Source organism: Molothrus aeneus, chromosome 3 (assembly GCF_037042795.1).
Source record: "Molothrus aeneus isolate 106 chromosome 3, BPBGC_Maene_1.0, whole genome shotgun sequence".
Lineage (NCBI taxonomy): Eukaryota > Metazoa > Chordata > Aves > Passeriformes > Icteridae > Molothrus > Molothrus aeneus.
Window position 1 is genome coordinate 77,084,360 of NC_089648.1, and position 122,461 is coordinate 77,206,820.

The 122,461-nt window shown below is 39.9% G+C and overlaps 1 protein-coding gene across 1 annotated transcript; it reads right to left on the reverse strand.

Moving 5' to 3' along the window:
* Positions 1 to 58,697: 58,697 nt before the first annotated feature.
* LPIN1 (lipin 1) lies at positions 58,698 to 107,840 on the reverse strand. Its single transcript, XM_066547203.1, has 21 exons — positions 107,794 to 107,840; positions 97,917 to 98,117; positions 96,518 to 96,613; positions 94,951 to 95,288; positions 94,474 to 94,593; positions 93,255 to 93,362; positions 88,881 to 89,010; positions 86,201 to 86,510; positions 84,665 to 84,758; positions 83,131 to 83,318; positions 82,131 to 82,224; positions 79,730 to 79,799; positions 76,866 to 76,958; positions 75,483 to 75,556; positions 73,367 to 73,511; positions 70,557 to 70,705; positions 68,849 to 68,935; positions 67,305 to 67,457; positions 65,339 to 65,453; positions 63,113 to 63,216; positions 58,698 to 62,261 (listed from the first exon to the last, which is right to left on the reverse strand). Exons 2-21 carry the CDS (start codon positions 98,106 to 98,108, stop codon positions 62,102 to 62,104), a joined length of 2,820 nt encoding a protein of 939 aa, XP_066403300.1. The 5' UTR covers positions 98,109 to 98,117; positions 107,794 to 107,840; the 3' UTR covers positions 58,698 to 62,101.
* Between the last annotated feature and the right edge of the window lie 14,621 nt (positions 107,841 to 122,461).

Below are 122,461 nucleotides of genomic sequence, written 5' to 3' on the forward strand. Positions count from 1 at the left end.
AGCTGCAGTATATATAATCTTCTGAAGCTTTAACTTTCTGAAGTTACAAGCAATTGTAGCACATTGTAACTCATAATCTATTGCATGGTGACTTTAGAGAGGTGAGACTCATTGTATTAATCAGGTGGGATGTAATCCACCTAATTCAAGTTATGGTTGTGAAGGAAACAGTAATAGGGCATGGGTACGAACAAGGGAACACAGAAATCCCTCCTTGTTGTTTGTTGGCATGACTCTGGCACATTTTCAGACAGTTAGTGGTCTTTCAGCCTTGTTTATGGCACTGGCATGCACCTTAAACCTTTCCAGTAGCTGAGTTAGTATTTCAGTTGGTAGAGGAAAAAGAGAGTCTTTAATGGCATGGGCATGGCTACCTTGTGCTCTGGCCTTGGAGCCAGAGAACAAGGTCTTGCTCCGCTCAGTTTATTATCTTGGGTCTTGTCTTAGATGCTTAGAGAGCACAGAGGTTCTAGCTCCCTCTAAAAACACTCAAAGTATCCACAACTGTAAATGTGGGAATGTGCAGAATTATGCTTGAAATTTAGCATTTGACTGAGCACCCATTGGGATAAGTCCACACCTTGGTGTGCTTGAGCTGAGGAGCACCACAGGGTGCCTGCAATTCCTTCCACCTCTCTGGAAACATGCAATGTTTCCAGCAGAAACCCACGCACGGTGATCAGATAACATCAATAGCAGTGATAACATTTAATTACTTATTAAGTATTCCCAGCATAGGAGAAAATGTTCAACAAAATAATAAGTCTCTTCTTTGAATTAATTATTACAATAAAGCTGAAGATTTTCTTAACTCAGCACAAATTACTTGAACAAACTGTATCATGAAGACTAACATTTTAATTAATTAAGAAATTCGAGGCAGAGAAAAACAGCACTGCTAACATTTAGAGAACCATGGTGCCATTGTTTCTGAAGCCTTCAAACTCACTTCTAACATATTTTTTACTCTGCTTTTGACTGTTCAAAAAAATCATCATAAGATAGAAGAATTTCTGGTTTTAATATAGGAGGCATATATGCAGACAACAGTCCTTTTTAAAAAAAAAATCCCTATGTTCTACCACTCACCATAAACTTCTCTTGGCAAAAAACACACCTCTAGCTTGCTCAGCTTTAATCTCACTTGTAGCCATTACCATCACTTTCTATGGGTTTGCAGCCCTCATTTATTAGCAGCAGCAACTGAAATAATCTGGTTTAGACACCTTTCCTAAGAACAACAGTCCTCTTGATCAAACCATTAGATGGTGAAGTGTTCCTCCCCATATGGAAACCATATAGCACCCACCTATACAGGAGGCTTTCAATGATTTTACTGGAATGAGGAATGGTGTTGATCCTTATTTTTAAGGTAGTAAATAAGATATTTCAAATCTTACAGGAAAATATTTCCACAGAGCCATTCTGTGATCCAGTTCTTCCAGTGATATGCTTGAATTCACTCGTGGGAATCACTCACACCTTGTGGAACACTAAAGCCAAGGAAAGGTCTTATGACACCTCTTTGGTATAAAGCAGCCATGGGAGCTGGAAAGAGGCAGAGACAGTGTTGAAGATCTCTCTTAGCACCTTGATGTTTCATAAGTCATTGCCCCACTCCTTAACTGCTGTCCCTACACCTGCTGGAAAAGAGCAGTGTTTATCATTCCAAGACATGGCAGTGGCAGCAGTGGCAGGTAGGTATGCAGGATCCAGCATGCCAACAGCTCTCTGAAAAAAGAAAGCAGGATAGGAAATCTTCTGAGGCTGTTTGGTTAATACAGTTTAGGCACTGATGAGTGCAAAACAGATCAGAGGGAGGAAATGAAGTCTGTGCAACAGATATTCATCACTCTACTTAATATAGTGCTGGATGTTTCAGTGATAAAGAGAAACTGATTTTAAGTCACATATCTAAAGAAGAGTTCTGCATTTGTGCTGTTTGGAGAGTACTGAACTGCCAACCTTGCCCAGACTCCCAGGCTGACCTTGAGACTGCTTTGGGCAGTCTTTTTTGCCTCCTGCTTGAGCCCACAGAAAAAGCCCTTGATCCACTTCTGCATCATCATTAGATCCTAAGACCACAATCAGGAGAGGACATTTCCTGTATTCAGACAAAAAATGGAAGGTGGCTGTAAGCAGGACAGTAACCAGAAATGTCTAACCTATTCTACATTTGGGTGAGATTAAAAGAGAATGTGCTGAGATGTATTTTCATTGCCTCCTTAGGAAAAATAACCCCTCACATACTTAAAGCTATTCATTGTCTACAGATTGGCTAAATGTTATGTCAATTACAGTAATAAGACCTTTGATGTTCAAGCAGTTGTAACCAGGTTCCTAAATTAATAGGCTGTTGCACATGAAGAGAGTTCTCATTTTTCTGGGTATTCTCATTTGAATCTAAATAGAGAGAGGTTAAAGCTATGAAATAACAGTCTGAGCTGTTGAGTTGGCATGAAAAATGTCTTTACAGGTCATTTTAGGAGAAAACCCCAGAACTCCAGCTCTGCCTTGCAGTCCTCTGTTGTGAGACACAAACCCTACAATGGTTGAACTGCACAAGCTGGATCACAGGGGAGAGCAAGAAGAAACCTTGTCAGCTATTATTGATTATTAATTTATTATCATATTTTATTGTAGCCTTCCTGTTCTGTGACAGGTAAGCTGTGTCAAGGAATTTATAGGTCTTTTGAACTTCCAGGCTAAAGTGACAGTGGCTATTAAATAGTGAGCTGTTATAAAAGAAGCTGAGGCCCCATAAAAGAAGTAAAATGGGATGAAAGGTGTCTCCAGAGATCTTCATCTCATCTCCCACTGACTTATACTGGTGCACTGATTTCTGATTAATAGCTCATTAGTGGGTGGGGTAAATTTCTGAGAGGAGAGAAAAATGTGTATTAAAGTGGCATGACTTGCCAAGAACAGCAGACATAATCTTCTAAGGATGGTAAACAAACATTTGGTGATGAATCTGTATGGTCATTAAACTTTGACCTTAACTATCTTTACACTGACAATCCACAATTATGAGAGGCAAAATCTGAACAATCTTGAACTTTCTGTTAAAAATTATCAGTCTTCCAAGAAACATTCTGTTCCAGGTTAAATAAATAACCTTTTTTTCCTTTGCACATGCAAGTCTTGGGGAAAAATATTAAAGTTGCCTTTCATGTTGCAGGTGCCTTTTATGTAACTCTAGATATTTAAGTTAACACTATTTAAGGGCATAATGAGTTTTTAGAGAAAAAAAATGTGATGCTTTATTTCATTTTTTAAAGAGAGGGACATAAGGGGTCTGGTAGAGTTGGGTTTTTGTTTGGTTTTTTTCATGTTAAAATAAAAGCTGGATATTTGTAGCATTTCTCTATTTTGTGCATATTTAAAAAAAAAAAACAAAACCAAAAACCAACAAAAAAACCCACCAGTAAGATGTAACTGCTTTATCTCAATTAAAATTCAATAACAGTTTCAGTTCAAATGAACCTGCATCTTTGAAAAATCAATCACTTGTCCCTAAATCTTTCCTCTTGTAATCAAATATTTCAGATCAAAAATACAGTGTTCAGCTCTCCTGTGCATTCACTTCTTAAAGACAGGGGATGTGTAATTAAGTTTATACAATTATAGCCTAAGAAAGGGAGGGAAAATCAGAGTCCTACTCTAAATCAGGCATCATGATACTTACCTATTATATGAATTCTACAGCAGATAGGTAATCTAATTCTACCTTATATGATCCACTGGTAAATTTGGTAGAATTCCCAAAGTGTTAGTCAAAACCATACATACTCAAGGAGAAGCATGTGGGAGATGTGGAGAATGATTGTATGCACTGGCCAACTCCCGAGGCCATGTTTTAGACTTCTTTGCAACCACTATTTCCACAAAAAATGCAAGTGTCCACAAGGACTATTGTGCTCACCTGAACAGAGATCTTTGGATTCCCAGGCCCTCCTGGGACACAGGAGTCCTCTTTGCCCCATTTCATCCCCTCTCTCACTCATCAGATACACCTGACAACATCCTTCTGTTGCTCATGCAAATGCAAAACTAGTCACATTTTCTGCTTTCAATAAACATTTCCATGAGAGGCATTTATAAGTATTTTGAAGCAATTTCTCTTCTGTTAATTTTCTCAGTCCGCCCTTACACCTATGCATATTTAAAATAAACAGTTCTTTCCCAAATACCTTAAAGAACCATCTCCTTTTGCTTCTTCTGAACCTTTCTTTGTGTGGCTTCATTTGATGGCCCTGTTCTTGCACAGACAAGAGAACAGAGGTAGACGAAGGGCCACCCTACACTACTTCCCTAAGCTTGTTCAACAGATCAGCAGCAGTTCTGGAGAATAGAGGTTCTCCTTCCTCAAAACACTTTCCAGTTTCTGCAGAAAAGTATCTTACCTTTTTCTGACTCATTTTTTTCTAAGTTAGAAGAATTTTCCTTCCTGTTTCCCATTCAGAAAGATTCATTCACCCAAAGATGCTCTCCCATCAGTTAATGGCCATCAAGCTCTCTTGCTTCAACATGTTACTGCAGGAGAACAAATTGCCAACATCATCTTTGCCAGAATCACAGGCCTGAATTCAGCAACTTTCTAAAGCAGTAATTGCAGCAATTTCCAGGGCAGGTCTTGCTTTGCATCCTCCTTTAGGTTTTTTCCTCCAGTCACTCATGAATAGGATCTGCCCTGGTCAGCACCAACACAAGGCCTATCAGAGCTCTTGCCCTTCTTCTTGTATTTAATACAATGAGGGTCAGCAAAGGCATTGCCTTCCCATAGCAGTTTCTATCCAAACATCTGATGTTTTAGCCCTGCTGTTCACATCTCTGTGTGCTCATGCTTAAATGAAACCACTCTACATCTTCCTTGATGGTGTCCTAGCTCAGTGTTGCTCACATCATTGTGCCAAATGTGCAGTATGGATGTGTTGTTCCTTGTGTAGCAGTTAACCCCATATGTTTCAGCCTGTGGGAAAGAAAATATTATATACAGTCAACAGGCTATTTTTCATAGAAGCTTTTCTTCAATGCATTAAAATGGATTTCCCAGTAATAGTTAATATTCACCATTCTTGACTTATTCAAGTAAATTCTGCAACCATGTTTGAAATTTATTTATTTATTTATTTATTTATTTATTTATTCCCTAAAGGTCAGGGGCAGAATGTGCCACCATGATATGATAGCCACATAAATAGCCACCAGTACAGAAGAGAAAATGAGGAGAATACAGTGTCTACAGTCAGTGTTGTCATCTGATTTTTAAAGAGTTACTGTGCATGCCCTCCTTCTGTAGGATATTCTGATATTGTGTATTGTGGCATTTAATACACTCAAGCAGTAGATTATATAAATTAATTCTGCAATTCTTTAGAGCTGGAATAGATTTATTCTTGAATAATAGTCTTTATGATTCCAGAATCAAGCACTACAAAATGCAGACCTAGATTAGAACTTTTCTTATGAAAATAATATAAATAATGAGAGAATACTACATTAAGAAACTGGTTGACATACACAATAAGTTGACTGTTCTCTGTTCAGGTCATTTCATAATGAATTACCTTTTGGAGATGTGATCTGCTTAAATAACAGTTTAGGAATTGCAGAAATCCAGTCTTATTCTAGGGTGAGACCTTGACTGCAGAGTGATTTTACAATAAAGTTGTAATTCCACTCTGTCTAGAACAACTAGTATTTCTTGTATACCCTGGGAGGACCCACACTAATATAAATTATTTAAATTATACAGAAAAGAGTATTTGAGAATTTAAACTGTGACATGATGGTTCTCAGTAGAACCATGACATGTTTGTTTTGCAAAAGTACCATTGATTTACAAAATTTTAGAGGGTACAATAGAATATTATTATTAAAATTTCTACAGTCAGGTGCTTTTTTAAGGTGCCTGCTAACTGCTCAAAGATACCAATGTCTATTGTAATCTTTGGAACAACCATCTCCTTTGATGTGGTCCTCTTTGCTATTTTCCTAGCATAAATCAAATATTTAAACTCAGTCCAAGTCATAAAAAACATTCAGACAAAGCCAAAAAGAGAAACAATTATCTCAAGCTTGTATCTTGTAAACACTGGTATAACACAATCTTAATGGAAACCACCACTTCCTTTAGCACATCAGTTTTGATCATTAATAACTCATGGATGATGGAACAATAAAATCCATACCAAGTCCAATTTAATAGCCAAGCTATTTAACAGCCAGAAATGATGAACATCTATTCAGACTCCAAACTGGTCAAATTCACAAGACAAGCCTCTTGGCTTTTTAGCTAGAAAACAGGTCCTGGCACAGTTTAGTTTGCATCTCTGAAATACTCTTTAATTTACCTCTGAGCCACTTGGGAATTCTGATACTCAGTGATAAGAAGAGAGTAAATTGCACAGACACGATGTACAGGTGCCTGTGTAAATTCACCCATCATTCCCAGGAAGAGGAGGAAAGGGAAAGGAACAAGATAACAGCACAGTCCTGGGGAGAGCGACACTGAAGGGACAGCAAAAGGAGCACTTGCACAGAATGACATTAGAGCCACCTCCATCACTTATTCATCTTCCTACAGCTCAAAAGGCCTGTGTGGCTCTCAGCATCTCTTTAGGCACACGAGGCAATATTTGTTCCAAGCACTTTGTGGGAAGGAGAGGAAGAATGGCTGTTGAAAATAGCTGAATAGAAAGTAAGGTAACCCCTCCTTGACTCCTAAGTTTTTCACCAGAAATTATAGCAAGAGAAAGGCTGAACTTCAAAATGTAGTTTTGTTTGGCTCAGTCAGTCTGATGAACTGATGCATAGCTTGGGACATGGTTGGTTTTTACTTTTCCAATCACTGAAAACACAATGCAGATATATTTGCCATGTTTTGTTTTTACTATTGGCGATCAAAAAAATCAGCTAATGATGCAGCACATTCTGGAGTTCTTTGGTTCTTAGCAAATGCAGAACTAGTGAATCGTCACAGCAAAAACATTACAGTGTCAAAGCAGGTCTGGTTGGGCTGGTCATTCTGAGATCATTGCTCTGCAGTTAATGAAGGGCCTGGATCTCTTTGGAGGACAAGGCCACATGGAGAACAATTGTGATCCTGCCTTGGCAGGGCCTCTGGCCCAGATTCTGAAATCTGCTTGTATATTAGATAATTCTCCAATGCCAAAGAAGGGATTTAAACCTTCAGCTTGAAACATGCAGATTTATCTGTTACTTCTACCAAACTCCTTGATTCCCAAATTCTTTTCAATCTGGTCCCTCAGGTAGAAGACCTTATGCTAACAGGAATAGTGAGGGGGGAGAAAGTGAGAACATACTCACATGCATGCACAAAGCCTTCAAAAGGCACATTAACAGAAGACAGCATTTCCAGCTGTATGATAATACAGTGCATTAAAATGCACTCCTAATACATTATTTGATGTGTGACTGAGTAGAAACAGCATATGCAAATTGATTCTAAGCATGCAATGTAATTCCCATGTATATGAGCTGTGCAAATGGGAATTCAAGTTTGTTATGAGCACTGACTGAGACATGATCTTTGGTTGTTTCATTTTCTCTAACTCTGAGTCATCAGTCTCACTGTCTGATAATGAATTTGAATGTGTGTTTGTATAATACCTTCTCATTCTCCATCACATACCCTCCTGTCATCATGTCATTTCCAGGGAAATACAGTTGGAATCACATCCCACAGTGATGAGGTGAAAGATTTCTTTTTCTGGAGGAAGAGGAAACATTTGTCACCTCAAAAATTAAAAATCGATGCTTTTGAGACCCGTCCACTTTACAATCTTGTTGAGTTTGGGAGCAGTGTGTCATTTGGCTAGTTTTGTCTTCATGGCAACTGGGAACATGTCCATAAGGCTCTGAGAAGGCAGCACTACATGAGCAAGTGGGGACATTTGGTGGTATGCAGCCATAAAAAGCAAATGCAAGATGAGTCATCCATTTGCAGGACAATGGTGTCCATTGATGCAATTTTCAGCATGATCTTAAAAAATTATGGTGGCTTAGAGGCATGTCTTTCCACATCCCTCTCATTTCTCTTTTTCGTTTTCCCCTCACACATTCTTTCAAGTGGCTTTACAAAGTTATGAGGATGGAGACAATGTCTAGCCTGGAGTCACCTGTGGGGGATAAGCGGCATGTCTGTTTCTAGACAAAGAATATTGCACGTTGGCTGACAGATCTACAGACAGACTGCCTTTTCCCTGGAATAATCCTGAATCTTCTGTAATGAGAAAAGAGTTCTCAAGTAGCAAATCCAGGATGTTTTTCCAAGTCATTAGAGTGCTAGGTTAGAGAAGCCATGGGAGGATAATAAAAACTGTATGGACTGAAGCAGATGACTGAGTGACAGCTCTCTTTTTTGCCTATATGCATCGCAAGAAATTTTCCTTGAGAGCAGCCTAACCCACAACTAATCCCACATGCCCTAATCAGCACAGTTTACAACATTTCTCATGGGATGTGGTGCTTTCAAAGCAAGGAAAGCCGGCAGCCTCAAAAGGAGAGCTGCTAGCACCAGGGCTCTGCACGCAGAGCCAGGGGCACAGCTTCCCATCGCCAGTCACAGGCACAAACTATTCCTGCCTGCCAGCCACCAGAGCACCTCTGGCACACAGCAGAGAAAACAATTTCCTCCATCCCATCTGCCCTTGACACATGACTGACAGTGAACACTGTGGGAACACAGAGCAGCCCTGAGCTGATAGATGGGGAAAGTCCATGCAGGGTATTCTGACATCTTCTCTGGAGTTCAGGTTCCTCAGTTCCCTGCCCATTCAGGAGCTTCCAGGCTTATCCATGGTCTCCTATGACCCCATCCAATTTCATACCACAACCTTAGCAGATAGGGAGTGAACAGTCCAGCCTTCAGCCTCCTTCAGACAGAGGTCAAGCTGTTTTAACCTGCTCCTCAGATCATCACTGGACCAGTTAAGGACATTCCATTCCTGGAGGAGCTTTGCTACATGACACTGGAGTTTAGTATTGCAACACTTACCCAGGTTAGAGGAAAGCCTGACTATTGTACCTACTCATTAATTATTTGTGTACTGCACCATTGATGGATACCTTAGGCACAAAGATCAGGATCCAGCCTCTTCTTTCCTCAGTCTTAATCACTGGCACATATGATGACATGCTTCCTACTCTTATTTGCTCATTCTCATGGCTTTTGCATTTTTTCAGTGCTGGCTGGGGCAGGATGTACAATGGGAGCAATTCTTTGAGGAAGGGACAGGATGGACAAGAGAGAAAGATAGATGAAGAATGAATAGGATTAGGGAAAGGCCAAAGCAAAAAAGAAAGGACTGAAAAAGAGAAGGAAGACTCCTGAGAAAAGTAGTTTTGTTTAGGAGTTGGACACACATGTTTCAGATCACTTGAAGGCTGAAGGGCAAAAAGTGATAATCACAGAAGGGAGGAATGTGGAGAACTACCACAGGACCTAGGGTACAAAATTTTAACAAGCAGAATCCAGAGAGAAGGTGTAAGAACAGAAGGCAAGGGATGACAGAGCAATAGCAAACCCTTCTTTCAAGAACTTTCTAATTAATCTGCTGCTCCTCTCGTTTTGCTTTCTAACAAATGGAGACACAAATGCTGACAAAAGTGTGTGTCTGCATCGCCCTCTAGTGCCACGTCCCCTCTGGAGACCTGCGGCAGCTCGGAGCCCTCTGGCCTCACTAGAAAGCAGGGCTGAAGAGCTCAAGCTTCTTAAAAATCTGCATAAAGACATCAAGAGCAGGAAACTGGGAAAGTTTTCTCATCTGTTATTAAAAATAAACAGAGTAAATTGCATCTAAAAGTCTAAAGTAAAAGATAATTGAGCTCAAAGAGCCATGCACGTGACCACTTAACTAAGAAATGTCAACAAGTAATTGTCCTTCAGTGTTACTGACCTTGCCTGACTTTGTACTTGCTAATATTCATATTCATTTAGCATTAGTTGCTTAGACATTGAACATATGAGAGCTGAACTCAAATAACAAGAAAAAACTTTCCCACTGTGTTTATTCATTTGTTTATATTAGGTGCAAGTTTGTTCTTCTCATTTGGCTTAAAGGCCAAATGAAGAAATAGGAGCATGGGTACTGGCCAGTGAATGGAAGAAATTTATAAACTCTTTAAAATCCTTTTGATCTTCATTTGTCCATGCTTTATTGATTTATTCTTTATTATTTAATTTTTCTTGTATGAACTTGGTGCTGACTGGCAGAACACTGTGCATTCATGTAAACTAATGTTTATGCATTTCAGGATGTGTAAACTTTAAGAAAGGTTCTCTCTATATGGGACTTATTTCAATGGGTGGAAATTCCTGCTATGAAACCTATTGCTGAGGTGTGGGTTTAGTCTAATTTTACCAAACTGCTGCTAAATCACATTAATTTTCAAAATACCTTTAAAACTTGTAGTACAACCTATTCCATAAAGCTGCCTCCTCTCACCCAGCTGTCTTACTCTGATTGCTTAATCTATTGTAGAGTTTCTCCACTTTTGCCCTGAACCAGCTTAAAGTCAGTCCTTAGCCTCTGAAGGAAGTGGTAGAATAATTTCTGCTCTTTGCAATCAAGTGATTCAAAAATGTGTATCAGCTTGCAGTTTTGATCTACTACATTGGAGGGACTCATCTGAAAACAAGAATTGCATGTGACCACACTGCAGGACCAGAGCTGAGACCCACTGGAGGCAGAGATCCAATTCTAGAGCACAGACAGTGTAGAAATGGGCCTTTGTTCATCCCCTTGACTCCTGCACTCGAAACAGGAATGAAAAGACATTTAGTTGCTCATGGCCCAAAGACCCTTCAAACCTTCCTGGCTGGCCACACACTTCAGTGTTTGTTAATCATCATTAGTGCAGAGCAAAGCATGGGATTGACAGCTGAATGCATGACATCTGTGGGTCATTTCTAGTGCCCAGGACTCTCAGGTCCTGCTGATAAATTGCAGATTAACTAGATACTATTAATTTCTGATCCCTCCAGGCTCCCCTGACATACTGACATTCTTTGTAGTTCTGAAGCCATAATCCAAGCTGAAATAAAACCATTCCTAAAGCCACTATCCTTTCCTCCTTTTAACATCACAAAACAGATTATTTGAGGTGGAAAGACACCTATGATAAGAATAACAACTTAGTGCTCCTTTTGCATAAGAATAGCCATGTTTTTTACAAATATTAAGGTGTCATCCAAGCCTGTTATGCTATGAAAAAAAAAAATAAATAACCCAAGAAAAATATTTACAGGGATCTGCCTTTTAAATCAAAAGATAGACAGGACTTAACAGTCAGAATGGCTGATGCACTCTCTGAAAAATGTGCATGGTCCCAGTATGTGTTTTATAAAACTATGTTTTACACTTTATAGAGCTTGAACTGGCCGTGCACACTTTATTAAGTGTGTGGAAACAGCTGTTCACAATTAAGTTCTTTATTCTTCAAATACCTACTACTGGGCACTGAATTGACTGCCATATGTTAATCCAAGTCACTGATCTATATCTCCATATAGACATACTCCACAGTATCCTTAAACTGTTTCTCTTTACAATAATGTTAGTTTTCCTGCATAGTAAAATGGAAACTCAGAGCCCAATTCTCTTCTCATTCACGCCAACATGAATCAAGGTCATGGAGCTATACTGATGAAAGCAGATGTAAAATAGAATGATGGTCAAATCCCTACAGCCCATTTTAATTTTTGCAAGTCACGTGTCTAAAAATTAAAACAAACACCTGCCAAGCTAGCTGTAAAAGAGGTCAGTCTTTCAGAGAGCACAGAACTTCTTTTTGTGACAGATATCCTTTCCCTGAGAAGGAGGAATTGTGTGTCACCACCGTTACACATAAACCATGGGAACAGGAAGAAACAGGCTGGTCAGAAAGCTGCTTTCCTTAACTCCAGATACACCTTTTCCCTTGGCATTATTAAAATATGCAGGAATGGAATATTCTGTTACTTCTGCAGAACAAGATACGCAAAGGAAATGGTCTGGCAAACTTGTTTCCAAGTGTAAAGGGCTTTCTTAGTTCCCAGTAGCCTTGCCAACAAAATTAAAGCTCTTCAAATAACACTCAAGTTGGTCTTTCCTTAGGATGCATTTAAATGTTCCTAAGTCTACTAAGGTACTTCCTTTCCTTAGAATTCTTTGTGTCCAAATGTCAAGTAATTATGAAGGATGAATGTGTTCCAACAGATGCTTTAAAAAAACTCAGGAAAGTTACTCCTCGTGTGTTGGGAGCCTCAGACATTTGAGGCTGTCTGATAGAGCAAGATATTTGAATAGGTGTTCAGTTTGAACAAACACCCCGTTCTATAGGAGGCAAAACCAGAGAGAAAACCTGAACCCAGTATTTAGAGAGGACAGGTGAGCTAACACCCACATTAGTAAGGGAAAGTTCAGTCCCATGTCTGCATGTTAACTGTGTCCAGCCCAAGACAGCAGTCACATAGAACACCAGAAAAGCAGGTTTTGTGACATACCTTTCTTTCTGGGACATGAAATCAGCCCTGCACGCAGCTCCTTTGGGACTTAATCTCACCAGGACAGGATAAACACAGCAAACACTGTTCAAAGGAGAGCCAGTTCCCAAACAGTATTCACTATGAGATATGTGAATTCTAATGGCGTGTGACACATCACAAAAAGTCATCAGCCAAGATCATTTGGGATTTCCCATTGCAGCCTGAGTGTTACACTGTAAGAATGAAGGTACTTGACATAATACTGAGCCTGGTTAGTAGAAATCTAGCTTAGGCAAGATGTGCAATGGCCATATGGTTACTATAATATTTCACAGTAACATAGACTTGAATATGTGATAATAGTTTCATAGGCAATGGTTTAATACTAGCCATGTGTTAGCTGTATAGATACAGCTGCTAGGAGAAAAGTCTGGGCACAATCAAAGGGATTGAGTCAGTCAGTGCTTGCCAAACTCAGAGGATTTAGCCACAGAAATAACTAGACTTTACCTTGTGTTTTTCATATTAATTTCCCTGATGAAACTATGGTTTATAATGGTCAGAGTAATATTTCTTTGTTTGCTCCAACAGGCTGAAGTCATGTGAAAACTGGTGTTTCTTTGAAAGCTGGGAGGAAATCGAAGATTAGCTTCAAGGTTCTTGGGAAAGCAACACAAATCTTCATTAGGGCAGTAATAGACATTAATGCACTGTAACTAAAATGGTCTGTTACCTCTTCTTGTTAGAAACTGGATGATAGATGGAGACCATTTCCTCTTTCTGATTATCATTGCAGTTCTAATGACTTTGGTGAATACATACATGATTGAACCAATCACAGAAAAAAACAAGAGCATAAGGCAGTGATTTGGTCATGTAGCTATCTTTCTTCCTCTAGAGACAAAGCTGTTTATTAATCATTAAGGACATGGATGGTACAAAATAACAAATAAATTCATATCTTCCTTTGAATTTTGGAAGGAAGGTTTCTGTTGTTTTCTCTCTAACATTACAGTACCTGTTCTAAATGATGGACCTTAAAGAAATAACTTTCCATGGTTTTCCTCTTACTATTTCTCATTTTCTACCATCCTCATGATTCTACCACAAAACAGATTTCTAGTTGCCTCTAAAGAGGATATCAGTTTATGTCCCAGATTTGATACCATGCTTCACCAGTGTGCACTGCTTTTTAGGGCTTGAGAAAATTATGGTGTTTTGACACAGGACAGTGGTCTTCAAATAATTGTTCTTTTACCATAAATTTTAATAATAATCAGAAGAGTTATAAATTTGTATATAATAACATATACATGTTGTCAAGCCAAAAATCTACCTTAGGACTACATAAAATCACTTAAGATTGAAAAGTGTTCCCCATATGTTGCAATTATCCCATTGCTGAGTCAAAAAAAAATAACAAAGTCAAAAATTCTCCTGGAAAACAATCCAGTCTTGAAGACATAAATTGTATTGTAAAGACACAAAACAATATACCCACTATCCACACCCTATAATAATAATATAAAGTAATAACCAAATGTCATCATTATACAGGATTTTTAATGCTTATGATGCTTCTTTAAACCATTTCAAAGATTCAAATTTTTTAAAATATTTTTGTTCTTCAGTACAATAGTAATATTTAATACTGTAAATATTTTAATACTGTAAATCTTTAATATTTAAAGCATTAGTAATATTTTAATACTTTAAATTTATTCTGCCTTTAGATTCTAGAGGCAGAAAACAAAAACAGAAACATATCTTGATTCATTTGTGTGCTTTTTCCTAAATGTTTTCAAAATTATCTTCCAAAATATGTGATGAAAATAATGTACCTAAGGTTTCATCAGAACATTATACTGAGATTCTTACATGAACAGCAGGAAAGCCCATGCATCCTATGCACATAAGCAAAATAATGTAACCCAAATATGTGACAGTTCTTTCTAGTATAATCCCTTCAGTCACTTTCAACCAAAACATATAACAAATGGGCATGAATTCTGGTTCAGAGGCAAAGAAGATGAGAGGAGAACTACAAATTAAGTTCTAATGTACAAATTAGGAAGCTCCCATCTCCTGTCTTGTTTCATGCCCTATCATCCTTACCAAACTTGAGCCAGAGTGTGCCCAGATGATCAAGAAGGCCCTGTGGTATCCCATCTTATATCAAAAATAGTGGGGCCAGAAGGAGCAGGGCAGTGCTTGCGCCCCTGTACTTGGCTCTGGTGAAGACACACCTCAGATCCTGTGTCCAGTTCTGGGCCCCTCACAAGGAGACACTGAGGGGCTGGAGAGTGTCCAGGGAAGGCTGGTGAGGGGTCTGAGCACAAGCCCAGTGAGGGGTGGCTCAGGGAGCAGGGAGTGTTTAGCCTGGAGAAAGCAAGGTTCAGGGGAGACCTTATCACGCTCTACAACTGCCTGGAAGGAGGCTGTAGGCAGGTGGGGATCAGGTTTTTCTCCCAAGTAATAGAGAGGACAAGAGGAGAGAGAGGACAGGACAGGACGAGATTATCTCAAATTGCACCAGGGGTGGTTTATATTTAATATTAGCAAAAATTTATTCACTGAAAGGGCTGTCAAGCATTGGAACAGGTTGCCCAGGGAAGCAGTGGAACCACCATCCCTGAAGACGTGAAGATGTAGCACTTGGGATGTGGTTTAGTGGTGGGCTTGGCAGTGTTAGGTTGACTGTTGGAGTTGATGTTAGAGGCCTTTTCCCAGCCTAAATGATTATACTGTGCTCTTTTTCTGTTTTGCTTATATATAGTAACATTCCCATGCACTTGTAGACTTAGCTAACTACCCAGTATGTTCTCTTACTTTCTAATTCTCAGTCCCATAGCAGAGTTGCCAGGGGTAGGAATAACAAGAGTGGAAAGAATCCCTTACCCAAGAAGACATCAGGATTTGCCACATGCCCAGTAATCTCTGTGTGCCTAACTGCATATAGTTATTATGTCCTGGCAATGTCCTTTTAGGCCAGGTAGGAGAACTCTGGTCTTGCCCTTGAGGAACCCTGCTGAAGCCACAATGAAGAAAGCTGGTAACTTCCCATATCTGTATGCAAATACAGTTTAGGGTACTTTCTTACAAAAAAAAAAAAAAAAGCCCTGGCCAAAGAAGGAAAATAGCAGCAGCCTTTACACCTTGATTTTTTGTCTCAGAAAGGATATTAAATATTGATAGATTTTTTTACTAATAAATGTATCTTGGTGTATTTTATGTCCCAACATCTCAGACAGAATGTTTAATGGAAAAATCCCTCTGTAGGTAAGTACCAGTTCAGTCATGGAAAATTACATCTCTACAAACACCCACTGTTATGGAGTTAGTTCTTGAAGTGATCAAGGAAAGTGTGACCCAAGTGGGACTAATTTGGCCCTTCACATATGGTATATAAAGCTATGCATAGGAGACCACTAATCTGGGGAAGAGGCCAGCCTAGCATTAATTGTGTCTCTAGGCTACACATTCTTCAGCTGATGCTAGTGAAAAAGTACAGATGTCATTTTGGCCCATGGACAGATACCACATTTTTTTTACTGATGCCACAGAAAAACTGATCATGAACAAAGTGGCTAATAAAAGAGCACATGTTATAAAAGGTCTCAAGTTTAAATAATTCACTGTTTCACACCAAAATATCCATGCAAATAAAAAGAATGAAATCATCAAATTTAACTTTCTTACAGCAAAGAAGTTGCCATATTTTGGCTATAAATTTCTTCATAAAAATGGCACCTATTAATATGAATTTTATACCATATTAAAGTACAAAAAGCTCATAAAGAATTATTCCGTGCAATACAATTTTTCTTTGTGTTCTGTCTTTCCTTTAAACTATGTCTCCAAATCGTTTGCAGAATGAAATCATAGTATTTAATTTTATTATTCATATTATTAGTTCGTATAACTCTTAGGCCATGTACCTGAGGTTCTCTGTAGACCTTGTTGGAATGGGCCATGCAGTCACTTTGTCTAGTTTCAGCAGGATAAGCAGACAGAAGCCAGGCCAGAGAGAGTGCTCAAGAAAACCCTTTTTGCCCTTTATGCCTTCCTTCTCTCTTCCTTCCAGCTGCAGCCAAGAATTAGTCACAGCTGCATTTCTTCAGGTTTTATAAGCTTGTCTTAAGCCCTGCTTCCAAAAAGGAGGAGAAGCCAAGCCTGGGCACTGCAACCCATTTAAATTCCACCAGCACTTAATAGTAAGTGCAGAGTTTAATCATTTATTAAGGGCAGAGTTGTGGAAAGAGGCAGAACTTTGAAATCCTTCTGCTGCTATTACTGCTAGGTAGGGCACTAACAGGGACACATGCTCAGTCTTTAGGACATTTTGCAAAGTGCTCTGTTGCTCTGCTGTGGCTGATTAAAGTCCTGCTGTGACTCTTGTGCACTTGCAGAGCCTCCTGGTGGCATCTGAACATAGAGCTCTGGACAGTCCATGCTCTGGAAATACATTCCCTTGCCGTGACTCCTGCCCTGCAAACATCACAGGAGACAGGAAAAGAGATGCCACTACAATTTCATTTTCTCTTGTTTGTCTGAGAAAGCCATTGTCTATCTGCAGCCCACAGTAAATGTGTCTCTGTATGGGCAGTGCAGGACATGTAATGCATAAAACATCCTTCACCATGAGACAGAGTCAAGCAAACTGCAAACTGAGACACTAATTTGGAGAATCCCATGTGTTCAGCCTCTCAGCTTGCTGGCACAGAGGACAAAAGCAAAATTCCCACTGTATTCAATGCCATAAGGCTTCATGAATAACCCTGAAGGGTGTTCCTCTGGCCGGCTGACCTGATGATATTTGGGAAGAGAAGATCTTTTATTTCCTAGCTCTGTGCTGCAGAGACAGCTGATGAATTATTTACTTCCTCTCCTCAGCCACCCTCCAGCTCTGCTGTGCACAGATGCAGCTTTGGCCCCAAAGGCAGGGCAGAGGAGAGCTGGCCCTTGGCCAGCAGCAGGGGCTCACGCCGGGGTCAGGGGCAGTGCAGCAGCAGCACACACAGGCACTCAGCTCTCCTGATCTGACCCACACCACAGGAGATCAAGGGATTTGCAGTGAAAGAATGGCAAAGTGGAGCTGGGGGGGATGTTCTATGGTAGGGGCTGAAATTTCGAGTTATCGCCAAAGTTGTGACTAGAATAAAATCCATTGGGTTGTGCTGATTCCTTTATTTTTACAGCATCTCTGCTTCAGTGCAGTGGTGTCTGAAAACTGTCTCTGCCAAGCAGAGAGTATAGACATGAGATGGTAATGCCACTACTGAAAAGTAGCTGCCTTATGTAAAAGAGAATTATTTTTTAAATCCTCTGCAATCCTGAGCTGTTACAATCACAAGTTATATAAATGCGAACATTGTGATTTAGCCAACTGTGCCTCTTTCTCCTTTGCTCCTCATTTGCCTGTCACATGGAAGATTTCAGTACAAAATTTTGCAGACATGTTTGTGATTCTCAAGCTATAACTTAAACATTTTTTCCTTTTTTTTTTTTTTTTTAAACTCACAGCTCTGGGTCACACAATGATCTGAGTAAGGCTTGGCCTCCCTGGTGATGTGCAGATCCGCCTGAAGCCTTTGCCGCTGTTAACAAATATTCCAGTGGTGGTACAGAGATCATCTCTCAGAAACCACAGCTTGATTTAAATTCTCTCACTGCAGCTCGTCATCTCAGCTGGTGCCCTGCTGTGTTTAATTGGCCTCTAAAAGTACATCTTCCTTGTATCTTGATTATATTGAGGAGGTGAGAGCGGAGGAGGGAAGTCAGGGGAAACTTGCAAAGAGTGGAAGAGGACAGAGGAGGGGCAATAGGCAAGTGTTGCTGCAGTGGAGTGAGTTACCACAACATGGTCCTCAGAAATGCCTTAGGTCATATCTTCACACAGGGTGAAGAAATGTAGCTAGGAATCTGGATAATTACAGTTCTTCCTAGGAGAAATGGATTTTTAATTTTGAGAATAATTTATTTAGTAAAGTTCTTCAGCACTAATAAATGAAAAGGTGCCAAGGTGTCCTGAGAATACAAACTTCATTGTAAATGCTGACAAATTTTTAAAATGCCTTGGCATAATTTTATCCTGAGCTGGGCAGAATTCATCCAAACAATTCCCAGTTGTGCACTGGCACAGTTCTGGAGTTAGCAAAGGCCAAGGCCCATGGCTGGCTGACAGTCTGGATGCAGCCATCTGTTTTAGCCTGTGTCTGAGTTCAGTGGGATGAATTCAGCTAAACCAGACCAGCACCTTACGCTCAGAAAAGAGGCATTTTATAAAATTAAAGTGTGCAAACAATAAACCCAATCTAGAATTGTTGAAAAGGGGGAGGAGAATGTATACTATGCTATTTAGGACTAAAGATGTCTTTATAGCTCATCAAGTTCACAGACAATTCTCAAAACCACCAAATTTACAGTCATAATCTGTTTAAATCTTCTCCAGATTGACAAATAGCACAAATGTCACAGCACCATTTCCTGGGTAAGTGCTGCTGCCAGGAGATTATTATGAAGATGATGGGCAGAAATTTCTGCCCCAGAGACAGCTGAGGAGAGGTGACCCCCCTGCAAGTCAGTGCCTGCATTCACAGCTTTCAGGGTGCTGTGCTGCTTGGCCAGCTCTGCACAGGGTCACCTCTCTGCTCTGCTTGGACTCTTCACCAAAACTCTCCTGAAATCAAGGACTTGATCCACATAAGGTACAAATAATGTCTTCCACGGGCTTCAGTGGGTTGACTCACATGCTTCTTCATAGGTGTTTAGGTGATCTGCAGAGATTTGTTGGACTCTTCATCAAAATACAGAAAAAAACCCCACATATTTCTATCTACATAGCTGTGTACTGGCACTGTATCCTCATGCTGCAGGGAAAATCACTAGTGTAATTAATTTAAGAATGTGTCCTTTTTAAGCCACACTTCAATCGGGTTGTATTTTTGAATAATTAAGCTTTAAAAAGGAAGTCTAATGAGACTAATGGCTATCAAATTACTAGATTTTGAAAATCATTGATTTTCTCATTTACACTCATACATGGCTGCTAAAATTAATTGATTTCATTTGCATGTAGTGATTGCATTTGCTTTGACTTCCAGAATGTTTCTCTCCCAAGTTTCTCATCAAACTTTCAATATTCATTTTCATAAAAAGGCAAGTGATCCTTTAACTAAGCTCATTTGCATTGGAACTGAGACATTATCCCTCCTCTAAATAAGCACTATTTTAATTATCCTTTTTGTTTGAATATATTCTATCCCAGAGTGCTTAGATATTTCAGCTGTACTCATCACCATGGCATCTGAATACCTCACTGAAATTACAATAGAAAACTTTGACATTAAATTATTTCAAATCTTTTGTTTTGTCTCTTTTCTTTGAGAAACCCTTTTCTTTCTCTTTTCTACCACATCCGTTAAGCTAAGTAATTTTTTCCACCCCTTACCAACTTTCCACTTTCTGCCTCATAACTTTCCTTTCTCTTGCCCCTTCTCACTCCCTGGTTGAATGGGAAGGCTGAGCTGTTCATGTAATTGGAAAAGGTTAAGGTGCCAAATGACTCGTCTTTCCCCTACTGTAATAAGTAGCACTAAGAAAAATAGAAATTCTTTCCAAGAGGACCCATCCCTAACAGCAAAGGAATATAAAAAGAAGCCTAGATAATGATATGTCAATTAAGTACTAGTGAAATATGTTGATGCTAACCATTTATCCAGACATATGTCTACTTGGTATCACTAGCCAGCTTCTATCAACAAGAAAGATCTTCATGAGCAGTACATTTCTCTCTATCATCTCTCCTTCATACCATGCTCTTGTTCTGCTAAACTGCCCACATGGTTTACTCTCTATTTTTAAAGTATGAAACTATGCCCATCGCTTCACAAGTATTTTGGCACTTTATAAAATAATTTAAAAGCAAGTATCTTTCTTATGGCTTGAGTGCTGCTGGGCTCTCGTTCTTTAAAAAATTGTTTCGTCAAATTATGGACAGGAAGCTAGGTTAAATAAGTAGAGCTAAAATTATGTACTGATTTTGATGCATTTGGGGTCATTCTGGTCTCTACTCAATGAAGAAGCCTCCAAAGAAAAGCCTGGGGAGAAGAATTGTGTGACCAAACTGGCTGTGCCCTAAGGCTGCAGGCTGCAGGTGCCACAGGAGGCTGTGACACCCTGGCTGTAAGGGCTCTCTCTCCCAGAGGGGCTTTTGAAGAGGATTCCTGCAGTCAGACATCAGATCAAGCTATTCTGCACAAAAGGAACGTTTCTTTAATGTTGGATCTGTGACATCTTGAATTAGCTTGTTTTCTTCACCACACAGTTTTTATTCAAAAATGTAATTTATCAGAGCAAGAGACAGGGATGCCCTGACAATCTTATTCTCTCCTGTCCTCTGGAACTCTACTGAAAGGAGGCCTTATTGAATGGTGAACCAGTATCAACAGGGAGCAATTCAAGCCAACATCCCTCCAGTCCTTTGCCTGTCTGCTAGGAAGGGTGGCACTCTCGCTGGAATAATAATTGTGATGTGAATATGCTTTCCTGAGATCTCAGTGAGCCATGACATTTCATGAGGCTTGATGACAAGTAATTTGGACTTCAGTCAGGTCATAAGCACATTTTGGTTTTCCTGTGTGCTGGATGGCACTACTGAGGTTGGTGCAAGTCATATGGATAGCTTCAAATGAGCTGCAGCACTGCAAAGAGCACAGGTCCCAGCTTCTGGAATCCTAACACACCTCTGATGTTTAGGTTTATGCTGTTAGTGCTAGAAGTTACTCCTCCCAAGCAATTGGTTAATAGCATGTATATTCTAGCCAGGAAATTAGAAGGATCTTTCAAACAATTACAAGATTTCAGTTCTTAAAAATTCCATCCACCTGGAGAAACAGAGGTGGGAAATTGAAGCTGAAGTTGGTGATTTTCTGCAGTTTGAATCTTCCAGAGATTCAAAAATCCAAATGATTGAACCACTAAGAGCTATTTAATCCCATAGATTATGTGATGCGGGCTGTGGTCAAAAAAGTAAAGTGAAAAGTAAATCACAAGTATGAAAGCTTGAGCATTATTTAAAATGTGCTGAATCATGGAATCCTGGCAGTTTTGTCCAAGAGTTCATATGACTTTTCTTTTTCCAAACCTTTGTTAATATTCTCTTGACTTCCATATTATTTTACGTTTAGCTATGTCAGACTGAATGCACTCAGTCTGATCACACCAAAACAATTGAATAATTTTGTGCTTCACTGAGAGACTAGCTGGGAATCCCTCTCTGCAGGAGTTAGCCAGGGAGTCATGGCCAAATATTAGACCACAGAAATCAAATGAGTAGGAATATTTGTTTTGCTGCATCATCTCTACTGAGATGACAGATGTGAACAGAAAAAAAAAAAAAAAAAAAATGTTCTGCCTTTCCAAAGGAGAACAATTTGAAAATGCCTCTCTGTCACTATCTGCAGTTGTTTTTTTTTATCATCTGTACTTACAGAAATGGAATTGCAGAATGTGAGATCACCTCAGCTAAACTGAACAAAAATTAATATTAGATGGTCCTCTCATTTTGATTCACAGAGGTTAGTTCTTACAAAATCATTCATGTAAATGATATGCCAAAAAGGCAGACTGCATGGACCATAACAACACAATCTGTTAGGTGTCTGACCACTGGTAGTTTCACTGGTATTTGGTTTGTGTATCATTTAGGAGTTGGGTAACTTCTTAATATTCATAATTTTTCTGTAGTCTGCAAGAAAAATGTTTTGACATTTACATGGAGAGTGGAGAGAATATCAGTTTGAGTGGCTATTTATTACTGTACAAAAAGATGGGAAAAAATAACTGAAATTCAGTCCTATAAATATAAACCCAAAGTCCTCATTCAACCAGACACACGAGCCTATGTGTAACCTTAGGCTTAGAATTTTTACTACTGACATTTAGATTAAGAATTTTCCTTAATTCAGGCTTTTAACTATTGGAATTTTCTTCGCCATGACTCTCATATATACTTACTGCGGTCTGATATGCCCTAACCCAGATTTCCACTAAATAATTTTGAATAAAGTCACTGAAGACCTATTTGCATTTTTTATCAGAGGTTTTGGCTATACTCTTACTCAAAATTCATATGATGACCTAACCATAGAAATTTCTAGATGTACATTTGAAGAAGAAAAGGGAGGAAGGCCATGTTTAGCCATTTTTTTGCCATTTCATTTCAAATATTCTTCCCTGAAAGCACACTGAATTAGGCTTCTCCATGAAAAGTCCATGATGATAGTTACAGTAAAGAAGTATTTCTTATTGTTGATTATGAACCTAAACACTTCCTTTATGTGACTGCTATTAGAGGAAGAGGATTGATTTTTTATTTGGTTCATGAGGACATTCTGAATGAATGAGAACTCCCAACACTCACTGCTCATTTGTTGAGCATTACTGTTATCGGAAATGGAAAATATTCTATGTTTTGTGTATGCACAGTGTGCTAGACTACCGTGTATACAACTTTACCATTTCTAAGCCATGATGCCTCAGATGGGTTCAATGGAATAAATCACTGTTCAGCACAGTCATTACAGGCAAAGAAAGGGATGTAGAACAATGCAAACCCCCTGCTTTTTCAGACCAGCATCCTCATCATGATTTCATAATTACAACTTTCAGTTGTGATAATATGCTGCTAACTTAGAACAGATATGGGAAACAAAGGCATTTTTATCCAACTTACAGTCAAAATTTAAATATTTTAAATTGATCAGTTAAATCAAGATTAGCAGTATTGTCATGAAAGCTACCTGGGGCTTGCTGCTTAAAGAGGCCAGCCTGGACATTGTTTTTTTGTGAATATTAACATTTTCTTATTTTGACATCACTCCTTCCTGGAAAGGAAACTGTTAAATCCTGAGTATGTTTGTTAGAAATCTTGGAGAGCAAAATGCAGAGCTAAATGAAGCATGAATACCATCCCAAAATTGCCCTGAGGATGTACTGTTAGCCATAGATTTTAAACAGGCTTTGCTGGTTTGAGTGCAACCCTGGTTTAGGGGTTGTCTGGGGTTTTTTGGAGTGGAATTACATGAAGGTATGTAGTGGAGTAATGAAGCAAGGCATTTTAATGAATAGCTCACTGTACAGCTATTGGTCATCATTTTTTTACAGACAATGATTCTGGGATGCAGAAATCACCCAAAATGCATGATCTGTCACTGTAGAATGAAGTGGGTGTTTTCTGAGTTTATTCATATGGTCATGCTCTACAGTAATAATAATAATATTTAATGTGTCTGGGTCATTCCATTACCAAAGTGCAGGCATTATGGGCTGTAAATTGTGGCTCCAGGGCAGTGGGTGAGCTAAGAGAAGAGGTAATGATCCAGTGTTCCTGCAGGAACTCATGGGGCGATGTACCTAAAGGCATCACCAGGACAGAAGCACAACCCATAACTGAAGGATTCTGCCAGCTGCAGCATGTGCTCCCCCTGGCTGCTCTGTGCTCTGACATTACCCAGGGCACAAAGGAAGGAGATTTCTACCAAGGGCAGCATCCTTAACAACCCTGTCCCAGGCTCAGTGCTGCTCAGAGACTCAAAGTCTTTCACTGCAACCAAAGGGAAGAGGAAGTGCTGACATCTTGAAAACACAAAGAGAGAGCCAGGAAAAAAAGCTGGATTTATCTTTTCCTTAGGACCTGGAGGAAGAGTGTAAATTATTTCAAGATTTTTATATATATGCCAGATGGTTTTTCTTTTATTTGATTTTCGTTTTTAATGTGAAAACTGAAATCTGTTTTGGATCATTTATAATGTTTGAATTTTCCTAAATAAAAATGTTTTGCTGCAATTGCAACCAAAATCCAATTGCATTGTTTCAAATATTTTTAGGTGACGAAAAATCGGTTTTAGTTGCAAGACAAAACTCATATTCTGAAGGTGTTGAACCAGGCCTAAAAAATATGGGACCATGAGACAAGTTCATCTCTGCCATCTTAGCTGAGAAAAATATTAATAAACCTTCCTGTACCCTGTAGTCACTGTTACTCTGGTCTTGACTAATGAACTAATTGCTAATTAATATTTTGCAGAAATTAAAAAATACCCAGGATTCTGGAAACAGGTCTTTCTAATAACAAAATATTAAGCAAAGTCAGATGTTTAATTTACTGTAAATTAAATCAGTACCATTTCTGGTATGGACTCAAAAATTGGTTTTGATCTCCTGGTCCTAGAAGTGTGGTCTGCTCCATGTACAAGCTCATTGTGGCTCATGTACTATGGTTTCCCCTATTCATAATAATTAACTGTGGCTGTGTCAATGCAGTAATTCTGTGCCTGTGGTTGGGACACCAGAAAGATGAAGCTACATCCTGAGCAGTACATAAATAAGCAAATGAATAAAAAAGCCTCACTTTTCTTGAATCTCAGAGTAAAAAGAGCACCAAGTTTGGATGCCTCTGTGTGCTCCACAGAGCAGATGATGACAAATCATGCTTAAGAAAAGGCTCCACAGAGAGCTGGCCCTCGATAGTTCTGTAGGAGATGCTGAGAGGGATGTGTGTTAAACCCTTCTTCCTAGGACTGAAAAACTACATTCTGGGTGGGGACCTTGGAAACCTGGCTATAGTTGTCCCTTCTCCAGATGGGAATTACACTGGGATTAACCTACCTAAATCAGCTCTCAAACTAGGACTTGATTCCCTAGTAGACATTGGCACCTAGTAACTCTTCATGAGTTTTGCCCATATCTCCAGAAGGATGTCTGCCTCCCACAAGGGTTTCATCTCATCTGTGATCCCTGGAATGGCAAAAGATGTCTCAAAAAGTGGTGGGTAGTTACACCTGGGTGATGAAATCCCATCCTTCTTGCTCAGTTCATGTGCCCAAACATGGGCATCTAGTGCTATTTACCTGGCCTGCTGCCACTGCTGCTGTTCCTCCAAAAAGATGGAGTTCTCTCCTATGGCCTGCATCATGTCTTCTAAGTCCATATGGATGTTGTGCATACATATTCTAGAGGATTTCCAGTGGTAGTGGGTGTCCAAAATACAGACTGGAGCCTTCTAGGTAGAGTTCTACTCAAGCATAGGACACCTAAATGAAAGTAGGTGTCTGCTAGAGGTGCCTAAGTTCCCTTTGTAGTTACTGGAGGGCTACTCAGTGCACCCTATAGCAGGCAGGTACTAGCTGGGCGTCTAAATTAGGCTTCTCTTACAGCCCTGTCCTCCACAGATGATCATTGAAGTTAGACTCTTCCAGCACAAATACACACCTTGGTGTAGACACCTAAGATATCTTAAGATGAAGGCAAAATCTTCTGCTGACAGCTAAACTCTATTAGGCCATCAACTGCTCTGGTTATTGGGGTAAACCAGGATTGGGACAAGAGGTTTTAATTCCCCCTTTAGAAGTAAACTCATTTTACAGTGGATGATTATAAATATATCATTGTACAATTGAGAGATAAATAGAGATTTGTACTCAAGCTCAAAGAGTAGTTCAGGAGGCTCTTGAGGTAAAAAAAAAGATCATATATTCCTGCCTAAAAGGAAAAAACAATGCCAGGGTCCTTAGCTTCAGGAACTGTAGATCGTTCTGGCACAGTTAAACACAATTGTCAAGCAGGAATAATAGACTAAAGAGAACAGAAATATTAAAATTAGTCAAGCAATTCAAAATATCTAAGGACTCACTTCTTCAAATTATCTGGACAAGTTAATTGCCCCTGCTGAGTTTTTAAATTATATTTTTCTACAAAGGAAGAAGTAAGCCAGTTTTAATTGGACCACTTTAGTGGTAGTGGTTTTGTTTGTTTATTTGTTTTAAGTTAGGCTACAGATTCTTGTCAGCTGCTCCTAGGAGCAAAAGAGAAATGTTGCCTGCTTAACATCTGCTGTCAGATTTTGTTGCCTCTGCTATCAGAAATGAATGCAGAAGACCAATTCAAGTTCCTGTCAGCTGTGATGTCTTTTGGACATGTTTCAATCAAGCAGCAGGCTTTTCTTTACACTTAAAGAATCATTAGAACAGCTAAAGTCTTAGGGAAAACACATTTTGATTGCAATTATAAACTAATGTCTAATTCATTTAAATTATCATGTATTAAGTAAATATTTGAGCTACTTTGAGATCTATCACACATAATTGTAGCTCTGTCTTGAGTATTTCTCCCTCCTCCAAACTCTAATCAATAGCAAGCAAAACATCTTTTTAAGTTAGTGCTGCAGCAATCTGATATGCCAGTGCACATGCCCACAAATACTCACTAATGGTTATCTGATATTTCTCATGTTAACTATTGATGGTTCTGACATCTCACAGTGAACTTGGTGGAAGTTAATGATAAACTGGAATATCCCTCAGAGGATTCATTTCCATCTGATGTTTCAGCTCAGCTTAGATTCTGCTGATTCTATGCCTAGACAAATCTTAAGATGCCCCTGGGCCTGCTGTGTATGGCACAGAGTGTTGCAATGTGAATTGGCTTCATGTCAGACAATTGCTTCAACAACCTGAAATCCATCACAGCAATGAGTAGGGATGATTCAGCCTTGATGTTTGAGAAAAGACTGTTCAGGCTCCTGGGTGAATCACCTTTTTCCTATCCAAGAACTCATCAACAACTGCAAATTTCTCATTTTCCACACAGAAAGAAACAAAATGTTATGACACCTATGCTAGTAATGTAATTACAACATTTGGTGTTCTCCCAAGGACTCTATTTCTAGAGCCAAGCGATTAGACAAGTATCTCAGTTTTCAGTCTCTTTCACAGAGGCTTCCAGGAGATAGCTTAGAAATGTTATGTTATTCCTGCAGGCTCACAAACCAAAGGCAAGGAAGAGTAGATAATAATGCTTCCTCATTTCTAAAGCTCACTATTTTAAGACAGGTACATGCCTTGAATTGGTCTATCTTTTGATATTGTTCAGCTATACTAGTTTCAAATCTAATGTTGATGTTAGTGTCCATTTCTCACTTCTGCAAAGGGAATCTTCCTACTGTAGGATAACACTTTCTGAGCTAAAAATCTGTAGTGCTGCCTCATTTGATATCAATTAATCTATTACATCTGAAGTAGTCAACTGAAGTTATTTTCTGGTTGAGCAGTGTCCAGCTGACCCCATCACAATGGTGGTGCCATGTTATTTTCTTTTTAACTGATGTCCAAGATTTTTAATCTACTTCAAGCAGAAGATGTGTGTCAGACCTTGCCTACCAGGTTTACCAGGAAAGAATGAAAAATGTAGTTGCATAGACTGGAAAGGAGGGTGAATAGTCTCAGAACAACTGTGTTCAAACAAAGAAAAGCAGCTGCAAAGAGGAAGGAGTATTCTTTTCTCTCTGTCCAGGGGCAGGAAAGAAAACAGCATCATGAGCTTAAAGACAGTGCAAAGGAGAATCAAGACAAAAATTATGAGCCTGGTGTGATGGACTGCCTGGGAATGCTGTGAGGCATCTTTAGAAACAGGTCACATTAATAACTCACAAGAGTCAAACATGTGGGTGATCTAGGCCTGGGAGGCTGGAATATACAGTTTCCTGAAATACTTTCTGCCCTAATTCTCTACGACTTTATGCAAAAGCTGCCTATGAACTGCACCTGTTAAGTGGGGCATGTCCCAGGTATGTCAGTAGAAGTGTTGGGGGTGCATGTGAGGGTTGTGCTGGTTGAGCAGCCCTCAGATACAACAACCCAACTTTTTGCAAGCCTAGACTGAGATCTCTGCAGCTTGTGACAATAATATACTAAACTAAACCAAAATATTCAAACATTAAACTGAATTTGGATGCTCTCCATGATGTTCAGGGAAACCAATCCAGTAAAAAGCTACTTATGTGTCATCTACCACAATGGCCAATTTTTATGTACATGACAAATAGGATGTATGTGTATTAAGCTCCTATAATTTCTACCAAGTTTTTGTATAAATACTGGTACATCAGAAAATAATTTCCCTCTCAAATTGCCTGTTACAGGCAGTGCTAGGTGAAATGAAATACAACAACAACAAAAGAGAGAGATTTAAAGTTTTTTTGATTTCAGACCTGCCTCAGCACTGAGGCACTTCAGTCTTAGACATGAGAAGTTTTCAATTCCGTGTGGGAAGGATGGGGTAGAGGAAGGCCATGTACTATCCTCACACTTGACAGTCTATTTCAGAAGAGAAAGCAGGAGGATGCTGCTATGGGTATGTGTCAGAAGCAGTCAGGTGCTGTCAGGGTGCTAGGGGTCCCTGACTAGCAGACATGGACCCTGCAGGATCTGGCTGCTGCTCTGCCCTGCTCCTCCTCCAGCTCCCAGCTGCTCCCAGCAGGAACCATGCTGGGCACAGAGCTGCACAGCACATACAGAGCCACACTGCCTCAACGGAGGAGTCTGCAACTTCAGTGGCCTCAGGTTGAAAGCTTCTGTTTAGTTAGTCCCATTTTTTTATTAGGCTTATCATCTTCTTCACACAGATCTTAAAAATTGTGGATCTATATCTACATCACTGCCCTGGCAGGCTTTAAGAGCTCAAATCCACAGTCTGTTCAGCTCATCCATTACAAAGAGCTAAGCCTGACACGTTTTTTTATTAGTGTTTTGTTTTTGTTTGTTTTGGGTTTTTTTTCTTATTCTAGCCAATTGTCTGTCTTTAAATTGTGATGAGTAAAACAGGAGATCTCTTTTCGGGATGATGGGGAGACCTCCAGAATTTTCTGCAGAGAAATAAAACAAGTCTCTGCTAATTCCTTGAAGATGGACAAAGCAGCAAAACAAAGAGGACTTCTCTTTCTGGTGTGGGAGCACTTTCATTTTCTGAGAAGTGGAATCCAGCGAGCTTTCCATTTGATTCACATTTTTAAAAGATGGATTATCTTGTTCTCAGTTGGGATTATGGTCTCCAAGGTCCTGTAGCATTGGAGTGGCAGGGTACGTTGTAGGAAGAAGCCAAAACAAACTTTTAAGACAAACTCATTTGTAACCTTAGCTATGAAGAATCACTCCTTAATAATGTTAAAAACAAAATCAGTGCCAGTGAGTGGAAAAGGAGAGGAGAAATACTGTACATGCTGGAGATCTATGTCTTTCTGCTCTACTGACTCATAGCTTAAATATTGAACTAGTCAGGTGACATTACCGCAGTGATAAATCTGATCTGTATCTACAGGAGAGGGCTCCTGAGCCAACCCTTTGTTGAATTCTGAGGAAATCATTGCCATATGTGAATATTTTTAGTGGTGCCTTCTGACAAAATACATATTTTCCATTCTTTATTGAGCTGTTTATCTAGACTAGAATTATGATAAACTTCTTGAATGGTTCATTTTCCCAAGATTTGTATGGAACAAATTAAAAATAGGTTTCCATAACAAAAATTACTTAGTGGTAGAGCTATGAGATCGCCCTCTCCTCTTCCTCTGAGATGAGCTTCACAGCCAGACAGATGTGAACAGCCCCATTTGTGGCTTCCCAGAACTCAGCTGCACATGCCAAAGAGGTGGTGCCACTCCTCCAGAGGCTGCACGTGGCCAGGCTCTGCCATTGACAGGCTCTAAACCACCACTGAAGTTTGGTGAATGCAGCAGGATACCATATATTTGCTTTTTCCATTCCTTTTAAGGTGTTTTACTTCTCAGTGAACAAGGGAATAAGGATTTGACTCCTAAAAGAGACACTGAAGACTGGGGATGGCATTTGGTTTGTATCTGCATGCCTATATAGTCTTAGTCAGATTGCTTGAGCACAAGCATTAGAGAGAGTCTAATTGACTTCTAAGACAATTTTTGGCTCAATAATGGACATGAACCTACATAAGAGGTCCATTTGTGCTTCAGCAGTATATCTGTCCTTTCATCCCAGCTAAGATTGCCTAACATTTTATTCTGTATAACCAGGTTTTTATTTGAAGTTTGGAGAAACCTTTTGAGATTTCACACTTGTCATCTCTCATGCTACCTTATTTTTTAAAAAATTGCCAAGACTTAAAAAAAAAAAGAAAAAAACTGCTAAACATTTTAAAAAATGTTGCTGAAAAGCTTTGGAATTCTGTGTTTTGCAGGAGCCCTGTGTGGTGGGAGACTGTGGCTTTTGTTAAGGATAAACCTCATTTACTCATTTTTATTCTCTGTGAAATACATGCACACCCTAAAAATGTGCAGGTCTTTGACAAGTAGTAGTTTGCACATACTTCATAAAGACTTGCCAGAATTTAACAGCCAGAATCCCCAGGCAGTCTGTCTTCGCTGAGCATGTCCCAGCTCCTTACAGTTTCTGTATATGCTGAATCATATGTGCTTCACAGTCATTGGAAAAAGAATTTTTTATTTAAATATTATTGTGCAGAATTGGTTATAGGAATGAAATCAGTTTTCCTCTGTAATGGCTGTCCCCGAATGTCTGGAGCTGGAGCAGTCCTGGGCACTGGATGTGGCCCCAGGGAACTGATATCTTTTGTACTCTCAGCCCACCCACTGCTGAAACAGAGCATTGCAGAGAAGGGAGATATCTGCCTGCTCTTGGACAAGAAGAGAACAAAAGCTGTCAGGCAAAGAAAGTATGTGGAAAAATGTGACTTCTGAAGGAGAACTCTAGGTCTAGGTGTTGTCAAGGAATAGAGACTGGGGATAATCCATGGAAATATAGAATCATAGAATAGTTTGGGTTGGACAGGACCTTTATAGGCCAGCCAGTCCAAGCCCCCTGCAATGAGCAGGGACATCTTCGACTAGGTTGGGTTGCTCAGAGCCCTGTCCCACCCGACCTTGAATGTTTCCAAGGATGAGCAATCTACAGAGAAGTTTCTCTGGGTATCTCTCTCATTAAAAAATTGCTCTACTAGTGACTAGTGTCTAGTCTGAATCTGCCTTCATTTAGTTTAAAATCATTACCCCTTGTCCTATTGCTGCATGCCCCACTAAAAATTCTGTCCTCAAGTCTATTTTGGGAAGAATCCAGCACAATGGGAAGCCTGGAAGAGGAATAGGGGCTGGAGCCTAGGAACTGTAAGGTGAGCCATAGGTCCAAGCAGTGGCCACAGTCATGCTGAGGAAAGAGATGGGACTGCCTGTGTGCAAAGAAACTGCTCAGGGGTCCACAGGGTGGGAGGAGCAGCCCATTGCATCCAAAACTGGGTGCCAGTGCAGAGGAGTGAAGGTCAAGAAGTCTGAGGGCTCACCAACGCTGAATGAATATTTGGTGAGGGAAATCTTCTGGGAAAGGGAAAGATACGAATCCCCACATGGGGCACACCTGAATTTTCTGAGATTTCCATGTTGTTAAGCGAGGAGCTGGGCATGGGACTGTAACAGGACTGGAATAGGACTAAAAGAAGTCACAACAAGAGTTCTGCTTAAAGAGCAGAAATATAAACACAACCATCCTCAGATCTGCAAACTCAGCTCAAAATCTTTCCGTTCAGCCCCTTCCCTGACTATGTCCCATCCCCTGCTAGTATACATGTGTGAAATTTGCAGCATCCATGTTACATCTATCAGCCAAGTTCATTCTCATGCAGGTAAGCATTGAGCTACCTCCATGGGATAGCACAAATGCACTGCTGGGAAGAGGACATCAGCTCCAACCTCTTGAATATGAACAGAATCTGATCTTCTTTACTTCCCAAAACTTGAGGAAAAGATCATGAGACTGCTCCTCCATTGGTTGCGGAGTACAGTCTGTATCCTCACCTCTCCAGGAAACATCTGCCCTGTCCCAAGCTTTGGAAGTGCCAAAGACCCTGTAAGGTAAAGGCCAAGGTGCTGGCATGGAATTGAGGGGACTCAACTCCCTAATATGCTCTCTAGAGCAAGGAAAAAGCAGGAGGGTCGGAAAAAGCTTGGTTGGTTGTAACAGGGAAGTCTACGAAGGAACTGAAATCCATATCTGTGCAATGGGAAGATCAATCTTCTTCTTTGTGGCTGAAAATAACAATTAAAAGATTTTGCAGTTTAAAGGATTTGCAGTTCCTCATATGATCTTTGTGTCAGAGGCAGGGATGAAATCCAATTCTCCCGAGTGACATCCACCTATTTCAGCCACCAGACAATTCTCTCTCTCCCTGCTCTCCCCTGTCTCATTCATCTCACATCTTCCAAATTGTGCAACAAATGAGTCAGGGGATTTAACAGACAACAGATGCCTTCACAGCACAAGTCTGATTCACCCCCCTGGCAAAGTGGGAAAAATCATATGTAACTATTTAATTCAATATTGTAACCTAAGAAAGTGAATGGAAAACCACAGATGACATTAATTCTGGTATGTTGTTATTTTTTAAATCTCTGCATCTGCAGCCCTAGAAATGTTCATTTAAGGGTTGTTAGATATTGGGTGGGATATTTGGTTTCATTTTGTTTTCTGGTACAATCTATCTTAGGCTGCACCACATGAAATCAGTTTTATATTCCCAGGGCAACAAGAGCACTAAGATTCACTTGGATTTATCTTTTCTGATCCACTGGAGTAAAAATATGAAATTAATAATTTATTATTAATGAAATTATTAAAATGAAAATATATCCAAAATACCTAGATTCATTTGTACTTCTACATGAGCTTGGTGTGCTTGTACTCTTTCTGTATAAAAAATTGCATCTTTTTCTGATACATGGTTTTACAGGAGTCCTAATCCTCGAGGCCTTTGGAGAGCTGCAGTCTGGTCTGATGGCAAATGTGATGCACAACACATGGAACAATTCTGAAAGTACACAGACACACACACAGACACACAGACACACAGAGACACACACACAAAGAGGATGAAATGCTCCAAATGAGTCACTGATTTTCACTATTCATTCCATGGGCTGCAAACATTTGCCATCGAATATAATAATGCATTAGATTCCCAGCAGAAATTTGTCAGCAAAGGAAGAAAAACAAAGTCCTCTGCAGAGTACATCACACCAAAGCTGTCAGCCATACAAGGGTTCATAGAACTGGCACATTCAGATCAGATGAGTGTTCATTTTCATACACCCCTAATCCTCTTTTGTTCTAGTGTGCTATTATTTGACAGGGAATCTTCATTCTCATTATCTTCTCTTTCACACTCCTGACACAATCCAGAGAAATGAAGAGGGTCTGCATAGCACTAGAAAATAATATCAGCAGACATTTCCTTCCTGACTACAGATATTCTTGCTGGATTTGATGATGAGCTATGAAGATTTTTTCAAGTATGAGTGACAAGGCTATGATTTCTAAGCAAATTCTTAAAACATCTCTAATTTACAGATATCTCCCAATACTCCCCATATTTCAATTGTTTGGCAATAGAGAATTTTCCATTAAATAAACATGAAGGAAATTGAAATACTGTGCCCTACATTATATGCTTAGGCTTCCTAAAGCTTCTTCAACTGCTAGTTGCTGAAGAAAGGAGACTGGGAAAGGTCTATATCGACAAGATTAGCCTCAGCTTTAGCTAGTGGCTCCCACACTGTGCCTGACCCACTGAAACAATGGCTGATTTGAATGCAAAGTGCCATCAACCAGTTTCCAAAGACATCCAAGATCACAGCACAATAAGCACATCTTCTCACCCTCTAAGATCTTGTCCACTCTTTGATTATGAAGGGCACAGAGGAGTCAATTCTAGCATTTTTAAACCTGATCTTCCAGTTTTATATGTCCCTGTTAGTAATCTAGAAGACCACTCAAAGCCAAAAGCTGACTCACACAGTTCACACCCTCATAGCAATGCTTGAGTCCTAAGTGCCTGATCCAATAGTACGGCCAGAAGACTCTGAGCTTGGAGAGGACTCGTGAACACTCCTGCCTGATTTTCCCTGCCTGGAGGACCTGCCAGCTCTCCCAGACAAGCCAGCTCAGAGGCATGTGCAGGCCAGACTGAGGAGTCCTCTCACACCTGGAGCTCATCCAACAATACTAAACATTGAGTGTGAGCACCTGAGATAGCCTTCACCTCTGAATTACCTTCTGGAGAGATTTTCTTACCTGAGAACAAAGAGAGATTGAGAGATTTCCCAAGTAATTCTTACTTGACTTTGTGAATACCACATCCTTTCCACTCATTGTTATTTACAAGTCAGGAGAGCTTTTAGCACAGAATCCAAGGCAGATTCAGACACTGTCAAGGACTCTAAACAAAGGCTGGAACTTCAACGTCTCCTTAAGTATCACTTTATGGGTCTTCAGACTCAAACAGATCTTTTTGTCTATTGTGGAGTGTTTTATTAACTCCAACAAACTGCTGTACACTGTTGTTTAGTTCTGATGGAAATATGAATAAATTGCCATAAATACAGTGCTGCTAAAAAAGGCCCATTTTTTCATACATATTCCCCTCATTATAGAAAATGAAATATCAAGGAAACATTGAGTCAAAAGCAGAAAAGGATTAAGATACAATTTCTAGCAAATTTCTACAATTTCTAGCATGTCTTTCACTGACTCTTATAATTTCACTTTTAGGCACACAGGGTGTAGTACACCAAGTGCAAATGTCATCAGTCTACTGTTTACAGTCTTTCTAACCTGAATGGCTAATAAGTTTAACACATTCATTTTTCAGTACAAATTAGGTCTGTCAGAATGACTCACACTTCTATATAAAGGAAGTTCTAAACATATTTAAAGGGAAATTTAGCTGTCAAAGTCAGTTAGTTTGTTGGGGTAAGAGGAATCCCATGTTCCTTTGTAACCTTTCAGAGAACATGGTATTTGGCAGATTGCAGACCTGTTCAAGATAAGTGGTTTTAAAACTTGTTTGTGTATGTTTGTGTGTGTGAAAGAGAGCAATTAGAGACTCTGGAGAGCAATTCTGGAGAAGCTGAAGGCATACTTCTTTGCCCTTTATTACCAGCTAGGACCTTTCTGTAAGTTAGTGAGGTCTGAGGAGGGGTTTACATCCCCATATTTTCCCCCCAATTATACAAGATGATATACTGAAAAGCTTTATTTTCCCTACAAATCTTCACTTGCTGGTGCTCCCATTTGTAACACTACTGCTTCTTGCATTTCAAGATCATTTTTCATTGCTAGTTTCTGAAATGTCTTATATAAATATTGGTGCTCAGAATGATCTTTTCCTGAAAAAAAGATCTAGCAAAGCAAAAATCTTGTAAGCTAAACATGGCTGAAAGCCAAACAATTCTGCTTTTGAATTTTTCCATCCAAAAGGGGAAAATTTACAGCAATGCATAAGTTCTTCATCAAAGTCTTTCAGCTAAGAACCTAATTTTGTATTCAGGCATTGTTTCAGTGGACATATTCTGAGCAGTAGTTAATCAGCCCCCTTTTGGTGTTTGTGAAAGAGACTTTGGAAAGGTGAAATGATGTGCCAAGAACACAGAGCAAGTTACTTGCTTGTCCCAACATTAGCATACACCATATCCCAAAAAGAGACCTGGGGACACTTCCTGTGTTTCTTTGAGCTCACTGTGCTCCATTCAGACCCTCATATCCCTGTTCAGACTTGGAGGCCCACACACTGGATGAATTGATTCCTAAAAGGCACGCCAGTAAATGCCAGTAAGTCTGTCTCAAAAGCACAGGGTAAAATTCACAGTTTGAAATCCTGTCAGAAAGTAAGAACATCACTTGCACCAGACCTGAAAAAGCCCCGAGCCAAAAAGAAAAAGTAAGATGAAATCTAAGTCTGGAACATGATGGTAAAAGTACTAAGTCAGGAGTAGGAGGATGCTAGTGTGGGAAGGATGACCTATGAGAGGTTACTGGAGAGGTGAGGAAAAAGAGGCCCAATATCCTTTTACAGTGGGCAATACTGCTTCATTCTGAAGCAGTTGGCAAGAAAGGTCCCAAGATCCTTTTCCCAAACTCCCTCCTGGACTGCAGCTGATATCCTTGAACAGAATTTGCTAAATATTTAATAATATTTAATAACTGAGGTTATTAAAAAATATAAATTCAGAAATATAGGAAGTCTGAGCAATCTGTCTAGTCTACATTCTAAAGACACACTGCCCTCACCTCCAGGTTATATACATAAACTTCCTCAAGCTACTGCCCTTAGGAACCCCAGGCAAGCTGGAAAACACTAAACTGTTGGAGTCTTTCCCTAGGTACCTAGAAAACTTAGTCAGAGAAGTCATAGTTGGTGCTGATTATGGGCCCTGTGATTTTCATTCTTGGCCTTTAAAACTTGTTAAGACATCCTAAGGCATGTGTGGCCTTTTTTGGATTTCAGCCCTTGTTTTGCCATTAATGCAGCATGTCCCAGCTGCTACTGGAGCTGCAGAAGGATGTCACTCCTGGCTTTTCTGCCTTCTCAGCATCCCTTTCAAAGGAAAGAAAATTTTCAGCAAAAATTTTCTTAACTTGAGGGTCATGCAAAGGTCACCTTTTAATCCAGTAGAGGATTAAAGTAAAATGCATGCTGATGATGGGGCAAATTAACTAAGTTACTAAGGATCAAAGGTAACATTTAAGATGCCACTGTCCACTTTATCTGTGGGCAGGTAAAGCTGAATTCACCCAGTACTGGAATTCTTGGATTTTAATGTCACATTTGAACTTTCCATTTCCAGTCAGAAGAAGCTTAATTAGATGATGACCTGAGATGGGTGGGCACAGCATCCTTTTACAAGGATAATTTTCAGTTAAAACTGTAGCCTGCTTTCAAGCTTGCTTTTCTTTAAATCCTCCATTTGTTCTAACTGAGAGTGTTAATAAGCCAATATGGCACAAACAACAGGTCGAGAGATATTGCCATTAACTAACCAAAAGAAAAATTGCCTTTCCAAAAGATTATATTTAGCTCCTTTTTTTGGGGAAGGGAAAGGAAGCTCAGCATCCACTGAACTGTTTCAGGTCAGACCAGTCACTATGGCAACAAATTTTTCTGATATTAGAAAGTATCACTCGGGAAGTGTGGTTGGGATAATAGCATCATGGATCATTTTCATATACCCACTTTAGAATCAGGCCTTAAAGGAACTACATCCTTTTCTTTTGAAAAGAACTGCAACATAATGTGCAAGATACAGGTATGCAAATAAGTGTGTCAAAGAAAACAGGTGATCTCAGTCAAATATAGGTCCCAAAAGTTTGGGCTGGCAGAAACCCAGATTTATCTACCCAGTAACCTGATTGACATTAGCTGTCCTTGCCCCTCTTTTACCAGCTGACTACAGTATAACAGCATTTTTCTGTTATTTAGTTATAATTAGATGCACTGATGCAGTTTTTCTAAACATCAGAATACTACCTAGAATAGTGGCTACACTTGAATTGTTTTATTTCTTGTCACATTAGATTTAGCTGTATTTAAAATATGATAGTTTTGCTTTTAGGAGGAGGGATAAATATGTAATCTAACTACAATTAAGGATTTTCAGTGTGTAATGTCATTCTTTTCACTCTTTTCCTCTCTGGAGGTAGGCACAGAGCTTCTGAAAGTGCTTGAAAATAGCTGCTTAGTGATATGGTGGATTCTTAAATTAAGTCTTTTGGAGGTTTTTCTCTGACTACATGAGAAGTGATGGATTCAGTATTCAATATTAGGGATGAAATGTAAAAGGAAGAAGGTCAGACACATCTATAAACTGCAATAAAAATATTGAAGATTCTTCCTTGTCATCTAAACAGCACCAAAATCTATGACTGGACCAGGGGGCCACTTACCTCAACATCCATGATTCCATCAAAACATTGCACTTCAGAATAAAGCGATGTACACAATATCTAAATATATATCTTACACTTTTTATTCAGAAAAATAAAGAAAAGTTTTCACTGGATATCATATTGTGAGGAAGGGTGAACCAAATTCTGATTTCTCTTTTATTCATGTAAGCCCTGGGCTGCCAAGTGAAACTTCTCAGGATTTACAAGAAGGTAAAATGAACTGAGGATACAGCCCAATACATTGCATGAGGTAATGCTCACCCAAGGAGCTGGTTGGAGAGTTTCCCTATGGCCCAGGGAAGAACTGTTCAGACTGTGCAGGAACCACCTGGTGAAGCCTCTGTTCCACGTGAGGTCAGACTAGACAATCAGAGTGCCTTGGAATCTCTGAAGCTATTAAATGAAAAAAAATGTTACAATTAGTCAAGCTGCTTTTCCTCTGCTCTGGCCCATCAGATTATGACCAACTAATATTTCCAGGCATAGCTATTCCAGCTTTTGTTTAGTGCAACACTGCCACGAAATAAAGGCACGGGAAGTGTCAACTTTTCAGCTTCATTTTTTCATAAGCTACCTGCTGCAGCTGAAATCCTGAAATCCTTAGTCGATTCTGGCTTAGCTTAAGTTCAAATCAAGTTAGATGTTTGGAAGATTAAGTAATTTCAAGGACTGGATGCAGTGGGTGTTGTTAGACAAGTAGCATGCAGTTGTAGTGGAGACACGTAAATGTCAGCTGCAGCCTGCAACAGAGTTAGGTCACCCATGTGCACAGAGTGTAACCTCCTAAAATGAAAACTTAATGCATCAATGTTTTGTAGAGGATTGAACTATTATAATTATATAAGTGTAAAAAGGATACATGTCATATATTTTTACCTGGATTCTGATTTCCTTATATGTTTGCTCTTTGTGATCATAAGCCATGTCCAATGTGTGCTGCAAGACCTGAGACCTATCTGTGGGATCACAAAGCATACAAAAATAAGATGGTCTACACAGTAAAAATACATCTTAATGATCCTACACAATGATTAAGCTATCCTTAAATAAGTATTCTCAGTCATATTGTTTGATGTAATTTTTCAACTTCCTTCTGTGAATGGAAAATTAGAAATTGTTAAATCTGTCTATCTTAAATGCATTGTTGTATTATGCTGAAACCAAACAAAATGTATATTATACAAGATACACACATTTTGGTTATAGAATTTGATCTTTGTTATCACAAAAAGTGTTGGAAAATGGGATTTATGGAACTGAAGTTTTGCTGCATGTAATCTAAGTTTTTTATTGTGCTTGATACAATGATTGGAGTAAAGATATTTGCACTGAAGATAATCTTCTCAAAGACATTTCAGTGCTTATTTTCCAGACAAGATATAAAGTAAGAATGCTTTCTTCCACTTTTTACTCTCTCATATATCTACCAGCCTGTACTATTTTGAATTAGTAGTAGAAAAGAAGAGGAAGAAACTTTCAGTTATTCTGAGAAAAAAATAGAAAACAGCAGTCATAAAACTAAGTCTAAGAATATGAAAAAAAATGCACTATTTCATGTTTAAATGTATTACAGTTAACCTGTACTGTCATTTTTGAGGCCTAGGTATGTGAGTAAGATTTGCTGAGTAAGACTGAAATGGCAACATCTCTTACGATTATCAAAATCAGGGATGGCTGATACAAATTTTTCTACCAGGTCAAATAAAACCTTCCAATATGACTGTCATATAAATGAATGTATCATTTACAGATGACTCAGAGAGTTTTAGCATTTGTATGGAAATGACTTTGAGCATTGCATCCTTTGCTGTGTGACAAAAGGCAGCACTTTGGTGCCCATATCTAGCCATTTTGCAATTTTTTAGGTGCCATAGAATGTCTGAGATGTCCTGGTTGGAGGAAAAGCTGGAGGCCAGCCAGGATAGTCTAGGGCATCTACCATGGCACTAGGCATCTCATTTCAGTCAGCAGAACGGAGCCTGAGGCACCCAGATTCACAGTGCTAGCAGAGATCTGCTCCATACACTCACCAGAGTCTGGAGGATGACTCAACGTGTCTGACTGCTCAGAGATTGTGGCTAAGCAGCCAAGTGATGAGCTGGGTGCCATTGACTAGATCTCCAGTGACTGTGACAGTCTAGATACCTAGTTAATGTATAAATGGAGTCCTAAACTCAAATGAATTAGCAGCTGTAGAGCTCAATGAAGCAGCCCACAACACTTCGTGTTGTTTCAGATCACTCATGGCATCTAACTGCTTGTCGTGGAAGGCAAAGGTCTATTGTACATTCTATCTTACACCTGCCATCAGATGGGTGCTCCAGATACATTTGGGTGCACCAGCTGGCACTAAAAGCATAAATTCAGGCAGGTGTCCTAAGTCCATAACTCTTTGCCTTTCCTTCCATAATGCCTTCAGAACTGCCGATGTGTGGGAGATTGCAAAGGCTACAGCCCTAAAGACTAAGCTCACTTAGAGAAACACTGGGTGGAGCTGGGCTATTAATTAGCCAACTGCTCATCCAGTCTGGGTGTTGGAAAAAACTCAGCTCATCAGAACCTTTAGCCAATGGCAATCAACACCCTTCCCGTCTCATCATCCATCATCACATTAATTACACGGTGTTTTAAATCTTTCTTGTCCATGACTGCATTGACAAAATAGATTATCAGGGGCAACCAACCTCAGAGTGCCCAGAAGAGGGTCAAATTATAACTGGGAGGAGGTGCTTCAAAATTGTCAAGGGCAATCAGAATTAATGCTTGAGAGGAAATAAAACCAAGCAGATGAAATCCAGGATACTGAGACTTCCCTGAGGGATGACGAAAACACTTTAGAATAATGGCCCAATTATTTAATTCTGAATTTCAGTGAAAATCCTATAAAAGTACTTAAAACACCCCTATTAGCACTAAATGAGCTCATCTTGATTAATGTTATTAAAACAATTGCCAAAGGGTTTAGTAATGATTAAGTCTTTTATCTCAGGTAATAAATTCTTAACATTCTAGCAACATTAGTATAAAGCAAAAAAAAAAAAACAACTGTATTTTAATTTTAATTTTTCTAATTTATTATACTCCTTCTTTGTCCCTCAGTCAGACCCAAAAACACCTGCACATTTCTACCCTCATCTTTGTAAATTTGGCACAGGAAAATTAGGTAATAATTTTACCATTGTTTCAGTTGGGTACTGAGGTACCTGTTCTTCCCACTGGGTTTGGGGACTGTTCAAGGCACCAAATTAGAAGATTAACTCCTTTATTGACTCTTCACAGTTAACAGCGTGGGATGGGTTCAATCAAAGAGTCTAACCCGCTGCCTGACTACATCTGTCTCTTTGTACCCTTCTACCTCAGACATCTTCATCAAATACCTATATTTATGTGGATGAATCCTAGTCTCAAGCCCTGCATAGGCATATCATTAGAGTAAGAATCCAAGCCCAGCTGAAGCAATTAAAAAGACCCCTGTTGACTTCAATGGTGGATTTGCTTGGATTTACTCTACTGGTAATTGAGAATCATGTTTGATAGCTTTCACATCCATCCTGTAGTGTCCTGGCCTTTCCATCCCAGGGCGTCAGAGAACAAAACTGAAACCAAGTGTGGGTTTTACCTATGACAAACACATGAAGAAGTCAGGACATAGGAGTCCCACACCACCCAAGAGCAAGACATAGCACATGTGGAGAATGTTTGTCCTTGCCCACCTGCATCCTCTCAGTGAGAGAAGCTGAGGAAACAACTTCCAAGCTGCTTTCCTGTGCCAGTTCTGGTTATGGACCATAGCAGAGAAAGTTTTGCTGTCTTTCCAAGGTATCTGTGCTACCACTGCAGATCAAGACAGCCAGGGAACCTCCAGGTGCACTGTCTGTGGTAGGGGAGATCTCAGTCCCAAATAAGTGCTCAGAACATTGGTATGGAGGTGGCTTTTGCAAAAGCCAAAATACACAGGAAGTTTTTATTTGCATGGGTCAAACACCAGCATGCAGAACAAACCACTTACTTTGAAGAACTCCAGAAGTTCTAACCCTTTCTCCTCATACACGTGTGGGCATGTAATAAATCCTTCCTTCCCTCATCCCAGTGATGAGTGCATTTGGGTGTCACCCTACAGATGCTGATAACAATTTTGCTGTCATTCAAATGGTGTGGTGTGCACATCAAAGTACCTTGAGAAGACCCTTAGAGTCCTTACTTTTCTCAAGTTCCTGACATATCAGGAGGCATTTTCCTTCAATCAGGGGTGAGAGCAAACAGTGACTCATGAGTACTCAAGCCCCGTTGCACTGAGAATGACAGCAGACTACTTTTGCTTATCTTCTCTGCTACAGGCTCCTCTGGCTGCATCAGGGCACACTGAGGTTTGCTCTTGGACAGATGGAAAAGGCAGATTTGGCAGGCTTTCTTCTCATGTGCAGTCGGATGAGCTGTAGTCCTTATCTCTGAGTAATTATACAAAAATCTCTGTGAGAGCTCTGGAAGACAGGTGCAGACAGCACCATTGCCCTTCTTACAGCTTTTTGTACACTTGGCATCATACACATTTACATTTGCACAGGAAGTTTCGCCTGAATATAAGGAAGAACAACTTTACTGTGCACTTACTGTGCACAGATTGAGATTGCCCAGAGAGACTGTGGAGTGTCCCTCACTGCAGATATTTTTGACCCTTTTGGATACATTTCTGTGCCATGTGCTCTGGGATAACCCTGCTAGACCAAGCAGGTTGGACCAGATGACCCACTGTGGTCCCTTCCAACCATATCCATTCTGTCACTCTGTGATCTCCCCCACAGAGGATCTGGGTGTATAGTTCCTGTTGGCAAGGAGACCTGAGAATCTCCCATCCTTGGGAAGACACAATAGAGAAAGCTATAGCCAACCCATGAAAAGCAGACACAGTGGACTTACAGCCACCAGCTGAAAACCCAGCACTCTACATGAGCATGTACAGCCTCTGGTGAAGCTGGGCTGCTCCAGCTGGTTATGTCATGTCTGCATGGACCTCTGCCACACCTCTGGAACACGCTGCAGATGTGGTTTCACACCATAAAGTGCTTCCAGCCCTTTATCCAAAGCCCTGCAGACATCAGTACTTCCTTGTGTTTTTCACAAGTGGCACACAGGGCAGTCCCCCATGGCTTGAGAGAGCAATGCAGGGATAAGGGTCTGGCTAGCAAAGCCTTTTAGTGACACCAAGAAATATTGAAGAGGAAAGAAAAAGCTGATTTCAATCCTGTTATGTTTCTTGGCCAACCTGCTTCCACTTGTTGTCAGGTTGCTAGAGATGCTGACAGAGCTCACTGGATCTGAAGTGACCCTTGCCCAGAGGATTTGGTGATATTTGTATGCCTGCATATGGAACAACTCTTCAGCTGCACAAAGGGAAGTGATAAAGAAACCTGATCCCATAAATGCAGACCTGGGAAATAATAACCAAGGGATTTCATGAAACAAAAATCAACCCAAACAAGTTCTGATTTCTTTTTCTGACTGAAGTATTTTTTTTAATTACTCATAGGATTTGCAAAACCTCTGCTTCTCTATTTCCCGATATTTCTTCAACAACTTGAAAGTTCTGATGAATGCATATGAAACATCCTCAGGATTCTTTTCCTTTCATCCCACATTTTGCACTACGCAGCCATTACATTTTGCAATTTGATTGTCTTCACCAAAGCTTTTGCAAAATGTCCTTATTTGTTGCTGCTGAAAAAGACCCTTGAAGTTTTGATTAGTTTCTCCCTACATGCCAATGAACTTGCAGCAACATGCGGTTTTTTTCCCTTTTTCTGGAAAATATAATATCCTGCCCTTGTCCTTGTTCACAAACTTTGACTCCCAAGAACTCATTTGGTCCCTGTTTGGGTTTTTTGTTGTTGTTGTTGTTGTTGCTGGGTTTTTCTTTTTTGTTTTTTAATCTCTGTCTTTATTTAGTTTTTTATTGAAGTCCAGACACTTTTCCTCACCCAGAACTAACTTTCCATCTTGGCCCTATCTAGTTTCTCCTGCTCAAGGATGTTTTTCTTATTTCCAAATGAAGGTTCCCAGTTCTACAGGTGAACCCTGTACAGCCCAGAGGAATCTGTCCAGCCTGCCAGTTCAGTAGAGCAAGGACAAAAGGACAGATCACCATCATCTGCACCAGAGAATGGTCACAGCAGTGCCAGGACCACTTCTGAACGTGGCCTGCCAGCATCCTCCAACCACTTCCTAGGCACAGCCAAGGCATTAGACCAGGGACTGTTTACTGGCCAGACTGGATGCAGGCACCCTGTTTTGGAGGCCAGGGAGAGAGTTTAAGAGTACAGACATTGCCAGATGACTCCAGAGACAATGAGTCCTCAACAGATGTACACTTGGAGAACCAGTGGTGCCTTCTCAGAACCTGCTGCATTCATTCAAACAAGAGCAGGGGTACTGGAGGCTGTTAAATGTCCACACCACTGAATGCATCCTCATCCATCAGGAGAATGTGTGCCCGCATGAGCCTGTGAACAGGCCTGTGAGCACCATTTGCAGGTGTTCCTCATTCAATTTCCCTTTGGCATTTCAGACCCCTCCTCCCCATCCAGACACTCCCCATTCCAACAAAATCCCCCTCAGTGGGGTTGGCTGAACTGTGCCAAGTGACTACTGCTACTCAGGTGCTGGTCAATTCCCATTGAGAAGTAATGCTGAATTTAGCTGTAGGTGTTTTTCCCCAATTAAAACTAGCAGGTCTGTGTGTTTTCTGTATGGGGGAAGGGGGTGTGAAAAAATAGAGGAGCCCCATTCAATTGCACAAGCTTCATGAGCAATTAGTAACTCAGAGTGGAAAGAAATCATGAACCAAATCATAGGAAATGGCAACAGAGCTACAAAGATGACATCATAGTTTATTGGAATTATTTAAACATCTTAGACATATGTGCAAAGCTCAATGGAGAACTCCAATACTATGTGCCAGTTAAAATTAGCTTTTCATTCAGGATCAAGTCAAATATCCTTCTGACTTCACGCTGGAGTGCTATACACATCTTTTTATACATGGCATCTAAATAAAGCCTCTGTCACAATTAGCTGCGCTGAAACAACCTTGGATATCACATGATGATGCATATGCTTTAGCTGATGTGCATCCGGAGAGAAAGCTAACCAGAACCACAGGATATTTCAGCCCTCAGGGGGAGGGAAGTGAGCAACTCTGCTGTGGAAAGTGGCTGGAAGTCATCCAGCTTCTCCAGGGCAGTCAGTCATGAATATCCTGCCTTGGCCACAGAGGGGTTGTGGAGGAAGCAGGCTCACAACAATTGGGAAAGGTTTGTAACCACAGGAGTCAAATGAATGAAGCCAAGAGACTGCCAAGTGATGCAATTCATGGGGAAAAGGAAAAAAAAAAAAAAAAAGAAAAAAGAGGGAAGAAAAAAATACCCAAACCCTCCTCAGCTCCTACACAGGAGCATTCATCATTCACTGTGACCTTCCAGGAATGTGCTGACAGACACAAAGCGTTCTGTGTGACATTGTGCCAGTGAACTGGAATGACTGTGCTCGCAGCATTGTTCCTAACAGCAGGGCACCATCTTCTGGAGGCTGCACAGGCTGTCCCGCCACTCCCGCGGCACTGCGGGCCGGGCTCAGGGGGGAATGATGCACCATTCCATTGAAAGCAATTCAGGACCTAAAAAAAACCCAAAACAGTGTCCCGAGCTCATATTAAAACCAGCCGCTGCCTCAATTAGGCACAGGCGCCTGAGTGCCTGAGAGGGATGTTGGAAGCGGGGGTGGTGCCGTCTAGGATGGGATGGAGCTGGGGGGAAACGTCCCAAAAACGTTGTGTTGTCAGAGCTGGCAGGCAGACACCTTTGTGCTGTTTGTCAGCACAGCACAGCCACTGATGGACAGACAGAAAAGACAAAGTGTTATCATGGAACCATAGGAAGGTTTGTTTTGGAAGGGACCTACAAAACCATCTAGTTAGCTACCAAAATCACTCTGGCAGCAGAAGTGGAACAAGGTGGGATATGGTTGGAGTATCAGAGGCTTTTCCTGCAGCTGTGACTCTACTGGGGACCTCACTGCCCCGGGTACTGCCAGTGGGGCTGCAGTAACACGGTGCTCACCAGTGCAGCTTCTGCTTCCTCAGCAGCTGCACATGTGGCCTTAGAGGTTTAGAGGTCATATCAAGCCATGCTTAGTGCAGACCACAGTGTCACATTCCTCTGGAATAGCTCCAGGGTCCTGTTCCCTTCCTTGTAAGTGAGGAAAACCTTATTCCCCAGTAATGAGCTAGGCAATAAGTTGCTGGTTTGGTTACACCTCCAGCCTTATCTCTCAGACTCTCCTTGCAGAGTCCATTTTCTACCCAGTCTGGATGCTAACTCTGTACAACGTAGCTTTGCTTGAGTACAAGTAGAGTCAATTTTACTCTCCCCTGTGCAATGCTGTTGTCCAAACTGTTAGACTAATTTAATTTAAAAAATAAAAATATCAACTTCATTTTACACCTGCAAATCTCTCAGGTCCCAAAACTCATGATGTCTGACATACATACCTTGCTGGTCAGCTCTTATTAAAACAGACATCACATATTTTAGCTGAAGGACAAGTACCATGAACAGAACGTTCTGGGCATCTGGGTATCTCTAGGAGCACAAGCTGCTCACTCTCAGCTGAAGGGTAGCTGGGCAGCCAGAAGGTTTCACAAACCCTCCTCTCTCTTATGTTTCCTGCAACCATTCCAGCACATCCCATCATGAGAAGGGAGGGAGAGAAGGGGGAATAATGCAGGGACATGTGGCATTAGGCTGCCCTTGGCATTGTTGTGTCTGCCTCATTGAGGACTTCAAATGCCAGGCTGGTAATTCAGAGGACGCAGAACAGGAGGAAAGAAAAAAAAATCACTTGTGATCCTTGGGACAGAAGAAAAAAGCCGAAAACATGCATGGTATGACTCTTGGGACTCTCCTGTGCAGGGTCAGGAGCTGAACTTTGATGTGGGTCCCCTCCAGCTCAGGATATTCTATGATTCTATAATTGTGTGCTGCCACTATAGACAGTGCAGCCTCAGCTGCATAACAGGCCTGGCTGGTCAGACCTTGTACCTGAGAGGATCTGGCACAGTCAGGAAGAGTGGAGCCTACCCAACAAGAGGAACTGATGAGAACAGCAAGGTCCTGGAGATCCTGGCCACAGCTGGGGTTGCACACTGGGAGATTTCCATGTGACTTGCTGGATTTCAATATAACAGACTGGAGTAGGATCATCTGAATGAGGAGAAATAAAACAAACTGTTACAAAAAAAGGCACAAGAAGCTCTCTCCAGTGTGTCCTCCACAAAGGCAGTGAGTCACCTGGCTGAAAGTGGGGAGAGAACTCGCTCAAATTATAAGAAAACAGAGACTGGAAAGGGAATGAGCCAGTGCAGGAATAAGTGTAGGATTACAGGCCAGGGTCAGAGAAGTAGGATGTGGAAAAGCATTTGGAGGAAATCATAGTTGCTACAACCTATAAAAATAAAATAGAAGATGCCAAGAAGAACTTACTCTTCTGTCCTTGCCTGGAGCTAAATTCTCAGGACCAGGTAATGAAAAGTCAGTCAGGCAGAGATAAAGGATTTGCAGCACCCCTGTGCAGCACTGTCACTGTAAGTCTGGGTGCTCAGGGATGCCCAGTATGCTTTAGACATGCATTTGGGTTTCTCACTTCATGACCAAACATGCTGCTTCATTTCTCACAGTCCAGATGTAGCTCTCAGTCTCCCACTGCTGCCATGGGCTGCAGTCACAAGGTTGTTCCCATGCCTCTCACTAGTTTGCTTCTTGGCATCCACTTCTGGGAACAGCCATCCATGTGCCCTGTGTGTCTGGGAGCATGTGATCCTGGGCAAGTCCTGTAGACCATGCATGCCACGGATCAGACGTGCTGGGAAAAGTTCCCAGGGACTTCCTCAGTAATTGCCCAGTGGTCTCTTTATTGGAAAATGGGGAGACAATCAGAGCAAACCTGTAGGGAAGCATAAAAAGATAAGATCTAATCTAAGCTGTGGGTAAGAGCCTGGCTGAACAGAGTAAAAGCTTACAGTTACAATTCCTTTAAGAGATTCACTTCCTTCTATTCTATGCCTGATGCAATAGCTGGTTTTTATGAGATGATCAGCCAGAGTTCTCCAGTTACCTGAGGGAAGGCTTCACCTCCCAGTGAGCAATGAAATGATAAGACCACCTGGTCTCAGATGCCATAATTTAACTGGTGGTAATTTGCACCAGTGGATATCAAAGACACATCTGACTTGGTATCTGAAAAGGCAATGTTAATGAAAGTAATATGTGCCCACTATATAACTGTGGGTTATGTGGGTTTCTGGCAGCACAGCCCCAGAAAGTCTATGAAATTGTGTTGTCATCCTGTGTGTGATGTTCATTCCTGGGTATCCCAAGCCTGTTGTGCTTACTATGTAATGATGACTAATTCCTCCCAGTAATAAGACAACAAAGTTGTGTCCAGCTTTGCAAAAAAAAAAGGCTAAATTCCCTCAACCACTTCACTGATTTATGCTGTAGATCTAGAGAACTGACACAACGCTCTTTAAAAACAAGTTTACGGTTATCACAATTTATCAGAAAAGCAGGGCTACCACACTGTGGTAAGGAAATGAACACAATGTTTTCTCTATCATAAACTCAAAGCAGCATATTATATTCAATAATTGCCAATTTCTTTCTTCTAATTCCACACATATTGGGACATGGAAAATTTGGCGTGGGAAGGCTTTTAAGGAGGAAATTGCATCTTAAATTTTTTAATATATTTCCATAACTTCTAAGCTTTTCAAGAGCTCCTGATGAATTAGAGGATCTCAGTCCTGAGAGCTGAATTTAAACGACCATAAAAGGACTTAAATTTCAGATGATGGGTGCTCAGCCATTCTGAAATTCAGGCATTATTACAATGTTTCCAGTTAAGCACCCAAAGTCATTAGTCACTTCTGAAAACCTTGGCATAGAGTAAAAGAAAAAATCTCCAACTGAGCTAACATCCTTCATGTACAGGCTCATAAAACAAAAACTAGAAAAAAATGTCCTAAAGCCCATGAGTGAGTCAATCTCATTCATTTTGACTGTGGTAAGCTGTAAATTATTTTTATTTAATAACAGCTAATACCTGGCTTTTATACAGCTGCTTGCTTCTATTTTGTTAAATTTTTTAATCGGTGGGCTATAAATATATTATAATCTTGAAATGCAGCATCATGGAGCCATTAGCACAAGAACTTAGTCAGTGTAGACAGACCATCATAGCAAAAGAATCCAGCTAAACAAAATATACACCAAAGTATTTGCTCCTTAGAAGACAATAGAAAATTTTAAACAGGCAAAAATTCTGATGCCCTTCTCACATATTATTCTTGAGAACACATTTTTCAGTCAGATCAAAAGACAGTTGTGTTAATATTTCTTTCTCTGGTTTCTTTTGGCTACTCCTACCAATGAGGCTTTATCACAGACCCCAGTTTCAAGTTTTCTAACCTCTCCTGCAGACCAGAAAGGCAGGAGGTACACCAGGATTGCACAGAGCCTCCCAGGAATGCTTGCAGAGCACTTGTTTAGGCATTAGCCCAAAGGTGTACCTGGAACAGCCCCCTGGCTCCTAAGCCCCAGCAACTGACTCAACAGACAAGGAGCCAAAATCATCCTCAGCACTGCCTGGAGCATTTAAATATCCCAAAGTGTTTCTTGGGGCACCAGCAGTTTGACTGCAGGAGCTTATTCAGGATGCGACAGCTTCACATCCCTGCTGGCCAGATTTTTCTACCATGGAGACACTGCCAGCCCAGTTATCACCTGCCTGCAGGACCTGACCAAGCAGAAGAGCTGCTTGGCAGGTGGGCCTTGCTCTGTCAAATGTGCAAGTTTCAGCCTTGCACCATCAGAACAGTGCTGGGCAGTGACAAAAGAAGCCAAAGAGGTGGTGGTTGCCAGACCCATCACCCTGCAGCTTAGATAAGACTGAAGCCAAGCCTAAACTGGATTTGGCTCCACTTCTCTTACCAGAATATTTTTGCTCTCTGTGGCCAAATTTTCTGAATGCTCTTGCACAGGGTTGAAAGTCCGTGTGAAGCCAGGCTGGAGCTGCAAAGGAAGCCAGTCATCTGACTCCTGTATGAGGGCCTTACAAAGGTCACTTTATATGTGTTGTTGCAAAGTGATGCTATGCCATATCTCTGCACAAACCCAGTGTGTCATTGTTCAGCTAAGACCGGTTGTTGGACAGGCTGAGGGTTGATTTAGGTGGGGCAGCCCCATCAGTTTCCAAGGGGTTAGTAAAGTCCTTGTGAAATCCTTGCAGTCAGCCTTGGGGCCACGAGCAGCTGTTTGGTTCCTGTCACAACCCCACAGCACAGGCTCCTGACAACAGAGATGGGCATATGGGAGGGATCAGGTCAACACATCCCCATCTCATGTCCTTCTGAAATAGAAACAGGTCCTGAGACTTGCACGAAAAACAGGCAGCTCATAAGGAAGGTAAAGATAAAATACAGAGGAAGAGAGTGGAATTTGAAATGCTAAAGAGATGGATACATCTCTTTAAAGAGAACAGAGAAATACATAATAGGCACCTAGCCACACAAAACACTCAAAGAAAGTGTCCTGGATAAATGCAGCCAATACATTCTTCTGGATATTTTGCTTTCTAGCCCAATCTTAGAAACCTGTGGTTGTGTGTTAATTTTATACATTCATTTAACAGTCAAACCAACCCTCTGTCTCATTTTCACCTAGTTTTAGAAGTTAGCATTTTATTTGGTTTGCAAATAAGATTTCCTTTTAAAGTAAAATTATTGTCAAGTCAATGACTGACAGATTGTCACGTAAAAAATTATAAAACATTTTAAAGAGTTAGGGAGTAAAATATGTATTTGTAGTGCACAACATTAAAATAAATATTACTTTTTTATTCCTAAATGCAAAATATTAAATAGTCACACACAAAAAAATGTTTCACCAAAGAAAGGAACACAAAAATTACTACTCTGCTCCTGCAAATAGGCAGGTCTTATGTGACTTATGTGCTTACACCTCTTGAATTTAATAAGTCTTTGCTTACCCATATGGAAGGTCATGCATGAGGTTATTACTCATACATACCAATTACTTTCACAGGTAAATCAGTAGGAAGCTACTTTGACCAGACCTCTGAAATTTTCCATAATTTTTAAAGTACGAATTTCAATCAAAGCATTATTTTCAGGAATGGTTATTGCTGTTGTCTGCAGTATTGCCCACCAAATGCTCTCTTTGAAGGCGATATTTAGAAATTTTCACTAGCCAAAATTCTACCTCCCTGTTTGTGACAAGGACATTTTGGAAATGTTATCCCTAGGTCAACACTCATCTCGTTGCATTTTAATGAACAGTGTGAGCCCTCCTGATTTGCATAATAGCTGATGGTTTCAAATCCTGCTGGAGCTAACACCTTATTATCCCCTTTCATGAGAGTGCCTGGGTACCAGTGACCTGCACACCTCACTGTTGCCATTATTCGGGGGACGGCATAAGTGCTCAAAGCTTCTGAAAACCAGCCTGCATTAAATAGGTAGCTAAAAATACATAGGCCTAGGCTGCTTACAAGCCAGAGCCCTTTAGCCTCCCCACCCTGCCTGTGTGCTGCTGTCTCCAGCTATTTCATTTTCTCCTCAGCAATAGGGGTTTGGAAGTGCTCTGATACAGAATGCATCACTGTCACTTAGCAACCTTTGCTATGGTGCCTAAATGAAGTGTTTTATCAAGGAATTCATGTAAGTTTAGCATTTATAACCAAATCAGAGGGGTTTTCCCTCTGTCCCTCTGATAATTAAAGTATAATAATTAAAGTTTAAAATAAACCTGTGAGGGCTTTGTCTCTGTGACAGAAATAGAAATTAGGAAAAACTGATCTAAAGTTCTGCTTAGAGTTACTGAGATTGCATTTACCTGGATTTTAACCTTTTGCTTGCTTGTTGTGAGAGGACATTGCTGAGTCGGGATGCCTCCTGGGAACAATTGCCTTGGACATTGCTTCTTGCCAGAGACTCCATCAAGTCTTAACTACACTTGAAGTTTAGTACAGTAAGAACAGCTTTAGTGGGAGATTGCTTCCTGATATTTATGTAACTTTCAAGTTGGATGAATTTTAGCATTATGGTTTATTCTCCCTTTTAATGTAAATAATAGTATTCTCAAGTATACATGAGAAAATTTGGAGCAGTACAACCACATGAGAAACTCCTTCAGGTTTAACAACATACACTTGGACTATGCAGCAATAATTTTTGCATATACCAAGCCACTGACTATTTGAAACTACAGGCCAGTAGCCCTGGCCGCTGAAAATGGCTCATCTGCTGAGCAGATTGTGGGTGACAGGCATCTCTTTGCACCTCTTGGCATTCCACCAGCAATCAGCCCACCGTTGGCTGCCTGTCCCTTGGCTGCTGGACAGCTCAGGGTGGGGAGGGACACGGAGGCAGGGATGCACGTGGGTGGAGATACCTTGTAGCAGGCAGCAGGGAGGGCCTGGAGGGCCTAAGGGGACCACGGATCCTGGATACACAAACCAGGACTCCAGTGCTCAGCTTCCTCAGCAAAGGTCACGCTGCAGCTGAGACTGAAAGCCAGGAGCTGGCAAGCCCCAAAGCTGTGGGGGCACCACTCCTGCTCTGCCCTCCTCAGAGGAGGGGTCCCCACCCCGGGCTGGGAACTGCCCGGAGCGGCGCGGGAGGCACCGAGCAGGAGACACAGGTGTGTCAGGCTCCGGGAGTGATTTTTTCCCACAAGACAGCACTGAAGAAGGAAATGAAAAGCGGCCTCTTTTGTGGCTGAGATTCGCTCTGGAGGGCTGCTTCTTGCCTGCCGCTCCTATGTTGCAACACAGGAAATTTGCTTCTGCTAACACCTGGTGTTGTTTCAAACAGCCAGATGGTCCTAACCTCAGTCTCCGGTAATTGATGGCCTACTTGTCTAACCCTGTAACTATCTCTCGTTTTAGACACAGATGCTGCATCTCTCTAAATACTGTTCCACATTAAAACATCCTACCTTCCTGTTTCACTTATCAATCAATGCAGTAATTCTTACAGAAACCAGCAGTGGCCTGTATAAACCAGGAGACAGTGGGTGTAAGCAAGGAGAGATAAAATTATGCAGGCTTAAATTATAAACTGGATGTGCGGTTTGAAGGATTTAGACTCGCATTGCAAAATTAGCTGGGACATAACCAGCAAGCAAACAGACATCAGGCAGTGACCCCAAGAGCAAATGTTAGCTCACACAAGCCAGGATGCCCTGGTATGTACTGCTCTCTGTTACAGGGACTAATGCTAATTTGGTGCTTCTCTGCACCAGCCTAATCCACTGCTCATTTCCAGCAAATCCAAATAGCCTTATACTGCAATACCTTTTTTTTCAGGGTTTTTCTGGTAGATGGTTCTCTTCTTCTAGCTGAGCTCTACTTGTGGGTGGTCTGTTACCACATGATGATGATGAGGCATCCTACAGGCATTAGTCTTAAAGAGTTTGAAGGCCAGAAGCTTTTACTTGACAAATTAGGATCTGCCCCGAGCTACCTGCTTCCTCTCAATCCTTGTTCTAGGCAAACTGAAGGCTGACACCTGGGACCCTGACAACAGACTCAGGAAACAAAAGCTGATGTTACTGGGGCTACCAAGATGTTCTCTTTCCTGACATTAAATGGAGACAGTATTCTTCCATCTCTCTTGCTCAGCAAGGATAAAACTTGACTGTCAGATGTTTAGAAGCTGAGCCACTGCTGGTGGCTCAAATACCTTTCTTCCACAATCCTTCAGTTTCACATAGCAACCTCTCTAGGCATTAAAGCCCTTCTTTCAGGGCATGCCTGGGACAGAGGAACTGCCATCATCCCCTCCTTCTGCATGGAGACACATAGGCACAAAGCACAGTGAAGGATTCAGTCAGTCAACACAAGATTTCTGTCCCAGGGCATAGACTGGATCCAGTTCCTTACTTGCCTCCAGGTTTTTGCATTTGTATTTGTCCCTCCCTTTTTGGCAGGTGATTTTGATCCTGCAATTTCTTTACACATGGTATGTTACCATTCAGGTTCTCATCTGAATGCAGTTATCCCATGCTCTCAAGTTCCCTGATGGACACCAGGAATGTCACTTTATAAGGTCTGCCCACAATTATATGATGATTACTGTAAGAATAAAGAGTCAAGTACAGAATTGGGATGGCCATAGTGAAATTGAGCCTACAGTTTCAGAAGACTTAGAAGCATAAGGTTCTTCTTCCCTCTGAGACCATGTAACTCCTTAATGTAGAACAAAATCCCAGGAGTACAGAGAGGGGTTGGGGGTGGAGAATCAGGAGGAGCAAACAGGGAAAGTGGCTTTTTTGTTTAGGCAGTAAAAAAACCCAGTAGATCAGACCAGCCACCCTTAAAACCACAGCGCTCATTTACAAGAATTTACTAGGTCAAAATAAATGGAAGTGATCCCATGCCAATGATGTGCAGAAATGCAGTGCAGAGCAAGAGAAGAAATGAGCTTTGCAGAGAAGTGCAATACCTATGGAGGCTCTCAGGTTGTGCATGAGAAAGCTAAGTGTGTGTGAACAGCTGAACTGCTCCCTAAGTCACTGTAACTCCAAACAATTTGTTACTGACACAAAACAATGTTTCCAAAAACCACCCCACCCCGTCATACTTTGAGAAATAGAAATGTGTTCATTCCATTCACACAATTTACACAATATCTGGATCTCTACAAGAAAGGTGTAGGATAATATGGAGCCTTCCTCTTTCTTTCCTCTCAGTACACTCCCAATAAAGCTGCTTCACTCTCTGAGCCTTACATTTTTTTGCTCCCAGCTGTTGTCTCTGCCAGCTTGAACTTGACAATTGAGAGGGGTAACTGGAAGGTCACATTTTAAGCATGATCAGTTGAATTTCTGCTTTTCCAATGTACTTATTTGCTCAGGGTTTTTTGGGTTTTTTTTTTTGGTTTTTTGGGTTTTTTTGTTTGTTTTTTTTCCTAAGCACTTCGTTTTCCACACTTCATCTCTAAGAAGCCTTTGCTAACAAAGGTTTTAGATTTTTCTGGCCTTGTTGCAGAACTGCAGCTTCTCTAACACATTAATATTGCACAGGCTCCCAGCAGACAGAGGCTCAAAGCAGTTCAGGACCAGAGAGTGCCTCCTCTTGAGACTGAACTGAGCTACAGATGAACTGAAGCACCTCCTGAAGCCATAGGAAGAGCTCAGCTCATCTCAAAGCCTCTGGAAAGAGAGGTCCCAATATCTGATTGCCAGTCAGCTGGGACATGCATGGGGAAAGGAACCACTGCCAGGCCCAAGCCCTGTACCTGGCTCTTCCCAGGTACAGCACAGGCATGTCAGTGAAGCGTCAGGGCATGAGTCCCAGCCCTGGCACACAGTTGCCTGTGACCTCAGCCAGGGCCCCCAGCATTGACCCAGGCAAGGTGTGGGCACAGTGTGAGGGTCAGCAGAGGTCAGCAGAGGCCAGCAGTGCCCTGTGTGCAGGCAGGCAGCTGGACAGCGGCCAAGCGAGCCCGTTGGTGCGGGCGCCTAAAAAGATCCCTACCCTTTACTGGGCAGCAATTTATCTGCAGAGACAGCCACGAGCTTGAAATATAAATAGTTGTATCTAGCAATGGGGAATGGAAACTGTCCTGGTCATTGGTTTTGATGTATTTATGGCTGGTTTTAACGTAAATCTGAGTTTTCACTGCTAACGGTCTAAGCCTGCTGAGCATTCTCTCCTTCCGCCACCATATTTTGGCAAAAGTCAAAAACAAATGCATTTACATCTCCTACCTCTTTGCCTCCAGTATTCTGAAGGGATGAAATGGATTGTGAATTGGATGGAAATCTGTAGCATTCCCTATTCAGACTTCAGACTGCAATCATAGCTGTGCATATCTGAGCAGCCATCCAGATGCTAATGGAGCTGATCCTGTGTCAGTAAGATTAGAGAAAGGCCTCCATCGTTTAATTTTTAAATATTTATTGCCTATAAATCGAAGGGCCAACACATACTGAGATAACAGGGGAAATATCTTTTCTTGCCTGTGTTAACAGTAATGTTATAAGATAAAGCTGTTATTTTAAAACTTGACTTATTTTCACTTTTCACTAGTGTTTTTAACTGTCCTGAAAAGAAGGATGTTTATACAATTTTGCAAAGAAACATGAACTGTTCTACTCCATTTACATTTCTTTGTTCCAAAATGTATTCCTCTTGTTGAGATTCCAGCAGACAAGGAAAGCAGACACAGCGGTTACTTTCCAATGTGAAACTTAAAACCACAATCTCCTGCTCAGAAAACACAGAATGAGTCACAGGAAGGGGCCACTTGCTTGCAAAACTCATTAAAAGCAAGGCAAGGCAAAATGGATTTCCTGTATCAATAAATAGATTGCTGGCAGTAGGCAGAACACCTGACAGTGCTGGAGGCTAAAAACCAGTCCAAGGGTAACCATTAGTAAAGTCAGATCAATTCTTCAGCCCAGAAACTCTATCTCTCCAGTACACAGTTTTCTTGGAATTAGTTGGCTTAATCCAGCAAAGTGTTTAAGAATATGCATAAGTTTCAGGGAGGGATGAGTTAAACACTTGCTAAAATAGGCTGGAAAATGATGATGTCTGTATTTATTCAGAAGCAAGCTGTATTAAGAGGATGCATGCATGGTACCACTGAGGTGCAGATAGTGCAGGTGAAAGCTTTGTTTCCCAAGTTCATGAAAAAATAATAAAGAAGTCCTAGTCCTTACATAAGCTTAAAATTTAGCTGTAATTGCAACTTTGTTTTGCTGTTAGTAGTACTCCTTGGACACTTGAGCATAGAATTTCTTTTGTTCAATGTTATTCTCTTCTGTCTGGCAATGAAGCCAAAAGGGCCTTCTGATGTCTTCTGTGCAGCACAGACACACTGGATCTCAGGCTGTGCTCGTAGGGGGCACAAGGCAGAGCCCAGTGCCTGACCAGCACCACCCAGGGTCAGCACAGGGCTAGGAACAAGAAGGTGCTTTTTGGCCACTTGCTCTGGTTTTGTTCCCTTTCTCTAGTTCCCCTTAAAAAAGAAAAAAAACTTAATTCTCATTTTACTTTTATTTTTCTCCCTGACTTCCCAATGGCTGTAAAGGTCTCGATGAAGGTCTCTTCCCACAGCATCCAACAGCTGTAATTCCTCAGCACTGTCTCTTGGCTCCCACTTACAAGTAGCCCTTTGATTGCCTATTTCCAAAATGCTACTGAACACAATGAGGGACTGTATTTTACTGCAAGCACAAGAGTGAGACTACCTGAGGTCATGGCACAGTGAGTATATTCCCTTCACCAGTGTACTTTGCTGGAGTTTTATGAAAAGAAAGAAAAAAAATAAACATAAAACAAAGAAACCTAAGAACAACCCTCAGACTTCACCTTTTCATGCATTCATAAAGGAGCTGCAAGTTACATTAGTGATATTTTTAGACACTATCTCTTAGCATCAACCATCTTCTGACTCTGGCAATGAACTATCCTGAGGTACTTGATGGCACATGCAATGCATATTGAATTAAGGCTTTTTATAAGGATGAAAATGTAGCATTCAGGAAATATTCCCTACCTTTCCCATGGCATCAAAAGATGCCCCCCCCCCCCCCCCCCCAACAACTTTATGTTCTTTGCTCCTAAGGAGCTTCCTCCCCCAGACTACTGTATCTTTAGTGTCAATGGGATCTTCCAGGAGCAATGAGAGCATCCTTATAAAGTTTGGTTTGCTGATGCAAAAGCACCATTTCTCTGACTTTTAATTAAAAGGGTACCTTCATTTCAAAGTCTGTCTCCAGAGCTCCAGGGTAAATGTTTATACAAGGCAGAGACATATAGAAGATAGAGAAAACTGAAGAAGCAGTGACTGCAGGCTGCCCAAATACGGCCACTCTTGTATTTTTAACAGAGAACTTGAGATGCCGCAGAGCCTTATCAACCCCAAACATCTTTGTTTCCATACCAGCACTCACAGGCCTGGCAGTATCACTGTACTGCAGTGAGGCTGCTCAGCAAACCTGGCAGGGGAGCAAAAGGCACCACTGTGTTCTCAGGGACAGGAGGAAAAAAGGTTATTGGCTTTTCCCCAGCAGGATGGCCTGTGTCAAAGAGAAGCCCACAAAACAGGCTATCTGGTCTCACTGCCCTGGATGGATGGCAGCATCCCCATTCAAAACAGATGGACAGCTTTTGCTTAGGTCACACTAGGAATTAGACAAAAGGAAGATTCAAAAATTCTGGCCTGGGGTAGGATTCCTAACTGCTCCGATTTGCTCCAGTTCGCGTCTGGTTGCTCTTGGCTCCAAGGTGCTGTTCCTATGTCCCAAAACAGCCAGGGCCCAGATCCTGGCCCCATCTCCCTCAGTAAACTTTTACAGATTTAAAAGGCTCCGGGTAAAACACTGCAGCTGAACAGCAAAAATAATATAAGTGACACTGGATAGCCCCAGTAAGAAACAGGCAGTGGAGACTGGAGATACAAAAGCCATGCTTTACATGTTCAGCAGTTCTGCAAAAGCACTCTGCCATTATCAAAGAACACAGAAAAATAGGAAAGTCAGGAAAAAATTTATTTTTGCCTTTATTACAATATATATTTCTACTCTTTGCATTCAGCAGATCAAAATGAAGTGTTAAAACTATTTTCATCACTGCAGTAGCACATACATATACAGAGTAAACACTGTATATAAATAGGCTTTCAAATAATAACAAACCATATCTACAAATAGAAAATATCCAATACCTCTTTCTCCTCCTTCCCCAAATGTTACAGCAGTAACATTTTATGTTCAGCATAACTAATGTCACAAGTACGACATTCTCTCCCTCCCATGACCCAGCTAGAGTGGTGTGGTCATCAGCATCAAGAAAATAAACATTAGTCCCTCCTCACTGCTGCATATTATAGTTTCTGTGTATTGTATGAATAGAATATACTGTGATTTAATGTGTCTGCATACTTATGTTAACATATTCTTTCTGTAACAAAAACCAGCATTACACTGCAAGCAAGGTTGATTTTTTTTCTTTCACAGAAAGAGTAGCATTTTTTAATATATTTTTCTGCTACATGATTTAACAAAGCAGTTTAAATATTATGCTAAAATTATAAAGCTACCAAATCAAAATGTCTTATACGTTCTGGAAAGTATGGTGATGCTTCTAGCAGGTCAAACCCCTGATTTTCATGTAAGTGTCCTTTTTGTCAGTAAATTTGATAAAAGTTACAGCAACACACATTCCTGACAGTGTTCAGCTATATTTCAGTTTCATATACAAAGGGGGATGCAGCAACTCAGAAGCGAAGCTCTGAACGTCACAGAATCACAGAAAAGTTGGTCAGAAGGGACCCCTGGAGGTCATGCAGTCCAACTTCAGCCTTAAAGCAGATGGATACCAACACTAGATCAAGTCAACCATAACCCTGTTGAACCAAATCTTGAAAAACTCTGGGACAGATTCTGCAGCACCTCAGGGTTACCTGTACCAGCACTGCACTGTGGCCACAATCTGACAATTAAAACAGTTCCTTATTCACATTATCATTTGGTTTTAAATACTAAAGGCAAGAAACAACCCTGGATTGCCCATTTATTAAGTTATAAATAAATATATCACAGGCTTTAATTGTGGAGAATTTTCAGGGACCATCTTTTCTGGTGGGAGTTGCTGTGTGTACCATCTTGGGAAAACATATTTTAACTACTGTTAAGGATAAAAACCACAAAACTGACAGCCTCTCACTGAAGAGAACAGTTAGTTTTATTTTATATATTTTATATAATAAATGGCTTGAAATAGGCCTTTACCAAAACAGAATTTAAATAGGATGCAGCTAGTACATCTGTCAATTTATTCAATCATTAATGACAAGTATTAATAGATAATTAAAGTGTGGCTATATTTAGAGATGCAACAATCTCAGTTTGGCAATCTGCAATCCCCACTGATTGTCTTTCAGAAAATCCACCCCATATTTCTTACACCTTGAAGTAAAAAGATATTTGCATTTTCTTTAAACTTTCAAGAGAACACAATCAGTTCTGGGTTGTCAAACACTTGTCAAACAAATGTCAAACACACATTTCTTCCTCTTTGTGTCTAATCCTAATATGTCCAAAGCAGATATTTACCTTTCCTGAAGTAGCAACGTTCATGTGAAAGGAAGACTTAGGGAGGGCTCTCCACTGCACACTGCAGCTATGTAAAGCATTGCACTTGTTCTCATTACTATTGAAGGCACAGAGAAATCATAAATTGGCCCACTTAGAACCCAGATAAAGTCTTCAGTAGTAAAACTTAGAAAACCCCTACCAGAGAGTTCCCATCCTATCTACACTGCTATCACTCTTGACATGCAAAACCAGAATTTGTTGTTACAAAAGAAATGTGATACAGAGCAGCCATTTCCAAATTTCTGGGTGATAAACAACCATAATCACATCTTAAAATTTCTTCTGGACCACTCTGCCTTCCTGTTAATAAACTTAAGTGAAAACACTACAAAGCAGCTGCAAAACACTTACCATAGCCTCAGATCACAAGCTGGCAGAGACCACAGCTTGTGAACCACCAGTGTAGTCATACTGAAATACAATGTACATAGAAGCCCATGATGCCATTTCAGAGAACAATTAGACTTTTCAGTATATTCCAAAAGGAAAAAAAAATTCTTTCCTATCTACAACATATTTGAAATAATTTGGCATGTGGGCACTTGGAGTCCATATTTTAAGTACCACATTGTGTAAAGGCAGACCATTTGGAAAATGTTATCAACTGATCCACAGTATTGCTTTTAGTGCACACAGTTCAGTCTTAAGGCTGTCAAAAGCAATATCTACAGCTTGTGTCTGGATAAATATGGAAAAAAAAGGAAAAAAAAGGAGATTTCATTATCTTAAAGGAGAGTAAATTGCACTAAAAGTATCCATTCTTTGTGATACAAAACAAAGCAAAAAAAAATCCATACAGTAAAAACCTGAGATGCGTCATTCGCCAGCATCAGAATTCACATTTTAACCAAAATAATATTTCAAACAAAACTATTCCATTTTGATAAAATCCTTACTATTTTTGGCTCAGTAAAAAAATCTTCAACCTCAGCACACTGCGTGTAGGAAAGATGTGTTTACTGAAAATCACCCACTTCAGTAAGGTGGGCACTATCCACAGTGGCCTGTATCTTCCACTAGAACACATACAGATCCAAAAAGCTACTCCCAAAGTATGATAGTTCTCAAACTGAGAAAGACTGGAAGAATCTGGCCATCCTATTTCATTTACTTTCTATTTAGAATACATATAATTTATTTCCTCAGAAGTGTCCCATGTCAAAACAGGCTGGAATCAATCAAACACAGCTCAATTGGTTTTGACAGCTACACTGATTTACATCTGCTGAGGACCTCAACCAGTAATTAACTCTTAAACAAATAGTTGTTGGTCAAGCAAGGGAAGAGAGGAGGAATCATTTGCTCCTTCAGAGAGAAGGATTTTGATATCTAGATTGTAATCCCTGTCTGTGTCACCAGATAATGTCAGGAATGGTGAGCACCTTCAGCTCCCTTACTGGCAAGGGGTTCTGACAGGATGGAAGATGGCTTCAGTGATGCAGAACAGATGTGGAATCACTTTACAACCTTATGGCATGTTTACCTGCAACCTCAACATCACTGCACTTTTAATTGACCTTATATAATGAAAGTGCATGGCAAAATTTGAGGACCTGGGAGAGGACCTAGAAAAGCAACTCCTATTCCTAACAAGACTCCTCTTGTCTGGAAACCTAAGTATGAAAAAGCATTCCTAAGTTTGCTCACAACAGAAGAATACAATGCTCACAACTTCACAGATTCCAACTGAACTGTCAACAGCAAAAGCCAAGTGATGTCCTTTCAACACAAGCCAACCCAGTCTTTAAGGTGAGACCAACAATTTGGAGACGTGGTTAAGATGAGGCTGGATGTACATCCTGAGTTTCAAATGGTGGCAGAGGTTCTCTCCAGTAGGTGAACTGGCTGTAGGTATCAGAACAAGGGAAGTCTGAAGAATGACTTCTTTTCAGCAAAGGGAAAATGTGATCTACCACTTCACAGAGTCTGACATAGCTGGAAAATAAAAAAAATAGAATGCTGAACCATTTCAGATCATCTTTATTTTGAACTTTTTAAACGTCCCAATCACTAAGGCGTGACTACATTTACAAACGGACAAAATGGACAAGTGACCCTCCTCAAAGGAATAAAACTAAATTGAATTTTGGTGCCCAGCTTCCAGACAGGATTCACAGTTAGGATAAAAAATTCATTCTAATCCATTCATTCTAACACATGATACTTACCTGGTGAGAAACAGATGCCATTTTACACCCAGATCATCTGCTAAAATATTCAAGCACCACATTCTGCTTCTCTGTTTCTGTCCAGCTTGGCTCAAGCAGCTCCCTGCTCAACTGATTATTCATATTTGATACACATATGGCTGCCCTTCAATTAAGGACACCAACACTTAAAATTACTAAAAGCCATTCCAGTGTTAGGGGTTAACAGTGCCTAAGCATCTTTCTGGAAGCATTTGACCCTCTCTTCAGATTTTGTTTTCTGGCTCTTCTAGATAGGAGATCCAGGAAAAGGAAATTTTGAAAAGGCCAGGAAAAGGCAGATGGCATCAGCACACTAGCGAGTCTCATTTTTATGCAGACTAAATCCTCCACTTTTAAATCTTTTACATGAATAAAGTAGATGGAATTTATTATATTAAATATTAAAAAATTCTTTTTGTCAGTTTAGCTGAAGGGAAGTGGAAAGTCTGTATTTTAATCTAAATCTTTTTTGTTTGGTTTGAAGTATTCTAAAGAATCTTTAATTACTAAAATTGAATGGATCTATGGGCAACTTGAGTCATAAGTTAGAGTAAATGAATTTAGTCCATGAAGTGTTAGGAATAAGAGATTACTTACGATGAGATGTTTGTCTTTGCATGCTCTTGTATAAGTTCTCCTTTAGGGTTAACTGTAAATATCCTGTTTAAAGAAACCCCCACTTGTTTGTATGAATAAACATCCTAAAAAGAATAAAAAAGAAGAAAAATCATGATTCTGCCTTTGCAAAATCATGTGTAATCTTGCTGTAATATATTACACAAAAGAACATATTTACACAGAACTGGTACTAAATTTATCTAGTTATTGTGTGCCTGAAATTCTCCATTATGTTACAAATGAGGTCAATCTAATGAAATGTTCATGAAACAGACAATTTCCTGCTAGATAAGAAGTTTGCCACTTCAGTTTAAACTGTTAATCAAAATCATGTTCATTTTTTTCAGTTAACTTCCCTTGACACAATAATAACATTCAGTAAAGAACTAATGACATTTGGTGTAAGAGCACATTAACACTTTCATTTTTCTTTCAGAGAATATTTAATGTCCTGTGTGCATTGTACCAAGTATGTTACAACAGTGTCCAGAGGTTAAAATGTAACTGACACATAAAACAGGAATTATTTTTTAAGGGCAAGGTCACAAAATTCATAACAAATATGTCTATACCAAAGCCATCACTTAGCTCGAGTTCAGATTTGTGGCATATTCATATGGCATACTCCATGTCAGAACAAGGGAAAAAGAAGGGAAAGCAAGATAGAGATGCTAAAACAGCAGCAGTGAGCCACAGCAGGTAATGCAGATACAACTATGGAAAGCACAATTAGAAGTCAGAATTAAGAATGTCTTCTACAAAATTCATATTGTTAAAGAAAACAATAAATAAGTTTTGATCTGCTCTGAAGAAAAGCTTGAGAAAACCAAAATTGAAAATATCTCCCAGAAGATCAGAGCAAAACCAATTTCCATTTTGCTAACATAAATCATGGTTTCAAAAGCCAAGATGGTGAAAAACTGGAACGTTAATGAAACCACAAAGTTTATTATTATTTCTATATTGTTAAGACTGTTCAAAAAAATTAAGTAACTGAACAAAAGTGAAGAGAAGTCACTTCAAGAATTCAGCATCATGGCAGTCCAAACAATGTCTACACCTCCAACACCCATGTGTACAGAAATTTCCCTGTGTTTGTTCTTGGAAAAAACAATTGAAACCAAAAACATAACAAAACAACAACAACAACAAACCAACTTCCAAAAAAAACCCAAATAGAAAAACAACAGAAAACCCAGAGCAGAAAACTGAGAAAGTTGTGATCCTGAGCTATACAAAACCCATGGCACATGGCACACCTCAAGCCTGCACTCTGGCAGCAAGCATGAGAGTGATTACTTCAGAAACAGTAACTTACTGTTTAACTTAAAATAGTATTGAAATAAAATCATTATTTTAATGCATGTTTCCCTGAGGTTCAAAAAAAAATGGAACTAGAGGTAGTTATTATCCATAATACAACATCACAGTTTTTAAAATGTCATTTCATAATCATGTTTAAAGGTGCCTTGATAATGGAAACTTAGCTGCCTATAATATAACAGTTCAATACAGCAATGGGATAGTGAGGACCTCTGTAAGCTCTGACAAAATGCTTTTAAAGAAGGGGTAATTACATGCCAGGGTCCTCAAGCCCATGAGACTGTTTCCTTCTCTTAACAGCATTCTTTGGTCCAGGACAGGAGCTTTCTATAGCCCAAATATCCAGTCTTCCAAAAGGTGATGGATCTGTTTTTCATTTTCTATGTCTAATATATCACTTTCCATCCTTTTCTATGTCCAATATATCATATTGGACATATCCTTTTCTATGTCAAATATATCACTTTCCATACAAAATAGGAGCTTTTGACTTTGATGGGACATTCAAGGTTATTTGAGTGTACTTAGAGAAGTGTAAGTCCTACCAATATTAATCTGGAATATTTTCTGTCTGCCCACAGTTACCTCACTGCCACTGTATCTGTGTGGATTAAAATGAGATTACTGTTTCTACACAAGCTTAACTGCTAATTTATGCAGATATAACCTAGTTACTTTGCTGCTCTTCCATCTCTGAATCCTACATCATGGTATTTTTGAGGAAGAACCTTAAGAAAGTTAACCTTAACTTTCTTTTGTACAGGGCCTAATAAAATGTGCCTAATTCTCATTTAAAGCTTCTAGGTTCTAATACAACACAACCACGAAATAACAGCAATGTTTCTGTTCTCTGCAACAGAAATAAATTCAGCTATTACTTACAGCAGGTCTGTTTCCAAAAGCAGCATAAAAGGGCTCTGTGTTAGGATAAAACAAATTCTTGATGTCTGTCAAACACTGAACTTTAAATTTTTCTGGCTTCTTTTCTATGACCTCCCTGAAACGATAAAAAGGAAGCTGAATAAGTACACATGAAATACACCACAAACCATTTTATCTTTATTCAACATTTTCACCTGGCTAGATACTACTGCATAGCATCCACCCTTCTCCAATAAATCTTTCAGAAGTCAGATTGCCCATGAAAACAGAACAGTATTCCCAAGCTTACATAATGGGCACAGTAAATAAATCCTCTGAAACAAGGTAACTTCTATTGAAGCCTACATTACAATGATGGCTTACTGAGCAAGGATACTGGATTACAGGGAGTAGCTGCTAAATCAATCCTTATGAGACATAAACTCTCACCAAGTAAACTGCCTCCTGAGAACTGCAGAATGGTTCATAGATTATATTAGCCTTCATTGTTTATGGTGCTGGTTTTTTTTTTTTTGAAATTTTATTGTTAAAACAATTGCAATCACCATATGTGCTAGAAGCACCTCAGCCTGTTAAGACAGAATTAGAGTCAGGTTCACCACCACTGCTGATTAGCAAAAGTTAAGGAATAAAGGAATCTTCTATTTCTCTTCAGCTGCTTCTTGTAGAATAGAGAATTCATTAATGAACACAGGAGTTATCTTATTTCTGGGCAAAAGCCCTTTCACAACAACTTCTCTTGGCAAGAGGACTGAACAGGTGGCAGAGTCTGGAGTTCCCATAACATAGGAAGATGCCAGCATGACACAAAAACACTTAAGAAGCTCAGAATCCAAGATCCTAGTACCAACACAAATGTCAAGGAAGATGTGAATAGTACAGAAGTGTCATGGGAGTAAAGCAACCCTTTGGATCCATGTATAAATCAAGGCCTGAGAATGTGCAAAAGATGAATAAAAACCACCTTTCCTCAGTCTCACATACACTTGATCTCAAACTTACAAGGATTAAATTTATGGATAAAACAGTGAAGTAATTTATTGCCCACACACCTCAGAAGTTACAATAGTGTACACTGAAAGATGGGCATTCCTTAGTCTAAACAAGATACCAAAAGGCGTATCATTTTAAAGGTATCTCTAGATACAAGGAGCATAAGATAGCAGTAACTACCTTTCACTGCATTTAGTACTTAATCAGTCTGAGAAGTGCACTCTAATTCCTCCATGGTTTCTTATATTTAGAATGTGGCTGGTAAGACAGCCTGTAGCATGTCACTCAATCAGGAGAACATCTGAACAACCTTCCATTAAAAATTCTAATGAAATATATCTTGTCACAGCAGCTTTTAACAGCTTAAAATATTTTCAGTAATCACTTGACATGCTTCGCTGCATTAGGCAGAAGGTACAATATTCATAATCTGTGCTGTTATTATTCACTCACCCCAGTTCAACACCTAGGAAAGATAACATTGTCCTCACAGAATCCCACAGTGAAGTCAGGCATATAGAAAGTTCATTTCATTTTCACATGAATTTCTTCAAAACCCATCATGAAATAACCTTCCACAAAAATATACTTATGCTAACTGGAACACCTTACAGGTAAAGACAAGAATGATGGCTATGAAAATGCCCACAGAAATATTGGAAAAATGTGGACATTTCTCTCTAAATATGAACACACAATGTTAAACACATGAAGTCACCAAGCAGTACCTACTGGTAAACAGTGAACACAGCTGTGCCTTAATATACACCTAAGATATAAACTAGGCAAAACTAGATAATGAGTAACTACTGAATTTTGGTCTTTCTCTAACAAAATTTCTTAATTAAATTTTGCACCAATATGTAAAAAAAATTAAATTATTAATTATTTCAAGCACTCCCACTTAAAAAAGCTGATAATTCAGACTCCACTAACCTTAGTTTCTGTCTCTGTAAAAGCAAAATTGCATTACCTGTGAAGAGCTGAGAATAGGCTGCTTGGACTCAGCAAAACTGGCCCCTGAGGCAGCACAGTTCCTCTTTCATTGACCCAGTGCAAGTATCCTCTGGTCATGCCTGCCATTCCAATAGCTCGTGCTGAGCAGTACAAAAATTTATATCCATTTCTGTGAGCAGATATAAAAGAAGAAACTACTGTAAAAATAAAGCAAGTGTTTAGATAGTGACAATTTTGAGGGTTTACTTTTACATGAATCAATCATGGCTGTTTAACAGTATGTTTAACCCAGACTTATTTTAAAAAGAGTAGAAACGTTTATGCCAGAAAACTGGGTAATTAAAACCAATCTAGCCCTGCTGCATTTAGTGATTACACCTAAAGAGGGCTCATTTATCTCTGCTCCTCTCAGGACTTGTGACTCCTTATGGTTATTTTTCCACCCCTGCGTGGTGGAACCATTCTCCTTAGAATTAACTGGAAAGACATCTGCAAAGAGGAAAACATTTGGCATGAAGCAGACAATGGTATATTGGCCTTTGTTGTATTAACAGTGTTGCATTCCTGCCTCTCGGGCCTCTACAAAAAAAGATGTCCAGCAATAACACATTTTCTCAAGCTGGAACAACTTGAGCTTCAAAACACAGTATGAGAAGTAATCTTTAACCTGACACTGAAATGAAAGTATTGGCATTAGTCACAGGTTGCCTTTGATTCTGTTCATGTTAGAACGGAATCCAATCTTATATTAGCTCAACTTAGCAGCTTACTTTCCAATTCCTATTGAAAAATTAATTTTCATAAAACAGACTGTATTCAGCACACGCATGGTCATTAGATCTAACTATTAAGCATTTATATGGTGTTCAGCTGTAATATAGCCACGACATAATTAACTCAGTAATTTGAAAACCAACATGACTCAAATCTATTTTTTGCCCTATGTTTATGATCATCAAAGCCCTAACAACTGATAATGCTGGTAGGCACAGAAATAACAACTGCAATTAAAAAAATTAATTAACATTTCCACCAAATGTAATGCAGAGGTTATACATAAAACTCAGCATGTGAATTTCCAGACTGTCCTGTCTTTTCTGTGAACATGTTTGTCTAACATGCAGAGAAGTGTCTCTGGCATAATTTAGATTCCAATATCCATAATTTATAATTCATCATCCATGTAAAACAAAAAGCAATAAACGATCCTTAGCATAACTCTAGTACACAGAACAAATCAGATTAACTAAGAGGAGAATAGTGATGTGTACCAGAGGCTCCTCACACGTTCATGGTAATTTAAATATATAAGAAAAGATTACATTCTTGCAATAAAAGAAAACTCACAGATAGAGGGCTTTTGCTTTTGTTGTCACAAAGCAGGTTTTGCTCTGCATATCATGCAGGAGACATTGACACTGTGTAAGCATCACTAAAGCAAGAAGATATTGATGAAATTGACACCCTTATAGGTTAAGAGAAGCCAAGAGAAATTTAAATTTTTACACACAAATGAATAAACACAAGCCACAGATGCATGCAGATTTACTGAATACTCACTGGCTCACTTTGTGGTACAACTTTGCAATCCCTTGGTGTGTCCAGTCTTTGCCAAGAGTTGGCAAAATATGACCTAAAGTATCTGACCTAAATAAAGGAAAAACAATATAAGTGAGCTGAAAAAACTCCATAGTTATAATAACAGTCAAGTCTAATACAAATCCCACTAACTTACTTGGAAGCTGCAAATGGAAAGAGGTATTCTGTAAGGAACTGATTGTCATCAGAAGAGAATTAGTTTATTTCCCTTTTCTTTTAGATAGACTGACATGCTCATCCTTGGCCATGTTGTTTAAATTACTCCTGTGCCCCAAGATGGATAAGCTTGTGCCCCAAAAGGTAATACAGAAGTCACAGCATACAAGCATCACTCAGACCTCTAGGAGGCCACCAATGCTAAACCTAATTTTTGAGGTTTATGTTAAATGTTTTCTAAATAAACCAAACCTACCCATAATGGACATTTATGAGAAATTTAAAGTATGAGGTAAGTCACATTTTAGCTTACTTCAAACTAACTTCTCCACATTAAGCCAGGAGTTGGTCAGGTGTAAACTATTTTCAAATATTCGTTCTGGCTTCAATGTATTTCTGGCTTTATATGATAGAAAAATATTTACACTATAATAACAAATAGTGCAAATGAGCATCTTGCTTGACAAAGTACTGTACAGATACACAGTAAGAAGTCCACACCCTGAATAACTTGCATCTTAGAGGAAGAAATATTAGACAGTGGCTTAGGTTGGATTTGCACTGGCATTGTAAGGTGAAGTGATTCAATAACTCTGGGCAGATCAACAGCAGAGGGAATAGATCCCACTGACTTCACTGAAGCTTAAGAAAGCAAAGTGGGGAGAGATGTTAATTTACATTGGCACCAAACGAGAAGTTTGACATACAATGGATAAATCACAAGGAAGAAGACAATTTCAGTCTAAATCAAGTATTTTATTTCCCACAGACTGCTCTTGAAAATTATTTTTCCTTGTTTTTTTCCTAATTAGATATAGCTAAGTTTGATTTTGAAATAAATTAATTTCAAAACAAATTAAACATCTCACTACAAAAGACAATGCTTGTATTTTTATTTCATGCTTTCCCTGTTACACACACAATTGTTTTCCCTAGTGTTAAATACAATAAATAAATAGAAACCAGCAAGTCAATAAAACCTTTTGGTCACTCCAAAATTATGAGTTTTACCCAAAGTACTAATCTGAAACTCTCCATCAGATTCTAGTTCTGACATTGATTTTGGAGTCTAGTCTTCTAAGTAATAATGCCTAAGACCGGAATGCGCCAGGAGTCATTTAAAACAAAATTCATGTTTCTTCTTTTTAATTACTCCTTCATATTTAATTATTACCTACATCATGAGTGTGATGCAACAAAAAGGTCAGGATTTTGCAGAAGGTCCTCCAATACTATCATGAAACGCCAATAGATAACAAATAATGGGTACATATGGCATGTGTCTATTAAATTACGAATTCAACTAAAGATTGTTGTATTGTTTGAAAGCCAAATGTAAAAATTAAAAAAAATTAAAAAAAAAAAAACAAACAACCCAAAACCAAGAAACAAAACGTCCCAAAACACTTGTATATGAAGATTTTATGATTAACACTCCTTGTTAATTATATTTTCCTTTAAACTAAAGAGGAAAATCCTTGTATATAAAGCCTCTCCCTGTTCATGAACTCACCGTGTGATTGTTCCATCAATATCAGAAATAACAACTTTATCATCCCAATTCCATAGGTAAATGGTGCCTTCACAGCGGCAAGTGCCTTGATATTGGGTTGTAACACTAAAGGTCACATCATTAGGGCCATTCTTGAGCTTTAAGCTTTTCTGCAAGACATTATCAGCAAGGTGATCAACAACCTAAGCATGTGAAATGGACACAGTGTAAAAGCTGCACATGAGCATTGCCTTGGTGTTTTTGGCTGGGGAAGCTGGTGTGGATTTCTCCTCCCATAAAGTCAAATCCATTTGTGGGATTTTTTTTGGCCAAAGACCAGGGTGTACTTGGGGGGTAATTCAGAAGGATAGGGAGAACCAGTATGTGCCTCAGGGAGATTTAACACTGGGCGAAAAATAATCTGTGGTGTAAATTGTAGGCTGCAGAAAGCAAAGTAACAGCAATGACATGAACTGATGAAGAATGAATTTTGCAAGGAGCGAGGGAAATGATCTGATGACCCGAGCTGGACCAGTGTTGGTGCCAACAATCAGGTATGCTGCTCTCCTGTCCTGACCACCCGTTCCGATGCAATGGAGCCCAAGTCATGGATAGGGAGGGGTGGAGGAAGCCCATGGAATGGGAAAGTAGTATATATCTATGAAAGGTTAGGATAGTAGTTAATGAAATGTATGTTTGGTATAGAGATGATTAAGGATGTAGTTAAATTGAATCTGTGGGCAAGGAGATCTCTATAATGAGAAATAAATACAATGGAACAGTTAGAAGATACATAAATTATGTGGGATCTGAGTGTGATACAAATGGTATGGAGTGGGGTGGAAATTGTTATAGGTCTGGCTAAGCTGGAGCTCACTTCCCCACAGCCATTGTCACAGTGCTGTGCTTTGCACTGGCAGCTGGAAAGGTATTGGTGTTTTGGGCACTGCTGAGCAGCACTGGCACAGCACCAGCACTGTCTCTCCAACATTCCTTCCCCATCAAGGGGCTGGGGGTGGGCAGGGTCCTGGGAGGGGACACAACCAGGCCAGATGATCCAAATTAACCAAAGGGGTATTCCCTACCATACGACATCAGCTTAGATATAAAAGTTAAGGAAAGGAGGAGGAATGAGGGGAATTTGTTATTTTACAATGTTTGCCTCCCACAGCTGAAGCCCTGCTTTCTGGGAAGTGGCTGAGCATCCCTCACTGGTGGGAAGCAGAGAATATACTTGTTTTTCTCTTTGTTTATCCACCTTATGTTCTCTCCCCCGTCCCACTGAGAAGGGGAGTGACAGAGCAGCTTGGCTGGGCACCTGCCATCCAACCAGTCAACCCAATTTGGTCACACTGAATTTTATTGCTTTCAGTAGAAGTATTCTAAAAGACAACACCAGAGGCTTACCCTGTGTGGTGTATATTAGGCATTGATTTATAGAACAGAACAAAACAAATAAACAAAAAAATCGGTTTCACAGTCAGGTAAATTAAAAAAAAAAATCCCCAAATGTTCACAAACAGTAATAAATTATGGAATAGGGACCATCTATGGGCCCTTCCCACTCCGAAAGAAAGATGCGTATGCAGAGAGAAATGTAACAAAAAGTTCCATAAGCTCTAATTAAGATCTCTGCTAAGGGGATTTGTGTTCTTCATTATTTTATCTTTTTTGTAAAATAACAGACCTCTCACACCACATGAACTGTTACCTTTCAGCCTGCACTAACTAACCTTAACTCTCCTACTTTTCTGCTCTTCACTGTCTCCTGTGCCACTTAGTGACATGTGAGACAAGAGGCTACTGATTTGATTCTATTTCTGAAGCTAGATGTTCATTTTCCCAAGACCTGTAGGAATTTAACCCTCTTTGTGCATCTTTTTCTTCATTATCTTTCACTGCAACTTTTCAATTAGCTAAAAAGTGAAAAGGAGGTGAGAATGCAGAACTCATAGGTAACTGGTGAATCTCCCCCACTTTTAAACCATTTAAGAGAAGTTTTAACTTCAGCTAATTTCTGCAAGGTTTCTGAAACTGTGAAGTCCCACTTTATTTTTGTAACCCCTGCTCTCTCTTTCCAACAGAAAATACCCAACACGTCTCATCTGTCTCTTGGGAAAAACTGCATTTCTTACAAATTATCCAGGCAGTGAGTGATGGGCTGTTAAATGCTGTATGCCTCATGTGGGTTTCCTTCAGAAAATTAATTATCTGTACCTAAGATGACAAGAAGTATTTCCCTATAGTAGCCCATTTTTCCAGATCAAATTGAAATGTACAGAACACAAAACTGCAACAGTTTTGTCATCATTAGCCAAAACACCTCTGTCACAGAGGAAAAGAATCGGCTTCAAAGAAATTAATAAGCTCCAAAGAAATCAATAGCCTGGCCTCATTATAAATTCAAAAGCAGCTTTTTCAGAAGTTACTAACAGAAAACTATTTATGCAAAATATGACTATCTGCCTATAAATGAGGAAAAAGGAAAAGAGAGGAAGGAGAAAGAAGAGAGGCCTGTTAACATATACACATTTCACATACTACAAGGAAGGATGTGGTTCCAATACACTTACTCAGGTGACAAATACACAATTTGGAATTTGATATTTTTCTAAATGACATCCCACCTCCAAACCTCAGCACTTGCTGCAAGGAATAACATTCATGTTTAATACAGAAAAGAGAAGGGAAAAGGCTTTTTTGAAAAATATAATGAGAGAGAATTAAAGGCAAGACGTAAGAGCTAATTAAGCTTTGAAGCCTGAAAAACAGTAAAGATTTCTGTTGTATTAGAAATGCCATTTCAGGACAAGGATGTAAAATTAACTCACAAGTTGGTCAGAAGTGAGTCGAAGTGATTTTTTGTAACTGATTCCAGACAATAATGAGAGATGACTGGAGTTGGCTTGCAATGACCCGAGGTTTTGTTTCGCAGCTCTTGGGTCTTCATCGCTTGAAGAAGATTCATCTTTTATTCTGGAACATTGCACACACAGAAAATGATGTTATCATGCCCGTAAATGCATCTCAGTAGCCATTAAAAATGCATTAACAGTGAGTCACCAAAGAAGTCATTGATTCTCTGCTACCAATACTGTCTCACAGGAGGTCATTCATATCATGGGTTTTAATATATCAATGAAGTACCAAACTTTCATTCACACATTGCCCTTTATTCAAACTTGGATTGTTACAGGCAAGTCAATAACAGTTTTCATTATTTAAATTTAATGAATATAAATTAATGTATTATATTAACTCAAAAATCTCATATGATGAAAAAATAATACCCATTAGATATTATAACTTTAAAAATCCTCTGTTCTCAAAAGAAGAGGCACTTGCTATGCTGGATTTCTCTTTCCCTCTTCTCTCCTCCCCCAAAGAATCTAAAAATTAATTTTAAAAAAATGCAGGTTATAGAAGTTTTATTAAATAAAGTAACTCCTCATGTTCTTTCAATGAGCAGCTTCAAATAACAGGATTATTCATTTCCGGGATTTGCAGGATTACCCTGTTCAGAATACAATGATGGAAAGTCATAAAACCTGAGCTCCCTCACAGTATTCTGTTTAAATACACATTGGAATAATTACTTTTGTTCTCCTACAACCATTTTTAGAAACTTCTTAAGGGTATTCTTCCTCAGAAAGAATGTTTTCCTACAGTAAAAAATCCTATCACTGTAGGCGTAAGTTAAAACTCTTTCAGATCCTACAGATCTGATCTTTAAAACAATCAATATTTGGCCTTTCACTGCAATCACACCTGGAGGTTTGTTTGGTAGTCTTGACCCAATATCAAGGTACTGCATGTCATGACTAGCAATGTTTAAAAGCCTATCTTACCCTTTGTGACATGTGATCTCAAAAGCTTTACTCAACATCCCACTTGTGATATTTTGCTTGCAAACAATAAATTTTTAATGAGAGATTTCTAAGGCCCGGTAAAACTTAAATGAAGTTTAAGAAGACTACCAATTTCAGAATCTAGTCTGCTTGAACTCTTGATCCCACTTTAAACTTTGTTTTTAAACAACCATGTACGAAACAGACCTATATACCCCTTGTCATCCTTAAAAGGAAAATCAGCCTTTCCAATTAACTCTGGTTCTCAGTCTCAGAGAGGCAACAGAGACAACAGCTAATCTCCTACAGAATGAGGAATCCTCCTTCCAGCACATATGCCTGGACTCCAACTGCTGACCACCAGAACGAATGAGAGCTTTTTGTTTCAGAAGGGCGACCCCTGAACCTCACTTAATGAGCATAAAGCAATATTTGAATCTGGTCCATTTCAGCTGTAACGGCAGCCAGCATAAACAAGATGTCTTTACAATAAGATGCATATGCACAGAAAAGGGACAAGGTAGGAGAGCTGTCCCTGGCTAACTCATCCCTCTAAAGCAAGCTAAAACTCATGTCATGGACCCCACAAAGGTGAGATTGCGGCTGTAGAGTGTGATTGTTAGGAGCACAAGGAAGAGGCTTCTGCAGTCCTGGAAAGAAGCAACAGAAAACCATGACTATTGCCTGTGAAAAACACTCTGGGAAGTCCCTTAACTTCCCAAAATATGCAGGAACCAATTAATTTGTCAGGCCATAAATCTAAATAAATAAAAAAAAATTTAAGCAACTGGGATCTGACAACAGCTTGGTCTCATCTATGATGTTCCCTTAAAAACTCTAGAGAAATACATGCAGCTTTGGAGAACTGCTCCAATTAGAGTGTGTTTCCAAGGGGCTGGAATTAGAGTCCCAGAGCTGCCAGCCAAACCACAGAAATGCCAGTAGGTGTCTCCTACTTGGACTTCTGCGGTTCAATGAGTAACAAATTTAAAGTATTTCACTGACACAGTATTTCTTTGTTTGAATAGCTGAGGTAACTTGCTTTCATTTTTAAATGATCACTCTTGCTTGTTTCAGGTACAGATGATTTTGGGTGTACCTGTTTGCCCTGCTCATCTGTGAAGATTCATCTGTAAGTCCGCTCTCACTCATGCCTTGCTCTGGCTTTGTTTCCTGTAAAAATACAAGTATTAGTAGCTGTGCATCTCCTGTTAAGCAGAGAGTAGATGTTTTTAGAAAAATAGTTGAAAATCAAATTCTGCCTTGTACAGACTTGGTAAAAATCAAGCGTGTGTTTGTCTCCTTTGTTTGTAGGCAAAATAAAACCCTTACAGAATAAAGGCAGTACAAAGAACTAAAAACTGCAACTATAAACTCAGAGCAATAATTAAGATTAAGTTTTACAGGGAAGAAGTAGAGAAATATCAGGTTTAACATCTAGTACTGTTGAAGTTCTGGGATCAATTCCATAGCTACACAATTCATACACCTCAAATAGCTAGATTTCACCTGAGAAAGCAAAGTACGACTTGGGAGAAGGAAAAACCCCCCACAAATTACCTTTCAGAGAATCATTTAAATCTTAAATCCAGTAAAACTTGCTAAAGTGCTTTTATCTTGAGTATATGCTGAACACTACCAAAGTTATTCCACAAGATTTTTAAATAGTGCTTTACATAGTTCTATTTAAAGTCACCACAGCTCAAGAAATAATCAAATACTTCCAGAGAAAATCCTGAAAACTTCAAATGACTATAAAACTAAAATCTCATGCTCTGAAACCCACACCCACAGATCAGTACAATGGTTATCTCATGCAAGGTTAAAGAAGTTCTTGACAGAGGCACAAACATAAAATTGCATTAAAAGTAATTTTCTCCCCTCAAGTACTAATGCTTCAGTAGTATAGATTAAAATGAAGAGGTTTTATTAGCCAACAATATTTCACATAGAGCTTTGGAGTTTTTAGTTTTCCAATGTTCATCCATGACTAAGATTATTATCACAAACTTCTAATACTCTGAAAAGAAACTCAAAAAGATTTTCAAACCAATATATATAGTCCGTTTGGCATCTTAGGTTTTGCTGAGTTTTACAGCTCATTCTACTCATAAATATGTCTGCTCTTCGACCATCAAAAGAAAGATGCTGAGAGGTAGGTAATCTGAGTGAAAACTTTAAATTAGTGGCACAACTCTGATTCTAGGTTTCCAAACAGAGATTTAATGCATTCGATACTACTGCCTCAGGTCTGTGTAATGAAAATAAATCAAAACTCTTCAGGCAAATGTTTCAGGTAGGGTCTGATCCAAAGTTTTCTGAAGTCAAAACAAACCAGACCTCAGACCATGTTTAATGTGCACACTCTCAGTCAAAGTGAGTACCAAGTTACCCTCTGAAGTGAAGTTCTGAGGGATGAGTATGCAGATCCCAGCCCTCCCACTGCAAACAGAAGGAAACTCTGCTTGCTTCTTAAGCTTACCTCTTTAATAGTGCTGTTCCTCCCTCGCCATGAAAACCACCATCTTCCACCTTTCTTTGGCATCTTGTCCCTCATTATGGATTCCACAGTTGCCTGTGATAAATGGATGGTAACATAAAAAAGGCCCAAAATAAAGGACAACCTGACATACATAAATGAAAAGTGCCAAACACACAGTTTTAACTGATAATAAATAGAATAAAAGTAAACATACTGTCTGTGGACCATAAATTCTACTAAAGCAAAATCTAATGGTATCCAGAGCTGCTCTGAAGTAACTTAAGCATGAATACTTATGGTATTTTTAAAAGGAAAATGAAAAAGAAATCAAATCAAAGAAGAAAAAAAGCATAAAGAGATGTTAGTATAATGTCTAGAATGGAGAATCTGCTATTTCTAAGTTATTTAGTACAAATTATACATTTAAAAAAAAAATCACTTCCTAAAGGAGGCATCATGCAAAACAGTAACAAACTGACATGCAAGAAAGTTATTTACAAAGTTTGTATTCAATCACCAGCTTAGCAAAGAGTAAAGAAGTTACTAGCTTTTATGAGTTTATGAGTTATGAGTTTATGAATTATCATGCTATGAACTTGACTGAAAATGTTAGAATAGTTTCTTTGATAAACATTTTCTACTTTACATTGGTTCTACATACTAGACACCAGTAGAAAAGTTCTTTCAATCCATAATGCCTGGAGCCTTATGCATTGTAACAAGGGGAGCTGAATTCTTTCACTCAGAGAGAAGCAACAGATGAATGGGAAAATATCAAGGTAAAAGTGGCCACAGGGTTTCTTACACCCTAGAACAGCTTGGACACTATTTCTGAGATGACAGCTTCCATTGCAAGTAAGGTCACCAAAAGAAAGCTGTGATGTTGATTAATGATTTTTTTAAAAAAATTTAAAACTAAGAACTCTTAGCAATTAAGAGGGGACTGTGTTCAGATAATGTGTGGCACAATGGATCCCTTTTCTCAGTTTTTCCATAGGTTTTCTTCACTATATTATCTAAAGTATATTAGAAAAATAGAAATGACAGAAAAATAAAGTTGAGTTTTTCAAACAAAATAAAAAAAACAGGGAGCAGGTGGAGCTATGGAGAATGGAGTGCCACAATTGAGAACAACAGCAACAATTTAAGGGGATTCTCAAACACGTCAAGAAATTCAAGCAGATATCCTATACACTTTTAGTGGGGAAATTCACATGCTTACAATTAGATGTGCATATGAGTGTATTTTACAGAACATCAGTAAATTTTTTTTGCAAAAACATCAATTTTCAAATACTTCATAAACTGTTTATTATTAAAGTATCTTAGTATTTCAATTCCTTAACCTCATTACTACAGCAAATCAAAACTCTAAGTAACAAGTCATGAAGAAAACCAGTAGGATGACTGGTAACATCAATGAGTCATTTTAGTTTCAGAGGTACAGTAAACCAAGCAAACCTTTCCAAAAATACAGATTGTTCAAACTATAAATATTGGCTTCTCCACTAAATTAAAACTGCACTCTCAAGAAACTTATCAGCATTCAGAATATAAATTAACCATTAAAAAAACCCAAGCACATTGAATTACACATAGAAGATTTTTCTCAACTGATAACCTATATGAATAATGACATAAGTATAAAGCTGTTGAAAGAATTGCCATCTGCTGTAACATTATGGAAAAATATTTTATAGCACTTCTTTCCATTTACACATCCTAGGCAAAACCCAAGACATCTGGCTCAGGCTTTGAAGTGTTTAATTTAAAATGTAGTTACATTATTTTTATTGCCAATGAAGACCCAAGAGGCACCTATCAAGATCTGAATCACACTGTGTGAGCACCCAACAAGTATAGAGTACAATAACTATGTACCTTCTGTGGGCATTTGAGTTCCATGGGATGAATCCCACCTTTGATGATTACCAGAACATTTGCAGTAACACACAAAACATCTGGCTCTGTGACATCTTTGAAATTCAAGAATGTTTACCAGATATTTGAGATTTTTAGGCTCAATTTATTTTATACTGGGATGGTACCATGCAGCTGTACATGACTGCATATAGAGGTAACATGGCACTAAGAAAGAAACACTGGCAGAGAGTATTCTGGGCTTTGGAGAAATTTTTAGTCTACAGTGATAGCAACAGAGATAGCATTTGAATTCACACATATCCCAAAGATACGTGAAGTGCTGCAAAAGGCAGGAGGAAAGTTTAGGTTCAAAAATTTATTAAATCCATGTCTAACCAGGACACAAAATAGGGGTAGTGGTGATACTACTTCTTTATATACATTTACAGTATTTCTGTCATGAGCACCTACGTGGCACAAGGTCATGTGGCATTGAACTACTTCAGCACATTTATATAAGCCAACACACAGAGTCATAGAGCTATCTGGCACTACCTACCTTGGTTATGAACAACCAAATGAGAAACAAAAAGCTAGCAAGCTGCAGGCCTTCCTCATCTAGTATTTAAACCTTATTCACTGAGCTTATTTGTATTTATTTAATAATATATGAGGTATAGATATAAAACAGAAAGCAAACACCAAGTTTGCAGCTACAGCAAACACTAACATGGGTCAATGTAAATTATGTTTAAAATTCATATTAATTAAATAAAAGAGAAGTTTTCCTACTTCAAAATAGTTGTAATAACTTTAGCCTAGCAAACAAACACTATTCACAGACCAAACTTAGTCCTTATTTAGGCCATAAGATAGACGAATGGTTATATGTGGGTAGATTTTACTGATGTGCAAATTCTCTTGTACAACCCATGTCCCTCCCTTAATCAGTGGTACCTTTTAAAATTCCTCCTCTTACCAGCCTTCATGTTCAATCTCACCTTTGGCAAAGGTTTCTGGAATGCCTGCATTGCCAGCAGAAGGGGACCAGCTGTCGTCCAGTTGTAGTACCTGAGCATGCAAGAGAGAATTACAGCATTTTGTAACCCCAAAAGCCCCAATTCACAATCTACCTGGTATTCACCACCTGGCAGGTTAAAGCCATGAAGCACAGATCAAACTCTGACCTGCACTAGTAATAACAGACCCATCTTATTTCACAGAATGCTCACAGGTATTTACCACACACATTTTTCAGGGTATGCAAGAGAAGCTAGGCCTTGAGCAGAAAGGGTGTTTGTCACACATTACTCAAGTCATCATAGAATCACAGAATGGTTGGGTTGGAAGGGACCTTAAAGATCATCTAATTCCAACTGACCTGCCTTGGGCAGGGACACCTTCCACTAAATCAGGCTGCTCAGGGCCCCATTCAATCTGGGCTTAAGCACTTCCAGGGACATCCACCACTTCCCTGGACAACCTGTTTCAGTAACTCACCATCCTTACAGTAATAAAGAATTTTTCATCTAAAACTGTTCCCCAGTATCGTATCACTATTACTATATAAAAGGTTGCTCTCCCTATTTTTTCTAAGCCCCCTTTAAGTACTAAAAAGCTGCAATGAAGTCTCCCCAGAGCCTTCTCTTTTCCAGGCTGAACCCCAACTCTCTCAGCCTGTCCTCACAGGAGAGGCACTCCAGCCCTCTGATCACCTTTAATGTCCCTCCTCTGAACTCACTCCAACAGGTCCCTGTCTGTCCTGTGCTGGAGACCCCAGGGCTGGATGCAGCACTGCAGGTGAGGTCTCAGCAGAGCAGAGGGGCAGAATCCCCTCCCTTGACCTGTCCCTGCTGCTTTGGATGCAGCCCAGGACATGTTTGCCTTTCTGGGCTGCAAACACACTCTTGGCCCATGTCCAGATTTTCATTCACCAGAACCCCCAAGTTAGTCTGTACTAACAGACTATCTTGAGTTATTTCCCCGCCTGTACTCATATCTGGGATTGCTCCAAACCAGCTGCAGCTGGTTTGCATTTTAACTTCTTGAATTTCATGAGTTTCTTGTGGGCCCTTTCCTCAAGTTTGTCCAGGTCCCTCTGGATAGTATCACTTCCTTCTGTTGATTCCACTGCACCACTCAGCTTTGTGTCATCTGCAAATGTGCTGAGGGTGCACTTGGTCCCACTGTCTGTGTCACTGACAAAGATATTGAAGAGCATCAGTCCCCAGGACAGAGCCCTCAAGGGATATCAGCTTCCATCTGGACAGAGCTGTTGACCACAACACTCTGGCTGCATCCATCCAGCTACAGTCCTTATTATATTCCTCTTTATCACAGCATAAGCCATACTTCTGCAAGCTTTTTTCACTGTTTTTCCATCAAGGAGCCACATAAAACTTAGGGGCTGTAGTCTGTAGGATGCAAAGCTCCTGTTATTACACACTGAACATGGCCCAACCCTTGTTGCAGACAGTAAGACAATTAGAGTATCCATTGTCTAGGGAAGATGAAGTTCACAAGACATTAAGAGAATATGATATTTAAGGTCCTCACTAAGGTCACCTCTCTTCCCAATAAATTCAGCAGGCAGATAAATACTACCAAAAGATTCAGAGAACAGTGTCAGGGAAGCAATGAGTGACTCACCTCAGACCACAGAGAGCTGAAGTCAGGTATGAGGCTGACCACAATAAAAACTATCACCTGGTACATTAGCCTTGCATGACCCATGGCTGTGACCAAGGGTAGCCAAAGCTCTCTTGGAGCAGCACAAAGCCATGATCTCTCCTCTGTTTGCAAGGTGCAAGGAACTCTCAAGTTAAAGAAACCCCAAAAAGCTGCATCTGGCTTAGATCACAGCACTGTCCCACTGCCAGCAATACAAACATACAAAAAAATGTCTTAGCCTTGCAGAAATGGAAGCCTCATACTCATTGGGTGAAGTTTGACAAATCTTGAAAAGCAATGCCTCCACAGAGGCATATTAGCAAAATATTCAGTATGTACAAAAAAATTGCTTGGTACCCAGTGACTGGAAGCAGACTGATGTATCCCTGTAAATATTAATAATTCAAACTGGCTCAGGGCAAGCCTTAGCAAGTTCACAACGTATTTCATTTCTACTCTGTCAATTGAATGTGAATACTATTAGCATTTAATAACAGCTTCTTGAAATTCAAATTGTGTCAGTAACAGGTCATCTGAAACTGCTCTTCACTTTCAATTCAAAGGAGGAAAAGTAACTAGAAGAACCTCAATTCACTAGGGAGTTGACTCTTTCTAGATGAATCCAAGCTACAAACATTCAAAACCTGGTTTTCAGCTATAGTTATACTGATGTAATGCACTGAAGTGACAAAGAAGTGTCTTTGTTACAACAGTAATATGAAATATACTTACTTATTTCCAATCTTAACCACAAGGTTAGGGTCATCAATGATAGCAGGATTGTCCACAAACTGCTGATATGTTACTGCATGTTCTAAGAACTCTTCTGTGGGGGAAAGAAGTTGCATTTGTAAAGCATACATTTATAGATGCCTGGGATGGGCCAACCTAAACCTCTCAGCACCTCTTACACACATTGGTTACACCTTCATTACAAGGGTGCTGAGATTTAACTGCAATATGGAAGTTGTTCAGAGACTCTCAATCTTAGAAGATGAGGGTTTCTTTGTTTCTGGGTGTTTTTCCTTTCAAAATACAAGCTAAAGTGAAAGCTCAGGGACTGAACTGCGAGGGAGGAAAATCTCCTTTTAGAAAAATTATGTCATTTACAAGTGATTCAGATGACAGTATGACTCAAATAAATCACAGGATATTTGAAACATTTTAATAAGTAGCTTGTGAGCAGCAGTCTTTGTGGCATCAGGCTCATATGATTTTATGATACTACATTACTGCAGAAAGTGCAAGTGTTAACACATTTATTTTCACATTATGCCACTAGAAGTTTAAGGCACAAAGTATTGTGATTTATCTAAATGTTACACAAGAAACTGGAGGTAGGGTAGGAATTAGTTTGAACTTTTCAACTCCGTCTCCTTATGTCCCCATTTATGGACCATCTTTTTCACTCCTGACTCTAAGAGCTGTGAATTTCCTAGCTATATGCTGTACTAAGTGGCAAAAGTATCATTAAGACTACTGTGATACAAAACATAGCACTATCATGAAGTAAAAATACCAATTAAATACTTCCAAAAATTTTCATATATAGTGGATTGTTCAAATGTGTTAAAAATCATGAGAGGTTCTAGGAAGTTTATCATTACATGGCCAGTATTTATTTTCTCAAGCCAGTGCTGAGCACAGCCACAGGAGGGCTCTGCAGCCTCAGGCTGGGAAGCTCAAACCCAGCTGCCAGCACACGTCTGCAATTCACACAGTCATCCCGTACCTTTGGTTATCTCTTTGTTCTCAGTAAGACCTCCGCAGAGAGAAATGGCAATGGAGGGCAAATCCCGGATTCCATCCGAGATGCTCTCAGCCCCGCTGTCAACGCCCGAGCTCCCGACAGACTGCGGAGAGTGGCTGGCCGGCCGTGGCCCCACGTCGGCCGTGCTCCTGCTTTGGGCATTATCCCCACTGGAACAGAAAAATCAGCAATTCAGTCTTCATGTGTTCATTCCCAAATTCACTCCATTTAACAAGTAAAGCTTCGGGAATAAAAAAGAAAAAAAAAAGAAAAACCTTTGTTTAAGTTTTACAGCAAAACAAAACAAAGTAATACAGGTCTTGGGTGCCCTCCAATATTAGATTGCTTCTACTTACTTGTCTAAACTAGGCATGTTTATAATTAACTGCAATTAACTCAGCCCACTTATTTATAAGAGCTAAGAAAATAAGACAATAAACTGTATAATCTTAATAGACAAAATAATTATATAATATGCAGAGTTTATACTAGTAGAACTATTCCCACACAGGAACAAGAACAAGTATGTAAGTTTGTTATTTTTTTATACTAACTATATAAACTGATAGTTAAACACAAACAAATAATGTGTATGTTTGTGTATTTACGTGTCATGTATATATAAATAAAACACTCCACATGTAAACTACTAGGATTAAAATTTTCAGAAACAATAAATTATTATACCTACTTAAAATCTGATGAGATCAATCTTATGAAGTTCAAGCTCATCAAACTCTGCTTTCCACTTCAGAATTATATGAATGTATTTGAGAAAGAAATTTTCAATCCAACATTTTCCCGATATAACTAATCCTTCTCAGCTTTATTGAAATGCTAATATTACAGCAGCTGAGTTTAAGCAAGCAAAAAAAGAAAAATAAATTACACAAGCTGCTTTAGTTGTTGCTCAATGACTTTCATCAAGTGACTAGAGTATACGTTGAAAGAGAACTATAAATGCTGCAAGAGGCTCCAATAAAGATCAGAACAAGTTGGAAGTTGTATGTTCAGGGTGCAGTTTTTTTCATATATAACTCTGTCATTCATCTTCCAAAAATTATTTTCTCACATTCATATTTATAGGTGAATCAACCACAGTAAAGCCACATTAGAGCAATAATTTTCTGCTAATACTGTTAACAGTAAGATATGTTCTTTATGGTAATAAGTCAGGACAGGGGATAAATATATCCCAAGGCCAATTACTCTCCTAGGACATGTGAGTTAACACTCACAAACATCAGTGTATATTACATAACCATCCACAATCAATATATGATGCTTAATTGACCAAAACAGAAAACCATCTGCAAGCACTTTTCTCAGGCTAAAATGCAGCACCTTCCAAAAGTTTTAATATTCCTCTCGAGAAAATTTTACTTTCCTTCTGCCTTCATTTCTGCTTGAACCCTGAAAAAGGCATCTTATCTGGCTGGCAATGAAGAGTTTGATCTAAATATGGAAGATGAAAAGAGCTCTTTAAAAAGTAAAAATATAAGAAAAAGATTTGTACTTTTTGGGGAAATAAAGTGCAGCAACTTCTGGATCCATGTCAGTGAGGTCATCTAAATAGACACCATCAGCACCAAGATGCCGGCTCCGTTTGTCTGTAAGGGACAGAAGAAATAAACCTATTAATTCATATTTTCTGAGTAACAATACAGAGCTGTTCTTACTGTTCAGCTATTCATTTTAAAACTAAGAAACCAGAAAGTTATAACAGTTTGTGAACTGTATTTGTGCAAAATGATACTGCCAAAAATCTCAAAACAAGTAATTTATATACACTGTTCAAACTATGAATTAACAAAATGGGACGGCAGAGAACTAGTTTTGAGACATGCCAAAGACTCCCTATCCCAGACAAAACCACTGTGAATCAGAAGTCAGCAGAGGAAAACAGCAAAAGGAAAACCTACTAAGTATTTACATAGTCCCATTATCACAGTATGGCAGTCAGAACATTTAATCTTTGATTAACTAATCTTACACCTCTCCTTGAAAAAGGGAAACAACAGACTAAAATATAGTCACTAACATGCTATAACTGGCTCGTTATGGAGACAACTCACTTTTAAGCACATACAGCTGATGTGCTGTGTGTGCACAAGCACCACTGTAGGAGACAACACACCCCTTCTAGGCCTGTCACTAGGACCAACCACTGTCCTCTTGTTGCCAGTAGACCTAGATAAGTAACCACTGTAAGGTCAAAAACTAATTTGGATTCATTCTCAAACCCACAACTTCTCACTGTCTCAATTTCCAACACTAAACATCACAAAAGCAATCAGAAAATCTATACAAGCACTGAATAGTAAGCAGAGAAACACATCATTTTTTGTTTTCAAAGACAGTGGAATGCATGGGGAAGAGGCCAAGAAATTTGTATGTTTACTGATTAAAAAGCATCTGCACAAACTAGGCTTATACAGAGCTTACATAATTATGGAATAATTATAATCAGTGCTCTAAAACAGAACATTTGTAAGCAAATAAATTTCATGTGAAGACTGTAACACTTGTTCACTTGTTATAAAATACCATGGAAATAGAGCCCAGAAATTAGGATAGATGAAGCTGTATTTCAGATATTCAGGACAGGATATGTACCACATAGAACTGAAAAGCATGTAAAACAAAAGCACCTTATTTTATGGCAAATCTGCTAATTGTGCAAAAGACATACTACTACTTTGCACTACAGCAGAGTTTCCACATTTACCAGCCACACATCACTTGGGTGAACCAGCAGATCTACAGTCTGCTAATACACAAAAGTGAAATCCCAGAATCTGTCAAATGGAGCAAGTTTTGTAGTCTTGCTCATATGCACAGAGCTGCCAACAACTTCAGACCTTCAGAATCTTCTAATACATATCTCATGTGATCAGCTTGATGCACAACTCGGGTTTTGAAGGCTTATTCCTTTTCTGATCTGAAAGTGCCTTCAGGCCATGGATTAATTTATATGGCAATAAGATGCTTTATCACCAGGAAATTTGAAGATAAAGTCATGCATATAAAAGTGCAGGATCAACACCTTTACCTTTCTTTCTGGAAGGGGAATCCATCTTGCCAGTTGGTTGGGCTGAGCAAGCTGCAGCTTGCTTTATTTCTTCATTTGCAGGCAATGGGGGTTCAGCTGCTCCTGGGAGATCTGTCTCTGGCTTATTTGTCTCAGCTGGTAAGGGCTCACTTTCACCAGCAATTGCTGCATCTGCTTGTCCAAGGGCAGGCAGAGGAGATACTGTGTTAAACTCCTCAACAGGAGAACTCTGGATGACCCGAAAGTGAGTGCTTTCAGAAGGATTTACATCTGCAATGCTGGGTTCCTTTGCTTTGAGCAGAGAACTGGCCTGTGAGGAAAAATTAACAGATCACTACAAAGAAAAGCCCTTAAAAACACAACAGCCAGAGTTTAACCTGTTCTGTTCGATCCAATGAGATCAGACTGTCAGGATGACCAACTACAGCAGAAAGCCACCACTGAGACAGAGACTGCAATATGCAAAAGACCGCTCTGCTGTGTTTGTGCAAAATTCATTTGCATCTCGAGGCCAGGAATAATTTGTTCTGCAATGTGCTCTACAGTCTTCATTTTCCATTTACCCGCAAATCCCACCTCTCACCCTGCCTTCGTCTCTTTCTGTGAAGATCTTGGCTTTCCCTCAAAAGGCAAACCTGACAAACAAAAGAAGGGGGTGCAGACTGGAGTCCTTGCACAATCAAGATGGTCTCAGGCACCAGGACACTGTCTAATCCCCAGATTTAGAATTTAAATCACTTTATAGGAACAATTCCACATCTTCTCTGAGTGTGGGACAGGAAGCATCCTTACAGAGGGACAGAGAGGAGCTGAACTACAGCCGCAGCAGCACAGCTGCTATAACCTTCATGTCATAGCAAACAAACAACGCTTCCATGGAGTTCAACAGCAGCCAAAGTATGACTCCCAGTTCAGGTATGGCAAGATCAGAATAGTTTGGGACATAGACAAGGACTGCAGAGAGAAAAGCCTCTGGGAGTAAGATTTGCAATACACACCAGGGTGTGTGACTGCTATATGAAAGATACACCTAAATTTCCTAGCAGGAAACCCTCCATTCTAGACTGCAACTGCCAATTTGGAATTCCTGCATGGACCCAGGCACTTATATCAGTTCTCTTTGAGCAGAAAATCCTAAGATTGATCCTGGTGGGCTGTTCAGGTCCAATCCAGCTTGCTATGGACCTTAGCCCTTACAATCCTACACAGGACAAAAGCAGAAGATGAAAGTGCTCTTTTCCTCTTGGGAACAAAGTCCTATTTTATTTCCTAGATAGGAGATACCAGGTGGTCCAGGTGACTTCCCAGGTGAAAAGAGAGCAGGGATCTCCTCCCAGGGGATTTTAAGCTCAGGGGAAGGGGGGAGGAGGAAGGGGGCCACAGCCAATGGGATACAAGTGAAGAGGGGGTGAGGGGAGGAATAAATCTGGGACAAACCATTTCCACCAGGGCTTTTTTAGGGGAGGGGAAACACCATGTGATATCAGAGGAGAATCCCATGAGGATTCAAACATACTTATCAGTGCAATAATACATCAGAAAAACATAAGAACCCAGTGCAAAACAACTAAATAAACTACTTAGTGCAATACAATAGAAAATAGCCCCCAAATTTATTGTAATGTACACAGGGAAGAGACCAGTGCAGAGGTGATGAGACAGCTCATCACTGACATATTAAAAGAAGAGGCCAGAGCTCCTTTAAAGAAATTAAGAATTCTGGATTCCCACCTCTCCTTTTTTCATTAATTACCAACAGACAATTAATTACAACAAATTACAATAGTGCCATTATAATTCTGGTACCATCACCAGAACATTGAATTCTTTCTGAACAGGATGCCCACTTCCCTGGCCTGCAAAGCAGCAATTTTTCATCTTAATACTGTATGTAAGCCCATCTCTCCTGCAGGTCTTTCTGCAGAGAAGCCAGCCTTCAGCAGGAGGTGCCAAACTCTGCACTATCCCAGCCCCCATAGTTGCAGCACTCTGCTGAAACCTGACCTCTACCTCTCATACCCTGGTGCACATGCATACTCTAACGTGAATGCTGTCACTCCTCAGGAGCTGTCACAAGGAGCCAGCCAGCACCTGACCAGCCTGCAGTGTGGGCAGCTGCCCACAGTTTCTGTGCAGCACTGGAAATAAGGCTGCTGGCTACAGATCCCTCACCTAACTGGGACAAATGGCTCCAGGAGGAGACAGGCACCAAGCCAGTCCTATCAGCCAAGAGAACAGCATGTCTGCACATCCACAGATACAGAACTGCAGGTGCCTCTGGATACTTTTGTACTGGAGTGGACCATTTTCATTTCTGTGAATCTGACTGCTAACACCAGGCACCTAATTTCCATTTAAGGTAATTTATGAATTTGAGTGATTTACCAAATGACACTGGGTTTGATTTTTTCTGTTTTTTAAGCTACTAACATTTACAAGACTGGGTCTCAGTTACTTCTTCATTTTCTACTGTATATCATCAGTATTGAGAATATCCATGCCATAAGGTACTTTCCTATACCTCCTATGGAGAAGGATTAAATTATTTTACATAAAACACTGTAATTTTAGGTAAAACCAGGATCCATTTCCTCTTCATCAGTCTGCAGCAGATTTAGCACACATGCCCTATTAAAGCACAAGAGATGCTAGCAGGAATTAAAGAACTTATGTTGGATACCTTTGCAGCCTGGGGTAGCTCTCCCCATGCCCAGTGCATGTGGGGATTATCCTTCAGTCCACTTCTGTCTGTAGGTTTACTGACTAATTCTGAGTCACTCTGAGGAGTAGGAGGACGTGAGTCTGATGGGCTAAAGAAAAACAAACAAAAAATGTTACAAAAGCAAAAGTAACCACAAAGCACTGAGTGCTTTCCAAACTAATGTCCACCAATACAAGGAATTGAAGACTGAAATAATCAAGAACCAACTGATGGTATGAAAGCATAGAAAAATAGTTGAAAAGTTCAGGATCCTCTTACACTGGCATTCAGAGGTCTCATCCCCTTTTCAGTAAGTGCTGTCAGAGAAGTAGTATTTAAGAGGCTGAAAGAGATAAAACAAGAACACTGGACCTGATTTCAGGAGGTTTTTGGTCTTCTGCATGGTAAAAAGAATAGGGATGGTACCAGCAGCAGATGAATAATGTATGCAAAGTGCAGAAATTACTCACGTCAACAAGACACCTTATCCTGACTAAGTAATACTTTAATCTAAGAAATCCAGTTGACTCCTTTCTAACTTGTTCAGCTCAACCATTGATTGGATGGATGTTTATAAGGAAAAAAGCAGGAGAGCTACACAAAGAATTTGAGCCCTTTCAGTTGAAACATGTTCAACTCTTTGTTTTGATAATTACTTGATAATAAATATATATAAATTAATTAGTGAATTATCAGCTTATAGCATATTCTTAATGTGGTGAAGTCAAGAATGTGATGTCAAGTCAGTCATTAATAAATAATGAATCATTGATTTCAAGAACAGAAGGAAAAATTCAGATTATCTTCTCTGCCTTTCTGCATAACACAGGTCATAGAATCTCCCCCAGAACCTCCTGAACAAGCTTGCATTTTTAACTGAGCCGTAACCTGTCTCAGTATACTCATCCAATCCTGATTAAAAAAACTAAAAGCAACAAAAGAATCCACAACATTCCTAAATCAAAGGTGCAAACTGAGTTACTTTCATTCTTAAAAACAAAAGACTTCCATCTCATGAAGTGCCTAACTCCATGAAGTTCAACAAGGCCAAGTGCATGGTGCTATGCCTGAGATGAGGCAATCCCAACACAGGCTGGGCAGAGAATGGACTGAGAGCAGCCCTGGGAAGAATTACTTGAGGGTGTTTGCGGACAAAAAGCTGAGAGGGTGGTGAGGAACTGGCACAGGTTGTCCAGAGAAGGTATGAACTTCCCATCCCTGAAGACCAGACTGAATGGGGCTCTGAACAACCTGGCCTAGTGGAAGATATCCCTGCCCATAGCAGGAGGGTTGGAACGAGATAATCTTTAAGATCCCTTCCAACCTAAATCATTCTGTGATTCTACAGTTCTATGAAAGAGCCAAACTCGTGTGGATATTCAGTATATTCAGAAAAAGATAAAGAATAAATCAAACATGAGGAATTTATGTAAAGGTAAAATCACAGAATGGTTCGTAATGTCTTCATTATATCTAGTCCAATCACCTTGCCATGAAACCAGGTTGCTCAAAGCCCCATCCAGCCTGGCCTTGAACACTTCCAGGGATGGGGTATCCACAAATTTTCATGGCAACTTGTTCCAGCGCCTCAGCACCTTCACAGTGAAGAATTTCTTGCCAAAAGTCCAAGCTTTCAGCTCAAAGCCATTGCTCCTTGTCCTGTCCCTACATGCCCGAGTGAAAAGAGGTGTTATGAAGTCTCCCTTTTTCAATGTTCTGTAGAACCAGCTGGTAGGGAATTCACTGTTCACACCAAAATAATTACTTCACATTCACATCTGAAATAACAGCAACTTAATTATCTACAGTATTCACTGTTTTCAACTATGCAGTAAAATACACTTTGAATATGAACAGACACTAGGACAGTTTTAGCTAGAGATATTTATGTTACCTAATTAAATTATAAAATTTATAAGCCATCTTTTTAGGGCCTAAAAATTTCGATTCTTTATCCGTCCTCAGGATATAACCTATAATTTGACAGACGAAGGAATCAATACAGTGTAATTTTAGAAGTATTTTCAAGCTCAAAGGATTAAAAAATTGCCTAGTGGGTTTTTAAGCAACTTCTAAATCTTCCACTGAAAATTTTGTAGGATTTGCAGTATGTTCCATATTTGGAGGCCATTGAAACCTGGGAAATCAGTAGCCTGAGCACTTCAGAAAATCTCAGTAGGTAATAATGCTCCTACTGCTGCTTTAAGCCTAAAATATCTAGATTTAAGGAAGCCTTGTCACTTCATATCTTTCTTAACCTGTGCACTACAGACATTTTAACCTCCAAGATACATATTATTTCTCTAGAAAAAACTCCAATCTGTCTTTGCTCAGCCCAAGCTCACTTATTCAGACACCCTGAGAGAACAGAGCTATTGCTTCAGCTTGGGTAGAACCTCTGCACTTTGCAGTAAGAAAACAGATTTGAGGTGGAAGGAAACATGGTCTTCTCCATAATTTTCCCTGAAAATACAGTTCCCTTATACACACAGCTGAGTGGAAAGAGCCCGAGCTGTTACTCAGCACTGTGATTTCTATTCTCAGAGACACAATGAAAGTACAGAAATGCATTTGGGTACTTAAAGCACTCACACATGTGGGTCTGTTAAAGCAGCAGAGCTCTGCTCTGTGAAGGTTCTTGCTGCAACTGCTGCCCAATGGTCTGGGCTTGCCTTGGGCTGAACTGTGTCTTGCAATTCCTGTGTCCTTAAGTTATGCACTGACTCAGCCCAGCTGAAATTGCCTTGCCTTGCACAGATTGCTGAGATATTGCAGATCAAACCAGAGCCACCCATCCTGTCAACAGTATACAAGAAGGAAGGGAAACTTCAGGTATTTAGATCAGCATCTCTGATTCACATCCCACAGATGCTGAATATTTGTATCACAGTCCTATATATTCTTTAACGGCTATGATTGCACTTAATCTAATCTAATGACAAAGAACAAGGAACGTGGCCTGTAGTTGGCAGTTCTGCAGTAACAGACTACAGTGATCTTTGCAGTGTTTTGCACTGGAAGCGAAGAGATACCTGAAAAAGCAGCAATATGACTGAGAAAAAGCCCAGTCTTGTGTGACAAAAGGTAACTGTGATAAAAGATGATCAGAAGGAAAGAGGCCTACATCATGCACACGTCACAGCAATGACTGAGAGCCTGTGAAGCACCTCTTAGGTGGCCATAATAGCATTCCTTACTTCACAAAGGGGAAAAAAAACTGCTGAAAGACCCACCAAGCATTTCTTATTTCAACAGCTGCAAACACAGAACCTCAATCAGACAAGTTGCTACAGCACTTTAAATGTCTGTCTAGTCTGTAAGACAGTTGAATTCCAGAACAAAGTTCATGAAGCCACCTAGAGCACAGCACTGCTCCATCCTAACCTGTGCTCCTGCCCTTCCTTGCCATGAGAGCATGCTAAGGAGAACAGTTTTGAACATCCCAAGATCTCACTTTGACTTGGTGCTGCAACATGGTCAGGTTAAAGAAGGCTGACCTAGAAGCTGGGAAAACCTCAAGATTATCAATTTTGATACAGCTTTAGGCATCTAGTATGGCAACTATGTTGATATAAGCAATGAGTAATGTAGGCTGATGTATTACTCAAAGCTTTCCAGCATTAATGGATAATTGCAGAGGTCATATTCTACTACTTTAAATTTTTAACGTTACTGTGACCTCTCTCCACTGACTTAATGGAGTGAAAGAGCTTGACTGCAGAATCTTGAGACTTCTTGAATTTAAGACAACACAGAAAGTCTCTGTATCCACTTTTAGCTCTGTGGAAAAGAGAAATCCTACACTACTGCAAAGGCCTAGAGAGAGTTTTGTTTTGGCACGGGGCTCCTCCCATTACAAGGTTTGCATTTTTTATTGCTCACGTATTCTCTGAGGTTTTTGTTTTGCTTTCAGCAATCTATGCACAAGCAAACAACTCAGGAAAACCATGGGATAAAAATGTCATCAAAATATACACTGATTGTAAAAAGATATGTGGAAATGTCAGTCTTCAGAGGAATGAATTCACTAAGTTCTTCCTTTTGGGGGGTTTTATCATCTTAATAAACTTAATTTTTAACCCAGGCTTTCACTGACATAATTTTGTTTCAGCCATTCTCTTTCAATGGATGGTTCATCAAGGTACTACATGGTTCATCATTACTGCTACTCAATGCACACAAAGAAGCAAGCAGAGAAAGTGCTTTCCAATGTCACTTTCAAATGTCTGGGTTAGCAATAAGTACAGCTATAAATACAACAGCAGTTCACATAGTCTTAGTGTGGTAAAAATGCAATAAAGTGTTAAAAGGATTAAAAAGCAGTCCAGAAAAGAGGGAGGACAACTGTTCTACCTGTCTGGAAGAGAAAAGTGAGAAGATTGTTGAGGACAGGAGTTAGATAGGCCTCCGTCTGCTGGAACAGTGAGGAGAGTGGTTTGCCCTTTACAATCTATAGCCTTACTGGGCAGCAGAGCATGTGGGGAGAAAGAAAGACAGGGTGTCATTATATTCACGAGGGCCAATTAACATAAACTCTTTGTGTATTAGTTACACAAATGCTGACTTTACGTTGAGAGTTTTCAAAACCCAGGATACTGCAATCAAGAAACAAACAGAATACACAGTTCCAAAAGCCATCGAAAGGGCAGGGTATTGACAAATGCTATCAGCAGCCTGGTGAAGCCAATCACATTAAGCTTTACAGGCACTGAACAACATTTCTTCCAGAATGCAATTCAAAACAGTTCCATTTAGCCATTGCCCTGAAATAATCTCCTCACACTCCCTTCCTCTGCCCCTCAACCACAGAGGCAGGATATTGAGGTAAGACTTGTTAGGACAAGGTCTTGTGAATATTGCTGCACTCCAGCAGTCTGCATGGGGGATGTGGAGCACATGTGCATGGGGCACACACACACAGACCTAACTGGAACTATAGTGCAATGCATTGAGCAAAAACTTGTCCCTTTGTGACAGACACAAAAAGGGAGGTCCAAACTGCTCTGCTTTGACATGAAAGGTATTCACATGCACATAAATACACATACAGGAAAAAGTAAGCAAATTACTGTATGTGTTCTTTTCACACAGTAAATATATCAAATCTATGTGAAAAGCAACATGAAAAGCTCATAATCATTTAAAAAAATATATTTAACTCCTATCCTGGGAAATTTTTAAAAGGATTACACTTGAAATACTGAAGACTTATAAACCTACATTCACTAAAGCCCTTACAGGGTGTGTGCATCAGGCAAACATTCAGATGGCATAAAACAATTCCTCTCTACAGTATTTATATGCAAACAGTGACATTAGCAGATAAAAACATTCTTCAGAATTTACGGACCTGCATTTTTATCTATGCATTTGCTGTATCACGGACAAAGCCAACCTGATGTTTTGGTAGACTATCTTATTGAAAATATAAAAGTATTCATCTAATAATGGTCACTGACCATGTTTGATATCCAAATCTTTAGTGAGACTTCATATAGTACTCGCATAGAAGACACTAATGGAAAAATTAAAAGAAGGGTACTATCTAGAACTGTACTATCTGAAAAAGTACCTTTGAAGAGGTGACCATTCTCCATCTGAATGAGCATAAGGTGCAGACTGAGAAAGCACAGAAACTGCAGGAGCCTTTAGGTCAGATACATCATCAACAAATACATCTGGAACAGGGATCCTAAATAGGGGGAAAGAAGTGACATTTAAAAAACATTTGCTTACTGAATTTTCATATACCTCAGCTAACAAACCCTATAGCAGAGAAAAATTAACATAATCTGAACTAAAAGGAAATAAAGAAATGCTACCTGATTCAAACCATCTAGTTCACAACACCACAGAGAATTCTTATGTTTTTAATGTCATTTTCATTACTTTAATTACTAACATTCCCAATAGCTTTCTAGCCTAAAGCTTTATTTTTCAAGTAACACCTTCATCAGCCATATGTTCTGACTTAGAAATTACTGCTAGAAGGCATGGACTGGAATATTAACCCAGGTTTTCATTACGTATCTCAATTCCACTATGATACCTTGAATTGTCCAATGGCTCTTTTTCTTCCTCTGAGCTAATCTCTATGGGAAACATGTCTTCATCTTCTGACGTGTCTCCATGTGTGTCTTCTCTTTTTAAGCTGTCTATTTTATGAGTTGACTTCCTCCTCTTCTTCCTCCTTTTTTTCACAGAGCTAGAGACTGGAGATGTTTCAGTCAAAGGCTGGGATCCATGGGCTGGGGGTGGGACTTGTGAGGATGCATTGGTGTCCAGGTTTCGTATCCTGTCTACGGAATTCCTCTTCAGCTGGGATTCCATTAAGGCAGTTCCCTCAGACAGAATGGGAGATGTGGAGAGATGATAAGGAATCACCTCCTGAAAAAGAAAAAATTCAAATCATAAAACATGTTAGCTCTTTCACCAGTCATACAACCAGCAACCTACGCAAATTACCAAAATTTTAGTTAGTTACTCCTCAGAAAAATAACAAGGATTTGACATTGGACGCTCATTACTCTCCTATGGCATATGGAAATTTTTCCATAGCTGCATCTCCTTAGACAAACCAGGGACAATATTCTTAATACAGCATCATCTGGGCATCTAATATGGCCAGGTTACGGCATACATTTCTGTCCATCTCATGTAAGACACAGAGCAAAAACAAAATCTTAGTTTAGAACCTGAACGTTCTGTAAAATAAAATTCCCCTTCACAACACAGATGACAGACTGAGTAGTCAGATAGGTCAATGGTTTATAATTAGGTCACACAAACACCCTACTATTCAATCATATATACATCTCTAGACATACATGGAAATATTTCCAGCAGTTTTCAGTCACCAAATAACTGTTACCACATAAAAATTAAAAAAAAAAAAGGTATAGAGATGCACATTCACAAACTCTCACTGAAACTGGTAATATCATACTAAGCACAGAAATTTGAACACTCATCCTACTCTGGACAGGGAAAAAATTATTGGGGAAATATGAAGAGAAATGCCTGCAAAGGTTTTTTATATTACATTACATTTTTTATATTACATTTTTTTATATTACATTACAAAGTTACCGTGACCATAATTTATTTGGACCAGTATTTAACCACAGTTCAACAGCAGACATCCTCATTTAAATACAGCCCCACATGAATAATAGTTGTGAGATCATGTTTATGAGGAGCACCAGAATTAATGTGGGCACAGATGTTTACAGAGCATGTGCACTTTTACTGGCAGTCTGGTGCATATGTTCAAATTAAATATTTCTGCAATAAACAGGTCTCTGAACATTAATCTCTAGCACACAACTGTGAAGCACATGAACTCTGTAGTTGCATTTTTCTGTTCACACACTGGCATGCAAATTATTTACTTTTCACTTATATGATTATCTTCAGCTTTTTCAAATCTCAGCAATTAAAAAAAACCCTAAAGTAACACCACAGAATTAAATTTCCATAGCAGAAAATTGTCCAGAAACTTTCAAAACTATAAAATGGATAAAAGCATATTTTCCAACAAGATTCCTAAACTCAAAAGTGACTCTGAAGAGCCAGCGTCAGATTTTTAATAAATTAAAAGTAATTTTGACTCTTACCTGATCATTATCTGTTTCCTGCACAAAAAAGGCCTCCCCATTGTCTCCCAGTTTCATGTGCAAATCTACAGCCTCTCCGTTAATTTCTATGTCAACCTGGAAGGAAATAAATATATTCCTATATGAAAGAAAGATAGTCCTGCTGCTGGCACTGGGCAAATGCTTCTCAGGGAAGTGTAGGAAACATTACAATAAACAGGAAATATTGACCTACTCTTTTTCTTTCATTACCCATTCACAAAGCAATCAATTACAAAAATGTTATTCTAACTTGCTCAGCTCATTGATATCTTGCTCCTCTGCTCAGAAAGGTTTATAGTCTACATAAAGTTCTGAATCTTTTTAAATGCAATTCTGAATGCTTCACTTGCCACACAAATCTATTTGCCCCTTTAATTCATAGCCTATTTTTTAATTGTGCTAGAAGTATTTCCAAATGCAAATTATTATGTTAATATGTTGTCTTAATATGTTGTCTTTCAAATTCATTAAAGAGACTTCTCTTTACACGATGAGAAGCACAAATGAGAAAAATAATTCTACATTCAATTCCTGAATGTAAAATTCCTTCCACACATTTATCATACCACTGTACAGCCCTATCTCCATTTCTTCTCATGAAGATCTCTCTCTTTGACTATAACCATTCTTGCCACTAACTCCATTTTCACTGTAAATTTTTTGGAGACTTGCACAAGTCTACAAGTCTATTTCAGGACACAGTACATCACTGGCACAGTAATATCTTTCAACGTTTACTGATTCTAAATATTGGAATTTCTTTCTGATCTAAGAAAGAATTGAACAACATCCATGCTGACTTTAGGATCTTTCTGCTGAAAATTCTAGCTACATTAGAACCTAGACTCTATTGAGTGAAAAATTACTTTCTAAAATAATCTGTCACACTGGTAACTTCACATCTGATACACTACCAGGTCACTCAGCCTAGTTACATTTATTTCAAGATCCTCACTGGTTTTTTCTAGCTTCAATTAACCTCAAGGTTCTATTATCTGAAAATACTACTTCACTAATATCTCCCTTTTCAGAACTATCATTGAACATGTCATTGAACAAAGAAAGGGGTTTTAGTGAGTCACTAATGAAATCTAGTATAGTTTCAAATTAGCACATTTGAAATTTTGCTTTATTAAACACAAATATTACAAATTTCATGGCTAGTTCTAGTTTTTATTATAGTCAATGTCTTACAAATTATGCTCTGAACTGCAAGAATCAGTAACAACCATTTTAACTGAAGCTTGTCTTAATTCAGACTCTTTATAAAGGGTGTCTCAAGAAAACCTCAACTAGGAGACCAAAGAACTTCAGTAACTTCCATGCTATTACAGTTAACTCACAGACAGGACATATAAAAATTGTCACATTTTCTTACCACTTTCTCTCTGGAACGTAGAACTCCCATTTTCCCGAAGCGAACGTGGAAAGGGGAACACTGCAGATTTCCATCTGGCTGACGTACAACAATTATATCTATACATCCTGACAGTGTGGCTGGGTTTAGACCCTTATAGAGCTCCTTCACAGTCACAAAGACTTGCCCTGCTAACTGTCCAACGTAATTCATGGTTTGGACCTGAAAGGCAAAAGGTGGAACAAATTGGATTTTAATCTCTTCTTTGTATTTTGGAGATATTTAAGAGATAGAGAATCCCGCAGTGGGGTATTCTCCTGTTTCACAAATTAAAAATTTAGCACAGAATCAGAATTTCCCACCTAATTTATTCACAGCACGTTTGTAGAGAGCTATTGAAACACAAAATGGACCTCTTAAGTCAGAAAATTGTAGCAACTTTCAAAAGTTCATTAAAATCAGTTCAATTCAAAACCACTGTCAAACTTTGAGACTCTGAAGCTCAAATGACTCCAATTATTTCTGAGGAGAAAACCATTACTTCCAGAATAACATCTCCTCCTAACATTTATTGTGCCCTCAACACCAGAAATACTTTTTTTGTGTATTTCCACAGGCTTTTAAGGCAGGGCAAGTGAATAGCTTTGAGCATATCTAATTTTGTACCACACTAAAGGCAAAGTCTATTTTCTCATCTTACAGCAATTTCTCCCATTAAAAGGTTATTATAATGCTTTCAGACATTAGTTATGCATTAAGGTTGAACACTGTTTCCTAATTCACCTTTACTGTTCTTGTTTCAAACAGCCTTTTCAAACAGTATCTGCAGTTTTATTAAAAATTACACTTATGTTGATGGTTGAAGTGCTTTGCTTTATTTCCCCTGCTCCTACATTTATTTAGCATTTAGTCTGCTGCTTCCACATTATTAATACATGTCCTGTTCAATATATTTAGTCCCCCAGAAATGACTAAGATGCATATTTAGACATGTTTAAAAGATAAGAAAGTCTTTCAATGGCTCTCAAAATATGGGTGAATTTAAGCAGATACCTTCCTGAACAGCATACGTTTTAAACACTTCCAGTGTCTATTGTTTTCACTATTTTTCCAGCCCCTCTTGCAGATTCCAAGACACTAGTTTCATCAAAGTCCTTGTGCACACAGGATAGAGCATAAGACTCACACACAAGTTCTTTGCTAGGCTGTACTACAGCACCTGGACATCAACAAAAGTAACAGTTGCGGCGCAGGCAATGCCGAAACTCCCTCCTATTGATGGTGATGAGAACAGAACTGAGCTCAGAGCCTGAGACAGTCACTGCACAGCAGCAGCATCTGCTACAATAGAGACTCTTTCAGCTGTGTCCCTTCATAAACAACAAAAAAGATGTATGAGATGCTGTAAAATGGCTCCAAATGTAACTGTGATTTACAGTGATAAACAAGACCATTTAGAGAATACCATGAAAGCACTAGAGTAAAAAAAAAATCAGAAATTTAGGAAATGCTACAATTAAGGCAGTTTTCTTCCATGCATTGCTGTTCTAATTAACTAATGTTCACCTCTGTTTTTTTTTCAAAAGTCCCTCTACTTCGTGTGTACTGAGGCTTTGCTTTCTTCTCTGCTTCTGTTGCAATACATGGGTCAGGACACAAACTGTGCTCTGAAGGAAGAACTATTTATGGTAGTCATCACTACATTGTCCCTGAAAAGCAATCACGGTTTCCCCACCTGACAACTGGGGAATGAAACCACAAAAAGATTAAGACTAAAACTAGGCACTAACTTTAAAAAAATCTGGTTTTTTAAATTCTTTTTTTTCTGATTTTCTAAGTATTCAGTGTACAAGATGCTGTCATGGTTTAACCCCAGGCAGCAACAAAGCACTGCACAGCCACTCGCTCACAACAATTCCCCATCCTGAGCAGGATGGGTGAGGGAACCAGAAAAGTGAAAGTGATAAAATTCATGGGCTGAAATAAAGACAGTTTAATGGGACAGAAAGGGGAGAAAGTAATAGAAATTGTAATAATAAATTATAATAAAAAGAATAAAGGAATTTCAACATTTAAAACAAGTGATGTCCAATGCAATTGCTCACCGCTCACTGATCAGCTCCCAGCCATTCCACAAGCAGCAGCCCATGACCAGTTCCCTCCTCCAGTTTATATTCTGGGTATGATGGTCTACAGTATGGAATATCACTTTGGCCAGCTGGGATCACCTGCCCTGGCTGTGTCCCCTCACAATTTCTCAGGCTGGCTCCTCCAGCCCTGTCACTGGCAGGGCACAAGCCACCAAAAATCCCTGAAATACTGTAAGCACTGCTCAGCAATACCTAAACCAGCAGTGTGTTACCAACATTATTCTCATCCTAAATCCCAAACATAGCACTATACCAGCTACTAGAAAGAAACCTCTATCTCAGCCAAAACCAGGACAGATGTTTACTAATGGAAGAATAATCCCTACATAGTGTTTGGAGAAGTGAGGGCTGTTTCTGCACAGCCTTCAATTCAGGCATCCAGAAAGTGCCACCTACTGAAAAACCAATACACAAAAACTTCATGGCAATTATATTCCTTTCTCCAGCACTGAACTGGTATCAGCACTTCTGGGCTCCTGTTATACACTAGAAACATCACCTTCCTGAATACAAATCTAGTGGCAAGCTGTTTCACAGGGAACAGCACTTGAAACTCACGCCACACCCTACGCTGTGTCACAGAACGACAGGCTGGAACAGACCTCTAAAGGTCACCTGGTCCAAACATCTGCCCAAGGCTGCCCACAACCTTGGTCCTGCAGAGTCCTCAGTGTCTTCAGGATGGAGATTTCTCAACCTTTCTGCTCTCCTGATCCTATGTATCCCTTTTCTTCATGATACCCAACCTGGATTTCCCTTGTAGCAGCTTGTGCCACTGCCTCTTGTCCTACCACTGTGCACTTCTAATATCCCAGCTGTTTCCTCTACCCCCCAAAAAGTAACTGAGTCTTCTGAAAAATAAATAAAACTAGTTTTCTTGGCCTCTTCTTCTAAGTCACAAGGTCTTAGCCCCCTAACTCTCTTGGGGGCCACCATGTAAACTCTTAAAAAAGTTGGTATGACACAGGCACAAATCTAAGTTCAGCCTCCAGGGTTAAGGCATAAGCAAACTTTTAAAATTACCCCTTTGCTGTGGAAAAATACTTCCGTTTTTACTGGTGATTTTTCCAACCTAAAGCACAAAAACAAACACATTTCTTATGGAGCTAAATTAAATGCAAATACAGCTACAGTTGGGGTCAAAATTACACAGTATAGCTCACCCCAGTTAATGCTTGGTCTGCTGAAGTAACAAAACTTCTAGGTGCAAAACAGCCATGACTCCCTTGGCGGAGAAGGAGCTGCTGGGACAGTCTATAAACCCCCACTGTTTGGGGGAGTTCTGGGCACACAATCCAAACGTGAGGACTCACACATCCTCTTTACAAGTTACACCAGCTGGGCACCTAAAATCCTAAACAAAGAATTTTGCAACTATTCTTGCTCACAACAAGTCTTAGCTACTCTGCCTGCCCTGTTGTTGGACACAAAGATTATTTTCATACCCACAAATTAGAAAAGTTGGACACCATCCACAAGCTCTGAGGCCAAATAGCTCAGCACAGCTTGCTTCCATACAGTGGAAATCTCTTATCCCCTACACTTCAAAAAAGTGTCACATTCCACCTGTGAGCTGGTAGTGGACATTCCTCTCAAGCTGGGCTGGACCTGGCATGTGCAACAAAGTCATTGTGGAATTCAAAGGCAGACTGGGAGACTGATCACACAAACCCCAGTTCCCCAAGAAACCTACAAAAATGGGTTTATTTTTCACATGTAGGGAAGAGGAAATAAAAGATGCGGTAGTTAAAATGGGGAAGAGTTCAGAAATTAGACTCTGATGGCTGTAGGCCCTCTATCCTACCTTTTATACATGCCAACCAAAGCTGAGATTGCTTGGAGTCTGAGGTTTGTGAGTTTGTACTCTGAATATAAAGTTGATCCATGCCATGTCAGCACTCCAGGAAACCAACACTCCTCAAACCCCAGAGGGACTGGATGTGGTTTTGGAGCAATACTTTACTCTGGCCACTCCAAGAAGTCTTTCACTTACTGACCAGGCAGCAGCAACTTCAGCAGTAAACAGGAGTTTACATCATGGGTTACACCCCCAGTGCCTGCCTGTTCATTATACTCAGTTTAGTAAAACTCTTGCTCTCATACCATGCTAGTGGACACGGCACAGAATATTTTTTCGTGTTGGGAAAATTCAGAATCCTTTGATCTAAGCTTGCAAGTGAGAACAGTCTGTACTGCTTCTGTCAGGATTCTCGAATGGTTTGAGTTTTGTTCTTTGCCAGAAGATGTTTCACAGCTCTATATTTTGCATCTATTATAAAATTAAAGGTATTTTCTGGTATAATTTTAAATGTAAATCTAACTAGCATCACCTCCCAGAAAGCCTAGAAAATTTCCAACTCTTTTGATTGTTAAAGACAAGCAGCCATTTTTCAGAATTTATCATCATGTGGAAAAATAAGTAAAAAATAAATAGCTGGTGATCTCCCTTATTATTAACTGATTTATTCACTTAGCAAAGATTGACTTAACAAAATAAATAATTCTTTAAAGTCCCACTCTGATGGATGCCACAGTAAGATCAAACACACTGTCATCTAGATAATCCACTTCTTTCATACAGGTACACCAGACTATGTCCTAATTCCACTGGAAAAACCAGTAATTGTACTCCTTGTGGCATGGATTTGGTTGCTTGTTTTTCTGGGGATTTTTTCATAGCTCAGCTCCTCCCCTTACAATTTCATCTTTCTTTACTGCAATTTTCAAAATAAAACACTGAAAATCATAGGAACTAAATGCCTTTTTTCCTTTTGCAATACCTGGTGTCTCATCAGGTGCCACAACATTAATGAATAATAGATTAGATATCCATGCATATCCAAATTACGAAGGGATGCAAGTGCTACTCAACATGCTCTAAAAACAGACAATGGATTGAGGTGGCATGCTGCAAGGGTAATTAAACAGTAAACCACACTTCCTCCAGAAGATATGAAATTTCCAATGCAGAACATTTTGAAAACAGGACAAACATTTGCTGGGACTGGTTTAAGAACAAGCAACTGCAACCCTTGGGAAAGACATTGTTGCTCTGCCTGTGCCCAAGGCAGCAAATCAACCCATATCCCATCACAGACTTGACCATTACAATCTGGACATCTCTACTGAATCTATTTAAACTTCAAAATCTGCTTCTGGTAAATTTCAAAATCTGCTTCTTTTTGACACAGGCCAATAAGCACTCTCCTAGCAATTCCAAGGCACAGCTAAGGAGCTAAGATGGACTGGGCATTACACCCATGGCCAGTTGAGAAGCAGTCACCTTCTTTTAAAGCTTTACAGAGCTTTGGAGAATACATGGTGCTAGCTGATGGTCACCAAGAATGAGCTTTGGCAACATTTAGGTCTCCTTCAGCCCCTTTTCTAAGGCTCTATGGTTATGATTGTGGACTGGCTTTGTAGGCCAGGAGAGGAAGATTTGCAGCAATGGTAAACATAGCACAAACAAAAAACCCACAAAAAATACAGACACATAGTTCAGACACATAGTTACACTTTTAATACCTGATATGATGATGAGACCATGGTCCATGGTTAAGTGATGGGCATAAGCACAAAACAAATCAACTCTCCTCCTAAGAACCTCCATACATGTTGTGAAATGGTGAAGGGAAGATAAAAATCGATGGGCCAGTGTTGAGTTAAAATTCATCACTGCACCTCTGCTGCTGACACTGAAACTATGACAATTTTACAAACCTGGTCCATCTGATCCCCTGACCTGCCCTTGGTTTCTGTTTTGAAGCTATAAAGCTTGAGAGACTGTACTATATTTGGGAATCAGACTGTGGTCCCTTCAAGAAAATTATTCATTTACAAAAAATACTAAGCAAATTATAATACTTCAAAGTCAGTGCTTATGAACACTCTTTTACTGCATATCAAGTATTTCTATTCTATTTCTATTCTATGGTAAGTCATGTATTGTGCTGTCCTGTGCTACTGTTCTGATGTCAGCGAGGGAACATAAATCAGAGTGGAAAAACAGCAGTAGTTCTACTCTATTCTTGACTCTGAAACAATTCAGTTTTGTCTGCAGTACTGAACACTTAATCTACTGCAACTAATGGAATTTTACTATTGACATATTCTTTACATGAAAAACAATTTCAGAGGTTATGTTCTAAAAAAGATTCATGATAAAAATGTACGGAAGATAAGAAAATATTTCAGATGAAGGTTCTCTAGATGAGTATTTTCAAAATTAAGCTTAGCCCTTCATGTCTGTGCAACAGCCATAGTAATGTTGACTTCTTAACTATAAAAGCTGTTAATAACTATCATTCTATTTTTTTTAAATATGTACTTTTGTTTATCAGTAAGCTGTCAACACACAGTAAAGTCACTAATGCTGATTGATCATCCACAATCAAATCCCTTAGTATTTTAAGCCATTTCAGGTAGGAAACTGAAAATCATTAAGAACTCTCAAAAGCCTTTTTCTTAACTATTTGTGAGTTCCTTTATCAATCCAACCTAAAGTCACTGCCACAAATTCCCACCCTACCTTTCTGAGTGAGTGCCCAGGCAGAACCCCAAAGATGTGCATTTTCCAGAGTAAAATCAGAGCCTGGGTTTACTTTCTCTAGAGGAGCCATGAAGACATTGCATAGGACTTTGGGAGACTTCAGTTTAGAGCGTCACTTTCCTAAGATCCCCTCGTAACTTTGGGCAAGTTACTGAGGCTTTTATCTCAGAGGGTGTAGCTCCCATTGGTTGCAAGCAGGTCTACCACTATTGCTATATCCCAACTGCAGCAGGCCAAGCTCACCCAAGTGAGACACAAACACTCTCTTTGTATATTCTTTTCTCCTGGGAAAGGAAACCTGGACACATGACCTGAAAGGGAGCCATAAGCAGCCATGACCCCAGTTTGGACAAGCTGCTGAGGGAGAACTCCAGAGCACTCTGCTGAGCAGTGTGACTTTGGTTGTTCTGTAAATAGGAGGGCAAACTGTCCAAGTCCAATTATACTCACATCTGTTCCAAACTTCCCCAGAGTCCCAGCTGCATGGGGCAGACCACATTCCTGCAGGTGATATGACAGTACATCTGGTCAGTTGGGAGACAGGTGCAGCTCACTTGTATGTCCCACTTCAGAAAGCAAAATTTACAATGTGGCTGGCTCTACACCAGAGTAAAGAGCATTATGCTTCCTGCCAGTCAAATCTCCAGAATATTTCAGGGTTGGGATTATTCTGGGCTTAATTCTATTAGGAACTATTTGACTTCTATTCCAAGTTACCAAAGGCCAGTGCCAAAATTGTGACTTCTTACAGCAGCCAGAGAGTCAAATGGATCAAATGTCAAACTTATCTTCCAAGCTGCCTGTCCCTCCAACCACCCACTCACAGACATGGATTTTGAATATTACATGACTATTCCTCAGGTTCTGGTATTGCACTGTATTTCAAATAGTCAAAACTTTGCTTGGTGCAATTCTTCATTAAGTCCCTGTAAAGGACAGAGAATTTTCTTGAGCGCAGCTAAAATCAAAAATTCAAACTGAAGACTCAAAACTTGTCTGCAATGAATCTCCACGTTCAAACAAATGAACTGGCCCAAAACCCCACAGTCAGGGTATCAAACTGGTACCCAAGAGTCCAGGAAAAATTCTTTCAAGGCCAGCTGAAGGATACAACCACAGTCCCCACACCAACCTCCCCACTCTCCTAAATCTTGCCCTTCTGTCAGCACTGAAAAGTAACACCACTAAAGCCAGAAAAAATAATTTCTAGCTAGACCAATGGGATGATCTGACTCACCACACACCCATAGGATTGCTCCTACCAAACAAAGAGAGAAACTAAGAGTCAGTAGTGCACAGTACAAGGGATGCCTCTTGAAATTCCAGGCAGTCCTGAAATCGTATCTCAAGACTTGTCTACTTCTTTCCCAGAGACTTCTTGGGAGACCTTCCACATTTCTCTTGGTCTCACTTACCAAGGTACCTTAACTTCCCAAATGCACAGTGCTTCCCTCCTCATGGAGGGACTTTGAGAGAATGTACAGAAGGACTGGACCCCTTTGGACTGACCCTGCATAAAGGAGTTCAAACTTTACAACAAATTTAAAAGTACAAACTGATGCTTGAAACCAAGAACTTTTGAAGTAGCTGAGAAAATATGGTAAGTCATGTATTGTGCTGTCCTGTGCTACTGTTCTGATGTCAGCGAGGGAACATAAATCAGAGTGGAAAAACAGCAGTAGTTCTACTCTATACAGACACTTCACATGACTTGGCATGCTTTCTCTCAACAGGATTGGAAAACAAATTTGTTCATTAGACTCTATATCTAATCTATATTTTCTGCATTTTTAGAGTTTAAAGTAAGCTTTTACTGTATTTCAACTGGTTTTGGTGACTGCTATGTGTATATATATGCTCACAGATAAACAAATCTGTGCATCTGCACATGCTCAGGTATGGAAAAGGGTCAAAGACTAAAACTTGCCGAACTCCCTTACAAATAGGCCCCACTGCATCAGGTAAGCAGGTATTATCAGGTAGGTTACTGACCTGGAGCTATAAGAAAAGCAGAAATCATCTAAAACCATTAGAAGCTATTTCCATGACTTTCCATGCCTAAAATCATAACATATTTATATTGAGCATTTTCCTTCTGATTGCCTTCACTGTCTCCACACTTTTTTCCCAGTTCTCTTCATGGAAGCAAGTTCATTTTACTGCAATAGGAGTTCTCCTATCTAACTTCTAACAGTGCACTGATGGCAACAAAACCTTATGTGTGTACACTAAGCATTTACCAGTGTTTGCTTCCTGAGACAGCAGAGGCAAAGATGAAGCTACACAGAAAATAAACCATTTCTAAACACCCTCCAGACTAGGAGCCAAATAAGATGTCAAAAGATGTATCAAGGCTTACGACTTTATGTGTGAAAAGACAAATGATCTGCTAGATGGTCTGCAATATCAAGACTGGGATACTACCTCTACACAATTTTATTTGACAGGGGTAACAATATTGCAGTATTTTGTCTCCTCCCCGCAAGACACACTTGCTTTCAGCCTTGCTTCTTGAAGGTAGAGGAGATATTCTAATCAACAGAAAAATAAAAACTGGGGGGGGGGGGGGGGGGGGGGGGGCGGGGGCGGTAACATCAAAAAAATACAAAATATCTGAAACTTTAGTTTCCCGTGTAGCCATTGCATTGCTGCTAGCCGGGCTCTGCTATGACATTAAATCCCTCTGTCCTGTTACTGCTGTCGTTATTCAGGCTTAGGGAAAGTATTAGTGAAGCAGGGGCACAATGCAGCGATTTGCATCAGCAGCTGCCAGGCAAAGAGAAGCAAAATTCCTAGAGCCAAAGGGGAAGCAGCAGCAGCAGCACATAGAAGGGCACTGGCCAGCTCACACAGCTCGGCGGGGGACGAGACCCGAGATCCCCACGCAGGGTACCTCCCTCTGAAGGGACACCTGGAAAGCATCGCATCTAACCCCGAGCACAAAGCAGTGTCCAGCCACGATGCGCCCAGCAACCCGGGGCAGCTGTCACTGCCCAGAGCCAGGCGGCTCCGCAAGGAAAGGCGGGCAGGGGATGCGGGCAGGGGATGCGGGCAGCCGCCCGGAGCCCCGCCAGGATGCCCAGGCCGGACGGACCCGCAGCCTTCAGCGGCTCTCGGCCTTGCTTGCCCTGCCCGCGGGCAGCCGGAGGAGGAAGGGCCTCCCTCCTCCCGCAGAGGCCGCCAGAGCCCCGGCACCCACCTCTGCCTCGGGCCGGCTCCCGCAGCTCCGCTCGCCGCCGCCTCTGTGCGCGCCGCGACCGCGGGACGCTGCGGGGCCGCTGGGGTCGCCCGGTGGTGCCGCCCCGGAGGAGGGGCCGGGAGGAGGCAGCGCGGGGCCCGGGGAAGGCGCGGCGGAGCGGGGGCACAGCGCGGCCCGGCCAGCCCCGCCCGCCCGCCGGGGCCGGAGCTGCCGCAGCCGCCGCGGGCCGGGGCGGGGCCGTGGCGCGCTCGTGTGGGGTGATCCCGCGGCCGAGGTGCCGTGGTGTGGGGTGATCCCGGCGAGTCAGGTTCCTAGCTGGGAAAAACGGAGAGCGGGAAAGGGAATCGCTCGGCCCAGGCTGAGCAAAGGCACGGCCGCGATAGGCGTCGCTTGGGCTGCCAGAGCCTGGCATTCATCGCCATCGGGAACGCGTCTGTCAGGGTCAGACGCTTTATCGCTTTAAATAAATGCGAGGAATTAAAGCTTTTCCACCTGATAGTGATTTCCATGTATGTAAACCATATTGTAACCTCTCTTTGCACTGACCGCCTTACACAGCTAAAAAGGGAAGTGGATGTCATGTTAAAAACAAACTGATGAAGGAATCTTCAGGCCTTTTTGAAATCTTGTTGACAGAACTCAGGAGAGGGTGGTGCCATGCCTATTACAAATAAACAGGAAACGGAGTAACACGGAGGAATAAAAGATGACAAAGATTACACACACCACAAAAAAAAAAAATACATCAAAAGGTCATTATTGAAGCACTCTGCTAGTTTTAGGCCTGAAAAAAGTTTTTGAGAGGTGGATTTCCAGCATCTCCATGTTGTAGTCCTCAAAATGTACATGCAGCTGAAGTTTGGGAAGAATAATTAGTAATTAGAGTAATTAAGCCTTCCATTTCTGTTAAATTTTTGTTTACACTCCAAAGCAATCTTAGTGGAATCTTCTCTAGGTTATCACCAGATCGTAATCCTTCAAATAGTTTTTCTGTGACACATCTTCCTTCTGTAGCTCTCCTAGCTCTCTCTCCATGTTGGCCAGTCTTTGTACAGTTAAGATAGGGCTACGAGTTACAGGACCCGGTGCAAACTCACAGACTCCAATCCCAACCTCTTGTTCTCTCCTCCATTCCTGGTTGCACAGCTTCACTAATGAGTACACTTCAGTTTAGACCAGAAAAGTCAGTGAAGACAGTTCCTGCCCAGGCATGACAAGGAAAGGTGTACACACTCCCAAAGAGAAAGTAATACACAACTGCAGTTTCATTTCCCAGGCATTTCATATCTAATCTGCCAGTGGGCAGTCAGTAGGCAATGAGAAATGTTGGCAAATAATCCCATGCCTGTTAATACAAGAAGCTTTATCTGTGTTGACTGTGGATCCTACTAGTGATCTGCCCACCACATTTGTGCAGAATACAATCCCATATTGTGTTCCCTCTGAGGGAGTGGAAATCTCCAGCCATCACCATCCATGTTAGGTGGGAGGACTCCTCTAACGTATTGGTCCACTATGGTCTTCTACTACTATGCTAAAGTCAAAATATGATTATAACAGACTGAATCAAAAACACTGTCTTTCCACAGTCTCAACAACACCCACCCTTCCATGCTTCTTTCAGAAATCCAGAAGCTAGGTTCTCATTTTTGGAAGTACTGTATTGTGTTTAGCTACTTATGTCCAACCATCTGCTGCTTGATGTAAAATAGCCCACAGAATAATGCTCTATGTTTAAAATGATTCCATGTGCAAGGTCATGTTTTCTCTTCCTACAGAGCAGAGTAAATACAGCCACAATACACACAAGATGTGGGAAGTGCCAAATGCTTGCACAGCAACAGTGAGCTTCCTTTAACAACAGGGCACTATCCTTCTGTGCTTTTTCACTCTATTCTTATTCATGGTGTGACCAGTGTACAGAGTGGTATTCCTCAGATTACTTCCCTGGAACAACCTCTGCCAACTCATTCTGAAATCCTCACTTCAGCTCATAACTGTTCTCAATTAGTTCTATCTAGAGGACCAAGCACTGGTACATAACCAGTAGTTTGATATTGTCCAGGCCTTAGCATGGTCATGGCTCTGGATTTGACTCAGCCCAGTTCAGAGTTTGGAGGATAGTATGGTCAGGGATGGTTCCTAAAAAATAATCTGGAGTTACCCACAGACTAGCTGGCAGAGGGAGTATAGCCCTAGAAAGAGCAAAGTCCCTGACAGTGTAATTTCCAAAACACACTCAGGAATGATGAAGTTCTGAGGTATTATTGTTTTCTTCCTGAAAGGTTTCACCTTTGACAGGTTTCTTTCTGGAGGCATTGTGTTGATCAACAGATGTTTGTTTACCAAGGTTTGATCTAAAACTGTCCACCAAATTTTGAAGGACTTGCTCATGGACATTTTTCTTTCCATTCCTTTGATGGTCAATGTACATTAATTCATTATTACCTAACTCTGATTCTTGTTTCAAAGATCTTATAAAAGTTACATATTCACTCTGTGTTTTTACAGTTTTGGCACAGTGGAGTTCTAGCCTATGATCTGGGCTCATAGTTATCATGAAAAGACACTTATGAAGAAAGTTGATTTGTGTAGTCTTCTAAATTAATAAAACTGGGTTTAAAAAGAGTTGACAAGCACAGAAGAGTTTAATAAAATCCAAGAACAGATTCCTAGAAAAAATTATCTAAGTCCACGCAAGGGAGAAAAAAGCCTTCAATTCTATCTTAGGATGCTAGATTTTACTAGCAAAGATGGTGCCAGTGAGCAAAGTAACCATTCAAACCATTGTGCATTAGCAGTAATGTCTGGTTTTTCTTCCACTAAAACTAGGGTTGATGTTCAGGCACAGAAGACCTGGGTTATGAATGACTGCAACTGTTGATGAATGCCCAATGTGCATGTAAAAATCATTCAGTAAATAGAAAAGATGGGCTTTTAGCTTTTAATTTATAATTAATTCATAAGCAAAGATGGCTCTGGAGCAGCATTCTTTATATAAGTAATAAACTCAGAGTAGGTCACATAATGTAAATTAAGAGTTGATCTAGTTTTATTCCAGTGTAAACATCAAAAAAAGCAGCTTGACTGACTCTGTAATTACCTGATTAAACATCTCACCATCCTAACAAAGGAATTTCTGTCCTAACATGAGTAGATATTTTTATACAGTACCTACAGCTGCCTCTGATAAGCTACTGAACTTTTTCCCCCCTTTCTTTTTCTCTTCCTTTTCCCTTCAAGTTGAATTATCTACTACTTCAATTTATCCTTCATTTGAAGGCACAGTAGTGCAGGCTGTCGCAGCTTGTAAATACTGGCATTTAATCTGCCTCTAAGTGCTTGATTGGATACCAATTTTTAAAAGTATATGTAGATTTTACTTAGTTGCAGAGATTTATAAAACATTCCCTCCCTCCTCCCTTTGACTTTGACGTGCTGCCAGATTTGACTATTCTGCTGCTTTTGCTTTGTATCTGTCCCCCTGAGGTCCTTGCAGTTTGACAGCTTTAACTTTGGGATTTTGGTTTCTGTATCATCACAGTTCCTGAGTATTGTAATAATTTGCTGACAGTTGCACAACGAATACACTTCTGACATCATTTCTTACCTTTCTTCTTTGACCTCTGTAAGAGGTGAGATGATGACATCATCCTCAGTAGGACTGTGATGTCATCGGAAGTAGAATAATGTTTCAGTCAATAATGAGGTACAGCAGTGACCAGTGAAAAGCAAAACTGAGAAGATATTTTGTCAAATGATCAAATGTGGGATTGCGATTGCCCAGGAACTGTTGCAGCTGGAATTAGAGGCAGGGCAGGAAGCATTGAGCATGTACCAAAATGCTCATCTGTAATGATAACATCTCTCGTGCCATCAGTGTGTGGATTGCATAACCAAACTTGATTTTGAACCAACTACTTTTGGACTTGGTTTTGTGACAGATACACCCTTTCCTCCCCCTCACTGAAAAAAAAGGGGGGAAAGGGGATCTCTAGCAAATGAACCACTGACAAGTCTTTTTTTGCTTCTCAGAATATAACAAGTCTTGATGATGAAGGTTCTCAGAAGAGCCTTTCTTTTTCCTCTAGATCCATATCCAACCATGCAAACCCATGAGAACCTCAATGCTTCCTTTATTTTCTAGCAGCTCTTCCCCAGTCAAAAGTCATTTCTCTGCTACAAAATACTTGGCTACTGAGAAACAGAAACTTCTGTTGAGTCCTGTGATCCAAATATCATCAAAGCAGAAGAGTGTAGGAGTATTTAAATTAGGAACAAGAGAGGCTAAATATATCAACCCTGCTGGAGCTACACTTGTACCAGTCCAATCTCATCAGAAAGCAATTTAGCTCCAAATCTGTAAACAGCCACAGTTGAGCTCTCTAAATATAATCTTAAAAAGCTTAGAAAAGCTTGAGCCCTGATAAAGCAAAGCAATTGCAATGTGAGGTTAAGGATATAACAGTGAAATCATCAACATGTTCTTTCTTCAGCCAAGACCACAATTCCTGCATATGCTTGTTCAGAGACCTGTATCCTGCTCAGGTAAAATACATACTGGTGTCTAAGTGCACATGCATACAAGAAATGAGAGATCATAAAAAAGCTCGTCCATCCTCTCATGGACAAAATTCTTTCCAGCCCAAATTCTAGCTTTTCATCAGTCCAATATATCTGTGCATGACCAGCAAAGCTTCTGCTCAGAATACTGTTTTCAAAGCACAGCAAACCAAAAAATCATTGGTATTATTTGTTCAGAACAAAATAGTACAAAACATGCTTTGAGAACTTCAAACAAAGCTGGTCTGTTTCCCAGGGTGTAATCTTTTCTTCACAGTACCTGCAATGCTTAGAAACTAAAATGGCAATCTTAATCCCAAAGAGGAAAAAGATATTTGGAAACCAACTCCTTCTGTTGAGAAGTTTGTTGCTTTTCTCTTAGCCTCATGTCTGAAATTTCCAGACCACAGTGCCTACCAATATCAAATTATCCTTGCAAATAGGTTCTGAAAGCTATCACTTGGGGATTGTAAAACTGGACATCTTGATTAGTACACTGTGTTGTTTCCACCTTACTGGGAAACTATAGGTAGCAAAGATGTAACAGCTGCACTTATGATAATAAGAGGATTAATAGATATTGTGTATAAAGCTTTTTCTTCTGGTGGACTAAGAATTAAGTACTAATAAAGGTCAGCTTGAAGTTCATTCTATAACTCCACAGAGAAAGTGAAGTATCTAAAATGTGTTTTATAATACAAGTAGCCATATTAGCCATTTCTCTGTGAGAGAAAAATTCTGCACTTCTGTGCAGACCAGGGTAGAGGGGGGGCTGTGCTGTCTGTGGCTCCTGGTGAATGCAGGGGCTCTCTGTCCCTGCCTTGGCATTACAAGATTTGCTTGGCTTTGAAGTGAGATAATTCTGTACTCTCCCAGGTACTGTAATTAGTTCTGGCTGTCATATAAACTGGATGAAAAGGGTTTTACTCTCCCCTCAAGAAAGAGGCAGATGGAGGATTGTGAGCAGCCTGTCAGGAGGAGAGGAAGACTATGGCTATTGTCTCCCTCACCAGTGAACTGATGGGGAAGGCTTCTGCAGGTACTGCCCAAAAGTTCACATCTTCATCCCTTCATCCAGAGTAAAGAAAGGTTTATTACTTCTGCTGTAAAAAAAAGTGAGATAATGCAACCCCATGCTACTTAGTGTTTTCCTCTCTCACTAATGCTCAATTTTCTTGAACATTTGAAGTGACAATATAACCAGGTTAGAGCAGTTTTTTGGTTTTTTTAAAAACAACTGTGTGTAACATTTAAAAAGGTACTTTTCCCAGTTCAGTCTCTGCAGCAAGTGTGAGTCCTGTTCCTCCACCTGAAGGGCTCCTCCTTTCCCTTCTCACAGCTTTCTGTAACAGTGAGGTATGAGGGAGCTCTGGCCCTAAGATCTTTCCACCCTGTCCCCTCATTCCTTCTTCTGTGCCAAACTTGAAGACACTTTAATTTGGCAGCACAGATTTCAGATCTCTCTGATCTTTAACCTCAAGGCTCTGAATTGGGTGAATCGGGGGGAGAGGTGAGATACTGGATTGGGATAATCTGTCTTAGAAGTGTTTTCCTTTTAATTCCATTATTGAGGACTTTAGTGATTACAGTTTGAGCCACTGTTCTTGTTTTGAATTAAAAGTACAATCATCCATTGAATTCTTTTGATAAATTTTTATCAGGCAAAATCTGAGCTAAATGGAACAATCGCAATGTTTAAAAACATATTTTGCTTAAGCAAATAATCTTTTCAATCTTGGTTGCTGTAAAAGCTGGCAATCTTATTGTTGTTGTCTCTTTTGCTCTTAAAAATATATTGTTATATATAAATTTAATAATCAAAATTGTGTGAAAATCCAAGGAACAAGCTGAGGCACAGAATTAAATCCTGCACATCACAAGACAATAAATTCTCTTTAATTATTTGCATCAAGCCTAGGTAATTCATCAGTAAATATTGTATTCTTTCTTTTATCTGAGCACATCATTCTCCTTATTTAGGCTGAGAACTTGTATAAAACTCCAGCTGGAACCTGTATGTCAGTTATGTTAAAGCAGGCACTTTGTAAATTATTTCTGGTTTTTAGCTTGCAAAATCATGGAAATGATACTTTATGTCAGTTTCATGTTCAAATTTCTATGAGCAGTAGAAGTGTCCCAGGTAATTCAGTAAATCCTTCCCTCAAAATATTCACGGTGTCAAAATGAGTGTAGTCTCTCCAGAAGTGTTATAGCACTAAAATCCCTGAACAGAGGGAACTGTTTTATTTATTATTTTAGAACTATAATTAAACAACATTTCATCTCCATCAGTCTAAAAATAATTACTTGGAAAATTAAATTTAGATTTGCTGTGACAAAGGGTATATTAACTAATGGAGGAACTGTAGTCTGTGGTTTGAAAGAAAGTTTTTTTCTCTGATTTCTGCCAGTATGTTGAAAGCTGAGCAAAAATTAAAATTTTACTCTAATGAAAAGTCAGTATAAAAGAATCTTAAAGTATAAAATGCACAACAGTTTTTGCAAGTGAAACACACCTGTCTTAAAGGGGTGTTTATTATTTCTGTGTAATCTGGTCACAAAGTATGATGTGTTTTGAATGGCTTTCAAGAGACAACAATCCATCAGAAGGAAATGTAATTCACTGCTGAACTGAGAAAGTTGAACCAATTTTAGTTATTCCAATATAAAGATAGTTTAAATGAATGTATTATCAAGCCTGCCTGCTCTACATGTAGCTCTTTAGATCCTGCCCTTACATAAATGGGTCAATTCTGTCTCCATGTATCCCTCTTCACTGTTTGAATAAAGCTTACCAGCTCTTGTGCGTACATGCAAGAATTGTTTAAAAACATTATGTTTCAGAGTTGTTTTGAGAAAATAGATGCATTCAAGAATTAACACACTGTGAAAATAATTTAGCCTTGTTCCATAAATACAGTAGAAGGGTGTGTTAAAACAAGGACTTTGTGTAAATCTATGGAAATAATATACTTTGGTGAAATTAGGGAAATCCATTTCATTAGGTACAGCACATCCTGGAACAGAAAACCTTTGTCCTGGTGGCCTGTATGCTTTCCATATTCCAGTATGCAAATGTGAGAATTCATCAGGTACTTTGCCTCATTCCTGCTACCCTCATTTCATATCTACTTCAGACAAATCTACATACCATGCACAGTCTCTCAAAGCCAGCAGCTTCTGCCCACAAAAACAGCATCAGCTTGTTTTATTACTCACACATCAGCCACATTGTGTTGGTTGTATCATGCACAAAGAGAATTCCCATCCCAGTGAGTTTAGAGTCTGAAAGTATCAGTCCTGGTGCTCAGTTCAGACAGAGCAATATAATCCCCTTCAAGCCAGTGAACTCTGTATTACACAAGCAAAGGGTTTGCTCATTGTTCCAAACAGGTGAAGATTTTTTTTTTTTAAAAAGCAAGGCTAGGAACAGGAAAGCAGTGGCTTTTATCAAGCTCTGCCATAGTACAAGAAGAGACAAAGGACTGGTCAGAAAACAAAGAAAATAATCCTATTTAATAGAATAAAAAACAAAGTCATACCCACAGGTAGGTCAGAGTCATGTCAAGGTACATGTCTGCTTCTGATGTGAACTCTTCAGACATCGTTTTCCCCATTCCAACCCCCACACTGCAATTGGGCACTAACAAAAAGCCTTGCTGTGCAGTCATCCCAGTGATATCAGATGTCACTCCCCTGCAGCCCTAGATGACAGCCCAGTTCATTCACCCTGCATGTTTTTCATGTTGCTTGCGTGGGATCATGCTTATTGCTTATCTACCTTATCCAGGTCAGTTGTTATTTGTTCTGTGTAATTCTGCTTCCTGTGGCAAATTCAGCCTGATATGTTTTTCTCACTTTTTGTTTCATACTGCTGACTTCTCTCTGCAGATATTGGCACAGCTTAGTGCAAACACCTCTTTTATTTGCACAATCTCTAAGATATTTTTTTATCATTAGTGGTTAGAATTACAAAATTCTTCCTCCTCCTCTTCTTAATGTATTTATGTACTAGCTTATGAGAAATTTAGGACAAAAAACATAGTACTGATACATTTTTAAAAATTAAAAATTTTGCCCAAATAACCCATAACCTGATCCTTCTTAAAGTATAATCTTACTGCAGGTATGTATTATCCTCCATTCTTTCAAAGTTGCATCACAAGTTCGCATGGCATGTTTTGGTTACTCAGCAGATGTTCTTGTAAATTTCAGAATCTCACCTGAATGCAGATCTGAATGTTCCCAAAGTTTGGAATGAAAAGATCACATCTGTAGTATTGCTTCACATGTGTTCAATTTTCACATTTTATGCTGTCCTTTGCTAACTGGACTTCCTTCTCTGTTTATTTTACTGGCATTTTGAATTCCCAGATACCTTTCTGTCTGCAAAGCACAGCTACTGAATTGCATGTCCAAACCCAATTCCTGCCAACAGCAACCAACCCCATCCTAATTTCAGACTGTCTGTTTGGCTTATCTAGCTGTCCAGTTTACGTGACATTGCTAATATCAAGGTTAGATCCTCAGTTTGTTGAAGCTGACATACCTTCCTACATCTGCCAGACCCAACTGAAAGGCTGCCAGGCTCTGCCAACCAGCTCCCACAACAAGCTACAAGCAAGTCTCCACAGGCTCCTGGATCAGGAAGATTCCTCTGGAAAGCACAGAGAATCTCCTACACTGCACTGTGTAGGTTGTCTGGAACCCCCAGGTGGGATTTACATGAGCTAGCAGTGTAGCTATGCTAACATCACACTCCACCCAGGCTAATACCTCAGTGAAGCCTACGCAGAGCTGGACAGTGGCTCCAATAGCTCAGCTAGGCGGATGTGATTGTACAGCTCTGCTTGGTGCTGGGTAGAAATGGTGTGGACTTACCTGTGATTTCATCAAGTCAGCCTCTAAATACTCTGCCCCACCATCACCGTAAGAGTAGGAAGAGTCCTGAGTCACTTAGACAAGCATCAGGTTGTTCCCTGGATCTGCCTCTTTTGCCTCCTTAGCCAATCATTCAGCAGTGGCAGTTCTATAACTGGTATGGGAAGTGCTGTTCTCCCCCTCTCATTCCTTCTCCTGAGTGGTTCTTCAGTCAATCCATGGCTGTGTCCCAAGACCACCACCTCACAGATGTGCTCTCTGCCTTCCAGGAGATTAGCTACAGGGATTCTGGGCATGTTTTCCCTGGCTTGGGACATGTCTTGCATCTCACATTTGCCACAGGTTTGATCACTCTGCACTTATTGTCCAGGTCAAGTGCCAAATTTCCAAATTGTTATGCTTTTTCCTAGCTACCCAGCCTTTCACAGGAATAATAACATCACATTATAGTGGTGACACAGTGTCCAAAGAGTGACACTTGGACACTGCACTGGGTACCAGGAAGTTGGCAAGAATTAACCACTCATCCTGCTTTACCAAAGACCACTGGGCTTCAAGTTGGGCCTGCTCTAAGGCACAGGAGTTAAAAAGCAAATGAACAATTAAATTCCTACATTTAGATTGCGTGTCCAGACATTTCGAATCCAACCAGGATCTTTCATCAACGGAATCTGAAAGAAACAAAACAAAATGAAAAATAATGTAGTTAATTAACCATGCACAGAAGTTAATATATACAAGCCTCAATCATGGTCCTTGAAACCCAGCTTCAATTAATATCTCTCCTAAGATTCCTTTGTTAGCCTTTGTGTCATCCCCACTTTTTATCTCGACTGAGACATTTTCTCAATTTTTTTTCCACCATCTCAGTTTTCAGGGGTTTTGCAGAAGGATTTAGTCCTCTGCTAGTAGAGCTGGAGAGAACTCGGAAGCTGGCAAATTCTGTGAGCTCTGAAAAAGCACAGATCACAACAGTGTTTGTTTATTCTTTTGCAGGATGGGGATGCCAAAGGTCTTTTCATATGGCATCATCCCTAGATGTCTTCATGGTACAGGAAGACCTCTAGTACCCAGTAGGACAGGAAAAGCAGTTCTGTAGAACAAGAGGAGCACACTTCAGCCCCTTTGAAGCAGCCTGGTGCTCAGGGTCTGCATAGCAGAGGCATGAGTATATTCCATGAGTAATTCCTCTGCAGACAGGCAGCACAGGGGCCTCAGCAGTGTGACTGCTGTGACTTTCAGAGACAGAGCCCACAGCTGAGGTGACAATTGCTGTGACAACCTCTTTATGAATGCACAGAAGTAGGAGTGAACGGTGATTTCATTTTTAAAGAAGCCACAGTTGCAAGACATATTGACATTAATTAATACCCAATAAGTAGGAGCTTTCAGTGTTGCTGGAGATGAAGGGACACATATAATAAATAACAAAAGGAAAAGTTATTCAAGAAAAATTCTGAAGTGCATTTTATAATACTTCTTATTCTATAGTGAAATTTCATACTGTAAGGACTAACTCTACAATATCAATAAACACAGTGGTGGTGATGATGATGATGATGATGATATGAACAAATAATTTGAAAGATTTATTTTTCTTGCCTAGAAAAGTTATGGCCAGATTTGCTGGTGGTGTGTTCTCAGAACACCCATATTCCTTCATATTCAAATCTCAACATTTTTCAAACAAAAATGCTTATCAGGAAAAAAGGAAAAACATTCTGCTCTATATAATTCTCAAGTTATATGACACCCAAAATACTCTGTGGAATTCTACTGAGCAAATAGAAAACGTACAAAATGATACTTTTTCTGAATTTTCTTCCATTTGAATAAAGACTATGAAACCATTACAAATAGGGAGCAATCAGAAATAGCAAACAAGCACTACAGAAATAAATTCACCTAGTTCTGGTACGTCCAGTTCTTAAGGGTTCCATTACTGTTAATTACACTGGTAATTACACTCACACACTCTGGTACATGTGTAATTAGGATATAATTTCATGTGGGGGATGTGACAAGTAAGTTTGAGGTGGCACCATCAGAGGAAGACAGAGGTCTGGCACATAGGCCTTCTCTGTTTATGGCAATGTCTTGCACTTGGAACATTCCACTAAGGATTGCACCACAGTATTCAAACAGAGTTTACCAAGTCTCTCATCAACCTTATGGACCAGAAGATACTATAAATTCCATTTATCAAATTAAGAAATTGAAATACACACTGATTGAATTACTTGGCATTACAAAGGACTTCTAGCATCTGAATTAGGAACAGACCTCTTTCCACATGGCCCATTATTTTAACAAGTGGTCTATCTTTTCTATTCTCAGAAGCAGAATAAAAATATTGGCACTGTTGCCCCAATAATTAAATGATCAGAAATACTCTTCCAGGCTAAATTAATAATTGAAATACAGATGCATGTTGTATGCAAATGCTGTATTCAATATAATTGCATTTTCCTGCTGCATCTGCCTGTTTGTGTTTAAGAGGTATCATAGAGTGGTTTGGGTTGGAAAGAACCTGAAAGACCATCTGCCATGGGCAGGGACACCTTTATGAGACTAAAGTGCTCAAAGCCCCATCCAGCCTGGCCTTGAACACTTCCAGGGATGAAGCACCCACAACTTCTCTGGCCAACCTGTTCCAGTGCCTCACCAGCCCCACAGTAAATAATTTCTTCCTAATATATAACTGAATAACTGAAATTGCTTTTTAACTAAAAATGTTCACCCTTGTCCTACAAGCCCTCATAAAAAGTCCCTCTCCAGCTCTCTTGTTGTCCCTTCTGGTACTGGAAGGTGCCATAAGGTCTCCCCAGAGCCTTCTCTTCTTCAGGCTGAACAACCCCAACTCTCTCAGCCTGTCTGCAGAGTATGGGTGCTTCAGCCCTCTGATCACCTTTGTGGCTTCCTCTGCACTGGCTCCAGCAGTTCCACATCTTTCCTGTGCTGAAGGCCCCAGAGTTGGGTGCACCAGCCCCCATGAGGTCTCCTGAGAACAGAGCAGAGGGACAGAATCACCTCCCTCACCTGCTGCCCACACTGCTTTGGATGCAGCCCAGGACACAGTTGGCTTTCATGGCTGCAAACACACATTCTTTCTTTCTTTTTCTTTCTTTCTTAAAAACAAGCAAAATTCCATGATCCAAAAAATAAATCTCAGAAACATCGTAATAGGAACTGCCACAGGCAAACAGTACATTTCATTAGCAGAAAAGTCAACAGTGTGTTGCAACAGAGCTGGTAGTTTTACAAGAGTGCTGCTGCCTGTGCATTCAGTTCCTCTGAAAAACAATGATCAGAGACAGTCCTGTAAAACATTCTTTGTGTACTGGTGCAACAACCACGCGACTCTCCAGGATCTCTGCCAACATTTTGAAAGTACAGTTAATGTTGCAGTTAAGTATTTGATGTTTTTAGTTGTCTAATCTCTTGTTCCTGCTCACATTTGAAAAACAACCCTAAGGAGCTTTCATTCAGACCTGCAATTAATGGAAAAATTTAGAATTTAAGGAATTATATTTTGTCCATTCTTTTGAGTGACTGTTGTAAATCGACTGCCTTTCCTATTTAGTAGTCTTGGAAAGGCAAACTGATATGAGCAGCAACGATTTCAAAGCAGACACAATGCATTAAATCTTTCCTTTAGTTGTACTAGCCTCAGAAGGCACCCTGCTGACCTTAGAGAACACGCTAATGTGGGGAAAAGATGACCTTGCACTTAAGCTAGTGAAATAGGGCACAAGTGCTATTCCTGTTCAAGACAATCAGAGTCAAGGCACAGGTGGAGGCACTGGGACACTCTGACCTGTGCCCTGATGCTGGAAAAACAGCACTTGGCACAGGTGCTGCCACAGCCAGCTGGCAGCTCCCAGCTTGGGAACGAGCACAGAGCATTTCCAACAGGCCTCTCAAGGAGGCCAACTGGTCTTTAGTGTTGATGGAGCTTAATAACAAGAATAGCAGGAGGTGACTGGATCACACCAGTAGCATCAAAGCCAGAGAATGGGCACTGTCACTGTTTAGTTTACTATCACCAGTGTAGCCAAGAGATCCAGATCTCCTGGGAAGCTACCTGAGTTTTTTTGCTTCTGGGAGTGTGGACATTATTGCACAGCTCTCCTGATGTCTAAAATAAATAATATGCTCCTAAACTGTCAGGGGAAATTCAATAATATTTATAAGAAAACTTTAATTTGTGGTGCAAAGCAAAATTTGCCCTTTGACCCCTAAAGAGAGTCTTTATGACCCTATATTGCCCAGTCTGTTAGCATTAAGCCAAACTGTACTTTTCCCAAATAATTATGGAATGTTTAAAAATGAAGATATTTCTCTTAGCTGATAGAAGGTGAAGTAAAACAGAATACTCAGAGATAACAGATATGGCCTGATATTTGCAGAACAGATTACTCTATATTTCATACTCTCACTTAGAGAGAAGATATACATCTTATATAAAAATATTGCAAGCAAAAAATAGCACTAGTAACTGTAATCCATGCCCCCTTGGGAGAGATATGGAAATGCAGTGAGTATGAAAAGAAACAGGAAATATTTAGGCATTAGGAAAACTTTATAATAGTAGGAGCACCCAAGCTCTGGTATGGCTTGCCGGAAGAAGCTGAGATCTTTCAGAGCTGGCTGAACACACATTTGACAGAAATGTTTTAATTAGAGTTGAATTTGCCTCTAGGCATAGAGATGGACCGGATGATCTCTGAGTCTCTTGCAGCCTTGTATTCTGTTAGTCTGTGATAAAGGGACATGGCAGAACGAGAATCCGTTTTCAGGAGTTCTTTCTGGGCAAGGAAATCTCACAGTGGGAAAAAATACAGAAACTGGTGATGAAAACCCTATTACATGAAATGCTTTGAATTTAAAAAAGTAGTGCAGAGACATGTTATAGGGAAGCACAGCAGAGTAGCAAAGGGATGGGCAGGGTGACCTAAGCAACTCTTCTGTCTCAAGCTTCTGACTCAGTCTCACAACATCACCTGACTGGTACTTAGCTCATCACACTGATGCAACAGGTGTTGTAAACAAAGTTAGTAATTTGTGAATTACTCAAGTAATTTAAATCAGGTTCCTACAGTAATCACACCTCTAAATGTAGTTAAGTACACATTGAGTGCTTTATTTCTGCTAGTACCAGATAGAAACATCCTATTACTTCCCTTGAGGAGCCTCTGAGATGCCCAAAGTGAGTTATATTTTC

What these genes read in the sequence shown, in the direction of transcription:
- LPIN1 (XM_066547203.1), bottom strand. Translation starts at nt 98,108, where the DNA reads ATGAATTACGTTGGACAGTTAGCAGGGCAAGTCTTTGTGACTGTGAAG. An exon ending in GGAACAGCACTATTAAAGAG is followed by an intron (nt 75,557 to 76,865) that starts GTAAGCTTAAGA and finishes GTATTTTTACAG; the next exon opens with GAAACAAAGCCAGAGCAAGG. An exon ending in CTTTTGGAAACAGACCTGCT is followed by an intron (nt 63,217 to 65,338) that starts GTAAGTAATAGC and finishes TATTCTTTTTAG; the next exon opens with GATGTTTATTCATACAAACA.